The 112,762-nt window shown below is 38.7% G+C and overlaps 2 protein-coding genes across 4 annotated transcripts; one reads left to right on the top strand and one right to left on the bottom strand.

The window, feature by feature from the left end:
* Positions 1-19,226: 19,226 nt before the first annotated feature.
* SGCE (sarcoglycan epsilon) lies at positions 19,227-89,610 on the bottom strand. Of its 3 annotated transcripts, XM_066354176.1 has the most exons (12): positions 89,415-89,610; positions 62,958-63,080; positions 60,844-61,001; positions 53,450-53,522; positions 48,303-48,501; positions 36,273-36,435; positions 33,398-33,609; positions 32,423-32,449; positions 31,510-31,698; positions 22,374-22,417; positions 21,456-21,490; positions 19,227-19,511 (listed from the first exon to the last, which is right to left on the bottom strand). In XM_066354176.1, exons 1-12 carry the CDS (start codon positions 89,521-89,523, stop codon positions 19,461-19,463), a joined length of 1,383 nt encoding a protein of 460 aa, XP_066210273.1. In that variant the 5' UTR covers positions 89,524-89,610; the 3' UTR covers positions 19,227-19,460. The 3 variants fall into 3 exon arrangements, with proteins under 3 accessions (XP_066210273.1, XP_066210271.1, XP_066210272.1); XM_066354174.1 differs by lacking the exon at positions 32,423-32,449 and having other exon boundaries at positions 89,415-89,553; XM_066354175.1 differs by lacking the exon at positions 21,456-21,490 and having other exon boundaries at positions 89,415-89,552.
* A 187-nt stretch (positions 89,611-89,797) lies between these two features.
* On the top strand, positions 89,798-103,205 carry PEG10 (paternally expressed 10). The gene is given in 3 exon segments (XM_066353781.1): positions 89,798-90,026; positions 96,939-98,104; positions 98,107-103,205. Coding segments are annotated over 3 exon segments (2,340 nt in total). The 5' UTR covers positions 89,798-90,021; the 3' UTR covers positions 99,276-103,205.
* The last annotated feature ends 9,557 nt before the right edge of the window (positions 103,206-112,762 follow it).

Raw genomic sequence — 112,762 nt, 5'->3', positions numbered from 1 at the left:
ACCCGGCACACCCACCAGGGGCGACGCTCTGCCCACCAGGGGGCGATGCTCTGCACCCCCGGGGGCGTCGCTCTGCCGTGACCAGAGCCACTCTAGCGCCTGGGGCAGAGGCCAAGGAGCCATCCCCAGCGCCCGGGCCATCTTTGCTCCAATGGAGCTCTGGCTGCGGGAGGGGAAGAGAGAGACAGAGAGGAAGGAGGGGGGGTGGAGAAGCAAATGGGCTCCTCTCCTATGTGCCCTGGCCGGGAATCGAACCCGGGTCCCCCGCACGCCAGGCCGACACTCTACCGCTGAGCCAACCGGCCAGGGCCTGTTCATGGTATATTAAAAACTTATGCCATCATACAATAAAAATAGTTTGATTCTATATCTGAAACTTTTTTAATTCTTAGCATTCTTTATTCTACAGTTTATCTAATCATAGTAAGTACTTGATTTTTTACTATAGTTTTTTTTTTCATGACTAAGCCAATTTGTTTTGTCTTGTTTGACAAGTTGTTGGGTCAAAGTCCTGCTAATTAAGGAAATAGACTCTCCTCTGTGACACTAGATAGGTTTTGGAAGATAGTATTTGGAGTGGCAACGTGTGTTTTTCCTAGGAAATTCAGGGTAAAGTGGTGATAGCATCTCTGGTATTGAAAGAGCTGACTAGGCCCTGGCCGGTTGGCTCAGCAGTAGAGCGTCAGCCCAGTGTGTGGAAGTTCCAGTTTCGATTCCCAGTCAGGACACACAGAAGTGCCCATCTGCTTCTTCCCCCTTCCCCCTCGACTTCCTCTCTGTCTCTCTCTTCCTCTCCCGCAGCCAAGGCTCCATTGGAACAAAGCTGGCCTGGGCTCTGACGACCACTCCATGGCCTTCTCCTCAGGCACTAGAATGGCTCCTGCCGCAACAGAGCAACACCCCAGATGGGCAGAGCATCACCCCCTGGTGGGCGTGCCGGTTGGATCCCAGTTGGGCACATGCGGGAGTCTGACTGCCTCCCCACTGCTAACTTCGGAAAAATACAAAAGAAAAGATAAAAAAGAGCAGACTAGAGCTAAGAACCCACCTCCTCCTTTCCATGCCTCCTTCCATGTCACCCCCACCTCGGGACACTGTGGCCTAGAAGAGAAAAAGTGGTGGAAAACATTGTGTTGAAGTCGGAGGGGTCCAGCCCTTGGTGTACTTTCTTAGACTACAAAATTGAAAATGGGAACTCTAAAAAAGTAATACATGCTCAAGACTATCCAAGACAAAATTTAAATAGAGTAATAGAAGGGGTAGGACTTGTACTATTAGATATTTAGACATGTTAAGTTACAGTTATATCAGTGTGGAATTACAGATGCAAGAATGTGTAGATTAATAGAATAGGAAACAAATGTTTTAATTCGGAAGATATTAAAATAAGGTAATAGTTTGATTTCACATTACTAGGGAAAGGTACAAATATTCTTGAGTCCTCAGGCACTTGCTTAACATTGGGGGTGGGCGGCTGTAAATTCCTGTTCTTACTCTATATACCAAAAGACATTTACGATGATTAATGGGTTTAAAGTTGTAAAATTCCAAGTAGAAAATGTACATGACTATCTCAAGATGAAAAAAAAACACATTAGGGATAAAAACTAAAGGTAAAACCAGAATTGCAACGTTCCATTGCATAAAAATTTGAAACCAATATGCCAAAAGATATAAATAGGAAATGTTTAGAACATGAATATTTGACAAAAGTTTAATATTCTGAGTATATATAGAGCTCTTACAATTTTAGAAAAAGCAAAATATTTTCTAAATATCAGTTCCTGATTAGTTTCATACAGAAAGGCATGTCATTCAGATCCCTTCATGCTCATTACTCATGTAACTGAGCTGGGAAGAACATCAGGAAATCACCATACTCAGAGCTCAGGTTTCTACAGATGCTTTTCAGGAGTTGGAGGAAATTTTGTTAAATGGTCCCTGTCTTTAGTTATGCCCTCCCTACACTTTTCTCCAGTCTAATGTTAATTAAGCTCAGCTATATTGAGCAGAAATTTGGAACTTAAATGGCCCATCTGTCTGTGTAAGAGTGCATATTCAATTTTCTATTGCTAGAGAGAATCTTGGCCAAGCTCTAGAGCATTCTCTCAGAAACTACTGATAATTGGACTCAAACTTCCCCTCAGAAATGTCACTCCTGCACTGGTTAATGTCCTATCAAACCACTTTTCCTTTTTTCCTGGAATAGCTGAACTCCAGGCATAGTTATTCACTCCTCCCAGCTACCTCACCTCTATCAGTGACGGGTTCGGCCATGGCAAACAGTATTTATGAAGGAACATTAAGGATTTGCTTTTTATCATGTCCTCAGATCCTTTAAAATGTACCCCATAACACCTAGCGAAGTCCACCTGTGCATCCCCCCCCCCCCATGTAATCCTAGAATTTCTCTGGTCTGAAGCCATTGGCCAGCATTGAGGGCACTCTACAAAGCAGTATGAAATTCATCATTGTGTCAACTGTAAGAATATTGAGTCCATGGTACAATGGCCTCTTTATGTGACTCTCAAGGGTAATTTTATTCTGGACTTTGTATTGACGTATTTGTCTTTCTCCTGAACAGTTAGTTCACTTGCTACTATCATATGGACACTGTGGGTTGGCTTTTCACATTTGCTGATAAAAACCTAGAGCTAAAGTTGTGCTCCATCCCAGAGAACAGGGCAGTTTGGTCTTCATTATTTACATTAGCCTCATTCTTGGCCCCCTGTCCCCTTTTATCTACTTTGAACGACATTATCTGGCTATGTTTTGACTAGTCCTGTAAGTCATCTTATATCTGTCTTTGCAATAACAACAACAACAAAAGTAACTCAATAAAAAACAAGACTTTCTCCAATTTATGGCTGGTTTATAGTTTATGATTCCATACAGCACATAACTTTATTATTTGGGGCTATAGTACATAAATAGTTTAACTTGGAGAACACATTCGGAAGCAACACTGCTCAAAGTTGGTCATTCTATAGGAGCTTGGTTGAGTTCCTCTCTCTTTCTCTTTCTCTCTTTCTTGCTTTCTTTTTCTTTTTTTAACATGCAACTGTGGGCTTTGGGTTACACCTCCCTTAAATATTTTGTGGGATGAAATGACAATGCCAGTACTCCGTGGAGCAGAAGTTTGGGCCACCAGAGGCCCATCTGTCTGCAATTAAGAGCAAATTCCAAGAGTTTTCCTGAGGAGCATCTTGGCCAGGTTTTTTCTACCCCATGGCTCCTCATGGCATGGTAGACAGCACGGTGGGTCTTCTGGTTTCCAATATGCCGAGAAAATGCTTCGCCTAACGGGAGGTCCCCTGTCAAGTGATGTTAAATCTGCACGTTCAATCAACCACACAGAATAGCTGTACACTACATATCACCAGAGCAGTTTTACACTTCCATGTTTATTCTACCTTTTTTATATTATTTTGTTCATGACTATTTCGTGCTGTGATTTTTCTTATTTCTAACACGTCGTGATCATCTACGTTGTATTTCTCTTCAACTGATGAAGCCTTTTTACCCTGCTTTTACCATCCCAGTGCTTATCTATAATTCTTCCCTCAGAGTTGTAATATTATCAGAGAACGGGACATGTAAAAGGCATGGGCATATAATTGGAACAAAAATTAAAATGCCCATCATTTCCCGCACGAAGTATGTGCACACTTCATTTTTGGCAAGGTGCTAGCCTGGAAAATAACAGCGGAGTTATAAGGGGAGATAGAAAGAAGACACCAGAGTTAGTCGGTAAGCCTCTCTCTCAACATTCTGGTCATCCTTAAAATACCAGGGGAGATATGTGCAGATAGCAGAAATAGGAATGTATACTGGCGCCAGTCCACCCGTCCCAGCCCCTGGCTTCCTCGTTCAAGGTCAACTTCCTTCGTTATTTCTTTGCATTTATTTTTGAATAGGAAATATATTTAGATGACTCAAAAAACAAAAACAAAAATATATTAAAGGCAGATAGTGAAAAGTTTTATTTTCCTCCATAGTTCCTCAGTAGCTTAATTATTCACGATTACTACTTCCCCACTACATAGAGCCACTTTTACTAGCTTTTTATGTATTCTTCCAGGAAATAAGAATATATTATTTTTGAAATTGAATTTATTGGGGTGACACTGGTTAACATAATTATACAGGTTTCAGGTACCCAATTCTGCACACTATATTGTCTTCTTCTTTCTTTCTTTTCCTCCCCTTTCCTCCTCCCCCCCCCCTTTTTTTTTAAGTGAGAGGAGGGGAGATAAAGAGACAGAATCTCTCATGCGTGCCCGGACCGGGATCCAACCGGAAACCCCTGTCTGGGACTAAGGCTCAGACCAGCTGAGCTATCCTCAGCGCCGGGGGCCATGCCTGAACCAATAGAGCCACTGGCTGCGGAAGGGGAAGCGAGAGAAGAGGACAGTGGCTTCTCCTGTGTGTCCTGACTGGAATCAAACCCAGGACATCCATCCGCAGAGCCGAACACTATCTTCTGAGCCAGCCATTCAGGGTGTCCTCGTCTCTTAACATAAAATACTCCATGCTATCCAATTTTCTGTAGTTTTTTTTATTTTTTATTTTTTTTACTTAGCAATAGTTTTTGGAAATCTTTCCCTATCAATGTATATAGTTTTCCGATGCATTCTTTGTTGCCATTGTATAGTGTTATCTGGCACAAGTCCCCCATATCAATGCATCATTCTCTTATTGGTTCCTGTATTAACTATTATTTCCTTATTAATAAGAAAATCCACCATTCCCTTATTAATAATAATACTACAGTGATAGCCTTATTTATATGTCATTTTCCACCAATGTATCTGGAAGTTCCCAGATGGAACCTACTGGATCATACATAGGGTATATGCCTTTTTCACTTTGATATTTACTGCAAGATTGCCCTCCTAGGGACTTGAGCAATTTCTCCTTCCAGTCAGCAATGCACAGTGCTTGTGTCCTACAGCCTCACACCCTAACATGTGTTATGAGTTTGCTTCTTGTCATATCTTTACGAGGAATATTTTCATTTCTGTGAACATTTTGCTTTTATTGCTGGATCATTTGTCTATTGCTGGCCCTTTTCCTATCAACTTAGGGGAATTCTTTACATGTTTGGGAGATTAGCCCTTTGTCTCTGATATGAGACATAGAAATAGTTTTCCTCAGTCTGTCTTTTGCATTGCTTATAGTGCTTTTGCTTTGTAGAAGTTTTTGGTTTTTGTTGTTAATATACTATAAGAGTATTTATCTGCTTATTTCACTTAGTATAATGTCCTTGAAGTTCATCCATATTGAAGCATGTGACAAAATTTTCTTCTTTTTTAAGGTGGCATAATACTTCATTGTATGTCTTTTTTTTTTTTTTTTTTTGGTATTTTTCTAAAGCTAGAAACGGGGAGAGACAGTCAGACTCCCGCATGTGCCCGACCGGGATCCACCCGGCACGCCCACCAGGGGGAGATGCTCTGCCCCTCCGGGGCGTCGGTCTTCCGCGACCAGAGCCACTTTAGCGCCTGGGGCAGAGGCCAAGGAGCCATCCCCAGCGCACGGGCCATCTTTGCTCCAATGGAGTCCCAGCTGCGGGAGGGGAAGAGAGAGACAGGGAGGAAGGAGAGGGGGAGGGGTGGAGAAGCAGATGGGTGCTTCTCCTGTGTGCCCTGGCCGGGAATCGAACCCTGGACTTCTGCACGCCAGGCTGACGCTCTACCACTGAGCCAACCGGCCAGGGCCTCATTGTATGTCTTTTATCACATTTTCTTCATCCATTCATCTGTTGATGTGCATTTGAGTTGCTTCCACCCCTTGGCTAGTGTAAATAGTGTTGCAAATACTTCTTTGAGATTTTATTATATCAATATTTAGCAATTACATAGGAAAAAAACAGTAACATTGACAACTCTGAAATTAGCTCAAAATAAAAATTCTTAAAAATAACATTCTAACTAAAATGTGAAGAATGGCTAAAAGGGCAAGACATTAATGCAGAGGAAAGAAGAGTAACTGTTCCAAAGTAGAATGGAGACTAAGAAACAGAGAGCAGTGTGTTTGTCTTTGAGAAATATTTTGTCCATAGAATTGATAGCAATTGCTGATAGATTAGAAATAGGGGGAAAGGAGAAATAAAGTTGACTTCTAGAGTTATAGTTCCTGGGTGGGTTTTTTGTTTTTATTCAGTGAGAGGAGGGGAGGCAAAGACAGACTCCCACATGCGTCCCGACCAGGATCCACCCTGGCAAGCCCACTAGGGGGAAATTCTCTGCCCATCTGGGGCATTGCTCTGTTGCTCAGCAATAGAGTTCTTCTTAGCACCTGAGGCAGAGGCCATGGCGTCATCCTCAGCTCCTGGGCCAACTCACTCCAATCAATCCATGGCTGCAGGAGGGGAAGATAGAGAAAGAAAGAAAGAAGCAAGTGGGGAAGGGATGGAGAAATAGATGAATGCTTCTCCTGTGTGCCCTGACTGGAAATTGAACTCAGGACATCCACATGTCAGACTGACACTCTACCACTGAGCCAACTGGCCAGGGCCCTGTGTGTATTTTTGATCCATTGACTGAGTTTGAGAAGGTTGAGTAAAGAATAAACATCAAGGATAAAGTCAAGGGTTTAGTTTTGAACCTTTTTTTCCTAGTGACAAAGGCCAACTCTTGCTAAGGTCAAGAGCAAGGTAAACATGCTGTCTCAGTCATGTCAATGCCATCTGCCAAATTTTTGTGTATGTAAGTTTGTGGTAAGTCTTGGAAACATGTTTTATTGGCTAGAACAGATAGTATTAGTAAACTGTTAACTAAGTATGTGTATACACATGGTTGGTAATATCTGTATCAGTGCAAAGTGGTCAAAGGTTCTGTTACATATAAAGATAAGAGGTCCAGGGGTCTTGTTTTAGGTCAATGTGTAACAAAGAGCTATCTTAGATAAACCTAAAAGAGAACAAACACATTTCAAAAGTAAATAGTCAGACTTCTGACCTAATTTACCTGTGCTGATTCCTCATGTCAGAACATTACTGAAAAATTAATGTGAATAATTAAATTGCTCCCTCTGTGTGATCAGGGAACTGAATTTGAGATCATGTGCTCCTAAGCCAAACCACGTAGTAGGAGTCATTGAGACAGAGGAATTCTTATTGACTGTCCATGGAATTCCTAGTGAGACATGGCAATGCACATTAATACCACATCTTGATAGATGGTAATCATGGATTAGACAGAATATTTTTCTTGAAAGAGCTTGTATCTGTCATGTCCACAAACTCTAGTTGACTAACTACTGGCTGATCTAGGATGGTTTTAGCGAAGATGGTGGGAAAACTTGCTTTCTTCCAAATTTATCTCATTTAAATAGGTTGGTGTGAACATAGTCTCATAGCATGGCAGAAATGCAGACAAGAGTAACTCAATTTAGCCATTCCTAGTGATGCAATTGCTAAACTGGCCGAGCCCTAAATCAGAGTGGTAGAAGAATATAAGATCACAGGGTAGACTGTGGATATGGGGCAGCTAGATGCCATCAACCTGCCATAGTCTGCACACTGCTCCTGATTATTTATGTTCCTTCTACATGCAAAGTACACTAAACCCTTTTCAGGGCTCCAACTTCTCATCCAAACATGGCAACAACCTAAAAAGTACAGGATTTTATGATTTATACCAAGTTCAGATACTTCTCCTTGGCTGTAGCTCCTCTTGATACAGAGACATACACGAAAACTGTGAGTAATCTGCTCCTCTCCCACAATCAACACAGAAGGGTGGGACGTGAACTTGATTAAGACAATAGATGCTTTTTTTAAGGAAGAGTGAAACATTGGAGACATACTGCAGTCATTGATTTGTTTTCATTTGCTGTACATAAATTATTACGAATTTAGCAGCTTAGAACAATACAAATGAATTACCTTACAGGTTCCATGGGCCAGGAGTCTGGGTGTGGATTTGGTGAGCCCTCTGCTCGGGGTCTCACCAGGCTGAAATCAAGGTGTTAGACTGGGCTATGGTTTCATTTAAGACTTAGAATGCTCTTCTAAGCTTACTGATTGTTGGAAGAATTAAATTCCTTGGGGTTGTGGTACTGAAGTTCTTGCTCTCTTGGTGGCAATAGGTTGGGGACAAAATCAGCTCCTAGAGGCCGTTCTCAGTCCCTTGCCATGTAGCCTCCTCTATAGTTGCTCACAACATGGTACAGCTGTGCCTCCTATGCAGTCTTACTTTATGTGGTTTTAGTTACCTATGATCAATCAAGGTCCAAAGATGTTAAACAGACAATTTCAGAAGCAAACGATTTGTAAGTTTTTAATGGCATCCATTCTAAGTCTCATGATAAAATTTTACACCATCCTACTTTGTGCCGCCAAGGGTGTGAATCATCCTTTGTCTGGGGTATCCACACTGTATACACTATTCACCTGTTATTCTAATAACCCAGATAGCTCCTAAGTGACTGACTGTAGAAGTATCACAGTACTTGTGAAAAGTAATCTTTATTTTACTTACAAAACACAAAAGTAGTGATGCTGGCAATTCTGATATGCCAAAGAGAAGCTGAAAGATTAATTGGGGGAGGGGAGTAATGAAGGACAAATATACAATGACAGAAAACAGTTTGATATTTGGTGATGGGCACACAATGCGATCAACAGTTCAAATGCTATACTGTAGAGATGTTTACATGGAACCTATGTACTCTTATTGACCAATATCACCCCATTAAATTTAATTTTCTAAGTAAAATTATAAAAAGATTGTTTCCTTTAAGTGAAAAGGTGAGTTCAGTAAAGTATTTTGAGAGACCACATTCATATAACTATTATTACAGTATATTGCTATAATTGTCCTATTTTATTTTATATATATATTATATGTTAATATCATACTGTGCCTAATCTATAAATTAAACTTTATCATATGTATATATGTAAAGGGGGAAAATAGTGCAGTGTGGGGCAAAAGTAGGTTTACAGTTGTTCATATTAAAAATACAATAATAATTAATAAATAATACAAGAATAAATTGTTTTGCATACTCACAACTGTAAAACTACTTTGCCCCACCCTGTATATGGAATCTTAAAAAGTTGAACTTATAAAAGCACATAGTAGAATGGTAGTTGCCAAGGGGAACACTGTAGGGGGATATTTTGAGACTATGTAAATACCATATATGCTATATATTATACCATAGAGATAGAAGATGTGTGTGGACGTATATACATCTCTATGTATTTTTTTCTAGCTCTGTCCATTGGGAGGAGTTAGAAGCAATGGTACCTTAGGATGTGGAGTGCCCAGATCTTGGTTTACATGGAATTATGATATATATTTATGGTTCTTGTGTTAAAGAGATAGTTCTATGGTGCTTGTAAAATCATGAATTTATAGTTCCATTATATCATCTACATTCTACTGTAAGAAAGCACTCATTCATTTATTCATTCATTAACACCAGTACGTATAGACTCAAGGACTCTTATAATAAATACATTATTTATAATACAGGGCTATATTTAGTCAACCAAGTTGTCCCATACCAGCATGAGCCACTTCTAGCCAGCCCCTGAATTGTTTTAATAAACTTCCATTATTCTCTGAGCATTTTCTTATTTTTTGGCACAGAAAACTATCCCGAAGTCATCTAGTACTTTGCCTGCCCCAGCCCTGAAGTCAGCTATTTCTTCAAGGAGCCCTGGCTTCTAGAAATCAAGATTTGGCTGCTATGTGTGATGGGGTAATACTGCTGCTAGATTCTCTCAGTAGATAGAACAAGGAGATATGCAGATGTGTGTATGCACGCACGCATACGTCTTCTATCTCCTTGTTTATTCAAAGCTACGGGTTTAGACTGACCTCTCCAACTCCATTCCAACACTCGAGTTCATTTCAGCCTTTCCTATTTCAGTTTATAACTCCCTTCTCCAGAGGGGACAAACATGGCTCCCATAATCCACAAAATCTTTACTGATTTGGAAAAGTCTAAAAGACAACCTAGTTTTCTGCACTTTGAACCCATACCACAGAGGGGGAAAAAAAAAGAAACTTCTTACTGGAGTATAACATTTACTTATGTTTATTTTTGTTTTTACCTTTAAGCAAATAGTCAAAATACTATATTCCAATTATATAAGTGAGTTCTACCCACACCACATGAGTTCAATTATGTTATTCATTTTGCATACAGCTGGATTAATTTTTTTTTTTTTTCAGAGAGAGAGAGAGAGGGATAGGGACAGACAGACAGGAACGGAGAGTGATGAGAAGCATCAATCATTAGTTTTTCATTGCGTGTTACAACACCTTAGTTGTTCATTGATTACTTTCTCATATGTGCCTTGACCGTGGGCCTTCAGCAGACCGAGTAACCCCTTGCTGGAGCCAGCAACCTTGGGCTCAAGCTGGTGGGCTTTTTGCTCAAACCAGATGAGCCCGCGCTCAATCTGGCGACCTCGGGGTCTTGAGCCTGGGTCCTCTGCATCCCATCCCAGTCCAACGCTCTATCCACTGTACCACCGCCTGGTCAGGCTGGATTAATTTTTTAAATTAATGTGTTCAATTATAGCTAACATTAAATATTAGTTTCATTTGTACAGCATAGCGGTCAGACATTTCCATAACGTAGTGTGGATTCATTTGTTTTTTGTTTCATGTTGGGTACTCCTATTACTGGAATAGTCATTCATTCATTCTCTCATCCATCCATTCAAAGCATGTAAAACATTAATATGGTTCTAAAAGTTAGAGTCATACCAAAAATACTCAGAGAAGAATCACTCCTCTGCTCCCATCCTTCATCCCAACTTTTACCCAGCACTCTGGGCAGCTGGGGAAAAGATCATAATTTGTCTCTGTTTTTGCAAACACCCCAGATTTTTTTTTTTACTGGGCAAGCTCTGAGTCGGGTAAATAAAGATAGTCTTGCAAGCCAGTGGAGCTCCAACCACCACCAGACTGGTAACATAAAATGACAATTGCCTTGGAAAGAAGCTTTGAAGGAACCCCAACCTCATTCAGTCGGGTTTGTTGGCTACTGGGCTGCTGGTTTTCATCATAATTGCATGTTGTTTTCAAAGTGACTTTGGAGCCAGAGAGGGTAAGAATGAGGAAGGTTAAAACACCAGGAAGCTTGCTGCTGCTGCTGCTGCAGAGATTCAACTATTTCCGTGAGAAAACTCCCCCTGGGTGCTATAGACATTTGATTAACTCCCAGAGGTTTGGAAATGTTCATTTTGACCATTTTTGCCAGTTTCTTCATTTATTTATTATGGAGGAGAGAATTTTCAGTGGTCTTTACCATTTTTGCTGACCCAGAGTGATTTTTAAAAAAATAATAAAATAAATGTAAATGGGATCATGTTACTTTTTTATTTCAAATGTTTAATTTCCAATGCTCTTAGAATAAAATCCAAACTGCTTGATAAAAGCCTATAATATTAAAAGGACTATTTTTTACATCTGCAGAATTAACTTTAGAAAACAATCTTTTAAGCTATCAGCTTTTTCTTTTATGCATTTTCAATACAATTTAATTTTTTTATTGTTATTTGTATTGAGATATTGTTGACATATAACACTGAGGAAGTTTCAGGTATACCCTGTATTGGTTTGGTACATTTGTACATGAATTATCTTTAGTCCAATTTCTCTCTCACTCAAAATGCTCCAACTACACTGAGGCCCTTCACACTGCTGAGAGCCAGAAAACTGGACTCAACTGCCTGTAGCACAAAAAAACTATTTTCTGACCATTCTGTTGATTCCCCTCTTTTGTGCTCTGTTGGCCTTGATTCAAGGACATCAGGAAAGAGCACATTCCTCTCCCTCAGCAGCCTCAGTAGCACTGTGAGTATCTCAGCCGCTGTACCCGGGCCGAGATCTGAACCTCCTCTCGCAGGAAGCAGAGTTCTGAAGAGCCAGACCTGAGATCTTGAGAGTCGACTGAAGCGAAGCACCGGGACTGACAGTATGGCAGGGAGGGTTGCCTCGGGAAGACATGGAGGGCTGCCGGGAAAGCAAGAGAGGGTGGGCAGAGACTCTAACTCCCCGGTTCCTTCCATTGCTTCTGGGTCCACACACTCTTTCCATTGGCAAGACTATTGAGCGTGACTGGCTCATGATCACTCTTTCAATTTTATCTTCAATGTTTTCTCTTAAAACAGACCTGTTTTGATCATTTAATAAGTAGCCACTTTCCCCACTCTCTATTACAACACTTCTTTAACCTTCCTAGCCTTTTAGTGACTGACAGGAGATTGATTTCCTCAGCAAATATTTATTTAGCACCAACTAGTGCCAGATAGTGCACTAGCCCTTATTTATTCTTTTATAACACATTTTGTACTTTTATTTCCCAAGCACAATTCAATGTCTAGAACATATTAAGTCCTAAGTGATTATTCATGAATAAATGAATGAAATGACCTTGATACTTAATTCAATAAGATACGTTGATATGTTTTTGGGGCAAAAGAAACAGGGATACATTATTCTGTTAGACAAGTTTATCTCAGTCTTTCCTCATTATTTGCCCACTTAATTTGCATTAGGCACACACAAGGACTCCAAATTTAGGTGATAAAAAGAAGCTTATCATATAAAATCATACACAAATTACACATAATAGTTATAAAATTAGTAATGTAAGTCTATAATACATTACTGGAAACACTAGGGACCAGTTATATTTCAGTATCCAAGTGTGTGCAGATTTTATAAATGTAATGAATATAAGTTATGTTCCTTATATTATATACCATATTCAGTAGGGTAAGGGCAATACCCTGTAATAAAATGTTACAAATTCCATAGCAAAATATCACACCAAGAAGGATCAAGAAAGACAACATAAGAGTCCTCATTTTTGTTGAGGTCAGGTTCTACCAATAAATGGGTTTGTTATAAACTTATAAAAAGAATTAAGATGTTCGAATTTGGGAATTGCAGACAAGAAATTGTGAGCTTGTAATCATATATTTTTCTATAAGAATTCAATGCAATGTGTCTCCAAAATTACTTTACCTACCTTGATTATTATATTGAGGTAGTTTCTTTGTTGTTCCACTGAATTAAAAGATCTAACTCACAGTTTAAGTCACTGGGGATGACAGAACTTAATCACATATGTAATGCCGGTGACCATGGCCAGGCAGGTTCGTGCTGGATTCAGGCAGACGGTAGAGACACTGCGGAGCTGGAAGGCGTTGGGCCTTCCCGTTGAACAGAGTCTCCCAGTGCGGACAAGCACACAGGCAGGGAAAACTGCTTCTCCTGGTGGCGGGCAAGTGACCAGGAAGACGGCTCCTTGCAGTGGTGGGCGAGCAAACTGCCCTGAGGGAAGGTTCCACAGCCTCTGCAGGCTACACAGACAGGGCTCTGCCACGTGCTCACGAACTAATCATGCAAAGTGCAAGCGAGCAAGCCTAACACAGCTGTTTTCCACACAAAATAATTATGTTTTTCATTGTTACATAGGAGAGCTGTTAGTCCGTAAGCACCTATCACACGTTTTGTGCCCTCCACATGCTCACCACATTATTTCCTCTTCCTGAGTACATGGGAAGATTACATTCAGAGCATCCAGAGGAATTGTGTTTGTGGAACATGACATTCCCAGCTCAGGGAGGCTGGATGAAAGGGATAGAAGCCATTTTGAAGCCCAGCTCTGAAAAACATTCCACATGACCCTTCAACTCTCATTTTGTTTTCCACGGAAATCTTGAATAGCATGTGTTCCAGATCATCGAGGACACAGGCTGGAGGAGGACTGACCTATCTGCACTGGGCTATGCTATGAGTGACCAGGAAACTTTTACTGTGTTAAGCCATTGTAAATTCAGGGGTATATTTGTCACATCAACACAGCACACAAATAATTCTTCCCAAAATAAATCAATCCTCTCATGGCATGAGTTTTCAGTAATGAAACAATTACAACAAAAAAACTCATCAGGCAATTCTTTATATACTAATCTCATGTATATGACAAGTGGACTTCATTGCCCTGCACAGTGAAACGTCACTTTTAACACTGTAGGTCAATGATACTAAGCAAATCCAGCAGTGCCCCTTGATCCAGACATTTTGCTAATAGCTCATTCAGCTTTCTTTCTGAGTTTGTGACCTCAAATGTCCATAGCACTCCCAGCAAGGTTGTCTTCAGAGCAGGAGGTTCTTTTTGTAAGACTTTAAAAAAATTGAGCCTGACTTGTTGTAGCGCAGTGGATAGAGCATCGACCTGGAATGCTGAGGTCGCTGGCTCGAAACCCTGGGCTTGCCTGGTCAAGGCACATATGAGAGTTAATGCTTCCTGCTCCTCCCCCTTCTCTCTCTCTCTCCCCTCTCTAAAATGAATAAAATCTTTAAAAAAAAAAAATAACAGTGGCATCCTTAAAAAAAATTTTTTTTTAACGTATTGATTTTAGCAAGAGAGGAAGTGAGAGGGAGACAGGAGCATGCAGCTGTTCCCGTATGTGCCCCAACCGGGGATAGAGCTGACGACCTCTGTGCTCCGGGATGATGCTCCAACCAGCTGAGCTATTCAGCCAGGGCCTTGTAAAAATATTTAATTTAATGTATTGATTTTAGCAGGAGAGGGGGAGAGAGAGAGCGAGAGAGAGAGAGAGAGACAGGAACATTAAGCTGTTCCTGTATTAAAAAAAATTTTTTTAATTAGAGGTTTCTTGTTCAGCCTGCTTATAACCAAAGACCAGAAATGCAAAGCAGTTAATGCCCTGGAGCAACTCTGAACTCTAGGATGGTGAGTCAATGCATGAAAGTAAGTCTTACACAGAGAGGAAATTCGGAGGTGCATTCTACACAATTTACCGGAGGATCTCCAGTAGATCTGAGGCTGCTTTCTAGAATAAGAGCAAGAGCAGTGACATACTGTTTGCTGGCTTTCCTTTTGAATCTCCTAAACTCCTCATTCTGTTTCTACACTCTGGCTTTTCCTGGGATCGCCTCCCAAATGAACAATCTGGTTTTGTTTGGGGGAGGACAAACTAGTTCAATACTTCTGTTGTTTCGCTGCCTTTGTGAAGTTATCAATAAAAGTAATCAATTTCACCCGCAGTTGGTTTTATTAGAAAGGAATTGTGTATTATTTGAAAATGGTACAAAACAGACAAGAAGCTAGTTACTGGGGCAGCACAAATGAACAGATTTCTGATCCAATAAAATACTCTGCTATGATTGGCACTTTCTTTTCCCAGCTACATTCCCAACATATATGACAATCTTTGGCATATGTAAGAGCTCAATAAACATTTTAAATTAGATAATGGAATACTATTCAGCCACAAAGAAGGAAATTCTGTCATTTGCAACAACATGGATGGACTGTAAGAGCACTGTGTAAGCCAGGGGTCCCCAAACTTTTTACACAGGGGGCCAGTTCACTGTCCCTCAGACCGTTGGAGGGCCGGACTATAAAAAAAACTATGAGCAAATCCCTATGCACACTGCACATATCTTATTTTAAAATAAAAAAACAAAACGGGAACAAATACAATATTTAAAATAAAGAACAAGTAAATTTAAGTCAACAAACTGACCAGTATTTCAATGGGAACTATGCTCCTCTCACTGACCACCAATGAAAGAGGTGCCCCTTCCGGAAGTGCGGCGGGGGCCGGATAAATGGCCTTAGGGGGCCGCATGCGGCCCGCGGGCCGTAGTTTGGGGACCCCTAGTGTAAGCAAAATAAGTCAAACAGAGAAAGACAAATACTGTATGGTCTTACTTACATGAGGAATCTAAAAACATCAAACTCTTAGAAACAAATCAGATCTGTGGTTGCCAGAGGTAGGGGGTGGAGAAAATGGGTGAAGGTGATCAAAAGGTACACACTTCTAGTTATAACATGGATCAGTTCTGGGATGTTAAATACAGCATACTGACTATAGTTAACAATACTGTACTGTATATCTCAAAGTTTCTAAGAGAGTAGATCTTCAATGTTCTCAACACACACACACAGACACACACACAAAATCTTGGTAATTATGTTAGGTGATGGATGTTATCTAAACTTGTGGTGATCTTTCTACAATATATAAATACATCAAATCATTATGTTGTACATGTTAAACTTATACAATGTTATATGCAAATTATCTCAACACCATGAAAATTTTTTTTCAAAAAGACTGGCATTTTTCTGTTTTGGCTTCTTGTATGAAACATCTTCACACCAAGTCACGTGTTCTAGTGTCTCCTATCCCAGCGGACTGCACATTTCACTCTCCTCCCACCATCAGAATTGACCCCTTTCTTTTCTTTAACACCATTTCACAGTATGTATAACAACTGTTTTTCTTTATGTCCTCAATTGCTCTTGAATCAGTCCGTTCTCTCTCTTCCACTACTATTCTAATCAAAATTATTGTTTCTCCAATTGTGTCTACAATAGCCTCCTATTTGGTCTGTCCACACCCACTCTGTCCGCCTACTCTATCTCTTCTCTACATTAGAGCTGGATTGATTGCATTAAAATGCAAAATATGACCACATCACTATGCTTCATTCTTAATATGCTTCAGGCTTTTTCTGCCTTTAAAATCATGCATGGTTTGGCCCTAGCTACTTACCTCCTGGATCACCTTCCTCCACTTTCCTAACATCCCCTCCCTGTCTCCCACACTCCGGCTGCACTGGACTTTCTAATAGAACCCTACACTCACCAGGATTTCTTCTCCCCAAAGGACTGAGATACGTTCTCCTCTCTGCCTCGAGCATTCTTTCTCACTCCACTTTACCTTACGAATGTTTACTCATCCTTTTGATATCAGCACAAACTTCCTCAGGAAATCTCAGGCCTTGCTGACAAGGTCAAGCCCCCCTGTGGTTTGATAGCATCAATTACTTTCCCTAGTTGCATTCATCACAATTGCATTTTGACTGCTTGAATGTCTTTCCTACTAGAATGTAAGCTCCTTGAGGGCAGAGCCTGTGTTTTGTCTGGCTCACCACGGTATTTTCCAGACACGATCTGATTCACATCAACATACTAAACGTGCAATAAATAATCAGCCATGGGAATTCTGAAATGCAAATTGGTAAAGCAGCTCCATCTTAAAATGACTTGCTTGAAAGACTATTCAGCCACTCAGTTTTGTCTAGACAGGACATAGGAAGTAATGGCTCAAATCTCGGACCACACCGTGCAGGTACCACACCCCACCTACTTGGTATATTTGTATTTGGAAGCCCCAGCCTTGGCATTTTTTTCTACTTAATTATCTTTTACGTATTCTCTTAGCCTCAAATTTAGTCTACAATAGCATCAACACTTTTATCTAATGTTCTTTTCTCTCATCAGTGGAGACTTCCAGATGTGAACTTCCCCAAAGAGAAGTCATAACTCATTGGGCGACTACACCTTGGAGAAAGGAAAAGTCACAAATTTTTGGAGGCTACTTGGAATCTTGAGATTTCTTGAATTCCTGAATGTGTAGAAAGCCAGTGCAGTTGATTTTTTAGGGCAAGACCTTACTGTGGTCAACTGGAAAAAAAGGTATTTTAATTTAAATTCACCACTGCGAGCTCACACGAACCGTGTACTCATTTGCCCGCTGTGAGGATGCTTAGTTGGGGCAGAAGTCCTCAGCATGTGGTAGAGTCCTCACAATTTTTGACCCATAAAGTAAGGACCATCAGAGTAACAACAACAAATGGGAAATTATTTGGACCCTCCCTATCAAAATATAAAGTCAGAGGCAAGATTGCTTTTTCAGAGGAAATTGCAGAGATGAAGGCACTTACTAAAGATTTGTGAGATGCTGCCACTAATTCTTCTTATCCCCATTGAATTCCTCAATAGGGTCAATGTGAAAACTAGTTCTAACTCCAAGTGCATTTTCTGATCCTCACCGTGGCTTCTTTCCTAAAACAGATGAATCAAGTTCCTGATCCCCGACCTACAATTCCCAAGTTATGGACTGTGTGTTACTTTGCTCCTGCTCACTTGAACTTCCAGGAGGAGTTTCACATCACCTGACAGGAGCAACAGTTCATGAATTCTCTGCTGCTGTGCCACAGTCTAGTCATCCGGAGCCAATGGTGACCTTTCGTTCCTCCTGGACATGAACCTGACCCAATACATGTACAACCTTAAGACGATCAGTCCTGAAAAGCATCAAGTAGCAATGTCCTACTTGTCTTGGTAAGAAGTAAGAATAGGAGATACACTTTTAAAAATTCAGATAACCTATATCCTCTGTTAAGTCCAGGAAGAAGTGGAGTATCAGCGAATTTCCAATGTCAAGGACATGATGGAGTATTCCCCCTAAGTAGAAGACAAATGGTTGCATCAATACTAACAGGGAATCTTTGGGGACTCTGGAATCTGATTTAGGTAGTATTTGTGTGTCCTCTGGCCAATTAATGGGGACCACAGAAACCTCCCCAGAGCAGAGATTTCCTGGCTGGCCCTGCTTGCTTGCTGCAACCCTGCTAAAGGGTCTGACGGCCATGTTATCCAGCATGCACGGAGCACATTGACGCAATATGAAGAAACTCCGCTCAGCTTTGAAAGTAGTGTCATCACAGGGAAGCCTGGGGGTTTGGAGCTAATTCATGTCACCATCAGCACATAGCGATTCCCTTTTTGAGTAATAAATAGCTCCTGGCTTTCTTCTAAATCAAATGTCTAATTATAGAGTCAGGTAATTATGCAACCTGGCATTCCCTTCACTCACTGAGCGTCATCAGACCCATAGCCACAAAACCACATTTACCCTGTGAAACACTCCAACAAGTGGTATAGATAAAACAACAGGCCTATGGACCACAAGCATACAAGTATTATTATTATTTTTTTTTCAATAATTTTTTTATTAATTATTTTATTTATTTATTTTTAGAGAGGAGAGAGAGAGGGAGAGAAAGACAGAGAGAGAGAGAGAAAGGAGAGACAGAGAGAGAAGGGGGGAGGAGCTGGAAGCATCAACTCCCATATGTGCCTTGACCAGGCAAGCCCAGGGTTTCGAACCGGCAACCTCAGCATTTCTAGGTTGACGCTTTATCCACTGCGCCACCACAGGTCAGGCACAAGTATTATTTAAGTGGGGTGCTTACTTAGAACACTGAGCATGGACATTTTATACATTTACAGGAAATGCTTAATAGAATCTTGTTGGATGAAGAATGAACACATGAACCTGTTTCTTAGCAACAAAAGCTTCCTACAATATAGGAGGCAATTGAATACTTTCTCAAGTAAATTTCACCAGGCGTTAGGCTTCATTAATAATATTTATTTTAAAGATCACTTTTTTTATTGTAACAAATATAAAGTTATCAGTGTTTTACAAATTGTCAAAAAGGCTTTAAGTACAAAAGAAATACATTAGTAAAATGAGAGTTATATAGTATTATTTGGTACATATTTAATACTGCCGACATGCACACTGTATGTCAGAAAAGCTCATGCATTATGGGAAGAAAGAAAAAATAAGCTATACCGGCTATATTGTCTGATTATAAATTCATTGCTTCGGTCAGTTTTCTCTCTTCAGGGATACCATTTACCTGCAGTGTGAGAATGAACATGGGCATGCATGAGGGCACGAACACTTGCAGATTTTGAGCAAAACATATTATAGCAAGGAGTGATTTTTCTATCTTCCTAACACAATTTAAAATCATTCTTGTGGATTTTGGTTGAAAAAAATTGGTTAAAAAGAAAAAGTTCCCATGTAGTCCTCTCCTTCTTGGGCCAAAGCTATAATGTTCTGTGTTTTTCAAAAGGCACGGTCTGAAAATGCCTCCCATAATAAGCAGGAAGAATGTGGCTGATGGCAGGATGTACGACTGTGCCTTTTAATAGTGGTATTTTAGAAAATATCACGGTGGTGGGGAAGGGCTGAGAAAAATTGAGAAAACCAGAAGGGACATTGGTTCTAATGGCCTGGGCCTCCTCCAAAAGTGAGTGCTATTTGTCAGCTTTTAACTGCTCCATTATCCCAGCTAGTGCTTAAGTCAGGATTACATAGCTCTCAGCTAGTTCATTTCTGAAACTTCTGATGACCATTTGAAAGAAAACAACTAACTAACTACAATAAACTTCAAAATATACTCTCCCCTGACAAATTCCATATAGGAAGCTACAAATGAAATGACTGGGTATCCAAGAGACAGACCTTGTGCTCAAGTTACTGTCCCAACGAAAACTGTGTAGTGTTATTCACCACTGTCACCCCATGACATTTAATTAAAAAAAGAAAAAGAAAACAGTGACACTCAGCATAGTAGCATAGTGCTCTGAAGCACTTGGGAAAAATAAATTATTTCATGATAAGCACGCACAAATCTAGTTGCATCTTTGTTGTACTAGGATGACCAGGGTGAGGAACAGAAAAGGTGTTGCACCCAGGAAAATACATCCACAGCGCTGAATCCATGCACGTGTAGGGGCAGAAAAGAACTTAGATACTGAGAAACAAGCTTTATTTTTTCATTCAAATGAATGGAATGGGAATAAACAATGTAACCTGTCCACTGAGCTCTTCTCTCTAGGAGACATGACTCTATTTGATTTTTCATTTATCAGAGGCAGAAACACAACAATCTATCACAATTATAAAAAAAATGCTAGCGTGGCCTTGCTCTCTCTCTCTCTCTCTCTCTCTTAGCACTTAGATCCTCTGAAGAATCACCGAAAACAAAATAAAGGAAGAAAACAACCATGAGAAAATAGTGCACTTTAGTCAATAATATGCTCCAAATTACAGAAAAATACAAGAAAACAAGAAAGTAACAGGCTATTAACTAAAAAGGAGATCAAAGCTTTCTTCACTGAAGCAAAATGCCTGCTCCCCAAAACCTGTTTTAGAAAAATAATTTAAAAAATAGTTTAAACCTGAAATACCCCTAGGGAACTCCTTTGGCTCTTACCACATTTACTTAGACATAAATTTGTTCTTGTAATTGGACATGCTGCCTATTACTAAAATGAAGTATGCTAGTAAGTCTACTTGCTAAAAATCTAATATATAACCATCAAGTAAATCTCCTGAATATCCTCAATGAGGGAATAAGTAAAATCTGGATTTTTAAAATACTCAAAAAATATATCTATTTTGCCAGAAAATGTCTCCCTACTACTTACTCCTTGCTTGACATAATTAAGAATCAGAGGAAAGCCATCTTAAGAAAGATGAAAGTCTATGAGTAAAAAGAAGAGGTTTTAGCATTTCCATTGTAGAAATATTCTTTAAAATTTTTCCTCTTTAAAAAATAAAAGGTACGACATTAGAGGTAGTGGGGATTCACTTCTTTCTTTGCTCCTTAGATAACATATTTATAACAAAGTTTGTTCCATCATCAATCTCCTGAATGCTTACATCAATATATTGAACAGTCTTGCTGAAACATGTTAGCATTTAATTAAAATAAGTACTCAAAATTGTGGGGGAAATTCTGATAAATGTTAGCTTGTAATTAAAATCTGATGAACAACTTCATTATACTTGCCTCAAATCTTTGAAAAGTTGTCAAACGAAAATCTCCTTAAATTCCCGAAAGCAGTAATAGAGAAGATAATTTTTGAATGAAAATAACCAATACGTTTCTATATGTGCCTAAAGTTTTTAAGAGACATACTTAATAGTTTCCCTCCCACAATACCATTATTCATACTCAGAATTCCACATCCAACTTACATTTTTAAATTTTCTCTTAATCTTCCAAAGGAGCTAAAAAGGCATTACTGGTTGCCTGGCAATTAGAACTAGAAATCAACCACTAATTAGAAGACAATCATGAATAAGTTATCTACTCAGTACTGAGATGAATGAAATAATTGGCTGTGGAAATTTTTTAGGGACACTTGAAAGAAATAAACTTAAAGAAAGCAAGTCTTACAGACACAGAATAGTCCAGGGAGAATTGTCCGCCATCTTGTCATTGGTCATATTATAACAGCTTTTTTAAGTGGCATTAGAACAGGCCAACCATTTCTCATTTATCCCCCTGAAGCCTCTGTGATTAGTCACAATGGTTTCCTTTTGTAAGAGTCAGTTTCAAGCTGCTCACTTACTGAGACAAATCCTGGAAGCATCTAAGCTAAGACTCTTTCATACCAAGGCAAAGAATAGGGAGCTTCGCTGAAGGAAGGGGTTTTATTCAATCTTCCTTAATTAGACAGGACCTCCATCGATGCTTGTGCTCTAAGATCATTTACTCTGTGTTTATCACTCTGATGCCAATCCACACAATAATCTAAGCTATTATTCTGAAGTTCTAACTCTGATTAAGGAAAGACACAATTGTTTCGCCTTACTTAGTACAGTAAAAGCTTCATAAATTATATAGTACCATAATTATCTTTTAATCTATTAACTTCATGCATAAATATCAACGTATTGGTACATCCATTTATGTAGCACTCACCTGTAGTCTGCTGTTGAGGAATCTGAGTCTGATGTGGCAAGTTCCTAGAAAGAAATGATTAACATTTTTTAGTAAAACTGTGTTTGCATACACACATGTAAACAACGCTGACATAATTAGAATGAAAAAATTTACAGTGAGAAAGGACCCTAAAAATCATCTAATCCAGCACGCAGCCCACCACCATGAGTTTATGGATGAGGAAAATGAGGTCTGCAGACGATAAATAACAACAATATTGGTAACATTCATGGAGCTGCTATTACATGCTGTATTCTACCTCACAACAAACTCTAGGAAGTGGGTTTGTTATTTTCCTTAGTTTACAGATGAAAAAACAGGCTTTGAGGTCCAAGACTATATAACTAGGCAGTGGCAGATAGAGATGTGAACACAGGGGCTCCAGGCCTTGTGTCTGTAACCTGCACACTTTCAGATCCAGGTTTAGATCACACTGACATGCTCTCATAGAACAAAATATATAACCATCTTCATTCACTATGCTAACCAGCGCTCCTCTATTCCTACGCTGAGCAATGACAGTTGCCATCCACCCAACTGCATGGGTCAAAATGGAGAAGTCATCACTGACCCTTCCCTCTCCTTTGATCCTTGCCTCCAGTCACCTAGGACTCTTGATGATTCTCCTCAGTTTTTCTTAATCTGATACCCTTTTCCCCAAATCCGCAGCTGACTTGGTAGAAGCTATCGTCATCTCTCACCTGGATCTTTGCAACTGAGCTGAAGTGCTTCCTCACGGCCACTCCGCTCCCTTGCAATCCACTGCGCACACTGCTGTCAGATGACCTTCTAAGCCACACATCTGATTGTATCATTCAAATAACACACATATTCTTATTTTCTTATACCTACTAAGTTTCCAGGTTTTTTGGCGTGTCCCAGAAGATCATCAATATCTGGTCCCTGCGTGGAGGCTTCTCGGACCGCCCAGAACAGAACCACCACCACCATGGCCCACTGCCATGTCTTGTACCCAACTAGCTGCCACTTGTCCTTATAACTTCAACTCAAAGTCTTTTAACAGTGAGCCCATATTACTCTTAGAATTTAAAAATATCCCACAGGAATGTTAACTAAATGTTTGTTTGTTAACTACATTTTAACCTATTATGATTTTTAATTAAAATATAAGCTTTCAAGTACCACCCCTTCTATGCCTCCTCACTCTCTAAGCACCGCCCCAAACAGGTTACCATTTAGCATGCTTCCCACGCTGCCTGTCATTGTTTCCCCTCACACGTTTAATTGCCCAAAGTGCCTTAACTGTAAGAACCATCCTGTTTTGTTAGCAACCCTGCCAATAAACATGGGATAAATAATATTTGAATGAATACATGCAAAAGTGAAGATACGTACAGATATTCACATAATGTACGTTGTTTATTAACACTCACATATACCCATTTAGTTTAAAATGCTGATATTAAAGTTGGTTTACAGAAAAGTACAATTTAGCTTTTGTGTGGAAGAAATTCTAGGAGTTAGCCCCTTGCTACAGAGTAGGGTTTAATCCAAGCCAGGGATTTTCAAAGTTTTTTTTTCCCCTCTCTCTCTCTTCAGCAATGGAATTCCTTTTCATTGAAATCCTCAGCAGAACTCTTGATGTACAAAAGAGATAATCATGAGGTTGCCCCAGTTGAAACAAGGGAGCTGGGAATCCTTCCTGCTGTGTTTCCTCTATGCCCCCCATGCGGGGGCCCTGGGGCATTTCTAAGAAATCTCCAAGAAGCGGAGTTCGAAAACCATTGATCTAAAATCATTTCAGCCAGCGAATGTGTTCCAAATACAAGAATCTAAAGTGGAAAACAGTACGTCCTAGTTAAATACTATTTAAACTTTTATTAAATTAATCTATAGGAATGTTACTACGAGTGATTTAATAGAAAATTCAGTTCCATTGAATATATTAAGGAAATAATCAATTCTAATTCAATTTGGGGACGTTATTTAATAATTCATCTCAATAATTACATTCCTTTTTATTATTAACTATCAGCCCTTCTTATCCTTGTGTGGTCTCAGGGAGGCTTTTTAAAACTTTTTTTATATTTGGTTTGTTTATTCTTTCCATTTCCAACAATGTATTTAGGGTTTTGATGATGAAAGTAAAAAGATTAATCTTTCCCACAAAAGTAAAAATCCAATTTCATACACATTGGTGGGGAGTGTATGAGTTTTATTTTAACTTTTCAGCTAAAACTAATTTGGGTCTTTTCTACATTAGAAACTAATGTAACATTAGTTATATTAGTCCCCACCCACTTCCTCATTTCCTGTATCTCTAGGAAACATCTACCTAGCCTATTAATAGATTAAACCAATATATTTTGACAAAATGAAAATACCAAGGAGAACAAAGAAAGCCCTTTAGAAGCCATATATCAAGGATATAAAAATTCAAAATCAATATTTAAATAAAGTTGTTGGAATCCATTCTCCCATTGGTCAGCCCAACTTACCCTTCCGTGGAACATAATTTGAGAAACACTGATCAACATCAATGTACACCGTCATTTCTTTTCTAGCCTTCGTTTTTACCCTCTTCTGTGGCACTGCTAAACTTTCTACAGAGCAATGGACTTAACTGGGTTTGAAGAGAAATGGTTGGTGGAGAAAGTGCCATACACAAACTAGCAAGAAATCTGGAGATGACATATGGGAAAGCACCGGTGTATATTACACTGGTTTGGAGACTTAAGAGTATCTGCAGTGCCTGTCCCAGTTGGTTAAGTTTAAACAATGTGCATGCACTGCTGGCAGCTTCAACTGAAACTCAGATGAGTTATATGAAAGTATGCCAAAGGCATTCTGTAAAAATATGGCGAGATTCAACGTCCCCAGTCTCCAAAGTGTGCACAGACAGTTCTGATTTTGTGGTCGCCCAAATGTGTGACTACATGTGAACCTGTGAATGTTAAAAGAGTTACTGTATCTCTGTTGAGCATATTTGAAGTGTGTGTTCCGTGTAAGAGTTGAAGAGAGGTATCCTCTAAGAGCACCGCTTTAGGCATTCTGGGACAATGCACAATGCCTACCACAAACTCTGCTATAGTTAAGCAGCAGAGAACTCAGAAAATGGAAGCATTTCCTCTCTGGTGAAAGCAGACTGCTAAAGGCAATTATACAGGAGAGTGGAGGCTGACTACAAAGAGGATTCCTATAATCCTTCAAAGAAAGGACCTTTATGAAGTCATAAAACTCTTTAGACTAATTGAGTTATTAATAGACTAACTGACCGATTATTATGTATAAACTGCATTATGTAGAAAAAAGACTTAAGAAAACTCTAATTCTCTAAATTGTTAGCATGAGTTATTTTCTAATTTTACTACCATTAATTACATGCATTTAAATAGAAAATTATGTAAATTAGCCATTGCACAAACTTCATCCTTTAAGAAGGCAAAAGTAATAACTTGCAAATTAATAAATAAGTGATTTGCGGGGAGTACACAATTATTTATTATTCGTACAACTGTTTTAAGGTAATTTGACATTCTTGAATATCCTGTAGAATTGTAATTCTATGAGTAAGGTTGATGATGATCAAACATTATATTCGTATTTTCTTGAAGACTGAAAAGCAAAGAAAGGTTAAGTGGTTTGTATAAAGCTACATAATTTGTGCCAGAGTTGAAAATAAATGACAGTTTGGTTGTATGGAATACAAAACACTTCTCTTTTGAATTAGCATGAAGTCATTTAACTATAAGACGTAGTAATATATTTTTGAAATTTCCCAGTTATTTCAGCAAAATTGACATTGTCCACACCTTGCTGATTTGAACCCTAGAACTTTTACTAAAGGACCAGACCATTATGTAGATTACAGAAGGAGGACACAAAAGACAATGGAATCACCATAATTTTTAACTTCAAAATCTAATTTTAACTAAAATCAATGCATAAAGGAGAAAGAAGACATTCATTTCTTTCTCTTAATTTTTCTACTGCTTGTATAAAGCCAAAAGCAAGACTACCACAGCTCTTAAATGATGCAGTACAAACCTATAGAAACAAAACCCATGGAACAGAAACTGCATTTACTGCTTTAAGTGTATATTTATTGAATTTTTTAAAAAGTTAATGGCTCCAAAATATCCTTGGCCAGTTAACAATTCTTGTCAACAGGAAATAGTTATCTTGGTCCCCTGAAACATTCTCTTCAACTAACTTTAACTTTTATTAAAAGCTAATTTTTGTTTATGGAATTTTATCATAAAGTTAGTTCTTTTTATTATCAAAGGGAAGAAAAATGGAAAAATACTTCCAATAAAAGCTAAACTGATTACTGTAGTTACAAAATATCTTTAATCAAGAAAACTTAATTCTACTTTTATACTTGTTAATTTGCAAAAGATTAATAAGCACAACCTATCTCCTGTTATGCGGGAGACCCAACTACCATGGATTAGGTATTATGTTTTGTATAATAAATAAGGAAAATTTTGGTAGAGCCAATTAAAATCTTCCTCGAAAATGTTTGGGCATTTCTCCCTATCATGCATTACATTCAATCCTGCATGAAGACGCCTCCCACTCAGAAAAAAACTGATAGATACTGATGTTGGTATAAGAATAATGATGAGGTAGATCTACCTTCTAAAAGACCATGTAAAATATTACAAATTTAAGAAAAAGTTATTTTTTTAGAAAACGGAATATCAGGCATCCTCGAGTAACAACGCCTGCCACAAAATTGCCAAATGAGTATAATTTCCCAAGGTTTCTAGCTTTTCCAGGTTTAGCATTTCTGGTTAGGCATTGTTTTCTAATCAGCATGCACATCTCCCCTCTCCACCCCACTCTCAGGCAGCTTAAGGAGGTCTGAAAAGTCTAGTGGCCGATAAGCACAAATCCACAAACAGCCCCAACACTCTAGATAGTGTGCTGGATTGCCCTCTTCACACTTTTCTTTTGCACATAGCCCTCAAGAATAATTAGAAGCAACTGATTCCACTTTTAAAACTCCATGTGGTGGAAGATCATAAATAACAGTCCTTTCCCTAACTCCAACCCCAACAGAAATACCCATCTGGCTTTCTGAATCCCCAGACCCGGGTTTTCTGAGTGTTTAAGTCAGGGATTCTCAACCTTTTTTCTGCTCCACAGGTCCCAAATCCCTAGGAGGTCCCTGAGATCAGTATTAAGGAGTAACAGCTCCACAGGTGAAAGTGACCTTCGACTTGGTTTGGGACGACCAGGCTAGGCTATCGCTCAACATTCACTATAGGACTTAAAATTTTTTGAATTTGGAGATTGATTTACTTAAAAATGATTTGATTTAAATTATTAGAAAGCTTTATCTTTGTGGTACGTCAGTCAAATCTGTAATATATTGTTGATGTTAAATCTTTGGTCAGAAATACAACCTCTAGTCACAACAATGATTTTTTGGGCAAAGCAAAATTTACTTTTTTAAAGAATTGCTTTATAATGTGATGACATTTAGTCACTGCACTACAAAGATTAAAAACTGGTTCAGTATAGATGCAGAAACCCTGGCTATACTAGGAGATGGGGGACATTTCACAGAATATGTGTGTAGTGCTCCTTAAGATTGTCATGGTTGGTAGAAATAAGGAAAGTGGAGGACACTGTCCAGACCAGAGAAGACTAATATACATGATGATTACTGTGTTCTAGACAGAATCCTGGAACAGAAGAAGGAGATTAGGGAAACAACTAGTGAAATCTAGGGGGAAGAAAAGCTCCAGTGTTGGTTTTTCAGTTGAAACAAATATATATAATAAAATACTGTATGGGTTATCTGGAACTCTCTGTATTATCTTTGCAATATATTTTTTTAATCTCCAAAACAATTCCCAAATAATAAGTTGATTAAATAATAACTACATTAGCAAACATTAAATTCCCCTTCCATTTCTCTACTATGTGACATTTTAACAGCCTGTTTGTTCTGTCGCCGTAAACTGAGACGGAGGACCAATGAAACCCGTCCTTTCAGGGCATGTGTTTCCTCTCCAGTTCCCTCACCTTGCCTGTGACCTGACTCAGAGAACCTCCTGATCTCCTGAGGTCAGTGACCACAGATCTACCCCGGATTTGCCAAACTAGGTAAATAATCTAATCTCGGTTCTGAGATTAGCTTTATCTTTTATTGTGTCTCAATTTAATCATCTGCAAATAATGAAACACTCGTTGCTGCCTAATTTATGGTGTCAGTCTGGAGTCTTACGAAGCATTCTAATAAAAAAAAAACCCAAATATAATGTAACTATGGAATTGATAAATAACTGTGACAACCCCTCATTGCACAACTATGAGTTTTCTATACTTAACAATGTTATGAGCTTCCCTATACCTTCTGGATTAACTTGTTTAAAAGACCCAAATAAGTTTCTATGTGGCTCTGAATTTTCTTGAGTCTTGCCTAGAAGCCAGCATAAACGTTTATCCACATCCTTATGTTTGAATATTTCTGGTATCGAGTCTGAAGAATAAACAGAAAATCCAGTAGCTACCCAAGTTATTTCTGAGTGATAAATTCAGTACAGTTAGTATGAATATGTAAAGATGAAATGCATGCCCCTTTTAGGAAGGGTTAATTAATAAATACCAGGTGGCATTACCCAAGCATAAAACTAGTTATCAAATACTATAATTCCTCATCCAATATCTCATTTTAATGTTAAAAATTCAGTTAGATTCAAATGACCAAAATATTTATATATGTGTGTACTTGGTACCAACATAGAACTTTAAAGATAGAGCTATGATTTTAAGGTAAGGAGTAAAAGCTGAATTTATATAAAGGACAGCTGTGACAACCCTGTTACAATAAATTTCCTATTATCTAGCATGGTTAGAAAATGAGGTTAATCACACATTCTAGTTTATACGGAGTAACCATAGAGACCATGCACATTTTATCCATTTCCAAGAATAAGAGAAAGATAATATACACTCAACAATGAAACTACACCAAATGTAATTTAATTTTCGTCTGATGAGTTAGACACACTTGATGATCTTGCAGTGCCTCAGAATAATCATTGTGAACATCATCAATTATCTATGCACCCTATTTATCTAGAAGTACTAGTTAATGGAGTTTTTCCATTAGCAGAAATCAGAATAATAAGGTTTTCTGGACTTAAAAATACACATACGGCAAAACTGTTACAAGTTCAATAAAATAACCGACTGCATTTACAAATACAGAGATGTGATTGACAAAATGACAGTCTTTATAGGGCTATGAAAAGACCAGGAAGATGCATTTGGTTGTAAACTACATAGAAAATTTTATTTTGTTTGTATATAAGTGGCACCATTGCAAAATCCTAACCACAAGAAATCAAAATTACTTTCGAGGAGCTATTCTTATGCTCAATATATATAGTTGAAAGGATAGCTAAATAATAATGAAACTTTTTTCCCCTCCCTTCAACTTCACCAGTAATAGTCTTACTGATTTACAAACATTCAAGTTCTCCTATTCATCACAAATACTTTTCTATTCTAAAATGTGATAGTATTGCTACATTATCATAGAAGCATTTTCCAAACTGTCTTCTTTAAAGAGTTACATTTTCTGACCTGTGACCCATGGATTCACAAAACATACCAACACACTAACGGCCCTGAGACCTCTTCTGAGTTAAAAAAACTAAAAACAAACCTGTTTCTCAAGTGTGTTTGACCATTTCAGTTTTTGAGAACATACATCAACATTTCACTAGCACTCTTGGTAGCCTTAAAGAATTCTTTAACTCTTTTCATTATGAAAATGAATGATAAGGCTGTCCATAATTTTCATCTAAAGAAAGCAGGAGAGATTGTTAAATTGTGAACTATTACAATATTACTGAGATTTTACTAATCTTAGTTATTAGTATCTAATCCTGCTGAAGGGATGATGATTTACTAAATAATCAGAGAACACAGAAAGCCATCTCTTCCATCCAGAACTGCTCAACTTTGTAAGACTCTGATATTTACATCTCTGATAGAATATTAAGGCCTCCAAAACTCAAATTTTAAATTACACAATTTTCCCTATTGTAAATAGGATTTGAATCAAGTACACACACATGCACATACCATACCTGTTCAATACTAAGTAAATGATGTTAGAAGAATTTGGGAAAATACAATAGTTTTAGGGTTCCAAAATGTTTTGGACAAATTTATTGCGTCTGACTGTCTATATATTACTCTTAGTAATTACTGTTTAATTTTTGAATGAACACATGCATTTTACATGGTTATTAAATAAGCCTGACAATGGGAAAATGTTTGCACCCAGTATGGCTCCCAGATAAATCCTGAATCAATAAGAGGTTACCCTTATGTGTGCATGTGGGAGGGAAAGTTTTTTATATGTCCATTCTATTTGCAGAAGGGAAGAAGGAGAGGCTCTCAAAGTCAAACTTGGACCTTCCTTGGGGAAACCGAATTTAAACCTTTTTAACATACAGTTAAAAGAAGAAAAAAAGTTCCATGTTCTTAAAAAATAAATGACAGTTTTATCCACAATTCATTTATATCAAAATTGATTGAGGCACATAACATGGTGTTCTAAAGAGTAACAAGATTTTGCCTCAACTCCTCCCCGATACCTACCTTTGCAGGCTTTCTGGCCATAGTCCTAATGCAGCAGGGAAGGTTTGCACGAACAAACTGTGTTTATAGCCAAAATTGGAGCTACTTGTTTTGATATACAAGCAGATCACACACACAAAGAAATGTAGATTAAACTGGTCTGTGGTAATAACATAAGAGGTTAGCAGAACCAAATAATTCTAATAGCTCTAAAAAGTAATCAATTTGTCGTGCTTTAGGAAATGCTTCTCTTTTCACAATTGTTATTTTATTAGCCCTGTCAATTTCTTAAATATTAAAGTAAATGTCATCTTGTTTGGATTATTGAAGAAAAACACAATACCATTCCGTAAAAGCAATTCTGTTCATTTGGGTCAGCACAGTGGGGCTGGCATCTATACTATCAACGTCCTTCTGGCATTTTCTCTTCGTTAGAAACAAACACACACACAAACAAACACAAGCACCACAATGAAAAGCTCTAGTCTTTATACACGTTAACTAGACTTAGGCATATTAATACTCACTGTCCCAAATGGATACTTACTGCTGCGTCTGCATCAATGGCATATTAGTGCTCTCATAATTGTCTGCGTGTAGAGGAGGTATGATTTCCCCTGTCACAGGGTGAAACACAGGCAGCGTTGACAGAGGCCATGCTATCTCTCTATTCTTGGACATGTCACGAAGTTCTTTGGTAGATTTCTGAATAGCACTATGATGGACCAGTTGAATGCTAGGTCAAAAAGAAATAAAATGACGTATTTAAAATCATATTTTATCCCAGTAGATCATCAATATAAAATTTTTTTTATTTTTATTTAAACAGGAGGACATTATTGCACCGTGGGCTTTCTACAAGTTATCTCATAAAAGGATACATTTCATATACTTCCAACATAGAAAAATTGAAAACTATAAACTAATTTTTAATTAAATGTGTCTTTCATTCAACTAAGCTATAAAGCATTGTGTTAATACAGCCCTAAGTAATGAACTAGCATTCTATTTAATTTCTACGATTAAGATTAAACTACCAGAGCTTTTATATTATTGCTTCTGATAGGGCATTTATAAATACTCACAGAAGTTTCATTTTATGGTAGGTTTTTACTGTAGATTCAGGAAAACGTGTATGAAAGGTCTTTTCATCTGTTCTCTGGTTTATAGAAATGCAGATTGGGAAATCACATAATATAAATGGCAAGTTAATATTCTGAATCTGAAATATTTTAGGTTTAGCTTTTATCTGTATAATCTTAGTTTTCAAACCTTTTTTTTTATTTTTAGTTTCAACCCCTTCTAAATATCTCTATTTAGAAAGCAGCTTTCACATTTATGAAATAAACTATGAAAGATGACAAATTAAAAAAAAGCATGACACACATGTAAGAAGCATGATGAGCAACTGAGAAATGGAAAAGAATGATAAAGAAAATAACAGGAAAGAAGACACTTACTCTGGTGTTTGCATGTTTCTCTTTTCCCTAGAAACAAAACAAAATTTATGAATTAAATAATAGCATTGATATTTGACACATTTAGACTATATGCTCATGGGATCTGGCATGATGTGGAAATGCTGACACTGTCACTATTAAATGCCACCAGGCAGCATGGCCGCCAGGTTTAGAGCATTGCTTGGATGAGTATACATACAGAGATGGAATACTGATGAGAAACATACAGAAAAATGAAATTAAAAAAAGGAGATTAAGAATCAAGCTCTCGGAAATAAATTCTACGACATGATGAAATCAGGCTACATGTAAAAATGGAAGGATTTGTTACTTGCTGCTTTATTAATTTTTACTCTTGACTTTTGTTATCCTGACTTCCAAATAATCTTGGGAGAGTATTTTAATTGACACAGATGTCCTGAAAGTACTAACTAGTCATGATCTGAATATTCATTACTCAAAATTATAGACTCATTTTCATTAATTTAATCCTAAGTTTATATATATATATGGGTATATACATATTTAAACATTTAGATTGTCACCCTGTTTGACAACAGAACAATTTTAAGAATTCTGACCATCACTCTTGATCAAACTAAGACAATTTATTTAGTTAACGTGCAATTACCATTTCAATAGATTCCCAGGTCTCTGCTTACAAAAGGTAGCTTGTATAACCAAAATATCCAGCCTTAGTTTTTGTTGGGACTGTTTTTGCCAGCATGAATTTACAGCTAACCTTAATAATTTTTGAATAAAGTAATTATATTCCCCTAAATTGATTTTTTAGACTCCAAACTATTTTAATTCATTTTTACAGGAGCAAAATACTGTAGTTTGACTTAAACACAATTTCAATTCATTTACAAAGTATTTTAGGACTTAAATAAAACTTGGCTTTTAATGGAATCTTATATGTTGTTATCTTAGCAGACTCTATAATTTTTTTTATTAGTGTTTGAAAGTACTCACACTCCTTCCCGTCGGCAGCACATGATATAAGCAAGTATTAGAAAAAGGACCAATGCGACTGCCGAGGGCACAGCCAGTGTAATTAGGAAATCCGTGTAATAGTCTCTGCTTTTCAAAGAATCAGAAGGGGGTTTGTACTCTCCACCATCAGGTAAAATCCCCTCTCCACGAATCACTTCCTGATAGGTGGACACTTGCTTTGTTTTATCAACCTGATACAAAAGAAGACAATTACAAATCAAATTAACAGCTGCAAACATTATACAATTTTAAGATCTACACATATCAAAACATTCTTTGACAAATTACTAAGAAACCATCTTTGCTAATTACTTTATTACCTTGAACTTGCGATTTTGGATGGGAGCTAGGAAGTAATGAATAAAAGTAGTCAGTTGGAGGCTTTATGTTGGCCTACTTTCTGTGTCCTTCTCACTCTGTATAAAAACATGCCTGGATAGATACATAATAAATGTGTGAATGTAATTGTGTTTTTCTAGTTTCCTTTCTCCAGAACAGAAGTCCTTCACCCTACTATGTAAATATCTTATTTCCTAATGACAAACCTCTAGTGTCGATGTTGACAAACCATAAACCTGCTGATAACCAGGTATGCGGGTGTGGTTTCCAAGGTGAGCAAAGGAGAAAAGAGAAAAAAACGAGAGGCAGTTTCTCAATGATTACAACTTTGATCTTTCTGGCATCCAGTTGACGAAAACAGATTTTTTGGAAAGGTAGTTTGAGGAACATGTAACCCAACTAATTATCATCATTTTACTAAATTCTACCCCAGCATCAAAAACTGCACATTGATACTATATTAATTTACCTCTATATTAACTGCATTGTTTTCACTAAGTTACATTTAGTCATGCTAAGGGTTTCTTTAAAACCACTACAAAAGAGTCATATGAAATTTGTTACTACATTTGTTCCTTACCTCCTCCCTAACAAAAAGTTGGTAAGAATTATTTGGGGCATTTCTCAGTATTCTGTCCTCAAAAGCTTCACTTGAAGAATTTTGTTAACAATGCGGTGCTAGTAAAAACCTTACTTTCTGCCCAGAAATTCATGTTTGCCTCCTTTCAGAATGAGAATGAAATAACTGATGAATTTCCTTTTTTAATCCTGGATGTTAGCACTCTTGTTGTCAAACTTACACTTTGGCTTACTTTGGGGGGGGGGTGTAAAATTTAGGTCCTACTTTGCCATTTCTTTCATATTTCATTTATCATGTTTACTCATTGATTCTTTCACTTAAGCCTCCTAAAATCTTCTGTGGTTAGATGTAACATATAAATAAATGCATGGAAAATAAACAACAAAAATTCCTAACCTTTCTATTTCTAAAGTCTTACAGCCAAAATTAAAATCTTCAAAGCTTGTTATTTTTAAACCTTTAACATTAGATAATATTTCTAAACACACACATGTTTCAGCACAAACACAAGGAAAGGGCACTGCCAGGGCCGCTGTCTACCGACTCTGGTTAGAGGCATCTATTTAAATGAGGAGTGCAGCCTACTTAAATAGAGGCATCTATTTAAATTAGGAGTGCAGCCGCTCAAGTCTTTCAGACCCTTGTACGATTCGCACCATGACTGCCATCCTGGGCTCTGTCATTTCAACATTTATCTCTAATTCACAAACCACGCCATCTTAATCATTTTACTTGATTTAAGAAGGCAAAGAAAAAGCATTACTTTCCTAAGACACAAGTGACATGGAAAGAAGAGGCCAGAGCCCAGGGGCACAGGTGCTAAATTCTCCCCTAGTGGGTCCAGGAAAGTGGCCTGCAGCTGGTCCTCTAAGACGTGAAGTGACAGTTGTGTTTATGTGTCAGTGACTCTGCTCAAATGTCAGCTTTAAACTTAGATCTCATTCAGTCACTGCCAATCATCAAGAGTTGACAGAAGTTAAATCTAAAGGTCCCTAAAGAGGTAAAACAAATTTCCTATCTTCCAGAAAGCAGGAGCAGAAAATACAATATACATTTTATATAGGACATTACATATATATGCATATATGTAAATATATGTATCTTACATCTATATGAAACCTTACCCCCATTTTACTAAGTCTTTTAGCACTGAGTTAAGAAGTTGTTTCGAGTCTGCCTTTATTTGGCTTGTTAGTGCATTTTGTTCATTAGATGCCGCATGTAAGTCAAATTATATGGTATGTGTCTTTCTCTGACTGGCTTTCTTGGGGGTGGTGAACACACAATCCAGTGTTCAGAGATGTGTTGTGGAATTGGGTGCTTGAAACCTGTATAATTATGCTCATCAGTGTTACCCCAGTAAATTCAATAAAAAAGAAATAAAAAGTTGCTAAGAAAGAAATATTTGATATTTACAGGGCTATGGGTAAGACTTGCCTCATTTGGCATTACTTCCTTATTCCTTGAGCTTGCCCTACAATTTGAGTTTCTAGGACACTGAATTAGAGCACAATATTGCTGTAATTCAGGTTTATGACTGTACTCAGGTCTCTCCTTTCAGAGTGGGGTAGTGGTAACCTATCTGAGACCTTTCCCACATGTCACACTGACCCCATCGTCTACCCGGAGTTAGCAGCCACCTGGATGCCCAGGGTGAGTGTTTGGACCACCTGCCAAGCTAATCCAGCCCAGCATCCAATCAAGAGTAGACTGAGAACAAAAGTGGGGATACTCTTTCCCAAATGGATACACTCTCAATGAGCTTGCCAATTACTTAAAAGTCAACAAAGTAAACCCAGGATTTGTTCCTAAAAGCAATTCAGGTTTTAGTCAAATGTTATCTCCTGCCACATCACTTCTAATTACATTTGCAAAAAAAAAAAAAATATATATATATATATATGTATGTATTGTATATCTATAATTCAAACTCACCAACGAAATTTTGCACCAGTCAATGTAAAATTGAGTACGAAATTTTTTATCGCATGTGATTACAGGCTCCATTTCTTGACTGCATCTCAATTGATTCTGTGGATTTTCAACTTCTCGTAAACAAGAAGAAAACGGGACATCTGCACCAACCATGACATAAACGCTGTAAAAATGTGAAACTCTTAGGTTATCCTTTAAGAAAATTGAAAACACTAAAAAACAATCTACCCTGAAAGCAGGCTTTATCCTTTTGAATTGAGGGATTATCTAGAATCATCCCTAAGGTAAGGGCCGGGTTTTAGAAGAGGTGATTCATGGAGGGGCTTCCTTTCATCTTTTCCTTTATTCAACCAATATTTACTGAGTGCTTTGGCACACCAGACACTTTCAATTCTATGTTAATTTCTAAAAAACAAAACAAAACATACTTTCATCCTACTTATTTTAATTCAAAATAATTATGTGTCCTATTCTGATTACTATATTTGTTAGGTTACTTACATTTAAAAATTATTCTCAAAGTAAGTTGTTTAGAAAAAAACATATTCACTAATATAATAAATAATTATTAGTAATAAATCTTCCTTTGAATTCATTTGAATAAGATTGTGGAATTATACCCCTGGAGGTACGAAGCTTTAGGGAAGCTTAGCTATTTTCCCCAACCGTTCTATTAGACAACTGCACAGACCTCTACTGTTCGACTTATCATCGCAAGGTCTCTCAAACTTATCTAAGAAGTGAATATAAGATAAAAACTATTGTTTGTTAAACATAAACTAGGCAAACAAAATTTATTTTCTGGGAGTGTATCTTACCAATTAGGGGAAATCATCCCACTTAATTGATCAATAGTTGAGTCACAATAAAAAAGAAGACAATAATAGCATTTAAATAATATTAGAGCAGCTTGAAAGGGTAGAAATGTCATATAGATCTTTCAAAAGAAAAAAGAAAATTCAGAAATTACTCTAAATTAAATATTATTTCTTTTCCTAATGACAATGCTATAGGTACTTATGAAATAAGATAAATCCATTAAAATTCAGCTCTCTTCATTGCAGAAATTGACAACTGATCCTAAAATGTATATGGAAATCCAATGACTCAAAATAGCCACACACAAAAAAAAAATCTTGAAAAAGTTGGAAGCCTCACAATTATGAATTTCAGAGCTTACTACAAAGCTAAAGTAATTAAGACCACATGGTACTAGCATTAGGATAGAAGTGTAGATCAACACAATAGAATCAAAAGTCCAGAAATAAACTCTTACATTTAGTAAACTGAAATTTGTCACAGGTGCCAAGACAATTTAATGGGGGAAAGAACAGTCTTTACAACATATGGTACTGGGACAACCAGACTTTTCCAGATGTAAAAAAAATGAAGGTGGACCCCTACCTCACATCATATAAAAAAATTAACTCAAATTAGACAAAGACTTAAGTGCAAGAGCTAAAACTATTAAACTCTGAGAAGAAAACCGGTATAAACCTTTGTGACCTTGGATTCTTAGAAATGACACTGAAAGTTCCAGCAATAATTGAAAAAAATAAATTGTACTTATCAAAATTAAAAACTTTGTGTTTCAAAGGACACACTTCAAGAAAGTAAAAAGGAAATCCATGAAATGGGAGAAAATATCTGCAAATTATAGCTCTAAGGGGACTTATATTCCCTCTACATAAAGGACTCTTATAACTCAATAACAAAAGACAAACAATCCAATTTAAAATGGCGAAGGATCTGAATAAACATTTCTCCAAAGAAGATAATACAAATGTTCGATAAGAGCATAAAAAGATGTTCAACATCATGAGCCATTAGCAAAAGAGAAATCAAAACTACAATGAGAGGCCTTGGCCGAGCTGCTCAGTGTAAAGAGCATTGTCCCAATGAGCTGAGGGCACGGATTCAATCCTGGGTCAAGGCACATATGAGAAGCAATCAATGAGTACACAACTAAATGGAACAATGAAGTGGAACGAGTCGATGCGTCTCTCTCATTCACTCTTGCTCTCACTCTCTCAATCAATGGGAAAAAAACCCCACAATGACATACCACTTCACACCCATTTTAAGGGAAAAAACAGATAATAGGAAGTGCCAGCAAGAATGTGAAGAAACTGGAACTCTCTTACTCTGCTGGTGGGAATATAAAATAGTGCAACTGGTTTGGAGAACAGTCTGGTAATTCCTCAAAAAAAAGTTAAATACAGTTACCATGTGACCAGCAATTCCACTCCTAAGTGAAACAAAAATACGTCTATACAAAAGTTGATGCATGAATGTTTACAGCAACATTATTCCTAATAGTCAAAAAGTGAAAACAATCCAAATGCTCATCAAATGCATTGATAAAAGACTAAATAGTTATATAACAGAATATAACAGAATATTAGCCCTAAAAAAGCACTGATACATGCTACATCATGGATGGACCCTGAAAACAGTATGGTAAGTGAAAGAAACCAGCCACAAAAGACCACAAATTGTGTAATTCTATTCATATGAAATGTTCAGGATAGGCGAAATTATAGAGACAGCAAGTAAATAGTGGTTGCCTGGGGCTGGAGGGGTGGTGGTGACAAGTGGCTGCTAATGGATGTGGGAGGGTGCGTTGGGATAATGACAATGTTCTAAAATTGATTGTGGTATTGATTGTACAACTTTTGGAATAAACTAAAACCCATTGACTTGTATACTTTAAGTAGGTGAATTGTATGGTATGTGAACTGTATCTCAATAAAGCTGTTATTTTTAAAAATTTAATATAAGTGCAGTACATAAATTCAAAGCTATGTGAATGTAAGTATGAAGTCATACATACCCTGAGATGACAACTGTGCCCCAGAGTACAATTACATTAATCATTTGGTTGCTCTTATGTGAAATGTATATTTGGACTTAAAATCCATTTGAAAGAACCTTAAGGAAAACACTATAATGCCTTTGGGAGACAAAAAGTATATAACAGACTGAAACTACAGATCAAATTAAAAATTCAGAACAAAAGTAGATGTGAGAAACCATTGGTAAAGTATGTGGATGTCCTGTAAATCTAAACACATTCCACGTAAACAAGTTACATAAAGCCAATTTATATGCCCTTATTAACTGCTTAGCAAAAACCATATTTTTGATACTTGTGAAATATATTAGTAAATATAGAAATAAAATAAACATGTCTTACAATAGTCCTGTTTTAACATGACATTAAATTGTATTAATAATTGATAATTTTTAAATTAATTCACTTCAAGATAACATAAGTAGACATAAGCATATGTGTTTTTGGTGCTTTGAAAAGTTTATTATTTTCTCAAAATGAAAAGCAATATAAAACACTACATAAAACTTGGGATCTAAAAACAGAATTACTTAATATTACCAGGATAACTACAGTATTTTCATTTTCCAATGTACTTTGCAGAATATTTTTCAAATGCATATATTTTAACCTACTTGTAATTGTCTCTAAAATGTAATTTTGTATCCCTTTTCACTAAATGCATCATAAGCATTTTCTATATTGTACAGTCTTGGTAATTATAGTTTTATGGCTATATAATTTTAAAGTGCCCGTGATTTATTAAGCAATTATTTTAGAGCTGGACATGTAAGCTGTTTCCAATATTTTTGATGTTATAAATAATATTGTAAAGACTATCTCCGCATAGTCTTCAGTGTTACTATCTTAGAAGAGATGCCTAGAAGTGGAAACATTTTTATGACAGTTGACACATACTGCCAAACTACTTTCATCTCGACTTGGATGATCCAGAAGCTTCACAAACTTAGTATGTTCTGAACTGAGCTCATCATCACCCCACCCCACCTCCACCTGTTCCTTCTTCTATCTTCTTCTCTCTCAGTGATTGGCATGGCCACATGCTTGAGCACCATCATCTTGGAGTTCTGTCCTTCTTCCCACATAGCCAATCCATCATTAGTCTCTGACATTTACCCTGAAAGAACTCTCCTACACACCTGTCCACTTTGTTTCATCCCTCTGCTACAGCCCTAGTTCTAGTCACCATCACTTTCCACAGGGAATGAGGCAACAGTCCCTTAATAGTTCTCCTTGAACCCAGTCTTTTTCACTGTCCTCAGGGAACCTATCTGATGAATAAATGAATAAAAACCATTATACCAGTTTAAAAGCACAAGCAATTGTATATTTGTAAGTCACTAAATCTTTAAAATTATCACAAGAAAAAAAATGATGTATCAATGTGTGGTGATGGATGTTAACTTATTGTGCTGATCATTTCACAGTTTATATACATATATAAAATTATTATGTTGTACACCTTAAATTTATACAATACAGTGTGTCCGTTAAGTCATGGTGCACTTTTGACCGGTCACAGGAAAGCAACAAAAGACGACAGAAATGTGAAATCTGCACCAAGTAAAAGGAAGACCCTCCCAGTTTCTGTAGGATGCTGTAGCAGCATGTGCGCAAGGACAGATGATGACGCAATACCGTGTATACAGCGGAGCAACCCACACTCATGCCAGTCAAGATGTGGATGGTACAGAGGAAAGTTCAGTGTATTCTATGGCTCGCTAAATTCGAATCCATGACCAAAGTGCAACGTGAATATCGGTGCGTTTATAATGAACCGCCACCACATAGGAGTAACATTAGTTGGTGGGATAAGCAGTTGAAGGAAACCGGCAGTTTGGTGGAGAAACCCCATTCTGGTAGGCCATCAGTCAGTGACGAGTCTGTAGAGGCTATACGGGATAGCTACCTGAGGAGCCCTAAAAAATCTGTGCATGAATCCACATCGAACTGCACTGAATAGGTATGAAACTGGGAGAGTTTTCCTTTTATTTGGTGCAGATTTCACATTTCTATCATCTTTTGTTGCTTTCCAGTGACCAGTCAAAAGTGCACCATGACTTTATGGACACACTGTATATGTTAATTATATCTCAATAAAACTGGAAAAATAAATAATTTAATAAATAAAATACAAATAGACTATAAATGTTATGATCAAGAAAAGCAGATACTGGAATTACCGTGTAGGTAAAATGTATATATGTTGTGTCTTTTGTAGAACCAGTAAGTTTCAACATGTGGCCTTTTTTTCAAAATAATTTTGCATGAGACCATGTATAACAATAACTCTACGCTATACATGCTAAAATTACATTTTAATAATCTGTTGCTTTCCTTTCAGTTCCATTTTTGGTATGCAGAAATTAAATATTTTTTTATAAGGATGATCTTTATCTTTATGATTTTAGCCATATGTTTTCAAACTTTCAAATATGTGCAAACAGACTGACGTAGGAGCATATTATCAAGTACAAGAATCTCAAGAGTGTTATCAAAGCATGGAGTCTCAGAATCTTAGCAACCGGGAAACACTAGGTAGAACTTGTTCCTCCTAGTTCTTATTTTTCTTCCAATTTGAACAACTCAATTTCCCTTGAGGAAAAAAGGATTCACTGAGGCCTTTATACAGACAATGTGAAGAACTGAGAAATGGGTAAAAATTTCAAGTTAAAACTCTGTGCCCTGGCCGATTGGCTCAGTTGTAGAGCATTGGCCCTGCATGTGGATGTCCTGGGTTTGATTCCCAGTCAGGGCACACAGAATAAGTGACCATCTGCTTCTCCACCCCTACTCTTCCCCCTTCTCTCTCTCTTCTCCCACAGCCATGGCTTGATTGGTTTGAGCAAATTGGCCCTGGGCACTGAGGATGGCCCCGTGGCCTTCCCTCAGGCGCTAAAATAGCTCTGTTGATGTGAAACAGAGCAGCGGCCCCAGATGGGCAGAGCATCACCTGGTAGGGACTTGACAGGTAGAGCCTAATTGGAGGCATTTGGGTGTCGGTCCCACTGCCTTCCCACCTCTCATTTAATAAAAACAAATAAATTGATTAAAAAAAAAAAAAAAGAACAAAGAACAGCTCTGCCTTTTCCAGCAATAGCCAGGTAAATGGATCCAAAAATTGCATTTTTTTTTAAAACCTAACTAAGTGCTGCATGTATTTTATTTTTTATTTTGTGTAGTAGGAGATAAAAGACAGTTTAGAGAAGAAAGTGTCTACATGTATTCATATGGACACATTTCCCGGGCGCTCCTGAGCAGTTAAATACACCAGGCCTCCTGTCTCTGTGCCCTCCCCACCTCTTTGTCCCATGCATATTTGCGATCAGTCCATCAATCAAGAAATAAGATACAAAATAAAGATTAAATGAAACTAAACAAAGGCTCTAATACAGAATAACACCTTCTGGACTCCAGTCCTACTGCTTGCTTACTCCTCCCCACTGGAGAAGGAAAGGATTCTCAGAAGAGGGAGTAGGCACACGGGCTCAGACCTTTCTGGTTTTGGGGGGGGGGGTTCCTGGTTACAGAAGGGAGACATTTGGGTTTGCTCTGTTCTTTCATGTGGTGGGCTCAGAAGGCCCACCTGCTAAAATGAGAACTTGAATGTTAGCCATTTTCTGCAAAGGTCCCTAATGCTCTAGGATAAAATCAAAACATTTTTTCCTAGTCCACAAGTCCTCACGTGGCTGGGGCACTCCTTCCTTGGTAACTGTCACTCTGGTTCCTAGTCCTCCATTTCCACACGAAGGCTGTTTCCAAATCCACCACATGCTCTCCTACCGAAGGCTTTTGCCCAAGCTCTTCCCTCTGCCTAGAAGCCCCTGACTCCTTCTTCGAGCCCCCTAATTTGTACTCATATTTTAAACTCGGATCAGGCTTCCATTCACCTCCTCTACGAACCCTTTTAGGGATATCCCTGATGTGGGGAGGAGCCCTCTTCTCTGTGAATACCTCAGCTGTGGTAGGTACCACCATTTATTACTATTATTATTGAGAGAGAATGAGAGAGACACACAGAGAGAGACAGGAGGGGAGAGAGGGTAAGGAGCAACAACTCGTAGTTGTTTCACTTTAGTTGTGCATTAATGGCTTCTCATACGTGCCTTGACCAGCGCCGAGCCAGTGTCCCCTTGCTCAAGCCGGTGAGCTCTGGGATCATGTATATGATTCCCCCACTCAAGTCAGTGACCCCGTGCTGACAAGCCCACACTCAGGGCCAGTGCCTTTGTGGTTTTGAACCCGTGACCTCAGCATTCTGGGTTGATACTTTATCCACTGTCAGGCTACCACACTATTTTTTAAATGATCTGATTCCTTGCCTGGATGCTAATGAAGTGTGAACAATAGCTGAATTTTTAATTAATTAACCAATTAATTAACTTCCTTTTTGCCTTGCCTGGGTACCTAAATCTGTTAAAGCAGGTCCCGACATGCCAAGGTTGCAGGTTCAATCCCCAGTCAGGGCACGGAAGGAGCAACCAATGAATACATAAACAAATGGAACAAACTGTTGTTTCTTTCTCTTTCTCTCTCTCTCTCTGTCAAATCAATCAATAAAATTTTTAAAAATTAATTTTCTTTTTTATCCCTTTCAGTAGTGAGGGTTTTTTCATGCTCGATGATCCCCAGGAGTGAGTTATTTTTCAAAAAACGAAATTAGTTTCTGTTACAATTTTATTAACTTAAAATCATGTTTGTTTGATAACCAATTTATGGAAACAAGAAGAACATACATTTGCCTTTTTTTAATGTTGCCTTACACATTTTTTAAATAAAAATTTTGTACAATCATACTCTGGATGGTCAGGAGGCACGAGGACGTACATGAACATCCGTACTACTCAAACGGTTAATGAGTTTATTGGGATGACACTGATTTGCAAAACCATACAGGTTTCAAGTGCCCAACTCAACTAACCACTCATGCACCCTCTGCCCCGAACGACATCTCTCTCTGTCCCCGTTTCCCCCCGAGAATAGTACACTATTCCCCCATAAAAATACTTCAGAAATGTCAAACTACAAAAGTAAAACATGGATGATGCATAGAACTTAGAAGAATAGATATTAGACATCTGGTTGCATTGATTTCATTATTTTTATACTTATAAAAATAGATTTGTATGAGTCTTCAATTTTCATTTTATTCAAGTCTTTTCATTAATTCCTATCTCATATCATCATTTCATAAATGAAAAGATACTCGTGAAAATACCAGAGGCACATTATTTAAGAATAAAGGACAACCTGGGAAATCGCCAGACACGGGGACAACTGAACTCGGGTCTGGCCCAGGATCATGTCCTTGCGCCAGAGCAGTGTTTGGCAGCCACTGACTAATATTCTCTTCCTCAGGTGTAACTTCTCACTGAGGTCTTGGTAGGGCAAAAAGCAGACAACTAATGAAAGGGAGTACCTTGTGAGATTGTCTAAAGAATAAACTAGGCTTTTCTGTTGCTGACCGAGGCTAGATGCCCATGCTTTGGTAACCAGAGGACACAGTGGTAGGTCTGACAATCTCTTATGAAAAGTGAGTATATTCTTTAATCCTCACACCCCATCATTCCCTTCATAGCCACCATTTACACCACATCACTCACCCCAGGCTGGCAGCTCTGCCATGCCTAGAAGGAAATATGAACCTGCTCCTCTCTCCATGAGCTTTATCCCAGGCTAAATGCAGCCACAGAGTCCTCAGCCTCTGGCTCCACGTCAGGAGCAAATGCGGCCCTGAGACGACACACTTGGAGACAGTGCAGGGGCCCTGGGGTTATGGGTCTGGCAAGTGAAAGGGAATCTCTCCAGGAGGCTCAGCCTTCCTTTGCAGGAGCTTACTCACTTTGACATAAATCTTTTTAATTGTTTTCTGTTAGATTTAGGAGAAGTTTGAAAGCTGTCAGTGAGTTTTGCAGAAATGAAAAATATATATACATTGAGAAGGAACAGGAGCTGGGATGCCGCAGAGTGGGTTCTTGGTGATTGGCATTTAACGGTGCTTTGGGCTGGGAAAGGGCTGTCGATTACTCTGAGGGTCCACTATGCGAGCTTCCCTGACTGATTTTCTGTTCATTTGACTACTGATGGTAAATAAGGAAAGATGTGCAATTACTGGATTATGGCTGCTGTGAGAAATAGAAAATAATTTCATGGAGCTTTTTTTTTTAAAGATCAGAGAATGAGGCTTATACTAAGTATAGTAGAGCACATTTTAAATACTTAATATTTCTGACATATATACTTTTTAATAAAACTTTAGAAAAGAAAGGGATGCAATGTTTTTTTGCTATCTCTGACTCTATTTCTTGATTTTTTCAATATTTCACTTTTAAAAGGGATTTATAGCCCTGGTTATTTTCAAAAGAAAGTACAGTGGCAAAAGGTTTATTAAGTGAATGAATAATTATCATATGCACCATTAAAAAGGAAGGAAGGCAAAGAGAAGAGTTAAGCATTGGATTTATTTTTAGATTTTAGGCAATAGGGGTATAAATTTTTTTTTTTTTTTTTTTTTTTTGGTTACAATGACATTATATTACAACTAAAAATATGCAAAATCGTTCCCAGGAATGTGTATTTTCTTCTGGACCTATACTTTTCTTCTGGAACTATACTCTGGGAGGATCTTATTTCATCAGTGCTTGTATAGAGATACTATAGCAACAAGTTGGCTTTGGGTATAATTTATAGAAATGCTATTTGGAAAGACTTTTTGAATACTTTGTAAAGGTTATGGCTTAACAGTAAGTTAAAGCTCATGGGAAGCATTTCAAGTTGGGAAGGGATCTGAGATAACAGGGTCCAAATAAATGCCAGGGGGCCGACTCTCAAATATCTGGTAGCACATGGCACATGCCACCCTCCAGCAGGTGCTGGGGGTCAGTCAGCTAATGACTGAATTCTTTAACAAGTACTTGACGGACAAAAATTCTGTTCTTAATTTAGAGTCATATGCTCAGGTCCAGCCCTAGACCCAAAGATTCAGAATCTCTGGGGGGAATCAGAGGTCGGAAACCTATCTATACTTTTACTGATGTGCCTAATGGCAATTCTCAGGCTTCACACAGCTGGGAAGCACTGTTTGGGGTTGAAGTTTGGTTTTAGGCAGTTATTTAGTTCCATTAAGTTTTGTTATTTGTAAAAGTGCCTCTGTGGGGGGGGGGGGGGGGCTGCGCTACTGATGAAAGAAGGGGCGAGCCCAGAACAAAGCGGCACCATGGAAACCTTGACCAACGCCGGCTTTTCATGTTGCTCCCTCCAACAGCTCATTGTTTCATCCAGCATCGCAGGACACGTTACTTTAACAAATGTTGAAAAGGTTCCGCATTTGGAGGAGGTTTTCAGGGGAGATACCTCTGTTTTTCCATGGTTCTTCCTTAAATATTCAGATAATCATGGTGCAACTCTGAAGTACAAAATTTGAACTCTAGAATTATGTTCTCATATTAAAAGCCACGCACCAGACAAGCAATAAAGCAACTCTTTTACTCAAAGCACTTCTATGTGTGTTTAGATGACTTCAGAACACATTACCGTAACATCCAAGGTACAAATGAATTCTGAAACTGGTAAGCTGGACTTCACAGCTCACTGCTTATCTTTTACCCTGCTCCAGCCTACTCCCTTAAACTTCAGCTATGTTTATTTGTGATATTTTCCTTTACAAATATGATCGACTTACGACCTATGCAACTTACGACCATTCGACTTGACAACCACAATCACTAGCCACAACTGCTCCGCGTCTGGCAGCGCAAGCATTGCCCAGCTGGGCGTACAACAGTGCGGACCAGCTTCCAGCAGCACTACCATCTCCGCGTGCACCATTTCAATTGTTATCCCAGACTCGGTACAGCAATTTATGTTTTGTGTCTTGGAAATTTTTCATCAAACCCCTCCCAAGATGTCTACCAAGAGAAAATTGTCTTTGCAAATATTAAACCAGTTGTACTAGTAATGCAGTGTTTTACTTAAACCTGATGAATGTAAAAATACGAAAACAAAATGGTGTAGAGATGATACAAATGGCTAAAATGAACAAAGAAAATTATTATATATAACAATGAAAGAAAATTATGATAAAATATGACTTAAAGATTTTTATAACATCATTTCACAGTACTGTACATATAGCCTACTCAACTTATGACCAAATCGTGCTACGACCGGTCTGTCGGAACCAATCGTGGTCATAAGTTGAGCACTAGCTGTATTTCCAACAAAGTTCTTCCTTACAGTTGCCCTTAAATTTAATTCTTATTAATCCAGGCATTCCAGGTAATTCCAGCTCTCATCTGTGTAAAACTGTTATCAGGAAAATGGATAAAGAAGTTGGAAGGGACATGCTACACAAAAATCTAACTCATTCTGTATCTCATATGTTTATAGAATTGGGTAAAAAAAAAAAAAGGAGGAAAGATCTGCCTCAACCTACAGATTAGAAATTAAAGATAAAAGTTCGGTTGACCCTGACATTCGAACCTTTCAATTTGTCCAGGCATAAGGAGGGTTTCTAATTTCTATAAGGATATGAGTCATACTCTGTATTTAAAAGGCTTGAAAACAGACAGATCTCTTTCAAATGCATTATTTCATTTAATCACTATAACAAACTCTATCAAAGAAGAGTAAGACTCCCATTGGAACAACTGAGGAAGTCGAGGCACAGAGGAGTGCAGCGTTTTGCCCAATGTCCTCCAGCTTGTGAGTGACAGGGCCAGGCTTTAGGAAACGGTTTCAAATCCACTTCAGCCATCAGTCACCAACACATGGTGGAAAGAATGTTAAAGGCAAAGAAATAGTTTCCTAGAATAAAGTTACAGCAGTCTGCATGTCCTGCTGCAGCTGATAACTAGGGCATCAATTTCCTTTGAAATTCCAGGCCCTAAATAATCAGCTTCTCTACAGAAGGTACAAAAGACTTAGGGCTGTAATTTATGACTGCCGATCCTGCTCTACAATTAGATTTCACAGGACCTGGAAGATCAGATATAAAGAACCATTAATGTTACCTCTTTGTCAATATAGAAAATTGCTGGTATTTTCATATCTTTACAATACCCATTTCTTATTAAAAAGAAAAATGCAATAGGCCATCTTCCATCTTACAATAAGTTTGATAAGATCACCATCTTTAAAAATTTATATTTAAGGCAATGACATAAAGGTCTGCTTACCCCTCCTTCATGTCATTGATAGGGAGCGGGACCCGGCCGCCCCGGTCCAGGGCCGACGTGATGTTGATGGCGTTCAGGCGCTCTGGCTGCCACACGTTTTTCACTGCCCCGAGGAAGTCTCCCAGAACCTCGCTGGCCAACATCTCTTCCACATTCATATTTTTAACGAAGAATTCTGCTTGATATGGCAACGGGAAATCTAATTTTCACAAAACAGGGTATGCATATATTTAATAAGTAGTCTTTTGAAAGAGAAACAAACACACAAAAACCATTCTAGGTTTGCTGATTTCTGTCACAGTCCTGGCTTTGGAAAATAATAATCCTGATGTAAAGGCTTTCTGTGAATTAAGAGATGTATCTAAAATCATAACATACATTCGACCCAGAATTTGATCTACAATGCAATCAAATCCAAGGGCACAGCAGGGCAATTGATAATTGTAAGATTTGGTAAAAAAGAAAATCAAAATCAGCCTCCAACTTTGTTGTGACCTGCTGGCTTCCTCCCAAGCCTCACTCAGGCAGAAGGAGCACTTCTAGAACTTTACAGAAGTAGGAATAATATTTTGTATTTATGGTGTTTTAAAATTAACAGATTTTTTCAAATACATCGTTTCATTTAATCATTACAACCCTGCCTAATGCTATTCTCATTTGAACATAGGAGGAATCCAAGGTACAGAGCAAAATTATTTCCAAACTGAGAAAACATTATAAAATATCAGCACTTGCTTGTGGGTTATTGATATCTGACTTGAAATGTTGTATTTTTAATTTGCAGTATAGTCATGCGTTGATTAATGACAGGGAAATGTTTGGAGAAATGAGTTGTTTAGGCAAATTTGTGAAAACATCCTATAGTACAGTCACACAAGCCTAGATGGTATAGCCTAATACACACCAAGGCTAAATGCTATAGCTTTCTGCTCCCAGGCGTCAAGCCTGCACAGCATGTCACTGGGTCCTGTGGGCAACTGTATACAATGGTAAGCATTTGTGAATCTAATACACATAGAAGAGAAACAGCATATTGTCTAACCACTAGGCTATATACCCAAAACTAATATAAAATAATATTTAATGTAAACTGTAATTAAGAACTAAAATAAGAAAGTATGGTATAAATGATAAAATTGGTACACCTGTATAGGGCACTTACCATGAACAGAGCGTGCAGGACGGAAGCTGCTCTGAGTGTGTGAGTGAGTGGTGAGTGGGCATGAAGGCCAAGGACATTACTGTCCACTACTGTAGACTTGATGACACCGCACACTTAGGCTACACTCAATTTATTTAAAGAAAGAGCTTAGTGCAACAATGTTACAATGGCTACACTATCACTAGGGGATAGGAATTTTTCAGCTCTATTGTAATTTTAGGGGACCGTGTCCTCCATATAGACCAAAATGTTATGTGGTACATGAACGTATTACTGATCTTTTTGAAGCATGCTAAAACATTATTTTTTACTAAAATAAATATTGATTATATTTTCAATTAGAACTCTGAAAGTATAACAATATCACTATTTTGGTCACTCCATAATTAAATACTCGAACAAATTATATTTTAAATTTCTCATGAAATTTCCTATTTCACATAGTTAGAGATTTAGCTTTCCTCCTCCCCAATGTCTCATCAATATTTCCCTCCAAAGATTGGAAAATTAATATTTTAAACCAACCAAATGTTTAATTCACACTTTCAATATTAAGAAACTCTAAATAAATGTAATTTATTTCAGTTTCTCAAATGTCATTCTTGAATTATAAGTCATTTTCCATAGTCTAATTGTTCTATTAAGATAAAGAATAGCTTTCTTTTTGTTTAATAATATTTCTGTAATAATAAAGGCGTTTTAAAAAAATACTTACTATGAGGCAGGCCAAGCTAATGGACTGAGGTGAATTATCACATTTAATGAAACCAAAGGGTGAGTAGGTGTTTGTATTGTTCTCCATACTTTCAGAAAGGGAAGCTGATCTGTGGTGAGGTCCAGAAACTTACCATCATATGAACTTATATGATCTTTATCTAAGCTAAAGGAGACTGTAGATAAAAGGTTCAGAGGAGCTCCCAGCATGAAGGAAGAACTTACAAAATAGTAAACTTTAGTAGTTACTATGTTACTATAAATAAGTTGATTATCTAAATGTTTCCCTTAAAAGGAAAATAAAATGTTTCTGGACTATACATAGATTTAAAATTACCAATAGTAATTATATTATATATACTCTCTGACTTATTTTATTAAAACTCATATGTATATCACTCCTAATAATAAAATAAAAAATAATAAAAAACTACACAGTAAGTAGTTGAAATCTTGATGGCCTCATTTTTTATGAAGCTTCCTGAGTAAGAAAGGATAATTTTACACCAGTGGTGAAGTCAGGTTAGATAGTCTGGTTTTACAATTTTCAAGAGTTTTCTAGAGTGTGGTATGTCTTCTTAAAGACTGAGTTTTCCAAGGCCCTGACCATGGAAGGTTCTTGACTCATCTCCTACACTACTATTTATTCTGCTTATGCTTTTGTTGGATTTGTTTGATGGTACAGGCCATCTGCAGTCTTCTAAAATATATAATATTTATTCTCTTTTATGTAGATAAATTTCTTATTTTATACAGACACATTTCCTGTTTCATACAGATAAACAGTAGCTTAATCATACAAAATTTTCTCCACCCCAAGAAATAGTCATGCAGAAAGACGTCATGAAGTACAGTTACTTGGCAATAAATACTATATATAAATAATGACAAATAGTTGTTGAGTATGCTGGAAGTCTAACCTCTATTCACTTCATTCAGTGCTTCTACACCCACTTTTAGAAAGAAGCAGGCAGAACTTGTTTCTTATTACCAAAGCTACGTTTCTGGAGAACCGTTCTTTGGCTTTTGCTAATCCCTGTGACCCAGCTCCGTGCCTCCGCTCTGAGACTGGCTGCCGCCACGCCCCTCGGAGGCTCTGGGCTCTGCAGCTGCCTGCTGCCTACCCAGCCAAGTGTGGCTGCCAGGGCTCCCAGAGATGAGTCATACCGGCTTTCTAACTTTGGGGAAATCCCATGCCTGCTATATTTGGACATCACAGAGGCCAAGGGAACAGTAGGCCAACAGATTGGTGGCAGGCCTCTGAGGTACTAAACCCAATTTAGAGACTCACTCTGTGTACTTTCTTTGAGCTCCGGGCTGTGTGAGTCTACAGGACTAATTTCCCATTAGGCCTCTCAAAGCAGGAGACAGCTGGGCAAGGAGTCGGCCTGAGCGTGATTATCCTGGTACTCAACGCTTCTTTCTTTTCCTGACTTTATCTGGGAGAAATGGCACACGTGTCAGTCATGCTCAAAGATGTACCTCCCAGAAGCCCACACAGATGCCATCAATACTGGCAAGGATAAACTCGTGTCATTTGGTTCCCTAGTTCTCGTAGTTTTGGGCCCCTAAACCTTCTGCAAAAGGCAGTAGAGCCACTCTGCCTGAAGTACAAGTGAAGGCTTCCGAATCCCATCCACCCTACCTGCCTCACCAACCCCCCTGCAAAACCCCTGATTGTTAGATAAATAGCCCCTAACGCCAACTTTCAATTCTCCAACTGTCTAGCAGTCCTCCACTAGTATCTGCTTGAACATGGGTTCCCACTCATCAACAACACCTGTCAATAGGAGGCCTGTGGACTCAGCATCCACAGAGACTTGACAAAGAAGAGGTTCAAACTACTGCAGACCAGGCCACGGTTCAGTTAATAGGGACTCCCATACCTGACAAAGGGTTTTGAGTCACTCTGACAGCATAATGGTGAGGAGAGCGGGCCAAGCACTATAATGTAACTAGGTAACTATGTAACTGTTTCGTTGAAATCCTTACTAGAAAGCAAACTTTGCAATTATTCTGCTTATTATGAGTATTCCAATTCTACAGGGATCTATTAGACTGGGTGTAAGCATTCAAATACAATTGGAGCCAAGAATAAGTCTCCCTGATGCAAAATGTCAGTAACTACCAAAAGCCCCTGGGAAGTGAGAAAGTGGACAGAGAATCTTCTGTCCAAGGGTTAGAACTTGCGTTTGGACTTGCTTTTCATATGTGAAGGTTATTTCAGATTTTAAACTAGCTAAAACGCCTGGGGGAAACTCACAGGAAGGGGCTCGAAGTCTTCAAGTCCCCTCCCCAATTAAGGACTGCATTATCAATTCTATAGAAATTGTTTTCTGTCATATGGTATAAAGGCAACTTTTAACCCAGCCTTTGCTGAATTAGCATGAAATCCAGACTACTAGGTTCTGATAAAATATTTTGATTATGCTCATTTGTTTTTAATTATATAGTAAATGGAAGAATTCCCCTAAACAGGATACACACTGTTCTACTGTTTCCAGAGGGGAAAAAAGCTATGTTCAGTCTTTTCCTGTTCACCTCATAACTGATATTTGGTAGAGGAGTATTCCATGACATATACATTTTCATCACAAAGTTTTCAGTGGTATGCATTTTTCCCAATCTAATTCCAATATAGGGTCAGAATATTTGAGAGCATAATTCTTGGAATATTTCCTATCTCCTTCCAAATCCCTGGGAATCACTTACAATTTGAGCATACGTACCTCTAGATTGCTGATGGACTCCAGCAATTATTGATGCATGATCATCTATTAGGAAGGAGACTGTGACCCAAATTACAGTTTACACTTGCCTGTCAATAACCCTTGATCTTCACATACAATCGAACTATGACCTATGTTAAGTTTTAATGAAACTAGCTAATAATTACTGAGTCTGCACTCTGTGCTCAGCCTCGTGTTAAGCCTAAGTCATTGAATTCAAGCCTAATTCATTGAATCTGCACCCCAGACTTCTGAGAGCAATTTTATTCTTAGTTTTATTTTATAAATGATGAAACCAAGGCCTGGAGAAATAAGTAGCCTGTTTGGTTCCCTATCCTGAGATTTTCAGTACCATGACACATCACAATATTTTATAACAAATTAAATGCTGCTTAATATTTTTCTACATTTTACTATTTCATTAGTTATATTAGATATCCAGCACTTTAAAATCCATAGCTATATTTTACATAGATATAAAACATAACAAAATACTTCTTGTAAATAAGGAAGCGATCAGCAACATATTTTTTCATACCTACCTTCCGCTGACATTATATTAATGATCAAATTATGCCTTGCAGTCTCAAAAGTACGCCTATTGTAGGCAGTTATCTATTGAAAAACGAAAATCATATTAAAGAAGTGAAATGTTATTTGGAAAATGAAATTCATTAAGGACAAAATGAAAACAAATTGTCGTTCTTTCCATTTTCATTATTTGTTTATATACTTACTACAATATTCGTTAGCTGAGCAATAAGAACACAGAGCTTTTAGCAGTATTATGGGAAAATGAATAATTAGTCAGGTCTATTTAAGCAAGTTAAAATCAGAAAGCCCCTTTTACAGAAGACTGTTAAGTGCTAATCACAATGCAGATGCCCCATTAGTAAATGGATTAACCATTAGGAATTACCAGTGCCATTCAAAGAGTTCAAAAAAACCAAAACAATTTATTTTTGTGCTTTATGGGTTTAAGGATTATACTGGAAAGTACACTTTAAAACAAGCACATCCTATGTTGTCTGCACACCAACCAGTCAAAAAAGATCACGAATAACCATTTGGAAATCATAGCACACTTATGATGGGAATTAAGCAGTAAGGTTCATGGTCTGTAAGTTTATGGCACACACTCAAAAACACAAATCAATCCCTTTGTACAGTTCAATGTTAGTAAACATTTGCAGAGCCAATGAACTTACATCAAAGTCAACTCAGAAGCAGCCACTGCAAACACCCAACAAAAAAGGCCAAAAACAGGATAATACTTCAAAAATCAAGGAACACTGAACTCAATTACAGATAAGAAATCAGCAGACAGGTCTGCGGTACCTCAAAAAAAAAACCCCAAATGGCTTGTGTAAAGTTTTAGCATCCCAGCACTAGGCTTCTGGCACTGCCTGCCACTGTGGGTGACAGAGACAAAAGAGCAAAACAAACTGTCTCAAACTAAAAAGAAACAGCTTGCTCATTTAAAAACGAAATCAGAGATTTTCATAGCATCACATATGAGCTTTAACTGAAATAAATTACACTAGGAAATATCTGCACAAATTGTAAACATCCAAATTTTGGAATAATTTCAAACCTTTAACAATATTTAAAAGTACATATTCTGGAAAGCATATTATCACACATAGCAAAGAACGCTCTCCACAATCTGTCGGATTTCTGTTGAATTTAATGACTTCCTCATTGTATTTGTTGGAACACATGATTAATTAAGATTAACAATGAAATGAAGACTAGTCATTAAAATAAACTAGGAACTACTGGTACCAAGAAGCAAATAAAAAAATGTAATAAAGATTGCAAAAATCTTAATCAGATTCTCAATGAGAAAAAGTATCAATCTTCCACTATTTGTTATAATACCTCAAAGGTAAAGCTCAGAATGAAATATTAGATATTTTCAAATGAGTGACAATATTTTTATGGCTAGCTTTCCCATAATTATCACAAATCTCATTATTGCAAATTTCATAAATTCTAATGTGTGTGTTTTTTTTAAATCACAAATACTAGAGGGAGTGAAGAACATTTCATAAGTCAGGAGGAAGAATTTTATTATCGGAATTTATATTTAATGTTTAACTAAATAATAGCTATAACAGAATGCAGTCCTTCTATCACTTCTAGTTAGATATTTAAATACTATAATATTCTCAAATTTTACTTATCCTGATAATGTGAAGCTCTTCGTAGCAGAGTATGTGCTTTTTTGGACCCTATTTCTAGAAGAATAGCTGATCTATTTTTAGATGCTTAATAAACACCCACAGAATAAACTAATCAGTGGATTTACATGTTCAAATATTAGTTTAAGATATGTAAAACTCTATTGACTATATTAGTAGAATATTTTAAAATATTGTAAATATGTGGCCCTGGCCGGTTGGCTCAGTGGTAGAGCATTGGCCTGGCGTGCAGGAGTCCCGGGTTTGATTCCCGACCAGGGCACACAGGAGAAGCACCCATCTGCTTCTCCACCCCTCCCCCTCTCCTTCCTCTCTGTCTCTCTCTTCCCCTCCCGCAGCCAAGGCTCCATTGGAGCAAAGATGGCCCGGGTGCTGAGGATGGCTCTGTGGCCTCTGCCTCAGGCGCTGGAATGGCTCTGGATGCAACAGAGCGACGCCCCAGATGGGCAGAGCATCGCCCCTGGTGGGCGTGCAGGGTGAATCCCGGTCGGGCGCATGCGGGAGTCTGTCTGCTTCCCGTTTCCAGCTTTGGAAAAAATTAAAAAAAAAAAAGTAAATATGTGATCTTATGTGAATATAGAAATGAGTTATTTACTACTTGTGTTCAATAAAAGATATATTAAATTTTCATTATATTTTTAGTATATTATTTGGTATGTATTCATAACATTATATCTTAATTATAAGGTATAAGAACATAATGAACCTCTGTGAATCCTCGTCCAACACCTGTATTTCTCTATCCTAGCCCCTTCAGCCAGAAATAGCCATTTTGAATTTTGCATGTATCATTCCCTTCATTTTAAATATAGTTTTATTATAAATGTATGTAAGCTTAAAATATATTGTTTAATTTGCTTGTTTTTTGAGCTTTATAAAATGGTAAACTGCAGGTAGTCTTCTGGGACTGGTGTTTTTTTTTAATTTTTTAAAAATTTATTCATTTTAGAGAAGGGAGAGAAAGATAGACAGGAAGAGAAGGGGTAAGAGCAGGAAGCATCAACTCCCATACGTGCCTGGACCAGGCAAGCCAGGGGTTTTGAACCAGCGACCTCAGTGTTCCAGGTGGATGCTTTATCAACTGCGCCATCTCAGGTCAGGCCCCTGGGACTGGTGTTTTGTTTCGTTTTTAATGCAACATTATGTTTAAAACATTTATCCATGTAACTGGGCAAGATTAAGTTCACTGTCAGAGATATATATATACACAGAAGTTCATAAGTTTAATAGAGTAAAAACATCAATATTTTCCCTTCAACATAAAAACGAGACTAAGAGACATGGACAAGAGTGTGGTGGTTATGGGGGGGGGGGGGAGGGAAGGAGGGAAAGGGGAAGGGGAGGGGGAGGGGCACAAAGAAAACTAGATAGAAGGTGATGGAGGATAATCTGATTTTGGGTGATGGGTATGCAACATAATTGAATGACAAGATAACCTGGACATGTTTTCTTTGAATATATGTACCCTGATTTATTGATGTCACCCCATTAAAATTAATAAAAATTAAAAAAACATTTTCCCTTCAATAAAAATACTAAGGTATTATTATTATTATTATTATTTTTTTTTTTTTTTTGTGGCAAAGACAGAGAGTCAGGGAGAGGGACAGACAGAAAAAAAGGGAGAGAGATGAGAAACATCAATTCTTTGTTTCAGCTCCTTAGTTGTTCATTGATTGACTTCTCATATGTGCCTTGACAGGGGTGGGAGGGCTACTGCAGACTGAGTGACCCCTTGCTCGAGCCAGTGACCTTGGGCTCAAGCTGGTGAGCCTTGCTCAAACCAGATAAGCCTGTGCTCAAGCTCAGGGTCTCGAACCTGGGTCCTCCTTATCCCAGTCCGATGCTTTATCCACTGCGCCACTGCCTGGTCAGGCACTAAGGTATTATTTAAGAAATCCTTCCCTACTCCAAACTCAGTAAGTTCCTCTATATTTTCATATAACAGCTTAAAACTTTGCTTTTCACATTTAAATCCTCAATCTAGACTTGAGTTTTATACTTCCTGTGAAGAATCTAATTTTATATTTGCCACATCGCTAACAAATTGTCTCAGTTCCATTCAATAAATAGACATCCTTTTCCCCAATGATCCGTGGCACCGTCTCTTCAGATATATATCATTGTTCCTTAAGAGACAGATGTGATTGTTAATACCGTCAATATTTTGATGTGCTGTTTCTTCTGCCTAAGCTAGCCTTCCTTCTATATTGTAAAGTGAATCCTATTCCCCTGTTAGAATTCTGCATCAAACAGCACCTTCTTATTATAACAGTTATGTTGGTGTTAGCTAAGTATAGGCTTCTATTTAGTGCTTCAACAGGATTCACCTGTTACTCATCTTGCAAGCACCAGCACCTAGCGTAATGCTTACAATATGATAGGGACTCACAGAATGTCTGCATAATGACTGTATTTCAGTAAACACGAAATCTGGAATTAAAATATGGAGCAAGTAAGTTTGCATTTATTTTCTTAAACAGAATTCATTTTATAGTAATCTATTTTAAATGTCTTAATTTTTCCCACTAATCAGTACTGCTCTTTTTATATGAAAGCTGAAACAAAAATCTGTGAAAATGACACAACCAGTGAAACGGAATTGAGAGCCCCAAAATCACATGTATATGGGCAAATACTTTTTGACAAAAGAGCCAAAAACTGACAGTGGAGAAAATAAAGCCTCTTTAATAAATGGTGCTGAGTAAACTGGAAAGCCACATGCAAAAAAATATATAAATAAATAAAACTGGACAACAGTTTGTCTCCATGTATAATTAATTTGAAATGGATCAAAGACCTAAATATAAGATCTGAAACAATAAATTACATAGAAGAAAACATAGGTACTAAATGTGTGGACCCTGGTATTCAAGATTTTATGAATTTGACCCCAAAGACATGGGAAGTAAAGGCAAAAATAAATGAACAGGACTACACCAAACTAAAAAGCTTTGCACAGCAAAATAATCCACCCGCAAAACAAAAAGGTAACCAATTGAAAGGCCATTGTACTCAAAACAGCCTGGTACTGGCATAAGAACAGGCACATAGGTCAATGGAACAGAACAGAGAACCCAGAAATAAACCCACAGCTCTATGGACAACTGATATTTGACAAAGGAGGTAAGGGCATACAATGGAGTAAAGACAGCCTCTTCAACAAATGGTGTTGGGAAAATTGGACAGCAACCTGCAAAAAAATGAAACTAGACCACCAAATTACACCATTCACAAAAAGAAACTCAAAATGGATAAAAGACTTAAATGTAAGACGTGAAACCATAAGCATCTTAGAAGAAAACATAGGCAGTAAGCTCTCCGACATATCTCGCAGCAATATATTTGCTGATTTATCTCCACGGGCAAGGGAAATAAAAGACAGGATAAACAAATGGGACTATATCAAACTAAAAAGCTTTTGCACAGCCAAAGACAATAAGAACAGAATAAAAAGACAAACTACACAATGGGAGAACATATTTGACAGTACGTCTAATAAGGAGTTAATAACCAAAATTTATAAAGAACTTGTAAATCTCAACACCAGAAAGACAAACAATCCAATCCAAAAATGGGCAAAAGAAATGAATCGACACTTCTCCAAAGAGGATATACAGATGGCCAATAGGCATATGAAAAAATGCTCAACATCACTAATCATTAGAGAAATGCAAATTAAAACCACAAAGAGATATCACCTCACACCGGTCAGAATGGCGCTCATCAACAAAACAACACAGAATAAGTGCTGGCGAGGATGTGGAAAAAAGGGAACCCTCCTGCACTGCTGGTGGGAATGCAGACTGGTGCAACCACTGTGGAAAACAGTATGGAGATTCCTCAAAAAATTAAAAATCGAACTCCCTTTTGACCCAGCCATCCCACTTTTAGGAATATACCCCAAGGACACCATAGAACTGCTCCAAAGGAGAAATGCACCCCCATGTTTATAGCAGCATTGTTCACAATAGCGAAGATCTGGAAACAGCCCAAGTGTCTGTCAGAGGACGAGTGGATTAAAAAGCTTTGGTACATATATACTATGGAATACTACTCAGCCATAAGAAATGATGACATCGGATCATTTACAATAACATGGATGGACCTTGATAACATTATACAGAGTGAAATGAGTAAATCAGAAAAAACTAAGAACTACATGAACCCATGCATAAATGGGACATAAAAATGAGACTCAGAGACATGGACAAGAATGATGGTAACAGGGAGTGGGGTGGAGGGGTGGGGAGGGGGCAAGGAAGGAGAGGGAGGGGGTGGGGGGGAGGGTAGGGGCACAAAGAAAACCAGATAGAAGGTGACGGAGGACGATTTGACTTTGAGTGAGGATATGCAGCATAATCAAAGGTCAAAATAATCTGGAGATGTTTTCTCAGAACATATGTACCCTGATTTATCAATGTCACTGCATTAAAATTAATAAAAATAAGATTAAAAAAAAAGGTAACCAATTGAATAGGAGAAGATATTTGCAAACAACAGCTCCGAGAAGGAGCTAATAATCAAAATATATAAAGAACTCATACAACTCAAGACCAAACAATCCAATAAAATCAATGGGCAGAGGATCTAAATAGATACTTCTCCCAAGACATACAAATGGCCAAAAGATTTATGAAAAGATATTCAACTTCACTAGTTATTATGGAAATGCAAACTGAACTACAACGAGATACCACCTCATAGCTGTTAAAATGGCTATTATCAACAAGACAGGTAAAAGGGTTGGAGAGGCTGTGGAGAAAAAGGAACTCATTCACTACCAGTGGGAATGTGAACTGGTACAGCCATTATGAAAAACAGTATGTCAGTTACTCAAAAAAAATTAAGAACAGAGCTACCATATGACCCAACAATCCTTCTCCTGGGTATCTACCCTGGAAAATTTAAAAACATTTATTCACAAAGATATGTGCACCCCTGCGTTTACTGCAGCATTATTCATGGTGGCCAAGACATGGAAACAACCAAAGTGTCCTCAACAGAGGACTGGCTAAAGAAGATGTGGTATATACACTATGGAATACAACTCAGCCATAAGAAGAGATGAAATACTGCCATTTGTGACAACATGGATGGACCTTGAAAATAATATGCAAAGTGAAATAAGTAGTCATAAAAAGCTAAGAACCATGATTTCACTGAAACCAGACACCTTTACCAGAAAGAAGCAGGTGGGGGACAGTGAGGAGATAAAAAGGGGTCAATATATGGTGACGGAAGATGATTTGAGATTGGGTGGTGGACACATAATGCAATACACAGATCGTGTATCATAGAAATATATGCTTAAAACCTATAATACAGTAATTTTTTGCTCCATAAGATGCACCTGATCATAAGACACACCTAGGATTTTAAGGAGAAAAATAAGAAAAAAATATTCTGAACCAAATGGTGTGTTAAAATATTTAAGAAAATACTGTATTTTTCACTCCATACATTGCACAGGCATTTTCCCTTCCACTTTTTTTTGGGGGGGCAAGTGCATTTTATGGAGCGAAAATTATGGTAATCTAATCAGCCAATGTCACCCTGATACATTTAATAAATAAAACCCTGTAACTGAACAGAAAGGAATAATACATTTCCAAATGTTGTCTAGTCGGGTTTCCATTCATAAAATACTGAAAACAAGTGCCATGTCATTTTAATTTTAACATTTGAAATTCAAATTACAAAAAAAGTACAATTTTACTCTAAAAAATTACCTCAATGATTGTTGGTTTCCCCACATTGTCAGCTGTTGGAGATCCATACAGGACCCCATCACTGTATGGTGTCCTTTGGATATATCGAAGCCATCCAGGTCGGTCTGGGTAACCCATTAAATTTGTGTTAAATGTTATGGGATCATTACTAATCTCACCTAGATAAGAAACACAGTTAAGATGTCAGTTCTTTTCACACATGTTGCTTTGGTTGTCTCAATCAAAATATTTCTGTCTAATCTTTTTCTTCTTACATTTGTAGCAAACTGAACGCGCATACAAAAACAAATCCATCTGGGAACTCAATAGGGCCTCATTGAAAGAAAAAGCCTTTGGTTGGTTAGTTTGTCTAGAAATCCAAATGTAACAAAGAAAGCAGATTCACACAACTTCAGGGGAAATTTTCTTTTCTTTCTTTTTTTGTTTTTATTTTTGTGGTCACCTATGAGTGGAAACGTTCTGCCAATGAGACCACTGTCTTTCAGAAAAGTGTCCTGTGTTGATGTGTTCATTCTCTCTAGAAGACATCCTTTTGTGAAAATGTGTGGACATCATCAAAATAATCTTAAGGAATATCTCAAAATTGTAAAAGCATCATTAAAACAAAATGATATGATTATAAAACAATGGAAGATGAGTTGAGAAAGATGTTACAAATACAGAAGAACTTTAATAGTGTCAAGATTTATTAATGATAAACAAATAATAACAGTATCATTAGCATGAGTCTGACCCTCTTTTTGTGCCTGGACTCTGATTTTTAAACATACCTGTAAAAGTAGCACTATCATTAGCCCTAATTTTATTGATGGAAGATGTAATTTTCCATGTTAAGTAACTTCTCTATGGTCATATTAAGTGTAAAACTAGAATTTAATCTTGGCTGACTCCAGAAACTATACTATAAACGAAATGCTTTCTTCTCAAATATTAGAGTTGCTGTTCAAAAGATTTAGCTAAATAGTGCTGCAAACATAAGAAAACATTTTTTAAAATAACTGATGAAAAGACTTTTTTTCTATTATGCTATTGAGAATATGGTCAACTATATTTTGTGTTTTCAGGTATGCTTTTCATCATATAATCTACAAAGTAATATTTACAGGCACATTAGTTCTAATGCTATAATTTTCAGAAAATTCATTTTTATTTCTTTTGTGTGTGTGTGTGGCAGAGACAGAGAGTCAGAGAGAGAGACAGATAGGAATAGACAGACAAGAAGGGAGAGAGATGAGAAACATCAATCTGTATTGTGGCTCCTTAGTTGTTCATTGATTGCTTTCTCATTTGTGCCTTTACCGGGGGGCTACAGCAGACCGAGTGACCCCTTGCTCGAGCCAGCGACCTTGGGCTCAAGGTAGTGAGCCTTGCTCAAACCAGATGAGCCTGTGCTCAAGCTGGCGACCTCGGGGTCTCAAACCTGGGTCCTCCGCATCCCAGTCCGACGCTCTATCCACTGCGCCACTGCCTGGTCAGGCCATTTTTATTTCTTAAGTAAGAATTATAATAATGTAATATATTTTTCTCTTCCTAGTCTTTCAATCTCTTCATTAATTTCATAGCATTTGGAGTAACTCAACATAACATAATTTAAACCAATAGTGAATTAAATAAGACTTTGCAATTGGTATTACTTTAAGGAAAAAATTAATCTTCATTATATTATTATGAAGTTATAGAAAATTATGTAATATTATAAAAGTTTTTCTGAGAACTCTTTCTTAATACCATATTTCATTCTCTTTTACAAAATATGTATAGTTTTCTAAAAATCAATGTACTATGTAAGATTCAAAGTTTTAATATGGAAAATCATAATTGTACAACTATAATTATTTCTATGCAAATATAGGCAGCTCATTTGTCAGAAGCACAAAATTCAAGACCGGAAAACCAAAAATATGCTTTCTTTAAAATTCAAAAATGATTTATTTCCTTCTGTAATTAAATTTCTAATCTTAAGAATGAAAATATACAACAACCAATGTATTATGCATCCAGACCATTCCAAATAAAGTTAACAATATTTTTATCATATGTTATCTAGCTTATGCACACTGAACGAAACAAAAAAATTTGTAAATTAACCACTTGCTTTTTTACCAAGAACATACCAGGTTTTGGGTAAGGTGGAAATTCTCCCTTAAAAGACTCTCTTTCCAAAACATGGACAAAGAGCACCCCAGCAGATGGGTACACATCCCGGTCAGAGTGTACCTTGGAGAGGATGGTGTACACTGAAAACAAAGGGCAGAGATAAGAGAGACACAAATAACAAGAGCTGCTTTTGCTAAGTCACACTGTACTGAAGGGTTTTACTATGCAGAAATTGCTGGGGAACAAGCAACACGCAAAATAATGTTAAAAACTTTGTTTTAAAGGGAAGTGATTTTAGGACAAAACATCAAACAACATTTTCGACCGGGCATGTTTAGAGACTTTTTAATGTGAACAAAATTAGGCACATTTTAATATTTTAAGTTGTTAAGTAACGAAGACATTCATAACACCATTTTGGTAATTTCCTTTTATTGTCATCATTACCAACAAAATAATCATAAGAACTGACAAACTACATAACAGCTCCATTTGTTCCCTTTTTTGTAATGTAAAGTATAAAGAGTAAGTTTTAAATGGCCAGAATCTACGTGGTATTAATTTTTGCTAGACGAAGCATATCAGACTATATAATACCACAGATATATGTAAGGCAACTTTCATATATACTTAGAAAAATGCATTGATACTTTTTTTTATGAGTGCTATTTCTCATATCTCTCCTGGAAATGATTTATTCCATTTCACCTGATGTTGACATTTAATAATTCACGCAATATAATCCTACATCCTAAATAAGCAATAACAATTATATAATAAAATCCAGAGCCAATAATTGCTTTAAGTGAAACGGGGCAGAATTCACGATTTACTGGTTACTTAAGATATATGATGGGAATACATTAAAATGGCCAAATCAGTTTGATTAGTTTTCCACCTATTATTTTTCCTCTGATATCAGCAGCTCCACCAACACATTACTGCCATTACCCTTGTCACCTCTACACTCTCTTTCGGTTTTCTATCTTCCTGACTGGCTAGTGGCTGCAATTTTTAAACAGATAAACCGTATCACGCCAGTTCTTTCTGTTAATCACTGATGGATTTACAAATGTAGTAATTAACCTTAAAAACCCTAACACTGCTCACTTCAGGCTTACAACTAACTAAAAGCCCTGGACAGCAAGATCACTGACAGTAAATTTTTCAGTATAAAAACAGGAACGCCCACAAAATGTTTATCTGTGAAAAACTTGTCCCTGCAGTTCTGTGGCTGGCTGCCAAAAATGTAAAACAAAACTAAAATATTTGGCTTGTAGCTTCATGTATCCATAGCTTTACTGCTAAACACACAACTTCAAAGGCTATGGAACAGGGGGATGGAAGTTGCAAGTTAGGTTTAAACTAAGTATGCAGGGAGACTCCTTTCCTGACTTGTTTTTATTCTAAGTAGTCTCCCATTCGCACTTAGAGTACCCAACTTCTACCCAAGAACACTCTACTCACTAGTGGAAATGGTCCCATTCCAATAACCGGGGATATGAGTCACAGAAACACTGTGAGGATGAGAACTTGGTATTTTACCAGTTGAATTCCACAACACCCCCTGGGATGCAAGGATCTGTGGAGAAGGCAGAAATGAAGCCCCAGTCCCTGTCTCCCATGAGATCACCATCTGGTTTGGGAAGCCTACACCCACCTAACTTGGTATGATCCCAAAGAAACAAAATGCTCTGGCAATACCTGGGAAGATGGGGAGGACAACGGAAACTAGTAAGATTTGAAAAACAATCTGTAAGAAGTAGAAATTTGATATGGCTTTTAAAGTACTAGCAAAATTCTAAAACTCAGTGATGTGGCATTCGGGCATTTCAGCGGGGAACACACGTGCACTATACCATTGTGGGATAATATGGGGCTCTTTCAAGGAAGGGAATTAAATGAGGGATGCTAGATCTTGGAGTATATTTAAGGTTCGGGAAGAAGAACAGGGAAGAAGAGTGAAATTGTGGACAGTGGTGAACTCCCGCTGAGCAGTCAGTTATTTCATTCTATGTGTAAAAGGGGTTTATATCTACATCACAATCCTACATTCAAAGCATAGGAATATTTTGAATAATCTAAAGAAATCTCTTCAGAGCATATCTAATTCATTCTTTCTGGAGAATAAAAACGCCTTCAAGTTTAGCACTGAATTTTATTTACCTTCATTATTCTCTCAGCACCTACAAGGTATTTTTCATACTTGATTATCTTTACCAGTGCCTAGTGAATGGATGAATACATTTTAATACAAAGCACTGTAGAGGTAAACACAGGTCTCATGCTTAGGGACTAAATATATATAATATTCTATTTAAATTTCTATTTTGTAACAAATTCTCATCTGTGTATAGCAATTTATATGTTGCCCTCCTCCATTTACATTATTAATTACTAACAATTGCCCTTAGTTTTCACTGCCATAAGGTGGTAAAAGCTAGCTTATATGCAAAAAGAAAGGCTGCTCTTATTAAATAATATTGAAATTATCCTATTTTCTATACAGCCCTTGGTAGGTCCTGAAGTGGAGCCATAAAAAGGTACCTGCTTCTGGATAACACCTCTCTTCAGGGACTAGCAAAGAACACCTATCTCAGTTTCTGCTTTCATAAAAAACATTTCTGTGCCCTACAGAGCCAAACCACCATCCACCAGGGCCCTCCTGGGTTTTAAGATGACACGCGCATTTCTTTATTCATTGTGTACTCTATTGCCTTTCTGCAATCTGCCGAACTGCTTGCTGGTCAGTTACCTTGGCAACTCCACAGTAAAGCCTGCTTCACTTTAAGTATATAGTACGCCATTTACTTTGAGAAAAACATGATGCCATTGTATGACACATTCATCATCCAGAAATGGAAAATGACTAAGCCACTGTGTTTTGTTTGTGAAAGTAATACTTCCTTTCTGTAGCATCAGTTTAAATTATGAGCACCCACAAAACATTGTAGAGAAGTATCCTTTCACTTACCCTTTCCAGTTTGTTAACTTGTAAAACAAATAGCTCTTCGACAGAGGCTATCTGGGCAGTAGTTACACCTCACTTCCTTTTGAAAACAAGTGACACAGAGAATTTGAAGTTATAGGCTCTTGTTCTAAACATGAGCTATATTTATGATGTGGACAGGGTCTGCACCAACGCCCACAAAGGCTGTTACTAACAGTTAACATGTTGCACTCTCATATGTCCAGGTACTACTCATAAACAGTGAGCCCGAAGCATATTGTTTTCCTTAAAAGCAAGTCTTAAAAATCAAATTTAAACACGCTAAGAATCCACAGTACTAAAATCTAATAATCTCTGAAATATACATGTGTACAGTGCTATGCTAATCAAGCTAAGGTCACGGGGCCTGGACTCTGTGTGTCACTTGGCTTTGCAATAGTCTCCAGCTGCAAATCCATTACCTCTGCAAACACATGCCACTGGACACAAATGAAACTGGAAACCACTATGTGGCTAAATCCGTGTAAATCCATCACCATTAGTGGGAAAAACAAAACAGAAGTCCAGCTCACAGGGGGTCAAAAACATCATCTTCAAACAGCAAGGGTAGCTAGCTTTGCCAAGATTAAAAACTAAAGACAAGTCATCATAAATAACAGATTTTTTTTAAAGGAAAAGTTTCATATTTGAGTTGAGAGGAGCAAAAGGGTATTCGGACATAGCTGGGGTAATTATTTCACCCTCTCTAAATGGAGCTCCAATGCCCCTTGTTACCACGCTAGCAAAATCTTTTCACAACACTGTTTTCACCATATCTGCCGTAAGATATAGACACTGTGGACCATATCAACAATATATATTATATTACAGCAGAGAGCCAAGAACCGAGTAACAGACGACAATGGTGACAGCAATAAAGTGGGACCTCATCCTAACTAAATAGCATCTTGTCTTCTTTTCTTAGTCCACGGGACACTTTCTCCCTATGAAAGAAACACTGTAATGTAAAGACGAGGGTGTGCTTATTTCCAATCACTTAAAAACAAAAGCAAATTTGGATGCATTTAGTAAACATTAATTCTTGACAGGATTGTGGTAGTTTACCGCTAATGAATCTATAGAACGTAACTTCACAATTATTACAATGATTATTTTTAATGGTGTACAGTCACTCAGAGAGTCCCCTCTCCACAAAAAAGTCCAGAGAATACTTACCTTTTTCTGTATCACCCAGAACAGAGACATGACTATAAAGATAAACTAGCTGATGGGTGTGAGACCCGACAAGTCCTAGTTAAATTGAAATCTTAAAGCTGTCTCTTCTCTGAAATCTTTGAGAAGAGAGTCATAAAGTAATGCTCATATTCATGTCCAGGTGACCTTTATTAGGCACCTACAATGTATATCTCTCTCACAGATACTTTATCAACAAATTAATCACTTCAAAGGGTCCATTTATATCATCAATTACTAACTTTTATGGTTTAAGAGAATATTGTAAAATCTTAGTTACCGGTAACCCTTGGAAGGAAACATGTCAGAGGGCTGTTGTCTAAAGAACTCAGCGGTCAATCCTTTTTTATGATGGTAGAAGATCATCATTTGGCACAGCAATTATTGCACTCGGCTCTATTATACAGGGGTGCTTTTATGGACTGTTCGGTTGCTTTGTCATTTACCGATCCCACTCGTGCTAGCGGGTCCCAGTCAGCTAATGCTTTCTAAGTCTGTGTGCTTTATAGATTTCCTGTTTTCTCATCTGAGGACAAGTTGTCAGTTGTCGTTTTTCATTGCCATCAGTATCTCGCCTATAGCAGCTTCTCTAGCCCTTCTAATTTGCTGCTATTAATCTGCTGCAGATTTAGAAAGCAGACTACCAAATGAGGTGCGCTTGTGTGTTCAAGTAGGAACAAATCCGTCCTGCTGTAACACACGCTGGGCTCGATGTAAGGAACGGGAGCCTGCGTATGCGGCATCTAGTTTGGCTATATACAAAGACCCTTTTGTGGTGCGTATCCTCGTTCCTATTTGATGCTGGATACTCCTGAATAGATGATCTTACAATTAGTATAGAGGCATTACTTATGGAGACGGCAGCGTAAACTTCGCGTATTAAATGCATTCAGAAATAAATAAGTATACCCTAGAAAGTCTTAATTCACTCCGTCTAGTCGTCAAACATGAACTGTCAAATTAAAATGAATGAATGTAATGTGTTGTATAAAATAATTTCTTACATGTTTGACGTGTGTGAAATATACTGCATAATTTAAGCAAAGAGATCTATTGATTAAGTGAGTTGTTACCTTTAGCAATAGCTAAATCAGCCTAAGAATATTATCACACACTATAATTAATAAGTAATGTATTAATAAGAAATTAAAGCCTGTCTCAAAAAGCATTTTAATTTTGTTAAATTGTCCCTCACACTCAGAGTGTTTTAAGGCGTCAGCTGATCATTGGAAGCATGACAAGGGTGCTTTATGTGCAAATTACTTAAATAATATAGTGTCTATGTCCCAACTGTTCATTGTATTTCCTTAATAGTAAGTATGATCTGGAAAAAAATTTTTGGATAACAACAATGCAGGAGATTTTAAAATATGTTCAAGATATAAAGATAATACTGAATAGCCTCTTACCTGGTACGGCTTGTAAAATAAGTTTTTGTGTAAGCAACCAGACACCCTAATATACCTCCAAGCCCTATTCATGGAGCAGACACCAGCCTCATGTGAAATTTAAGAATTGGAATATTTTTTAAAAGAAAGTTCTACCCGAAATACAACTGCTAGACTTAGTTAACTATACAATCATCACTGAAAATTAAAAACTGGTGAGTGCCGACAGGAAGGATGAGGCTCGTCGGATATTTTAATAGTTTTAACAGAGAAAAGCTCTTTACTGGTCACAGAGCCCCTGTAAACACAGCGCTCCAAGAAGCTGCTCCCCATTCATCAGAGTTGATGATAAGAGATGATACCATTTGTTATTTCTGCATCAAGAAAATTCATTTCAGGATTTTCAGAGCCTGATATATTTCGGTTTCCTTTCTAATTTATTTTTTAATGTGCTATTTCCATAGTCAAATTGACATTTAATTACTAAATCAAATAATTGCTGTAGAAAAACATTTTGAGACACATCAATATCCAGCCAGGTACACAACCTGTTTTGCTTTTTCTCCTCCTAGGATGCATCTTGCGTTTTATCAGTCCGGCTTTAAAAATCTTGGCTTTGAAACAAAAGCTCTTTTCAGCAGCCTGCTCTTCATCTGAGAGTTTGCTCAATAATTAGGCGCTGCACACAATACAAGATACAGATGATGTATTATAGAATTGTACACCTGAAACCCATATAATTTTATTAATCAATGTCACCCCAATAAATTCAATTTAAAAAATGCTGCAGGCCATTCACTTGGGAGGAGATTCAGCTATTGTTTTTATTTTAGTTACAGATAGTCCTTACCTCCACTATATAATTCATCACAGGGCAGGCATTAAACTGCCTTTTAAAAATTTCATTCTTCTAAGAAATACGGTCACTTTTCTTTACATGAGGCAGAAGAGAAACCACTACTTGGGGTTTTTTTTTCTATAAAAAGCAGAGGGTTTCTTCATGACATCCCCTATCCCCAACTGAAGCCACTTACCGAAACCATTTATCTAAATTGGAGTTAAATATCTTGATTTTTCATGTAATAATAACATGTTTCTTTTGCTTTTCTTCCTCCTTTAAATGTCAGTTGGAAAGTGGTTGCAAACCATTATGAACTGGTGATCAATAAACTTAGTCTCACAGAATGCTGCAGTTGAAAGGGGCTTTAGATGTCATCCTGCTTGGCCATGCTAAATATCCTTCTCTACGAAGACACAAATCATAGCGTTACTTCCTACTGGGATATGGACACAGCAATCCCCCCGACTCCAAACTCCTGACAGATCACACCAGCTGGACTTGGCATGCATTTGCTCTCCTGAAGAGTTCGGTCCTTTCCGTTATAGATAACAAAATTGAACCCAGTGAGACAGATTCAAGGCTATGGGACTAGTAAGAGGAAGAGCCAGGACTTGAATCCAGGTAATCGTGTATTTTGTATGAAAATATAAGGTAATACATTTGGTGGCTATACACTACATTATTACAAACCCACTACAGTAAGCTAATTATGTTGCATAACATCTTCACTTTAATTATCTCTCTTGTTTTTAGGATGAATCAGAATTTGACCAGATAAGCCACGTCCATTCTGTTATTACATGAAGTTATAATTACCACTGAATAAGTGAGTTGATGATAATTTTAAGAAACAAATCTGAAGTTTCTTCTGTTTAAAGAAAGAAAAAACTTGGAAGGTCAGAAGGAGACATTTTAGTCCTCATAGCTAGAGCCTCGAAGGAGAAACGCACATTTCTGGGAGATGGTCGGTCTTTTGCTGTCTTAGAACATGATGATCCTTCCTCCTGACTTTGCCACCTTTCACAGGCAAAGAAGAATACATATTAAGTGCTAAAAGCACTTCCTGCTCTTCTCCAACAAGAGGGAAAAAGGTCATTTGGACTAATGAGTTATTTCTCTCGCCAAGCCATGCAATCCTTTGACTGTCAGTCAGTAAGCTAAGGAAGAGCCTTCCTTAAGATGGCAATAGAGAATTCTATTCGGAGTACATATTATTTCATATCCATGAGTGTCCAATTAAAGCAGGGGTCCCCAAACTGCGGCCCCCTAAGGCCATTTATCCAGCCCCCGCTGCACTTCCGGAAGGGCCACCTCTTTCATTGGTGGTCAGTGAGAGAAGCATAGTTCCCATTGAAATACTGGTCAGTTTGTTGATTTAAATTTGCTTGTTCTTTATTTTAAATATTGTATTTGTTTCCTGTTTTGTTTTTTCACTTTAAAATAAGATATGTGCAGTGTGCGTAGGGATTTGTTCATAGTTTTTTTTATAGTTTGGCCCTGAAATGGTCTGAGGGACAGTGAACTGGCCTCCTGTGTAAAAAGTTTGGGGACCCCTGAATTGAAGTTTAACATTTAAGTTGAAAATAATTAGGAAATCAGCACACAATCATTTTGATTTTCTTTTTGTTTCTTAGGGGAAAAAAAGCAATGAAAGTTTATCAGTAAACCTAAAGCTAACCCCACAAGTTAGAACATGAGTTGCCCTAAGTAAGAAAGAAGAATTTGAAGATGTTTATCTTAGTGATATACATCTATATATATATAGATAAATGAGTAATGCCAAGGCTTAACCCCTTTTATTTAAATTATTCCAGGGGTAAATTTTAAGTTCTTCAACTCCCACCCCAGGGAAAAAAAAAAAAAAAAAGGAGATCCATATCTAGAATGTTCTTTCTGATTTTTGTAAATACTTCGTGTGTATTGAGGTAAAAAGATGCCAAAGTGTTGGCTTAAGACATTTAAGTTCCTCAACATCCTATTTACAGATAAGGTACCATTCTACTGCTAACATTAAGAATTGGAACATTATTTTAAAAGAAAGTTACACCAAAAAATACAATTGCTAAACTTATTTTCCCATTTAAATGCTCTTACAATCTTTTGTGCTCTCTTGAAATTTTCAAAAACAGATGATTGGGATTCATGGTCAAGAACACCTCACTGAGCCACAGAGCATTTAAAATGCCTTTGTTATATAAGCTACTGGAAAAAAAATCTGTTCATACAGTTGATGAAACTTATTACTCTCTGTACAAGATTTTTTTTTTTTACGGGGACAGAGAGAGAGTCAGAGAGAGGGATAGATAGGGACAGCAGACAGGAACGGAGAGAGATGAGAAGCATCAATCATCAGTTTCTCATTGCGACACCTTAGTTGTTCATTGATTGCTTTCTCATATGTGCCTTGACCGCAGACCTTCAGCAGACCGAGTAACCCCTTGCTTGAGCCAGCGACCTTGGGCTCAAGCTGGTGAGCTTTTTGCTCAAGCCAGATGAGCCCACGCTCAAGCTGGCGATCTCGGGGTCTCGAACCTGGATCCTCGGCATCCCAGTTTGATGCTCTATCCACTGCGCCACCGCCAGGTTAGGCTGTACAAGATATTTTGATGCTACAGAAGCATAATGATAGAATTTAAATTGGATGAGGAGACCAGAAAGGGAGAAGCTAAAGGATGAGTTCAAGAGAAACTGAAGAAATAATAAAATGTGGTGACCTGAAGTGATTACCTCAGTAGGTTCAAGGTGTCGTGATCATTTCTGTTTTGTAAACTGCAGTTATTGCTTAGGTCTCAAGGAGAAAATCTGTTTTAGGTCCAATGGCAGCATGAAGTTTGAAACAGGAAGAGACAAGTACCTCCATATGTAAAGTTCTTCCAATAGTGAATTTTGCTAAGAATGGTTGGTTAGAGAGTCCTTTTTTGGTAAATGAAATAGGAAATGGAGGGACATACTCAAAGAAGATAGAAGTTCTAGGGACTAAAGTTAAAAAGAAGAAACTAAAGAAAAAGAAAATGATATCTGCAATTTAGGGGAAAATGGGGTCAAGTCCAGAGGAAGAGTCTTTGGGAATCTCAAGTGGAACTCCAGAATCAGGGCAGATCCCAAGTCTTAGGGAGATGACAGGGCAAGAAGCACTGCAGATGGCAACACTGAAGGCATCTGATAGCGGGACTGGAAAGCTCAGAAAACAGCCAGGGTGAATGTACTCAAGAAGCTGGAGGCCCTCTGGCTGATTAAGAAAAAAGCCAGATAAGTACATTCAAGGGAGATTTCCTCACAGAACCCAGGGAGACAGACTCCCGTGAAAACATCTAAGGAGGGTGCAGGGAACTGACTCTCAGATGACCTTAGATACTGGAGTGAGTGCACCTAGTGCTTTTTAAAACGAATATTTGTGCCCTTTTCACGAGAAGTTTACATCATAAAACTCTATTTTCTTATCAACATTAGCAGTGGAAAATACTTTAAAATGCAAAGGTGTTTGTGGGTTTGTTTCCAAGCAGCAGGGTAGAAGAACACTGGCCACTTTTGTCTTACTGTGAAACAAATCTGGGGGTAGAAGGTCCCAGTTAAGGAATAATTTGGTGCTAGCTGGAAAAACAGTAATCCCAATTTGAGGGCTATATGAAGAAAATGAGGTAAGCCAGGAATCACTCCTGCAAGATACCTAGGAACTTTCATTTGGCTTATGGCCATTTTAGCTTGTATAAATTACTGTTCTTTTAAAAAGATTTTTGATTTGTCTTTACAGACACTTTAGTTGACCCAAAGTTGAGAAAACCAGGCTACCATTCTGCTAATGTTCCTCATCAAATACAGTCAATATTGTGGGAGCGGGGGTGGTGGGATGGGGTGGGGTGGGTGAGGAGTGAGGTGTAAGAGGGATCGTAAGATTCAAAATAAAGAAATACAACATTATGAAAGCTCGTGATAGTAACTGATTATTTGAAAATAACCAATAGTTTGGTCATTAAGTATTTTCCTCCCTGATGAAATACAATACTTCAAAGGTCCTGGCATATTGCTAATGGACATATTTATACATATGAAAAACATTTTTAAAGGAACAATCAGTCATTCAAGGGTCCGATAATCTTTCCACTATAAAACAAGTGCCATCTAATTATTTAATAGCAAAACATATCAATTTGGTTTTGCACAAAAATCATTCGAAAAATCATCCACACTTAGCCAAAATATTTTATGACCATTTTTCTACGGTTACATTACATAAATACTGTTTTAAAATGATTTATGTTAAATGTACTTCATGTTTTTTCAATGTTGTAAGTAAACTGTTATATTAACCACACTGGGACAAGTTTTACAAGTGGCAAGCCAGTAATTGGATAAGGGGAAACAATAAGTTAAAAACATAAATTATTTTTAGTTTAAAAAAAGACATAACTATAGCGAAGGAAAAACACTTTGAAAATAATGGATTAAGAACTAGAGAATCAGAAGTTTTAGAAGATTAGAAAAGCAAAATTTAATTTTTTTCAGGTTGACTTAAAAAATCCACACACAACTAAAAAGAAAAAGGAATATTGGAAGCAGACATTTAACTGACTCCCCAAAAGGGATTCAGATTTACAACCTAAACTCACCATGTTCCTTCCCAGCAGCCATTTTTCTGCTGATAATAAAATTGTTGGCCTGTTTGGTCTTCCAGTTAACTGTTCCATTTATGCCATCAGCAGAGCTTAATAAAAAAGCTTTTCAGAATAAAACAAATGTACAAAAAATTACATTAATATTAAATTAAAATGACTCTCACAGATCACCTACTATTAATCGGGATCCGATTCCTTCCAGCCCAGCTAGCTGTTTAATTCAATTCCATAAATATTGGTTTCATGTCAAATACAAGGAATATATGGTGATAGCAGATAAGTAAGACATAGTTCCTGCCCTCTGAGGAGCTTACAATCTACAGGGATTTATAATTCATGTACAGAAATATATATATAATAATGCATATATAATTATCACACATAAATATAGTAGAAAGCTACAATAGTGCTGCAAAAACACTGAGGGGGAAGCAATTATCTCCAGCTAGGAATGTTGCTATAAGTTTTAAGTGTCTTCTAAATTCACAGTTGAGTTTTGGAAATATTACTCTGGTAGTAACAAAGAGAAATGGGGAAGGGGGTACTAACAGGGGGCTATCTCTGGAATGGCAAGTCAGTCAGCCCGTAAATCAGCAGTTGAAGCAGAAGGATGTGAAGGTAGGGCCAGTTCCAAGACATCATGGAGATAATAGAATACTTTCCAAATTGCTGGATGGGGCTAACAGAAGAATCAAAAATGGCTTTGAATTTTTGATCCGAATGACAGAGCAGTGGTATATTTGGAACCCCAGCCCCTAAAAAAAGAGTTGGTTTCACAACAAAGATAACAGATTTAATTTGGAATACGTTAAATTTTGGATACCAGGTAGATATCCAGGTGAAACCGCCTACGAGGAAGATAGAAATAGAGCTCTGGTTCACAGGAGAATCTAATGGGGCTTCAGATACAGATCTGAGGTCATCCAGAGAAATGATGGTTGAAGCAAAGCCCCAGTGCAATTCCTTAAAGAGAGCATGCTCTCAGGCAACACGTATTAGGCCCTCATGTACAAAGGACCTGGATAAGATAGACACTTATGCTCTTGACCCATTTGTCTACCATCATACAAACTACCAGTCTTACTGCTTGTTTTCTTATTTTTCATCCTTACTTTTCAGACTTGATATTTGGGCGCCATTTTTCTAACTACAACTTTGGGTCTCCCTTTCTCTGGCATCTCAGGTATGTTTTCTCTGGGTTCAGTCCAAGAATTCCCCCAGGGTGTACCCCATAGTTTTTGTCCTAGCTGCTGGAGCTGAAATACAGCATGAAGGAATGCACAAAAGTGGGAGGGACAGCTAAGGTAGAAGAATGTGTTAATAAATACATTTACAAGCAAAAGCCAAGGGTGATCCAGCAAAGAAATAAGAGACAGGCAGTCACAGAGGTTGGACAACTGAGCCTGAAGTGTCACATATGTCAACAGAAGAGACATCAAGAAAGAGGGTGTGATCAGCATCCTCAAATACTGCCAAAAGGTCAGAGGATGAGAGCTTAGAAAAGATTGCTGGATGTGGAAAATGGGAAGTTACTAGTGACTCCTTTACAGTGGAGTTTCTAATAAAGTGGTAAGAGTAGAAGCCAAACTGTAAAAGGTCAAGCTGCAGAGGCAGAAAATACAGTTAATCTTCCAAAAACACTGGCCTGGAATAGAGAAGCAAAGAGATAGAATGATACGGTATACTGAAGCATGGAAGATGGAGAAGGGTTGGTTATTTTAGTGCAGGGGAACAGATTTTGTGCGTAAGAAAAAGAAGAGGAGCTTACCTGATGAGAAACTAGAATGGGTGGGCCCAGGCACCTCTCAAGTAAAGAAAATACTCCATGAATCAGAAAGTAGGGACAAGTGAGAACAGAAACATTTGTTGGGGTGCAGGAAGCAATGTTGAAAGGACTCCTCATCTTACTAAATCAGAAACAAAATGTATATCTCCTTTTCAAACTCAATTGTAAGTAAAATTCTGAACTTATACTAAATTTGAAAAATACAAAGTTACCTTCCAAAAATGGAAAAAAAAAAAAGACGCAATTCAAAACCAAAGTTATTAAAAACAAACCAACAAAACCTCAGGCGATCATTTCAATGCTACCTGGGAGTGGAAATCAAAGATCCTACTGCCTCAAGCAGCTAAAAGACTTGGTTGGTATTCAATTTTTAAAATATGTAAGCTTAAGTTACTAATTTTATATCTACTAAAAGGCCAATCTTATGGCTGATTTGTCTAATAAATGGTTGATTCACTTAATAACGGAGATTATGTCCTTTTAAACCTACATGAGAAATACAGTAGTCATTTCCTAAATAATTTAAACTAAAAATAGGGTCAGAAATGTTCACAGATCTTGTAGCAAAATACTGGACTCCCAGGGTTGTGCTGATTACATAAGACTCACCTTTGCAGCTCTCAAAAAATACATACCCGCACGTACACCCCCAAAATATATAATAAAAACATCTAAAAACACATACTCATGACTTTACCACGGAAAGTCTAGTTAGGTATGTTATACAATTTCATCAGGTGATTCTTACACACAAGTCTAAACTCTAGAAAGCTGAGAGAAGACCTACAGATCCCAAGGGTATATAGGACATTCAACTGAGTCACATCCTATCCGCCAAATGTAGGGCTGACATTAGACATGAAAACCTCACCCACATTTACCTCCAACTGGCCCGGAGAAGTAGCCAGTTTGGAAGAACAGGTAAGTCACTGCTGGACAGTGGGAAGTTTCAGTCTACCAAGAGGAAGCAGCTGACCAAATTCTTCTCTACAACTTTTCAAAGAGAAATGACAAGCAACAGTTAGATTTAAATCTATCCCATCACCTGGTCCTGAGCAAGATGCTTGCATGTACACTGTCTCGCTTAATCCTCACATTACCAACCAAATCTATTAACATGTCTGAAGATTATAGAGGCTTGATCTTAAAAGAGAATGGAGCAAATCCTGCAAGCAGTCAGGATTCTTTAGAATTCTCCACTTTTCCATGGATTGGGGAGTTACCATAAAGAAACAATAGTTTGAGTGTCCAGACAGCACCCTTTTTGTTCCTTCCTTTATTCTAGTCCAGTGGTTCTCAGACAATGTTATGCATGAGAATTACTGTTCAGAGTTATATACACAAAACTGCACATATTGTACTTTTAGGGCAATTTGAAGAAATGACTAGAGTCACTCTATAGGAATTACGTTTTTAACTCTCGGCTGTTAGAACCTGACTAACCCAGCATGAGATTTAATGCTATTCCACAGCCTTGCCAGGTGAACCAACATGGCGTGGCTCACACTTCCCAGGTCTTACATAAGTGCAGTCTAGTCGGCTTTTACAGGATTCAAAATACCAATGATTGGGGCCTCAATTGTTAACAAATAGAGGCAGGGTAAAATAGTGCAAACACATCCCACAGATATCACTCTGTTTTAAGGTCAACATTGCTTTGAGCCCATTCATTTCTTAAAAGTTCATATTGATCCATCTAAAGTCCACTTTGACCACAGAAGACCACAGCCCAATATACCTAAATAAAAGACAAATTTTATGGCTCTACTCACAAGACAATGTCACTAATGGCGAGACAGAATGCCATGGATGGTGTGTCTACTTAAACATTCAAGTCCCACACCTTGAGGGGAAAAAAAATCTCACTAACATGAAAATAACCATTTGTTTTTAAAAGTGTGGATCCTTGCATTAAAAAAATTACTGTAAACTTAACACTGACAAATGCAGAACACCCACTGAAAAAAACTATTGAAGTTTGATTTTCATTACAAAAGGGCTATAGCATTTTTTTCTGTGAGTACAAATTTTCTCAGTGAGGATGGGAAAATATGACTTTATTTTTAAAATAGCCTATATATAACTTTCAAGATTAATTCTAATGTGTAGTAAAAAAAAAGTCAATCTGTATAGACTGGTTCTTGGACTCTTTTCAAACATAATGGAACATTGGCAGAAATCTTGAAAGGAACTCCACTGTGCTCACGAGTTCATGATAATCTGAGCTGCAATTGTACCTAGGTGTGAGCTTTGCTCTCATTCATAAACACTGAAGCAAAGAATAGCATGCATACTGCGTTTACACAGCCCCGACTAAGAAGACGTTCACAAAATTAGCTGGCATATCAAGTTTATTCATTTCCTCAATACTCCCTCTCAAAAATCATCAAAGCTGGAAATTAATCCAAAGGTGGCTGGCATGCCTTTAAATTCCCTAGAAACCATAAGGTGCTTAATGTTTGTCTTAAGATTCCATGATTCATTCTGAGTCGTGTGGCAGCATGACTACATTTCATCTGGCCTGGGGCAAGCACTCACTCAAGAGACATTACTCTTTCCCAAACTTGAATAAATTGTGGAGTATTAGAGGAGGAGTTTGCTACTTAATAAAAGCAATTGAAGAGCTATGAATAGTGACTGATTGCTGATGAGCTAATCAGAATGTCAAGGGATAGAAATAAATAATAACTCACCCCAACATCATTGTCCAAGTAAACAGCAGGATATGCCAAGTGAAATGTAATGTGATTAACACACTCATCTTAGAATCAAGGTGAGTCCACTGTTTTGTTTCTATTCATGTTTTACTGGAAGGGGACCCTCACTTTTTTTTATAAATTGGATGCACCCACTCCCCTATGTCACTCCCTTGCTCTCTAGATTTTCTCTTCCCTTCCTTTATCAACTATCCACAATACTTTTTAAACTGTCTTATTATCTTTCTATTTTTCTCTACTACAAATTGCTAGCTGACATTGTTACTAGCTACCATGTTTTAGGTGCTAGGTGTGAAGCATCACACTAAGGGTGCTAGACATATTAACTAATTTAATCCTGTTATCAGTTTTGCAAGTAGGTATTTATCAGTGACATTTTACAATGAAGATAAGAAAAATCTTAGGAAATTATGCAGATTATCCCAGGTCGTTAGTTAAGGAAACGGCAGAGTTGGATTTTGAACCCATATCTTGACTGACTTCACAGTTCATGTCATCTCCTCATTATCCAACCCCCACATGGTTAAATGGAAAAGCAATTTGTAAACTATATATTTTAATGTAATATGAGATGTTTATTATTATTACTAGTAGGTCATCTTCCATTTGTTTTTCTTTTCAGAAAAAATAAGTTTCCTCTGACTGCTGGATTAGAAATAGCTAGCAAGGGGCCAGTGACATGGAAATTAATTCCATGCCCTAAGAACACATGTGCAACACACACACACACACACACACACACACACACACACACACACACATCCCTCATTAAAAGGAGATAAAAACGTTAGTTGGAACCTATGGAGAAGAAAAAGGATTTCTTGAGGAGAACTCTTCACCCCGACCTCTAAAGGGAGTCAGGGGAAGATATTCCTCAAAGAAGTGCAATAGCAAGACTTTAAATCAAGAATGCAAGAGTAAGAAGCCCCCAAAGTTTGCTAAAACAGATGATCCTGGCAAGGTATAACATAAGTAACTATTTAATACAATGAAAAGTTATTAGAATTTTATAATTTTATCACAAGCTAGGTAAGAAAGGAGGCTTCCGGGTGAAATAAAATTGGAGTTCAGAAAAATAGTGTTTAACACGAGTCTCTGGACGCAGCGTCTGGATTCAATCCCAATTTCTGCCCATTGGGCAAGTTAGTCAGTGTACCTCAGACTCCCCCTCTGGTAGGGACAGAACAGTGCCCACTTCACAGTATTTAACAAGATAACACACGTAAAAACCTTAGAAGAGTGCTTAGCACAGTATTAAACAAGATAACACACGTAAAACCCTTAGAAACTGTGAGCTATTATTCCATTTAATCTTTGACTAGTATAAAAAATTTTACACTTCTGTGTATGTTCAAATGAAAAACGCTGTTACTACAGTTGGCATAACAAAATATAACACTCTTCTTTTTTCTCATGGATCTAACACACATAAAAAATGATAATATTTCTAAGGCAGCGTGGAGTAAACACTCGAAGCATTTAGCTTTGTTTAGAGCAAAGTCAATGGCTCAGGGGCTCCAAACATCCCAAACTCCACATGGCCTCTGGGCCAGCCTCTCAAGGCTGAAAAGATGGGATTTTAGGTCTTCTTAATTTAGTATTGGCCGAGGCAGACTGGTTGAGAGCTGCAGTTTAACCCTTTTGAAGAAAGCCAGATGTAATAAGAAGTGAGTTATACTGCTATTTGTACCATCGGACTTCCATAATCTCAGGTGTTTATTCTGAAGAAATAATGCAACAAAAGCAAAATGATATGAGCACAAAATTCAACTTTTCATTACACATATTAAAATTGAGAAGGAAAGGTATATAACGGCAAAGGGAGAGTTACCTACTTCTCTTGGTAATTTTACTCTTTTGCACAAATATCCCAACTAAGGCATATACAGAATTACTGGGTTTCCACTGCTCGGAAATGATACTATCTGTATTTTATTTCAGAAATATTAGATCTGTAAGAAGCACTAGTGGGACCCATAACAAAAAGGGTACATAATATATGCACCCCTATAATGTAATGTCCTCATCGGCAAAACGTTGCACTGTTTTGCAATTAATAAAATGAGTGAAAGCCAAATGACAAAACAGTGTGTAAACTATGTGAAATCCAGCGTAACAGTGTAATCTAGTGGAAGATTAAAAGGCAAAGCAAAGCAAAGCGTAAGAGCTACTGGGTTAAGGAAGCAAAACTGTAGGGGGAAAAATTTGTTCGAAATAAAAAAAATCATAATGCTTATAAGATTTTTCAATTAAGCAAACTCTGAAAGAGAAATACTCTCATCTTGACTGTTTACTTGAAACTACCATTAATTTTCTTTTTTATAGAAGCCACACATTTGCATTGTAATTCATTCAAACAGTATAATCAGGGGGGTATAAATATGAAAGCTCCCTTTCATGTATCTATTGCCATCCCTCTAATACTGCTCTCAATAGTCTCTGCACCTTTCCATATTCTTTGTATATGCAAATATGCTTATACATATTTACATATAAACACACATTCTTTTTTACATATTGTGATCACGCTTTTTTCACTTAGCATATCTCTTGCACATGTCTGCATGATACCACATTTTAAGGTAGCATAGCTTTTACATTATGTGGCTCAATCGCAATTTCTTTTTTATGAGCACCTTACACTCAGCCTGTCCACACTAGGAGTCCTGATCTTTCCCTTACAGTGGTCCCCCTCCAGCAGTCCTCATTCTGTGAATGGCACTGCCACAAGTCCTCACGGATGTGAACAGAAATTTAGAAATTGCCCTTGACACCTCTTCCAGCCCAGATTCAATCCATGACCCCCTCCTGTTGCTATTTACTCTTCAAAAGCCCCTCCTATCACCATCACCCCATCCTCACCCAAGCCCAAGAGGTCACCATTGCCAGCCTGGATTACGAAAGAATCCTTGGAGCCGGTCTGTTGCAATGTATTCTGACCCTTTCGACCATTCCTGCACAAAACAGCCGAAGTGCTCTATTTGAAATGTGAATGTGATCGTGTCCTGTTTAAACCCTTCCAAAGATTTTCCAGAGGTTTTAGGTAAAAGATTACACTCCTTTAAGTGGTTTAATGGGTCCTGCAAAATGTGTTCCCCTACCTCCTTTCTAGCCTTCTTTCATATTGTGCTTCCCCTTCCCTCCCGGTCCAACTTCACTGGACTTCTTCCAGCACCTTTTACTTGCCCTGTCAACATGCCCTGGGGCCTCCACAGAGCTCTTTCTTTTCCGTCCAATATACCTTTCCTCTTTACCTCACTAACATTTACTCATCCTTCAGCCCAAAGTACTTCTTCAGAAGAGCCTTCCTTAATCCCTGTCTGGCTAAATCTCCAACTCAGAAATTCTTGTAGCGTTTGTAGCACTTATTGTAGCTCTTAGGGCACATTTCTACGTGTGATTATTTGATTAATCTTTGTCAACCCCAATAATGCAAATGTTCCGTAATGGGAGAGACTGTGTATTCCCTGGCAGCTCCCACGGAATCTCAAAATCAGGCGACATTAAAAAAAAAGAATAAAAGAATTATTACTTAGTAAAGATGACCACTAATGTGTCTAATTATTCATTATTACCATCAAGGCTACAATAAACATCCTTATACTTTTCTCTTTGAGCACTTTTACAGATACATCTATAAGCTAAACTCCCAGAAGTAAACCAGCTAGACAAAAAATCACATTCATTTCAAATTTCGATAAGCACATGTAGCAACCTGTTCGGTTTCCACTTCTGCAGTACTGGTCTTTGATTAGAATCAACTCTATTAACTACAGAAAATGAAAGATGTTAAAGGTGCTACACTGATTATTTCACAGGAGAGAAAAACCAATGTCATTTTAGAGCTTAATGAGAAACACCAATTTCCTAAAGAGAAAAAAAAAAAATAACCTTGGGCTATTTTTTTTCCTTCTGCATTCCAAGGTAAAACATCAACTTTACTTCTATCGCCTATTGCTGAAGAAATAGGGAACTAAAATATTTCAGTTAACTACTATAGTAAAACTAACTGTGATCCCTGCTTTCAAATTCTCAGGGAACCCCAAATCTCCATAATAATCGAAGGGGTGAGCAGATGAATGAGTGAAAAGCTGAAGAATGGGAAAGAATTTACACCAGAGCTGCCTAACTCCTAAACATTTTTGAAATGAGCGGCTTCGTTTGTCAGAAAAGAAAAAGTCTGTCTTCCATGTCACAACAGATGCCGTGGCGACTCCCGGGGTACAGAATGCCGGAGATCTATTCTACAAGTCTGATTAGTCCAAGGCAATTAAGCAGAAAGTGAGACGTGCTAAAGATGAGCGCTTTTTAAAATAACAAAACACACTGAAATCTCTATGGCATCAATAGTGCATATAAATTTTCAGATGAAGATACAAAAAAAATCCTATCAAAGTAACCCGGGAAGAGCACTTTAGCTTGACTAACGTATTGTTTTTTTGAGAATGCAACACTAATAATCATGCCAGTAACTCATGTTTTGAGGCTTCCTATTCATTTCTGAAATGTGTTCTCGAAATTTTAGAATTTAAACATTGGGAATCACACACTTCCCAAACCCAGGAGCAGGAGCAAGCATTGCATTCAAGGAATTGCAAGTAGCCACCTGTGGATAGGTGAGCCAGCAAGTACAAGCTAGAAGCTCATCTCTGAGCCTTTCTCTCTCGGAAACAGGAGCTCAGCCCAGGACCGCCTGTAGCATCTTCAGCAGGGAAGCCAGCCATCAGAAGATGCCCTGTGAACTCCTACAGTACCACAAAAGTGCACGGTCCTTTTATAAAAGATAGAGAAAATAAGCAGACACTTATTTCAACATGAAAAATATACTTTACACAGAGGCCATATTTCTGACCTAACTATTTGGGTAGAGGATCAAAGTTCTGGAGTGTGGAGGGAAGAGATAGGAGTAAAAGAAACAGGAAAAAGTGGGTTTAAAGAGACAACTGAAGAATGTTCTCTTCTTTCCTCACATCTCTCACGGGCAGCCCCTTAGTTTTCAAGGCTCAGTGTATAAAATGGTTCTGTGGGGTCAGAAGCATTCCAGGTTATCGCTTCTCAGGAGTGGGATACTCCACAAACTAATTTTGAGCCATCACATTTTCAAAGTTAGATTCGGTAATCAAAAGGAACAATCAATAAGCAGGTGGAGAGGAAAGAAAAATCTGCCCAAGACCTGTCTGAGACACTGAGAACGTGCCTGAGGCAGCCAGAAACCAGGCGAAACTGGAATAAAAGTGCAAAGAGCACAGTGTCAGAAACTACTTTTGATTGACAGGTTTTATTTTCTATTGAAAATAAAGCAAACAATTTGAAGTATTGCAAGACTACGTAAGGGTGGTGAGGGGCTACAGAAGGAAGAATTGCCCCCCATGTTCCTCTGTGTCAAAGGACCTACCAGCCCAGGGCTGAGATGTCCTGGACCAGCAGCCAGCAGCGACCTGCCCCCCTCATCCCTGGGTACCCCCAGCATCTGTGGCCACTCCACCCAAGAAGCCTGCTCCGGGCAAGCTAGAAACCCCGGGGAATGAGTCCCTCTAGAAAGCAAGTGAAGGCCAGGACGCTTTGCACAGGGGTGAAAAAAAGAAAGAAACCTTTAATTCTCTTCTCAAATTGTCATGTTTGAAAAGGAATGAGAGGGGAGGGAGGAATGTGCTCAATTGCCCTGTTGCAGCAATTTTCAAGTTGTAAGAGATCAACTTGCAACACACAGGTCTATTCTTTTTAGACAGTTTATGGAGGGGGGAAAAAAATAAAATGTTTCCATCACAAGTATCTTTGCTGTCCTATGTTAAAATGTTATCGCGGCCTTCAAATTAAATATTCGTTGCAAGAAAGGTGACTATTTCTGATATTTTAAAAGAACAGAGCAAGTAAAGATGTTGAGTTGTTTCCCTCCCTGAACTGCACTGTTAGGAAGGTCTCAAGTTGAAATCCATCTCCACCTTTCACCCACTGATACTAGCTCAGCTTTCTGAGGCAAACAGAAAAGTTCATGTCTACTTTCAGTCTTCAAGCTAAACACTTCCAGACCCTTTGAGGAGCGCTCCTATGGTAGGATGACCAGACCCCTCAGCATCCCCACCGTCTGCTCTGGAAGCTGTCTAATTTGTCAACATCTCTCTTTAAATGTGACAGGCAGAAATGGACACAATACTACAGATGTGGTTCATCTGAGCAGGGTACTATTCATTTCTGTGACATATGGACACTATACTATCACCAGAAGCTAAATTTAATTTTTATTTTTTTGCAGCCACATCATGCTGCTGGTTCATATTAACCTTTTTCCTCAGAAATTGCCACCATATAACATCACCTCCATCCTCACAGTTCAGTGAATTATGATACATTTACTAGTATAAAATATATTTTTGCACAGCATTGCAGCCTATTTAAACCTTATTAACTCTAAGTTCCGTTATCTATTTCTAATCGCTTTTCAAGTCATCTATGGATTTTAAAGCAAGCACCCTTCATCAAAGTCATTCACAAAAATGCTGGAGAAGAACAAGGCAACGGAGGTTGAGCCTTCACAAGGGACCACTCCGAGACCCAAACTCAGTAACCCACACACCTGACAGGTGCTGGCAGCCGCTCACGCTCACAAAGCAATCCTGCAAATCTACACACCAGTTCACACACAATAGTATCTTAAAGCCTTGACAAACGCATTGTTGAAAGAAAATTCACTTATCTTTCCAAACAAAGTGTAAAAAAAGTCTACCCCTATTAAAATTATAGTCATGTAAAAATATATATGCACATGCTGATATCATACCAGAAAGGTGGGAGCATCAGCACAAATGCTCTCATGTCAGACTGCGGAGACTGTTTTTTATTCAATGCTGCCTTTGTTATAGTTACATTGTTTTAAAAATTAAAGACCCAGGAATTTTGCTTATAGGGCATTTCGCTTGGAGACAGTTCATGTGAAACAGCTTTAAGAGATTGAGGCTCTATCTGATCCCACCAACCTGAAAACCCTAATAATCTGAAAAACAGTCATTTCAAAAAGACTTGTTGATTCTTAGAAACACCAGCTGCTTTAGGCTTAATACTTCTGGAAATCAGGGAGATAGCAGACTGGATCCTGAAGGTCAGAAAAAGACTGGATGTTTTTGTGTCTCTCTGTCTGTCTGTCATGTCCGTCTGTCTCTGCTCGATGCAAAAGATGGAAAGAAAAACAGAATCATCATGTTAATATTTCTCAGGAGATCCTGATTAAAACAGAGCCCCAGCTCAAGAATCTCTAACGGACACACATCATCTGTGTATCTAGAGTCCCTTTTAATATTAAGAGTAGAATCTGCAATAGAATTTACACTGGTGTTTAAAAACTAAGGTAAGGGTGAGTTGACAGAAAAGGGGTCTGACAGAGTGACTGTGGTCAGTTAGTAAAGAAAAAGGAACAAAGTGGTCATTTTGGAGAAAATGTGATCTATAAATACTATACTCATTAGAATCCCAAATAATTTTAATATTTGATTGAGAAATTTGAACATGTCAGGGTTTCTTCACTATTTCAGTATTTGGTGAGAGCCTGGTTTTCAGCAGTGGAAAACCAGTTAGAAACTGTATACATGTTGTCATTATTTCTTTGAAGCTGTCTCTCACACCAGTATTTTTCATTAGAGACAAGTGAAAATTCCACACAGCATGGAAATACAATTTGTCAACTATACTAAAATTAAAGCTAAATATATATGAGGTAAATCAACAGCTATTGCATTATAAGAGCTATGGCTCTTATAATAAATGAATAAAATTATCAAATACTAAGGTCAGTTAATATATGACCACTGAAAATTTTACTTTGCTTAGAAATAAATTTTCCCCCTGTATTGAAAGTTAAGCCAAATGTATGTGGTAAATCAGAAGGCTCATAGATCCAAATAGCAAATTGTCATTTAAAGTAGATAAACTGTCCAACTAGAAAGGCTGGGTATAATTTGACAAATGAAAATTCCACTTTGTTTTGAAATACAATTTTCCCACTATCAGAGAAATTAAGCTAAATATATGAAGTATATCAACAGCTTCACAAATAAATGGCAAATTATCATAAAATAGATAAAATGCCCAAATAGAGTGTCTAGTTATTATTGATAGGTGAAAATCCCACTTTGTTTTGAAATACAATTTTCCCACTAAACTAGAAGTTAAATATAGGTGGTAAATCACCAGCTTCATAAATCTGCAGTATATTCTCATTAAGATGGATAAAAATGTTCAAATACAATCCCAGTTATTATTGATAAAACAGATAATGCATATTAGCAACTCTTTTTTACTTTACATATAATCTTGTGCAAATAGATATGAAATAGTCCATATTGGGAACACATATCTGAGAAAATCCAAAATTCATTTATGATTCTAAATGTCAAAAAAAAGTGTTTAAAATTGTTTATTAATTTTTGGGGTAGCTTTTAATGTTGTTTTTGGGTAGCTTTTAATGTTGTTTTGCTATAGATAACACAAAAAATGTAATCTAAAGTATTATCTATTAACCTGTTTTTGTTTTTATTTTGAATTATTTGTTGTTTTAGATTAAAAAAGGTTAATCAAAACTACTTATCTACTAATGTTGTTTTTTTCCCCCTGAAAATTCTATTTCTCAGGCAAAGTAAAATTATTTCATATGTAGAGGAATAAACACAAGGAAATATACCAAAATGATAACTATATATGTGTATGTCAGAACAATGAAATCAGAGAAAATTCTCAGTTCTTTGGTTATAAATCTTATGTACTAGTGTACATTTAACATTTAAATTAGAAAAGGTAATATTTCAGTTTTGAAAAGTCTCTGAATATGTAATGTTATTTGACAGTTAAGTCTCCTTGGAAAGAAAATAATAGAGAAAAATTAATTTGATCTAATTTTTAATTTTAGAAATTATAAAAATGCAGCTCTCTGAAAAATACATATTAGTTAGGTACATATATATGATAGAGAAGGTCTAAAAAAGTAAACTCCATAATGTTCACTGCGGTTATCTTAGAATGAAGAGGTTACAGGTGATCTTGATTTTCTTCCCTTTTTTTTTTTTTTTTCAGGTTTCTGGAGTATTTTCCCCTGAATTTTGTGCAATGAATAGAAATTACTTATTATGATAAAAATAATACTAAAGCTTTTCCTTTTAATATAAAAAATCCTGGATAACATTTTGAAATAAAAAATCAATTGGTTCAAATTTGTTCAAACTTCTAAAGTCTTGGGACGATTTTCAAACTTGAAATTTCCTTACCATCTATACTGATTTTTAATTTCACTTTTTAGAAAAGACTATTAGTTAACAACTGGGTGAAGTAACTTTTCTGGATTAAAATAAAGCTAAGAATTTGAGAGTCCGGTGGTCAACGTAACAGTACTCCAGCAAACATAAGAAATCCTGAAATTCCTCTATCTCACAGAAAAGGGTATACATCCTAAAGATTAAAAGGCACTTCTAAAAAGAATAATTGTGTTCCCCCAAGTTCCTAGAAAAACATCTTTCATTGTTAGAAATCTGCATTTCATTCATTCATATATCTAATGGTCAATATATTATTTGACAAAAAAGTAAAATCTCAGTAATGTGCTACAGTTTTGTTTATTCCTACAAAGGCTCGCTTTAAGTACAATCTCTGCCACCCTGTCATCTATCGAGAGTAAAATTTTTATTTATCCTTCCGTATAATCTATTGCAATATTACTAAAATATGCTTAATTTTAGCCTTCAAATACAAATGTGTCTCATCCGTTTAAGGAACCTTACTCAGCTGTAAATAATTTGTTTTTCCATTTTAATTTAAACTTCTTTTACTCAGATTATCAACAACAGATTGTCCCTTTTCTCAGCGCCTAACACTTTGGGGCGCTTAAATGGAAATCCGCGCTAAGGTTTTTTATTCAAAGCATCCCTCCTCATCTGTTTTACATGAGTCTTGTTAACTCAGTGCAGTTTTCTCTAAGGTAGAATATGTAAAGTTTATACGTAGAGATACACACAAATATTTGTGGCTCAATCTCGGCAACGCGCCTGAAAGGATTAACATGAGGTTGCCGTGACTAAATGTATTCATTCTCCCTACAAGATTTACAAAAATCTAACGTTGCAGGGAAAGCTACGAAACCCTCCCTTGTAATCACCACCAAAGGGCTGTGGCTGCGAGCCTCCGAAGCCCGCCAAGCGCATTGGAGGCATTCACAGCTGCTTTTAATTGTTTTTGCTTTCTTGAAATAGTGCACTTGGTGGGGCAAATGGTGCCGTTTGCAGCGTCTCTAGCCCCAGCCGGGGTTAACCCTGACTTGGATTTCTCCTTAGTTCCAGCATTTCGTGATGCCGCTTCCCTGATCTCTAAAACCTAGGACAAACGAGATATCCGCCGCCGAGAAATGCGCTTAGTAAGGGGGGGGGGGGGGATTAGATGTTTCAAATACACATTTTTATGTTCTCTCCAGATTAGACTCAAGAAAAGGACAAAAAAAATGTGTTTGGGTAGAGGGAGACACAGCTTGACACCCATTTCCTATGGCTCGCATCTGGGCCGCAGAGCCCCATTGGTGGGGTAAAGAGCCCCCCAGAAAAAAGTGGCAACGACCCCCTGTTCTTTGCTACAGGAATCGGGAGATGTCCACCACCGAAGCTGGAGATGGGGGGTGGAGGTGGGGGACAGTGTTGGGAATGGAATTGGGAGATAAAATTTCTGCGTTCTCTGGGCAGGGAGGGGCCCGCGGGGGCGCGCAGAAAAAAGAAGGGCCAGGGGTCAAGCCTGGGAAGCTACACAGAAGGGCCGGAAGTGGGGTGCAGGGAGATATGGACGAAGGGTGCAGTGGGGCCCAAGGCAGCAAGAGGGGCTGACGCCCAGAAAATCCACCCGGGTACCCAAAACCTGGGTGGGGGATGGGGAGGCGGAGGCCTGTTGGCCTTGGTACCTCCTGTCGCGCGCAGGCCACTAACCTGTCAGTAAGAAGGTGCCAGTGGTTGAGGGGCTCATCCTGCGTGTCCCCCGACCCTGTCCTGTCCAAGCAAGAGGGTCGCCCAGCTCCCACCACCGTGAAAACTGCATTCTTGGCCTGACTAGGCCGACAGTCCTCGATTCTCCCCTCCCCTCCCTTTCTTCTTTCCTTCCAGCTCGGCCAGTTCAACATCAGCATCCTGCACCCCCTCCTTAATCCCGTGCTCCCTCTAGCGGCGGGCCAGTGAAGCGAGGCATCGCGCCCACCCCCATCCCTCCCGCCCTCCCGCCCCCGCACCCCCCTCCGCCCCCCTATCCCGCAGAGCACGCTGGGATTTGGCGCCCCCCTTCTCTGTTCAGCCTATATAAGGCTGCCAGTCGGCGCTCTCGGTACACGCGCTTCAACTTCGGTTGGTGTGTGTCGAAGAAACCTGACTGCGACCTGGGAAGAACAGCGGAGAGGGTCCACCTAGCCTTGCGAAAGGTCCGCTGAGCGGGCTCGCAACCGGAGCTACTCCGGGCTGCGGAGCACCCAGCGGATCCCACGCCTGGCACAGGTGTGGGACCCCATCCTTCCTGTCTTCGCAGAGGAGTCCTCGCGTGGTGAGTATGCGGTGAGAACGTTTTTTGTTTTTTGGGTTTTTTAAAGATCATATTCAATTCTCGTTTTTATCGAGAGCTGCGGGAGATGTAGTAGAACCCCTGAATGTCTCCACGCAAACCTTGTCACGCCTTCACTGGCAGTACCCCAAAAAGGAGTGGAGAAACGAAGCCTTCAGGGCTTTGATTTCCACGTCCTAAGTCCAGATACGGGCTGTAGACAGACATGAGCTGCAGACGGACATGAGCTGCAGACGGACATGAGCTACGGACCAATTTGTATTTTGTTCTTCAAATGCGCTACAAAGTGATACGCGCTACAAACTAATTAGCGCTTCATGCGCTGCAGATTGATAAGCGCTTCAATCGCGCTATTGACTGATAAGCGCTTTAATTGCGCTACAAACTGATGGGCACTTGAGTGCACTACAGACCAGTAGAAACTGCCGCGATATATGAGCTGCAGACTGATTTGCGCTTTAGAAGCGCTACAAAATCTGACTTGTAGGTTAGCGCTACAAAAATGATACGATTGCACTACAACAGCGCTTCATTGCGCTTCAAGGCACAGGAACTGCAGGGGTACAAGAGCTGCGGAACAGTTTATACCTTCAAATGCGCTATAAAGTAATAACAGCTGCAGGGATATCCAAGCTGCACTGTTTGGCGCTACAAAGAAACCAGCTGTAGAGGGATATGCGCTGCAGAGTAAAATTCCTCTTGTCTTCTTAGAAGGGGAACCCCACCTTTTGTCTCTTAAACACCTTTTGGAATGGCTCCCACTATGTTTTTCTGCAGGACGGTTCTCTGCATGCTGTTGGTGGTAGACAAAATGGAGCCCTGGGCAAAAATTAGTGTTTAACATTCTGCCCACACAGTTCCTGCTATAGCAGTGGAGTGGAGGGGCCCTGACTTGAGCGTAAAAGGGAATATTTTAGCGATGGCAGGCTTCCTTGCCTAGCTGCGCTACATGGAAGTGGTGGTATAGTTGGAGAGGGCGCAAATCGGCGTCCAGCAACAGTTTGTGGAAACTGTTGGTTTGCTTAGTTTGGGGGGGGGGTGGATCTGGAGGGGATTGCTCTTGTTGCGTGAAATGATTCTGGCTGTTGCGGGCTGGTGGGAGGGGTTTGGGAAGGGGAGATCTTGGGAGAGGCGTGCAGCCAGTCTCAGACCTGCCCCGCCCATTCTAGCGCGCCTTCTCTGCAGTACTCACTCAGAGCGGGCTTAGCGCCTCCCAGCGCCTACTTAGAGCGCGCCTTCTCTGCGGCGCGCCTACCCAGAGCGCGCCTTCTCTGCTGCGCGCCTACCTAGAGCGCGCCTACCTCGAGTGCGCCTTCTATACCCTGCCTCCTTAGACCCCGCCTCTCTAAGCCTCCCTCCTCCCAGGCGGCTGGCTAGGCCCCGCCTCCCCCTGAGCCCGCCTCCTCTGAGGTAATGCTCCTAGACCCCACCTCCATAGCCCCTCCTCCCAGGCGGCTGGCCAGGCCCCGCCTCCCCCTGAGCCCGCCTCCTCTGAGGTAATGCTCCTAGACCCCACCTCCATAGCCCCTCCTCCCAGGCGGCTGGCTAGGCCCCGCCTCCCCCTGAGCCCGCCTCCTCTGAGGTAATGCTCCTAGACCCCACCTCCATAGCCCCTCCTCCCAGGCGGCTCACCAGACCCCGCCTTTCCCTGAGCCCGCCTCCTAGGCAGCTAGTCAAGCCCCGCCTCCCTGAGGCCACCTCCTCTGAGGTGATGCTTCTACACCCCACCTCCATAGCCCCTCCCAGGCGGCTCACAAGACACCGCCTCTCCCTGAGCCTGCCTCCTCTGAATTGGCCTTGGGCCCCCCCCCCCCCGCCTCTCCCAGAGCCGCATGCGCCTGCGCAGTGTGAGCTCCCCAACCCATCAGAACCAGCTCTGCGCCTGCGCGCCTTCACTAGCTGAGCCTGGCTGCACAGCCCCACCGCCCTCCTGCGGTTTCTCTGCTGTATTGGTTTTGCATTTTAACCACAAATGTCTAATAAATATAAGAATAATAAGGAACAATTAACAATAATAATAACTTATCTAGAATCCATAAGCACTTTTTATAAGTGCTTTGCATATGTTAAGTAACAATCCCACAATTTAAATTCCTGATAGTGGGTTATATATGAGTCCTATGCTGACATGGCTGGCGCCTCTAAAGGCAGTCTAACTAAACGCTTTTACTATAATGAAAAATAACATATTTAAATCATTTAACACAGCATTGTTTTTTATTTTTGCGACACTACTGGACCTTTGTGGTTATAACTACTGGAATCAGATGCCTTGGTGGATACAGGAGTTTATCGGAGTTTAAGTAGCTTACTGGTGCTGTTGGCTTGGCCTCTGAGCGAGGATGAGGTGTTTATCTGTGTGACTCTGAAGCCCTGGTATTTATTAATTGTGCCTGGCATGTGGTAGGCACTTATTAAATATGTATAAAATGACCAGGCTAAATTGTTTTATTCGGTGTTTTCCTTGGTGTCTGCAGATTTTTTCTGGTGATTTGCTGCTGTTGGCTCTTTCCTGCTTATCTCTCTGACATTTAACAGGATCAAAGGGTGAATTTTTAAACTCCAATAATGTAAGCTGTAATTAATACAAAAAAACTAAATTAATTTAAAATACTTGAAATAATTAGCACAAAAGCTAATTACTTAAATTTGGGGCAAGTGATTATTTAATGGTACATAATTGTCATATTTAAAATTTGTGTAATGTAACAAAGTGGCTACATTACAAAATGTAGATTGAGGGTTTTAACTGGCATTATTAAACATCTTTATAAAACAAATTTATATTTTACTGCCAGTCTGATGTACCACATGTTTCTAACTAAATAAAAGAATTTTAAAACCTGGTTCCATATATTATAAACCATGAGCCAGGACTTTGTTATGGGGGAATTTGTAGTTTTGGCTCCCCCAAATCTATCACATTTCACCCCATCCCCAACAAATACACAAACATGTGCTTATCATAATTACAGCTTTCTGTAAGTCCCCAGGCCCCTTTGATCCACCTTGGCACCCTGCCCCTACTCCTGTTGGAAATTATGTATCTGCATTGTAAAGAGGTTCAAAACAATGGTAAAAACAAATGCATATTAATTAACGTATTTCACAAAGAGTACACATAGTACTCAAAGAGAAATGTGGACATTTGAAAATGTAAAACAATGAAGAGTTGCTTAATGAAGTGTTATTTCCTAATGGGATGTCTAATGCAGAGTGGTTTTTGGCTACTGTTGCTCTTTGGTGTGTTTGGGGAATAGAGACTTTTAGAGTTCATCCTGAAGAGTCAAATATTAATATCTATGTATTTAATTCCTAAATGACTAACACTGAACTTTTTCATATGTAAAAATGGCGTCTATTTCAGGTGACTTGGCTTTATGCTGTGTGTCCTTTCAGGCTTTAGGAATGGGGCCTCTTGACCCCTGCCTCCCCAATTCAGCCCCTATTAAAAAGGGCATTTAAGGAGCAACAGTTTTGTAATTCAAATCCAGTGGCAGTGGTCCTGTTCCCTTCTTAACCTGTGCTCCAGTTGCTGTTAAACGTTTAAAAACTTGACTTAACACTGATAGTTAACCTGCCTCCCCACTACTCTAGCACTTGCAATGGGTCAAGTACTCTTCTATGGGCATTTCTCTCTTTTAGGACTTAAAGTCCCACTCCAAAATTGCAATTCCTGAGGGTGGGGGCCTGAGGCCTGATATTAGTAAAAGTCAAGGGTCTCTAACTGGTGACCTTGCAAGCCACATAAGGCCCTGAATTTGTTTGACCAGCACTGGATTAAAAATGTTTTTCAAGAATCTAATGATTTGGGGAGGGAGGTCTGCATTCTTAAATTACATAGCTGCAACCCCTCCCTATTGTTTAAACTTCAATCTCTAATCAGTTTTATATTAACTTTCTGTCTTCCAAAAGCTTTTTAATTTTAAGCCTATATTGATCTTCTCTATCCCTAAACAATTCAGTGATTGTTTGCTAATTTCATAATATATTGTTACTTCTGACCCATCATTGTGTTTTGCAGATTTAAAACCATCAGACCTGGGCCTCAGTAAAGCCCACTCCAGTGACTGTGATTGACATGTAGGTTAACTTTCTTGACCTGGATCAGGGTGCACTGGCTCTTTTCAGAAATCTTCTGAGTTTTGAAAGTGTTAATATCGAGAGGACAGAAATGACACCTGAGTCACCTGACCTGTGCTTATTTGTTTTCTTAATGGGACAATAAAATTCTTTATGCATTAAACTTCATAAATAAATATTGCGACCTTATATTCTGAGCGTCACCAATACAATTGTCTTTAAGGAATTAGAAATGAAACTAAATATCAAACTATGATGTGTTAATTGCATCTTTTAATTTTTCTAAACTTGAATATTTTATATTAAATGTCAATTATTCATTGTTTTTATAGCCTAAGTTATTAAAGTAATTAAATAGAAAGTTAAAACTTAAAAGAGCACAGTAAATCTGTCCCTTAAGGACTCTGCTTTCTGAGTCCCACTACTTCAAGAGGTCACACCAACATCACAGGGTGTGGGGAAAGTTGGGTGTTGGGTATTGGGCGTGGGGGTTGGGTCAAGGGAGGGAACTAAGGGATTAGAAGGGCTCTTAAGAAGGAGGGAGGGGGGAGGGAGGAGGGAGGGGGGAGGGGGGAGGGAAGAGGAAGGAGGGAGGGGGGAAGGAGGAGGGAGGGGTCAGGCATAGCTGGAGTTTGCAGGTATATTTGACTACTGCCACCTTTTAAATTTTTTTTCTTGTACCTTCCTATAGGTTGAAATAGTAACTATTAATTACCTAATTTCTCTGAATACACGTTTATCTTTGTGGTTTTATATTTTCTATAATTTGGCATCCATTTTTACCTTTATAAGGTAGAGGAACAGGACTGCTGAATTAAAATTTGGTGAATAGGCAGTCTGCCTGTTTTATACATTTATATTTCTAAACTTTTGAGCACCTATCCTAATAAGCATTTGATGCTCATTAAAAAAATCACTGAAAATTTAAAATAATTAGGTTATTCTAAATACATTTAACACTATATTCAGAAAGGATATAGGCACTGAGTGGTGATTTGCTGTATGTGATTTATTGTCACCATACACATAATAAGACATTTAATTTCTTATCTCCTGTACCCCACCCCCAAACCACTTACTCCTAGGAAGGAGTTCAGCCCTATTCCACTCTTAAGTTACAAACTTTCAGGTGGGGGCTGCACTGACAACCCTTGTTTAAAAAGCCCAAGGATGGCCTGACCTGTGGTGGCGCAGTGGATAAAGCATTGACCTGGAAGTGCTGAGGTCACCAGTTCGAAACCCTGGGCTTGCCTGGTCAAGGCACATATGGGAGTTGATGCTTCCAGCTCCTCCCCCCCCTCTCTCTCTCTGTCTCTCCTTTCTCTCTGTCTCTCCCTTTCCTCTCTAAAAAAAAAAATGAATAAATTAAAAATAAAAAAAAAAGCCCAAGGATTGCACACAGGTGACCTGCAAGTCAAATGAGTCTCTGGATTTGTTTAACCAACAGAGTATTAAAAAAAAAAATCTTTAGATTGTTCTAGTTGCAGTACTTCCCTGTTTTAATCCCAACCTCTTTATACAGAAAGTTACCTTTCTGTTTTCTTATTAGTAACTTTATTAATATCAGCTAACAGTTATTGGAAACTCACTATGACTTTACCTGCATTATTTAATTAAATCCTTATTATAAGTTTGAGGTGTACTATTGGGCTTCTTCCAATGTCCCATTTTACATATAGCCCAACTCCTTCTAGGACAGTGGTTCTCAACCTTTCTAATGCTGTGACCCCGCAATACAGTTCCTCATGTTGCAGTGACCCCAAACCAAAAAATAATTTTGGTGGCTACTCCATAACTGTAATTTTGCTACAGTTATGATTCGGAATGTAAATACCTGATATGCATTGTGTATTTTCCGATGGCTTTAGGCAACCCCGCCGGGGTCGCGACCCACAGGTTGAGAACGGCTGTTCTAGGAGGTAGCAGCTAATATTTGTTGATTACCTGCATAATAAGGAAGAAAACTGATATGCACAGGTATAACCATGTTGCTGCCATCTCTGTCCCATAGGGCAGTGATTTTCAACCTTTTTTGAACTGCAGCACATTTTTTACATTTACAAAATCCTGGGACACACCACCTACCAAAATGACACAAAATGACACTCTAACACAGTACATATTATACATATAGTTAATAATATAGTTTCTAAATGTATTTATATTCACACCTTACCATGTCTCATGGCACACTAGTTGAAAAACACTGCCATAGGGAATTTTCTTTGGGAAATGAAATTATGGTCAACAAACTTAATGTAGACAATCCTGTGGGTTTTGTGGCAGCTTTTTTTTTTTTTTTTTTCCCCTGTTGGCTGGAATATTATTGCCTGTTATTCAGGTAACTTCTCTAATAACACTTACAATTTTGGCTTTGTGTAATTTATCTGGTAGCCATCTTTACCTTGAAAGTTTCTTACTCTGCTTGCTGGATTCAAAACTATTTGTTTGGAGTGTCTGGACATTCTTTTATAGTCAGTCACGTTAAGCAGCATGCTGTTAATACAGTTATGTATTGGTGAATTACAATGAACAGGTGACTTTTAAGGAGGAAAATGTCATCTGGACATCAAAAAGGTGCTTTTCTTTATTGTCTCTTTGTAGGGGTTTTGTTTATTGACTATTATAAGTAAGTAAAGAGATACTTTAAATACTCATGTATTTAAAGTACTTTAGTAAATACTTTAAATACTCATGTATTTAAAGTACTTTAGTAGATACTTTAAATACTCATGTATTTAAAGTATTTTATACTTTAAATGCTAAAATCTTCTCTGTATTATGCTGTGTATGTTGAAATATGTTTTTATCCTCATTTACAGAAACAAAAAACTTTTGAAAACAAAAAGAAGAAAGGGTGGAAGAGGAGGCCAGGAATCAGGCCTCCATCCCCACAGGAGTGAAGCTACATTTGGGAGGTCTCCTCCCACCCCACCTCTCACCCTGGGGCCCGACTGCCCACCACCTCCTCCTCCTCCCCCCCCTAACGACCCCTCCTCCTCCGCACACAGCTGCCAGGGGGACCAGTACATCCCCAACCTGGCTGACGGGCGGCGGGGCGATCTCTCTGAAGAGATCAACAACCTCAGAGAGAAGGTCATGAGGCAGTCCGAGGAGAACAACAACCTGCAGAACCAGGTGCAGAAGCTCACAGAGGAGAACTCGAACCTTCGTGAGCAAGTGGAGCCCGCCCCCCAGGAAGAGGAGGACGACCTGGAGCTGCGTGGTGCTGCAGCGGCTGCTGCTCCACCCCCTCCCCCAGAGGAAGAGTGCCCAGAAGACCTGCCCGAGAAGTTTGACGGCAACCCTGACATGCTGGTTCCTTTCATGTCCCAGTGCCAACTCTTCATGGAAAAGAGCACCAGAGATTTCTCAGTTGATCGCGTCCGCGTCTGCTTCGTCACCAGCATGATGACCGGTCGTGCTGCCCGCTGGGCCTCTGCCAAGCTGGAGAGAGCCCATTACCTGATGCACAACTACCCAGCCTTCATGACCGAGATGAAGCACATCTTTGAAGACCCCCAGAGGCGAGAGGCCGCCAAACGCAAGATCAGACGTCTGCGCCAGGGGCCGGGGTCAGTCGTCGACTATTCCAATGCTTTCCAGATGATTGCCCAGGACCTGGATTGGAACGAGCCCGCGCTGATTGACCAGTACCACGAGGGCCTCAGCGAGCACATCCAGGCCGAGCTCTCGCAGCTTGAAGTGGCCAAGTCGCTGTCCGCGCTGATTGGCCAGTGCATCCACATCGAGAGAAGGCTGGCCCGGGCGGCCGCAGCCAGCAAGCCGCGCTCCCCACCCCGCGCGCTGGCACTGCCTCCGCCTGCCAGTCACCACCAGATGGACCCCACCGAGCCGGTGGGAGGTGCGCGCATGCGCCTGACCCAGGAAGAGAAGGAGAGACGCCGGAAGCTGAACCTCTGCCTCTACTGTGGCAACGGAGGGCACTACGCAGACAACTGTCCTGCCAAGGCCTCCAAGGCTTCGCCGGCGGGAAACTCCCCGGCCCCGCTGTAGAGGGACCTTCAGCGACCGGGCCAGAAATAATAAGGTCCCCACCAGATGATGCTTCATCTCACTTGCAAGTGATGCTCCAGATTCATCTTCCAGGCAGACACAGCCTGTTCGTCCGAGCCATGATCGATTCCGGCGCTTCTGGTAACTTCATTGATCACGAGTACGTTGCCCACAATTTAATTCCTCTGAGGGTCAAGGACTGGCCAATACTTGTGGAAGCGATTGATGGACGTCCCATCGCATCGGGCCCAGTTATCCACGAAACACACGACCTGGTAGTCGACTTGGGAGATCACCGTGAAGTGCTGTCCTTCGATGTGACTCAGTCTCCCTTCTTCCCCGTCGTCCTGGGGGTACGCTGGCTGAGCACACACGATCCTAACATCACTTGGAGCACCCGATCGATCATGTTCGATTCTGAATACTGCCGATACCACTGCCGGATGTATTCTCCAATCCCGCCCACTCTGCCACCACCAACGCAGCCGTCCTTTTACTACCCAGTCGACGGATACAGAGTTTACCAGCCAGTGAGGTATTACTATGTCCAGAATGTGTACACCCCAGTGGATGAGAACGTCTACCCAGATCACCGCGTGGTGGACCCCAGCATAGAAATGATCCCTGGAGCACACAGTATCCCCAGCGGGCATGTGTACTCTCTGTCCGAACCTGAGATGGCAGCTCTGCGTGACTTCGTGGCCAGAAATGTGAAGGATGGGCTGATGACTCCAACCATCGCACCTAATGGAGCCCAAGTACTCCAAGTGAAGAGAGGGTGGAAACTGCAAGTTTCTTATGATTGCCGAGCTCCTCACAGTTTCACCATCCAGAATCAGTATCCTCGGCTCTCTATTCCAAATTTGGATGACCCGGCTCACCTGGCAACTTACTCTGAATATGTACCTCAAGTACCTGGATACCCAACGTACCCCACAGGTGGCACGTATCCGACCTACCCAGTCGGATTTGCCTGGTACCCAGTGGGCCGAGATGGACATGGACGCTCGCTCTATGTCCCTGTGATGATCAGCTGGAATCCTCACTGGTACCGCCAGCCTCCGGTACCCCAGTATCCGCCACCCCAGCCGCCACCACCTCCGCCACCGCCGCCGCCGCCGCCATCCTACAGCGCCCTGTGAATACGGTCGTGGCCCTCAGAATCTCTGCCCTCAGAATGTGTTCCTGTTCAGCTTTCTCAATCAGTGACTGTGTGCTAAATCGTGACTGTGTGCTAAATCGTGACTGTATGCTACTGTATTTTCAGGCCAACCTGAGGTGCATGCAGTCTTCTCTGAAATGGCTACAGAAGGTCAGGGTCACCCTGGGCTGGCACACATCCTAAAACCACCAAAAGAGCTCACTATTTCCTGGGAGCAACAGAATATTGACCAAATTAATCTCTCAATTTTCCACCTTAACTGCCAATCTAACTAAAATTCTTAATAAGTTTTACTTCCCAGCAAATCTTGGAAACCTGAATTAATATTTACAGAGAAGCTGATACAAACACAAAAATTGCTGTTTTCTTCATGGAGGGGGAGACATGGAGGAGGAGGAGGAGGACATGACTTTTCATGGAGTTTCGGTACTCTCTTTACATCAGGGGAGGACCGATGCCTTAGTAAGGAAGCCACAACTATTGGTGCAGTGTGAAACGGCTTCCGTGATCTTTCTGCTGCACCCTTAGAAACTTCACCATCTTCAAACTTCTTTCATGGTTCCGTTAATTCTCAAGGAGCAGCAACTTGACCGGTTCTCCCAGGAGCAGGCAAAATCCCTGCCACAGAAACACCTCAGGCCTGAGAAGGAAGCACCCTTTCTTGCACGTTGAGTGTGCCTTCACGTGCTGGTGCAGATCACGTGTATGTACCCAAGAACTCTGGCTTGGTAACAACACCTTACTTACCATCATCATGCCAGCAATGGCTTCCAAAAAATGTTAAACTGGTAATCAGAAACTGTTGATGGCTCCAGGTGTGTTAGATGTTTATGACATGTTGCCACCTGTCAGTCATGTCTGAAGGCTAATGAGTAGCAAATCAATTACTGGATCTCTTGGGAGCTTCTGTGCACGTCTCTGCCTCTACATCTGGGCATTTCATCATCAGTCCCCTCCCTGAACTATAGCATCAGGATGCTTGGAGGGGGGAAGTCAGTTTAGCACCCACACCCACACTCGTATGCCTGGGAGGGATGTCTTTGAAGAAGAGAAATTGGGGCATTGGATTGTGTCTTGAGGACATGGACTTCTTGAGTGAGTTTCAAATCTGGCTTCCAGTGAATGAAAAGCCTCAGAAAGCAACTCGAATGACTCAAAGCAACAGACAACACAAGCGTTGTCCTCAGTCCAGTGACATCATCTGGTGTCTCCTGGCTGCTTTGTGCTAACCTGGGACTGCCTGACTTCTTTTAGCCTGGTCCCTTGCTACTACCTTGAACTTGTTGATCTAACTTCTCTTTCTGTTTAATTCTTTACTACTGCCATTAACCCCACTACAGGATACGTGTCATCCTTACTGCCTGGTTGCTGAGATTCAGTTTTGCTGTCACGCACAGAGAGGAAAAGAAGCAGGCTTCAAGGAGCATGTGTTTGAGAACAGTTTAAGCGGTAGAAAACGTGGTGCATGTTCCAAATTGCCTGTCAGGAAGAGGAGTCTCATGGTGAAGTTTCATTTTTCATTGACATCATCTTTCCTATCTTCATTATCACCTATCCTTACTCTTGCATGTTTAAATACTTAAATGTTTTTAACTGTAGATTAGTGGTGTCCTTTAACAGTTTTAAAGTGGTGACTGCTCAAATTTTATTTCCATTGAATTACGAAGTACTATTCAATTCTTATTGTGTTTAGAGTTAAGCTAATTAAAATTGACAAGTAATGTAGTGTAAAATATTTCCTTACTGTGAACACTTACAAACACTGTGAATGAGAGGCTCCTCGGAACTGGAGTTTTGTATAATAGTTCATCCTGTTCATCTTCAATCTTCTATTTTAACATCATATATAATTTCAATTTTAGCAATTAGGCCTTTAAAAGTCACACAGAATATATGCAAATTCAAAAAGGCTATCTGATTGGCTATTGAATCCAAAACTTTCTTTTTCTTTTTTCAATGGAATCAGAAAAGTTGTCAGTCACTCATGTGTTTTCGAGTATGTCGTTATTTTTTAAATGGTGCATTTGTGCTTCTGGACTGTTTTGAAGTGTCACTTCATTCATTTTACCTCAACCACACAATCCATCCTGCATATATTTGAATTGAAGTTGTGTTGTGTCAAATTTACAGTTGTGAATTGCTCTTCAAGCTGTAGGGGTCCTAGATATGGGTCATTGCAGCCACAGCATGTGCACACGGACATTTGCCATCACTGCAAGCAAAAGCCTGGAGACGCTGGCCAGCAACAGCAACGGTCAGGGGAGCACGGTGGTATGGGTTAACAACTCATGGATGAAGTCCCTGACACACGTGGTTGTTCAGAAAAGCTTGTGAAAAACTTTTGGCAGTGTGTACTATGCCCTATTGCTATATATGCTTTCTATAAATGTAGGTGTTAAGGATAAGTAATCTCATTTATTCTATAGCATAAGAATTGTTAAGTTTCCTTTCAATTGTTGTGTTTTATTGCTGTTGATCAAATTTGTGTGTATTGGAGATTTTTAATACCTTTGGCATTGTCCGACCAGAATGCCTTTAATCTTAAAGAGCCAAGCAATTAAATCTCTAAAGAAGTTAGAGAGGGAGCAAAATAAAAACATAAAAAGAGATAAGTCAATATCAGAATGTTTAAATGAAGCCAGTAGTCAACCCTTTGGAACAAAATGACAGATTTGACTGACTTTTGGCCCAAATTTGCAGTTAAAGAATCAAGGAAGAAGATATGAGCTCCCATTTTTAAGCAAACTTGGAGAGAACTAGCTAAGGTCATCAGGCTAGGATATTGAAGTTTACATATATTTCTAAAGGGTCGATTTAGTTTGAGCAATGAGGTATTTGTGTTAGATGCTGGAAGATGAAGAGTTAGTTTGATTAAGTCATGTGAGGTAGAACGGTGAACTAGCAGGTGCACGAAATAAGAGGGGCACATCTAATAGAGTGCAGTCTGGATTTCTGTTTAAGTTTGCAGGTACCTCGTAAGACTCCTGAATCGACCCAGTTGTCATCCACCACAGACATCTAACATCAGATTGAAGTGCAAGATTGGCAACAGAGAACACTGCTGGGAAAGACCTGGGCAGAAATGAAGGACTACCTGTAGAGCCGAAAAGCTGGGTGGGAACCACACCACATTCTCACCTAAAGAAAGAAGGCACAGCTGTGGGAATGAAAGTTCTTTGTTGCTTCAGATTGTAAAGTGCTGTTGAATTGGTCTGTGGGAAGTTGTATTGTTTTTACTTCTTTATATAATCAGTTTAAGTAAGAGGGGATATATCTAATCATAAGTAAGTTTAGGGTGGGAGGGATTAAGTAATCTTAAGTGGGTGGGGTTAGTTAAACAGCATGATTATTATTAGATATCTCTATAAGTAGACATGTGTACTTGTGATCCTTTATTCCGTGATAGCTACCCTTAATAATTTCAAATAAACTCGGAGGGAACTGCAGGGAGATTAACCTATTTAGGGTCACTTGAACATAGATAAAACCCTAGTGGGATAAAGTCCAAAGGTTATTGGACAGATCATCTAATAAAGGCTCTTTGCCCTGGGCATTAACTCCAGGGATGGAGATTATGAGCAAAGCCTTTAGAGAGTTACGGGGATAGATACCCCTTTGAGAAATTCTTGCTGAAATACTGAGCTGAAACGACATTGACAATGATGAACTGTGAATACTTGTAGAAGTTACATGAAAATGATGAATAAGAAAAGTTGCTCCCATCAGTAGCCCTCCTCTTTACCCCTACCTCTTCTCCTGGCCCCGATACTTCCTTCCTGCCCCTGTCCCGCATCCCTGCCCTTCCCTGTTTTATTGCTGTATTCTCTTTACTCTGTATTTCTCTTAAATTACTAATGTTGCATTGATTATAATAAATTCAATTAATAAAGATTTAGTGGTTAAGTGCAAATTGTGTCCTGATCATTTCAGCGTCCACCAGCATCAAGGCAACAGGGTGGGGAGTGGGGTGGGGAGTGAAGAGGGGAGAGAGTGGACAGGGTGGGAAATTAGGGGGTGGGGAATGGACATGGTAGGGGAATGGAGGGGTGGGGTGGGGAATGGACAGGGGTGGGAAGTGGAGAGCTGGGGAGTGGAGGGGGGTGGGGGGACTGAGGGGGTGAGGAAATGGACATGGTGGGAGAATGGAGGGGTGGGGTGGGAAATGGAGAGCTGGGGAGTGGAGGGGGGTGGGGAGGACTGGGGGTGGGGAAATGGACATGGTAGGAGAATGGAGGGGTGGGGTGGGAAATGGACAGGGGTGGGAAGTGGAGAGCTGGGGAGTGGGGGGACTGAGGGGGTGGGGAAATGGACATGGTGGGAGAATGGAGGGGTGGGGTGGGGAGTGGACTGGGAGGGAAGGTAGGGGGTGGGGAATGGACTGGGTCCGGAGTGGACAGAGGAGAAATTGTTGGGGTTGGGGGGTGGACAATAGTAAGTCATGATGGGGAAGAGTGAGGGAAGACTGAGGAGGGTGGGGCAGGGGAGGGGAGAGGCCAGAGGATGGGGTAGGGAATGGGAAGAAGGTATGGAGTGTGGAGTTGGGGGTAAGTTTGGAAGTGGAATAAAGAATACATTCATCAAACAAGCCAGTCTCAGTTATCCAGGGTTTTTAAGGAATCAACTAAATTTTCACAACTGCAAAACTCGTGTAAAATAAAGTCACAATTAATAGCGACTATTGACATAATATAAAAAAAATTTAAGTTGCAAAGCTCTAACACATAAAGCCACACAATATTCTATTGACATGTTTAAATTTTATTTTTAATAGCAATTGCACTAGGAATACTTGAAATTTATTAATTGAAAATTATAAAAACAATGTGGACAAAAAGACATACCAAATGAAGTCAGGTAGTTATATTTGGGAAATTAACATACAGATGTTTTTAATACCAGCTAACACAATATCAGAGTGATTGTAAAAGTCCTCTAAAGAAAAGTGACAAGTGAGGTCTATGAGGCATTCATCCTATCAGATTTTCAAAACGTGACAGTTACAGAATAGTAGGTTGCATATAGAAAACCTGAACTAAGCTTAATAGTGGTAATCATTTAAATACATGTACGTCAAACAATTACGCTGCACACCTGAAACATACAGTGATGTATGTCAATGAAATCTCAATAAAACTAGGAAAAAACATTGCCAGCTCATCTCCACCCTCACCAGAACAACCAACCAACCAAAAGGGAACTCTTAATGTGTCAGTTTAGAAGAGTTGCACGGTTCGTAGACATGGTGATCACATAAACCCGGGTTTTTTGAGAAGGATACATGGAATATGGTGACTAAATGGAAATACCTGGGGTGATATGAAAACACAAAAACCCTCCTCCTCGGAAGCAGGGTATGCTGAAGAGCTGTCGGCCTCGCCCGCCCGGAGTTCACAGACTTCCACGGGGCGCAGCATGGTGGGCGGAACTGGAGAAATTGGGAGTGGCCGACGATCAAATGACTAACAAATGCCTGTTTGGGGGCAGGGGCGGGGTTACTTAATTAATGTGGTGTAAAAGCTAGTAATCAAATCATTCTGAAAAATTGAAATAGCCTATTTACCCCTGTTTTTTATACCTAGACTCCTCCCCATCCCGACCCCCCACTTCTCCCCATAAATCACATCATTAAACAAAACTTAAGGGAAACAATAAAAGTTGCTGAGCCTCAAGACTGGGTTACATTTGACTATGCAGCTGGATCACAAGGCTAGTCCAGAACATTAAACTCACTGTGCACAGCAGTGGTAATAGATGTTGAAATACACAAGTTTTATAAAATTAAAAAAAAAGTGGCTTTTCAGAGGAATATCAACAAGTGTATAGCTGCAGAAATTGCTTAAAGAACCTCTCTTATCCAGTGTAGTCCACACCAGTCATTAATCAAAACAATTGTTTAAAATGAGGACCATATTACATTAACATAAAGACATAAATGTACATTCCTTGGTCAATCTTTTTTTTTTTATATAAATAAATTTTTATTTTAATGGGGTGACATCAATAAATCAGGGTACATATATTCAAAGAAAACATTTCCAGGTTATCTTGTCATTCAGTTCTGCTGCATACCCATCACCAAAAGAGAGATCGTCCTCCATCACCCTCTATCCAGTTTTCTTTTTTTGTACCCCTCCCGCTCCCCTTCCCCCTCTCCCTCCTTCCCTCCCCCCACCCTCCGTAACCACCACACTCCTGTCCATGTCTCTTAGTCTCGCTTTTATGTCCCACCAATGTATGGAATCCTGCAGTTCTTGTTTTTTTCTGATTCGCTTATTTCACTCCGCATAATGTTATCAAGATTCCACCATTCTGCTGTAAGTGATCCGATGTCATCATTTCTTCTAGCTGAATAGTATACCATGGTGTATATGTGCCCCATCTTCTTTATCCAGTCTTCTATTTTTTTTTACAGTGATTAAAAGCCTTTAAACAAACTCTTGGCCAATACAGCAAGAATCCATAAAAGAGTACTGTCCTTAACATGTTCACCAAGTCCAAGTTGGCCCCATCACCATGCCAAATCCCTGAGAAATGCAACCCAACCACAGTTCAGTCTGTTAGGAGCTGTCACAGGGAGCAGGAGTCCAGGAAAAGTCCACACAGGAAAAGTCCGCATGGCACTGGAATTGTTGTCACCATTCTATACTTTGCAGCTCATGTCCAAGTCCCAATGACAGCTGCTTCTAGCTGCTAATGATTCAGGTAGACTGGAAAAGCCATTTGCAGCATGCGTGGATATGGAGCTTCTGTTCTCCTCTGCCTGGAGAGTTGAGACAAGGTTGCTTTTCCCTGGAGCTCTGCGACTGTGGCTTGGTAAAGAGAACCTTGGGATACACTAAGCTGGGTGGCAAAAGGGGGAAGGAGAGCTCTACATTAGGAGTAGGTCCCAGCCTGAAATATGAGTGGGGCATTGAGGTAGGAGGGATAAAGGAAACACTATATACTAAGCAAAGCAGCAGAAAATAGGACTATCAACACCCACAACAGAGATCTTTGAGGGAAGAATAAAAAACCTGACTATTCAGGCAAAACATAGTTAAGTGGCCCTTGTGCAAATGAGATCAGTTTACCTGCTTCTTTGAAGAAATACCCTAGGCTCGTCCACAGTGTCATAGATGGGGCCGACGGCCTTGGGCACCTTCAGCCTTCAGTGGCAAACCCCAGCTTTCTGGGCAAGGTTAGGTCATAGGTGGCTGGAGCAGGTCTGGAAGAGACTGAACCCTCCCTTAGAGGAGCGAGGGGGAAGCCTACCTTCCAGTGTCCCTGTTTCCTCACAGCAGAGGCATGTAAGCCTGGCAGGCTTTAGCTCAATGACCTTCCTTTCCACTATTGAAGCAGGACCCAGAGGGCATCCTATGAGACCCCTTTGGGGCGTTGGAGCCTTTAAGGGTGTATCCTAAAAGCTGGTAGTTCCCCTGATCTCTATTGGGCTTTTTCTGCCTCTTGGTACCTTAAAAGCCATGCTCAGAAGATCTCGCTGAGGGGTTTCAGGATCCCCATCCGCCTATATCAATCTTTTCCATATATCTGGAGCTATTTGGAAAAAGACAAAACAGTGTTATTAGCTGGATCTAATAAAGAAGGTAGTAGTTTGCAGGCGAAAAAGATTTGGTGTCTCCTGTTCATCAGCCTTCAAAAGAAATGTAAATTTTTTTTTTTTTAAGTAAAAAGCATGATATGGTAGACCCGTAGGAGTCATTGGCCTGATGTGCAGGATTCCCAGGTTCTATTCCTGGCCAGAGCACACAGGAGAAGCACCCATCTACCTCTCCACCCCTCCCCCTCTCCCTCCCGTCCCTCCTCTCCGTCTCTCACTTCCCCTCCCGCAGCCAAGGCTCCACTGGAGCAAAGCCACCCCGGACACTAAGGATGGCCCCATGGCCTCCGCCCCAGTCGCTAGAATGGCTCTGGTTGTAACAGAGCTACACCCCAGATGGGCATAGCATCCCCCCCTGGTAGGCATGCCAGGTGGATCCCGGTCAGGCGCATGCGGGAGTCTGCCTGACTGTCCTTGGTCAATCTTGATAGAGGTTTGTTTCACGGATTGAAGCTCTGAGTTACTACTATTCTTGAATAAATTATATTAGTAACATAGAAGTAACAACAATGGAAAAAAAAAACAGAACTTTTAAAAACATATATAAGCAATTAAATATTAGTGTGGAGGAGAATCACTTTTGATCCTTACCTCAAAAAATACACTAATGGATTCCAGATAAATCAAGAACTGCAAGAAAGAGAAACTTAATGGTGGGGAGGGTAGACAAATTATTCAGGGAATAACAACAGCAATCAAAACTAAGAAGAATAGTTTTGAGTTCATAAAGAACATGCACAAGAAGAATGAGGAAATATTTGGTACATACTTATGTGACAACTAATTTATTACCCAAGCACCTAATATTTTCCCAGAGAAATTAAATACCCAACTACCTCCTTTACTCTTTTTCTGGCTTCTTTATATGTAGAAAGAAATCTGGATAGATAATAAATAGATGAGTGCCTGGATAGGTGGATGGAAGGATGGACGGATAAATGAATAAATGTGTCTGTTCAATAATTGATTTATTTAGTGTGCCAGAGATTAAGTAAATACCCAACCCCCCACCCTTTACTCTTTTTCTGGCTTCTCTGAATATATGTAGAGAAAAATCTGGAAGGATAATTATTTACATAAGTGACTGAATGAGTAAATGGATAGATAGTTAGATGGATGGATGGACAGACAATGAATGGATAGGTAAATGAATAAATTGTGTTTATGTGTGTGTGTCAATAATTATTTACTTTTTTTTTCTTAATAAGCTGCACACTGCTTTATTTATGGAAGATTTTTTTTTTATCACTTCTCTGTTACTGACTTTTTTTTTATAAATAAATTTTTATTTTAATGGGGTGACATCAATAAATCAGGGTACATATATTCAAAGAAAACATGTCCAGGTTATTTTGTCATTCAATTCTGTTGCATACCCATCACCCAAAGTCAGATTGTCCTCCGTCAGCTTCTATCTAGTTTTCTTTGTGCCCCTCCCCCGCCCCCCCTTTCTTCCCTTCCCCTACCCCCCGTAACCGCCACACTCTTGTCCATGTCTCTTAGTCTCATTTTTATGTCCCACCAATGTGTGGAATCCTGCAGTTCTTGTTTTTTTCTGATTTATTTCACTCCGTATAATGTTATCAAGATCCCACCATTTTGTTGTAAGTGATCTGATGTCATCATTTCTTATGGCTGAATAGTATACCATGGTGTATATGTGCCACATCTTCTTTATCCAGTCTTCTATTTTTTTTTTTTTAGAGTGATTAAAGCCTTTAAGCAAACTCTTGGCCAATACAGCAAGAATCCATAAAAGATACTTACTTTTTTTCATGTGCCAGATACACTTAGCTGTTGGTGGATAAAATGCTGGGCACAGACGTTACACTGAGGGACCTAATATGTAGTGCTCACAGATATTAGGGGATATTTCAAAATGATTATGAAGTGAGAAAAAAAAAGAAGCATTTGATTTTTTTCCCATTAAACAAGAACATCAGGAAAACAAATGACAAGTCAAAGAAAGTTGTTTGATTATGCAAATGAGATGCAAAACCAACTTTTATTTCATTGGTGAAAATGCACTCTACAAAAGGCTGAAAGTACTGGAATATCTGCATGGTCTTTGATCCCCTAGTTTTTGTGAGCAGTTTAGTTGAAGGATGAGCACCAATGACTCTCCATTCAGCTATCCCAACTTTTTTAGGCACAACAGTTGCCCAACTATTTGGGAACAGGCACTATAACATCATTATTTAGTGCAAAGAAGCTTTCTTAATTTTTGGCATTTGAGTTTTTTTCTAGACTAAAATTAAATTTCTTAAATATTTGTTTTTATTATTGAAAATTTAAAAGGATCAACAAGAGAAAGAGAGACTAGATGATTCTTTCCTCCCAAATTAACCTCTGAAGAGACCCTGTTAGCACACAATAAAGCTCCCTAATTCTATTCTCAGATAATCCCTAGAGAGTTGACACATTAGGAATCCTGCTTCCTGATAACTTAATATAATTTACAGAATATCTTTTAACCCAAGACAATAACTAAAGAGAGAGCAAGTGAACCTCTGGAAAATCATTAATTACTGCCTTATAATCCTTACATAAGAAAATCACTGAATTAAAATTATCACTTATATACTTGTATCACTGGCTAGTTCTTCTCAAGGAGTGCTTTTTATAAACCAAGAAAGTGGTATAGATGCTGTATCCTGACCTAGTCCCTAAGGAAAAATCATTATAGATAAAATTCTTTTTAAAAATAATAAAAACATATTCTTTCTATTCTATTCCTAAGAGTTTTCATCACTATATCTTATTTACATCAACCCAATGTTAGAATATATCTAGTGAGATACCACAACACTGTATCTTTTAGGACTAAATCAATTTCTTTTTTTTATTTCTTTTTTTATTTATTCATTTTTTTGAGGGGGGAGAGAGAGAGAGAGAGAGAGAGAGAGAAGGGGGAGGAAGCATCAACTCCCATATGTGCCTTGACCAGGCAAGCCAGGGTTTTGAACAGGCAACCTCAGTGTTTCCAGGTTGATGCTTTATCCACTGCACCACCACAGGTCAGGCGTTAAATCAATTTCAAGACAATGTATTTCTCATTTTAAAAACTGAGTTACCTGAGTATCACCCCAAGTTTTATCACTGACAGTAGTTCTTAAGATTAATTGCATAGAGTGATGGTATTTTACTAGCATTAAGACCACAAAATTGGCATATCACATGATCTTTTTAGTCCAATACTGAAATAATGCCCATTCTGAGAACTAGATGTAAGCCTCGTAGTAAGTGCTAAAATTCAATGTTGGGTTTGGGAGAGTGTTCACTAGTCACTTTCTTTTGAACCTACTTGAAAGTGAACACAGGAAGTTAGATGTGAATTCAAGTGAGTTTTTAGTAGACAGAGAGCTGGAGGGGGGGGGGCAAAGGCCCTGGGCGAGGGAGGTGGAGGGATAGAGCAAAAAATGCAAAAAATCAAATCAAATCTCATGGACACCAACAACAGTGTGGTGATTGCCAGCAAGAGGGGAGGTGGAAGAGGATATGGGGCATAAATGGTGATAGATGAAGACTTGGGGGGGGTAAGCATGCGGTGTGTTGTAGAGTTAGACATCTGAGACCTGAATAGTTGTGTTAACTAGTGTTACCCTAATAAATAAATAAAATAAAAATAAAGTGAGTTTTTTCTTTTTTAAATTATTTTTGAGATATAATTGACATATTATATTAGTTCCAGTATACAACATATATCATATATATATATATAGTAAATGATCACAATAAGTCTAGTTAACATCCATCATTATTCATATTTACATATTTTTTCTTGTGATGACAACTTTTAAGGCCTATTTGCTTGGAAACTTTTAAATATATAGCACAGTATTATTCACTATAGACACCATGCTGTACATTACATATGCAGGACTTAATTATTTTATGTCTGGAAGCCTGTACCTTTTAATCACATCCACCTATTTTGCTCACTCACCCATCCCCTTATCTCTAGTAATCACCAATCCCTTCTCTGTATCTATGAGTGCTTAATTTTCTCTCTCTCTTTTAAGATACCACATATCCATGAGATCATGTGCTATTTTTTTCTGTCTGACTTATTTCACTTAGCATAATGTCCTCAGGGTCCATCCATGCTGTCAAAAATGGCAAGATTTCCTTATTTTATATGGCTGAATATTATTCTATTATGTGCACGTGCCTGTGTGTGTGTGTGTGTGTGTATACTGGTATATACTGGTATGTATATATATATATATATATATGACACATTTTCTTCATCCATTCATCGATAATAGACACTTAGGTTGTTTATGTCTTGACTATCGTCAATAATGCTATGATGAGTATGGGGGTGCAGGTATCTTTTTTTATTTTTAATTAAAAAAAATTTTTTTTTACTTTTATTAATTTTTAGAGAGGAGAGAGAGAAAGAGAGAGAGAGAGAGGAAGGGAGAAGCAGGAAGCATCAACTCCCAAATGTGCCTTGACCAGGGGGTGCAGATATCTTTTAAGTTAGTATTGTTCCCTTTGGATAAATACCCAGAAGTGGAATTGCTGAATCATATGGGAATTCTATTTTTAACTTTTTGAGAAACCTCCATACTGTTTTCCACAGTGGCTGCACCAATTTACATCCCTACCAACAGTGCACAAGAGTTCCCTTTTCTCCATGTCCTCACCAACACTTGCTATTACATCTTTTTTTGATAATAGCTCTTCTGACAGATGTGAGGTGATATCATTGTGGTCTGGTTTGCATTTCTCTGTTATTACTTATTTTGAACATCTTTTCATGTTCTGTTGGCCATCTGTATATCTTCCGCGAAAATATGTCTACTCAGATCCTCTGCCCATTTTAAAACCAGATTTTTTTTTTCACTGTTAAATTGCATAAGTTATTTTGATACTTTGGGTATTAACCCTTTATCAGATATATGACTTGCAAATATTTTCTCCCATTTAGTAGGCTGCCTTTTGATATTGTTGATTATTTCCTTTACTGTGCAGAAACATTTTAAGTTTGATGTAGTTCCGCTTGTTTATTTATGCCTTTGTTGCCTGTCCTTTTGATGTCATATCTGAAAATTTAATGCTGTGACCAATTCACAACACATTTTCTCTATATTTTATTCTAAGTCTTTTATACATTTTCTGTATCAGGTTGAGCTTAGGTATTTCCCCTCTAATTCTAGGTTGCTGAAAGTTTTTGTCATAAGTGCATGTTGGAGTTTATCACATGATTTTGTGTGTCTATTGATATGATCATATGATTTTTTTTTAGTCTATTGATGTGATGGATTACATTAATTCATGTTAAAAAAAAATGAACATACCTTGTATACCTGGGATATAATGTATATGTAATTATCATGGTGTATAATTATTTTTATATCTTTTGTTGAGGCTTTTTTCACCTATGTTTATGAGAGAGGTTCATCTGTAGTTTTCTTGTGATGTCTTTGTCTGGTTCTGGTATTAAGGTAATGCCGGCCTCATCAATGCATTGAAATTATTCCTTCTGCTTCTATCCTTTGAGATTGTAGAGAATTGGTATAATTTCTTCCTTAAATGTTTGGTAGAATTCACGAGTGAATCCATTGGGGCATGGTGCTTTTTGTTTTGGAAGTTTCTTAATTATTGATTCAAATTCTTTGATAGATATACAGATTATCTATTTCTTCTTGTTTGAGTTTTGGCAAATTGTTACTTTCAAAGAATTGGTCAATTTTATCTAGATAATCAAATTTGTGAACAGAGAGTTGTTTGCATTTCTTTATTACCTTTTTATTGTCCATAGGATTTGTAGTGATGGCCTCTCTTTTATTTCGGATGTTAATAAATTATGTCTTATCTTTTTTTTTTTTTTTTGGTTAGGCTGGTTATCAGGTTTATCAATT

The sequence above is a fragment of the Saccopteryx leptura genome, chromosome 12, assembly GCF_036850995.1.
Source record: "Saccopteryx leptura isolate mSacLep1 chromosome 12, mSacLep1_pri_phased_curated, whole genome shotgun sequence".
NCBI lineage: Eukaryota > Metazoa > Chordata > Mammalia > Chiroptera > Emballonuridae > Saccopteryx > Saccopteryx leptura.
Note: the sequence above shows the minus strand (reverse complement) of the source record. Positions and strands in the feature narration are given on the sequence as shown.

Bases quoted from the DNA above. Each gene is read 5' to 3' on its own strand.
- SGCE (XM_066354176.1), bottom strand. From the start codon at position 89,523: ATGCAGTTTTCACGGTGGTGGGAGCTGGGCGACCCTCTTGCTTGGACA. The intron at 32,450-33,397 runs GTGAGTACTTTC...TTTTGTTTCTAG, and splicing joins TGCTGCCGACGGGAAGGAGT to GGAAAAGAGAAACATGCAAA. The intron at 21,491-22,373 runs GTGAGTGCTACA...CGGGAATTTAAG, and splicing joins TCCTCAACAGCAGACTACAG to GAGATTTTCGTTTGACAACT.